Below are 127,206 nucleotides of genomic sequence, written 5' to 3'. Positions count from 1 at the left end.
GTCTTAAAGCTTAGTTATCAAAATAGGTTCAAGGAATTGGGGCTTGGAGAAAAGGTTTTTAAATTGATTAAGTGATTCAGTCCAGTTGGATGGGTTATTTGAGATTGATATGGCTGGCTGCATTAGGGAGAATATATATAAAGTCCTTAGGAATAGAGTTATATGTGAGGAATATTTCATTTCGCAAAGACACACTGGGGGAAAAATAGTTGATGTGCTGAAAATACATGTGTAAAGAGCAAAGACCCCACCCCAAGGCTTGTCCCAAATTGTTGGTTGTAGGACACTGATTGTAATTCTTATGTACAAATGGCAAGATTGTGCACTGTGCACACTAGGCCCAGTTGCATCATGCATTGAACGGCCTAACCAACGGAGGCCATTTTAAAAACAACCTGGGAAATTTTAGGTGGGAATTTTGTTGGATCAGAAGGAGCAGAAGTGCTTTTCCAGCACCCAGAAAGTTGAAATTGTCTATTGCTGTACATCAGAAAGAATGTTCACTTTCTATAGGCAGTGGTAACATTCTCACTTCCCACACACCACAACCACCATCCCGCTCCATTCCTCCTGCCAGGTGAAAATCATAGCTTAGCACCCTTTCAAATGAGCCATGTACTTTGTACTGCCCCCATGTTCTGTGGACTTTTGGTGTGGTTCTTGGTTATGGGTCTGTGTGATCTATCTTCCCTAGACAGACTGTAGTCTTACTATGTAACTTGCTTTAATCTGGTTTATTACCATGATATACAAACAGGTTACAGAGTAGGCATGTTTCTCCCAAGTACAGTGTGTTCCATTCTCCCTTTCTTTCTCTCTCTCGCTCGCGAGTCTAGCACATGATTGCTGCTGTCAGTGATACATCACCATCTACATTAACTCATTAGCGTATCCATTCTATTAATCTATTACACTACGCATCCCCCCAAGTATTCTATCAACTTCTTAACAACAATATGGAACTATGTTTTAACTATTTACATTGTATTTCTGCAACTCCCTTTTACTGGGCAGAATTTTCTGCCTGTTGGGCGGGTGGGCCCAACCCAATCTCCAGCGGGCGGGGAGCCGACCCCCGTCAGAGAAGTGGGCCCCACCGCCATTTTACGTGGACGGGCCAATTAAGGCCCGCCCAGCGTGACGTCCGGCGGGAAGCGCTATGCGCTTGCTGTGCGGGCGGGGGGGGACTCCCCAAAAGCGAGAGTGCGATCTTTCGTGCATGCACACGAAAAAGTGCACATCACCCTGAGGTCAAGTGCTGCCTCAGGGAGATCGCTTACACTCTGAAAAATGTTAAAAATAGAAAAAAAGTTCCGTAACATGTCCCCCTCATATGACAATGTCACATGAGATGGGACATGTTCATAATTTACATACTAACTTTACTAAAATGTTTAAAACCCTGCATGAAACCTCATCCCGCCACTGGATGAGGTTTCATGTTTTCTCTATTTGCTGCCGGGGCTCCTGGCCTGCCCACCAACCTTAAGGTTGGACGTGCAGGTCCTTTAATTGTTTTAATGATCTTGTCAATGGCATCAATTGGCTACTGACAGGTCGGCGGGCGCACAGCTGATTTTGCTGCGATCCCACCTTCCTGAAAATTTAAATGGGCCGGGATGACGTTGGGGGTTCCGCCCGGCTTCATCCTGCGTCATTTAACGCGCCAGCGAGCGGGCCCCACCCCCTGCTCGCTGACGGCAAAATTCTTCCCACTGTTACAGATTCTACCCAACTCCTATTCCTACTCTTCCCCTTCCCCAAGTCAGTGTTACGAGGGATTCAGTCTCCCACAGTATTCTCGGCCGTTAGGGGAGACATCTTGGAGACTTGCGGGAATCTTCTTTTCCTTGGAGGACATCATCATCAGTGAACTGGTACAACAGCTTTGCAGTATTGCTGGTGATCAGACTGTAGACTTCAGGACTGTTGAACTGTAAGTACAAGGGATCATTTGCAATGAAAGACTGAAGCAAGAGAGAAGATTGAAGGCCATCAACCTTTGGACTCTCTTGAAACAGAAGAGAAGAAATTAGGACTCTCTGAGGAATCTTCTGTTCCCTCACAGCACATTGGGGAAAGACCTGAGAAGACAATTCCAATGAAGACTCTCACAGCTGTATCATTCACTGCTGCATCAAGGATGAAAAAGGAATTGAAGATCTGAGATTCTATCAAAGTTGGATGACGAGCAGGAAAACAACAAAGTTCCTGTAGGCTTTTCAGGAAATGAAGGAGAGATCATTTCCCGATTGTATTTCAGAAAGAATGTTCACTTTCTGTAGGCAGTGGTAACATTGCCACACTGTTCTATGTCTGTGGCTGCTCCACTGTGGGCAATAGGAAGAATTTTTTAGGGCAATGAAGATAAGACAGCACCATTTTCTACAATGGGATGAGTCTCTAAGATGATGAGAAGACAAATTTGCTGTAAATCCCTGGAAATAGATGCTACCAACTCTTTGGCAATGTGATCCTTTATGGACTCGAGCCTGAAATCAAGCAAGTCGTTCTTCCTGGAAGACTCTTCATGGTCAACTAACGATAGGCGAGGTATTGCATTGGTAGATTCAATGGATTAAAGATCTGAATGCTGCTCAGCCACAAGAAACAGCTGACTCCTCAAAAAAACCAACAGAGACTTCATCAGTGTCTGTCAATTGGAATGATGGACCAACCTCTAGGACTTCATCCTCCAGTGGATCACTCAGCAATGGCCTCTTCCTCATCACTTTCTTCAGGAAAGAGCCAACTCAGGTCCAAAAGGTCTTCATGCGGATGGCCACTGTCTGCCTTCTGTATCCGCCACCTTTGGCCTAACTTTGCAAAGAACTGAGAGATCTACAGGGTCAATATCTGCCCGGGGCCCAGTGGATGGGGTCTCTGTGATGGAAAGACACTCACCGATGTTTGAATAAACTTCCTCAGCTGCTGAAGTTCCACTGGTTCTGCATAAAACTGCAAAGATTGTTTCATGAAAGGCATCCAGTTGTTCAAATGCTGGTCATCACCTGGTTTTTCCAGAATTCCCAGGAGTACGCCGACAACTCCACTCAATAAGGATGTGTGTTAATTGTGAACAACATTGGGAGAATCAATGATCTGCTTCCCCTTGTAACGAATTGGCAGGTTTGTGCCACCTGGACCTTCAATTTGCTGTCTGATGGATGAAAGGGTATTGGCTGAAGCCGGTCTAGATCAGCAGCTGGCATGTTAACACCAGCTCCAGTATCAATTTTAAAGGTGGTATCTAAGCCTTTAACTTGCACTGTAGCTGACCAATTGTTTTAAGACCATTTACTTCCCCTAGAAACTGTAATTTTGCCATTGTCTTGATTTCCAATTTCTTGGATAGAGTGTGTTTCATGAATATTCTCTCACCTTCTTCTTTTACTAAAGTTGTTAGACTTGCAGAAACACTTGAAGTGTCCAGTCTTCTCATGCTTGGAAGCATCCTGCACTCCGTGCTGGACAGTCTTGGTGTCTGTGTTGTTTCTTTGTACCGCAGCATAAGCATCTCAAAATGGCTGCCGCTGTGGCATTTCCTGCCCTTCTGCTTGTTTTTGTAGGCTTTTGTGTGGGGGGAGGGGCCACTGCCCACAGGCCTACCCAGTTAGCGGAGTCATCTGGAGCCTCGGAGTCGCAACAAATTATAGCCCAGTTTATTTCTCTGAGGTGCAGCCTGCCTCGCGTACTGAACAGCTTGATCTAACGTGAGGTCATCTTTGGTTTGCAGAAAGTCAGAGAGTTTTTCATCACGGATGCCCAGCACTATGCGGTCACAGACGAGCTAATCTTTTAATGCCCCCTATTCACAAGAGCTAGCTAAGCAATATAGATCGATGAGGAATAATGTTCCCAGGTCATGGGACCTTTGCTTAAAACATGTTCGCTCTATCATATTTTCCTTTGGGCTAAAATGTGTTGAAGGCCTTGCAAACTGTGGACTCCTCCACCTCCTGCCTAAGGAGAACATTGCTACTGGACCCACAGCACAAAGAAGTGAACTGACTTGGTACTTCCGCTCCTTTGCATGAAGGCCCGGTGCTGCTCGATATTGGAGGAAATGACTCTTCCACGAATCCCTCTTTTAGCCTCTCTGCGGGTCCTCGAGATGGGTGGGGTAGGGGCAGGGACTGATCACCGGGTATGGGCATCGTTACCTCTCTCCAGTACACCTCCTCCTTCCTTAAGGACGAGCCATTACCAAGTTTGTCTTCACTCTCTTGCTGTGTGGTTACATCGATGGCACCAATCTCTGGCTAGGTTGGTGTGACCACCATTGCTACTGTGCTTTGTATTGCCACCATGTTCTATGGACTCTTGCTTATAGGGATGTGTGACATATCTTCCCTGGACAGACTGTAGTCTTCTTGTGGTACTTGCTTTAAACTGGTTTATTAACATTATCCCAAGTAGAATGTGTCCCACCCACTCTCTCTCTCTCTCTCTCTCTCGACTAGCACATGACTGCTGATGCCAGTGATCCATTATCATCTACAGCACTCATTAGAAATCTATTATATTAACCGATTACACTACACCCTGGAACTAAAAATGATTTTGGCTTCTCTACAGTGGCTTTGGGTGGACAGTATGGGTGCACTGCCAACTTTGTAATCATCTTGAGCTAAAATTTAAAATTATCCCAATTTGTTGAAAAATGGGGAGCCAATAGAAGTTGGTGAGGATGGAAACAGTGGCCATGTTGGTCAGGAAGCAGGTCTTGGATGGCTTTGCATTTTGTAAGGGGGAGATGAGAGGCATTTGAAAAGTCAAATTTTGAAGTTACAAAAGGCTTTCAGTTACAGAAGGTGTGAGCTTGGTCTCAGGTGGGGAGAGGGGGAGGGGGAAAAGTATCATATTATGGAAGTGAAAGTACTTCTCTGATTAGGATACAAACCAAGACTGTGATATACTTGTGACTTTTCTGTTAATGATTAAACTCAAGAAAACCTATATTTATTTTTTGGAGATTAATTTTACACATCTTTCCAAGAGTATGTCTTGCTATTGTCTTCATCTCCTAAAATTTTGCCTCTGGCTACCCGTTAAAATTATACGTCAATGGAAAAATTAATTTCAGTGATGCTTTCAAAATACAATTTGTGGAGGTTCAGACAGCAATGATGGAGATAAAACCACAACCTAGTTCCCCTTCACCAACATCCTTTATTTTGTTCCAAGACAGCTCGCAAAGTTGATTACATTTTATTCATTAAGGGGGTTTTTATGAGTAACCGACTATCACAAATGAAAACTATTGAGAAACGTGAAGGGTTTGTCTGTTCTGTCAGAGAACAGAGGAAATTCAATTTTCCACCATCAGGTGGCAGCATGAGTAAATGCTGATTCTTATTTTTATTTCTGATAAATGAAAGTACCTCAAGAAAATGGCCCTAAAATTCTTAGGGGATTTTGCTGATTTCCTGCCAGGGTTATCTGATATCTGGTGCAATTTGATTGATGGAAGGGACTGACCAGCATCAGGGACATATATAGCAACATAGATGTATACAAAAGGAGCTTAATTACTCATTCTATCACACTCCTAGCAGAAGTGGGAGTTGACCAACTCAGAAAAAGACCAGGACCCACTTACACCAGCTCCTAACTTTAATTATGAACTCCCACTCAGCTCAATGGGTTGGAAACTCCAGTTAGTCCTTGCACGGCTGCTTGGAAGTGGTGGGACTAGGGGTGAGGGTTCCCTACTGAGATGTGCTGCTTCCCTAGATGATAAGGGAGCCAGTATACCACAGGCAGGTTGGTCTGCTAAATAAGAAGAGGCATACTGCCCTCCAAAAGGGTATCAGATGGAGCTCCTATCAAGCTGGTTTTGATTAGTTAATTAGACTGGCTCCCTGAAGCTGTTGAGGAGTTTTAAAAAAAATGCTTTGACCTCATTACAAAGGAGGCTGAAGAGGAAGGACTACATGTAGGAGGTTTGTTTGGGAACCTCCTGCCCTGATAGCAGCTAGGCACCAAAGTGGGGTAGATGGGTGCCCATGTTGGAGTCCATGGTGGGGTTGTTATCCATAGCTGCATGCAAATAAGGTGCTCTATCACTGACCTTGTCAACTCCAATGGAGGGTATGATCCCAGTGTTACTGAGGTGCGGTTCACAGTTCTATATAAATATTCCCTAATGTTCAAAAGTAATCGACAATGCCTTAGATTATCTTTCCAGCTCCACTATACCTCCTCTTGGCCATTGCCAACAGATAACTTTCCACCCCTCTTAAGGCCCTAGCAGCCTAGAAGTCACTGTGTTCTGTGGAGTATTTGGTCATCTCAGTTTATACGTTTTGAAATAAAATTTCAACTCAATTCACAACCAGAGACCCAACATTCGTTTGGAGTTTTGCTGCTCCTGTAATTCTGGTCAGATACCAGGAAAACTGTACAGACCCTGTTGCCCTGCATCGCGAGCATTTCAAGGATTTTCCAGGTTGCACTGGAGAAAGGAGACCCTCTGTCCACAAAGGACAGTCAGGAGACAGAGCTTGGATTTCCTACTCTTCAAGCTAAACAGGGACATTGTATAACACTGGAAGGCATGCACCCTGTATCTGCCTCGAAAAGGGCCTATGTGGACCCCACTGCTGGAGTCCAAGCCAGGCACAGGTAGCCTGGACCCTGAAGAGTGGGGTTTTTTTTCCTCCAGATCAGCTTCTTTGATCCAGGGGGAATGTTGTCCAGGATTGGGATTTGGGACTGGAACCTTTCACCACCCACCCCACCCACCCCCAAACCCCATGGCAGGAAAATGGCGACATTTTCATGAGCATGGAGATGCTAGAGATGCCATACTCGCACTTTTTCAGTACTGTTCTGCTGGCCCAGCAAATATTAACAGAGGCAGCGTTGGTTCTGGTGCAACCGCCAAAATTTCAGGCTCAGGTATAAGTCTTTGCAAATTCATTGCATCAGGATTTCCAGTCGAAAGAAAATGAATGATGTCCCATCAAAGATGGCACTTGGATTACTTTGGTTGTTTGCTTTGGTGTATAAATTGTACTCAGGATTCAGCGTTGAAAACCCTAACTTATTTGTGTCTTATTGAATAGAGTATGAGCTAATGAATGAAAATACCTTCAATCAAGAAGCATGTGTACTATTCTTTCCCATTAGTTTATAAAACATATTTGTGGTATGTAGCATTTAGCTTATTGGAAGAATATAAACAGATGAGCATGCCCATTTAATGTTTAGTGTTTTGGATTATTAATTGGAGTGTTTGTGAAACTTATAGTCATATCAGGAGAACTAACAGACTTCAATGTGTATGAAATATCATATATTTGTACAGCCCTTCATGCCTTCAGGATATCAAAGCATTTCACAGTCAGCTAATTGCTTTTAGAATATTACTGTTGTTATGCTAGCAAATTTGTTAGGCAATTTTACACACAGCAAGGTCCCGCAACCAGCAAACAAAATGATGTGTTAATCATTATTTGTTAGGGTGATGGCAGGGGAAGAGGGTGGGGTGGGAGTTATTTATTGAGAGGAATGTTGAGCAAGGCAGCAGGACAATTCCCTGCTGTTCAAATAGTGTCCTGAGATACTTTTACTTCCTGCTAAGTAGGCTGAGCCTTGGTTTAATATCCCATCCGAAAGATTGCATTTCTGACAGTTCAGCACTCCAGCACTGTACTGGAGCAACAACTGAGACTATTTCCTCAAGGTGTGGAGTGGACCATTAGTTCACAACTTGCTGAGCTAAGTGTGTCACTTATTGAGCTAGGTTAACACTTAATGTAAATCATTGTGGAGTCACCAGTACTAGTCCTGGACTGACTGTTTAGATTGCTGTTCCTGGGTTGGAGTCCCTGGGCTGAAATTTTTCAATTTGTTTTAAATGTTACAGAAGGCCACTTCTTCCACTACTGATTTTTAATAAATAATAATTAATCTAGATTGAATCAACTTTTTTAAATTATGTGGTGCAGCAAAACTGTAGAGTACTAAATCTTATCCAGTCCTAACAATTATTTCCTGACTTTTAAAATTGCACTGTAATCAGGCCCAAAAGCATTGCACAATACAAAAATATCTCCAAATAGCTTGGTTGTAATGTCGTATTTTACTGTTAAGCATTACAGTAATCCTAAATTTAGTACATGAATTAACACTGAACCAGTATGATACAAGTGAATATTTCTATTTTGTTATTAGTGTTGTAATTTGTTAATGTTTATTTTACAAAGTGAAATTCACTTACCATGCAGCAGTAATTCTCTGAGCAGTCAGCAGTTCAGTTATTTTTTTCAAAACAGCATTTCTTCAAATAGATTGCTTTGTAACTGGTGGTGCTGAGGTTATTTAATGGATGTTTGAATATCATTTAAAACATGATTGCTTTGCAATCTATTACTATTATTGTTTTTCTTAATACTAGGATTGCAATATTTGGCTTATTATAACCACACAGAAGAGCGAAGGCGTGATCTTTCTCAGCAGCTTTGAATGTGATTGTCGCATTTATTCGTGATTTGCTCCTCCCCAACATGATCACATTTTCTGGTGCCATGCCAGAAGCACTTCTTTGAAAAATAAAATGGTAACCACACCCTTTGATACTAGGGCACTGATACAATAAATACTCACGTTTTAAATGATATTCTCCACATCTATTAACTAACCTCAGCACCACCAGCTCTAGTGCTCATTTGAAGCTAGTCCCACACAGGAGATGCAGTGGGTCAAGATCTTTGGCCACCCATGTGACTCCACTGGAAACCAACAGCATGTTCCTCATTTTATACCCAGGGCATCTCTTCAGCAGTCCACTTACTCCTGAACGGTTCCTGACCTCTGGGAGGCAAGGAGTGTAGTTGCAATGTTGAAAAACCTGCAGTTGCTTGAAAAAGGCCAGAAGCATAAGCAAATTTGAGAAGACGTAGAAATGGCAGAAGAATGAGCAGCACTGGAGCTTTTGCTATGGTCTCAGATTCAAAAACACTTCCATGAATTGATAAGGTAAGGTAAGGGGAGACTGATTCTCTGGGAATCAATATAGGAAGCTCCAGAAGAGGGTTGTGCAAGCATTAGTGAGTGAGGTGGCACAAGCATATCGTTCCGGTTCCACAACTCCACACTGCCAGCCTCAATGTTCATTTCACAGAGGGGGCTGACCAACTTAAATTACACAAGCATCCCTATAAAAATTAAAGGCTCAGATTCTGTGGTCAGTGGTGAAGGAATGGCACACGCTGCTGACTTCAAAGTAAGTTGCCCACAAAGATCTAGTGAACACTGTGGCATTGATTTCTCTATAACCAAGTCAATTTATTTTTGGTGCCAGCCATGGAGTTTGGGGGGGTGGGGTGGCGGGGTTCTGTAGTGGCCACAGTTCGTCAGGTAATCAAGCAGATTGCACAGACAATTGGATTGAAGAATTCTCACAAATAGCAAACCAGGAAGTAATAAGCATTGGTTATCACTCACTTTTTAATCATTTTACAGAGTGAAATAAAGTTTTGGACATACACATGGGATTAAGGAAAAAGCTAAAATGTAACAAACAAACTTAATTTTTATTATTTTAAAAATCTATGGATTTTTATTGTGAAATGGAAGGAATGGAACTCCAGACTTCTCAAATTAGTTATTTGAGGGCCAAAGAGGTTGCTCAGCAGTAATAAGGACTTAACATCCTATTAAAAATTCAGTTACACCTCACTTAACAAGATGTAACATTTTCAATGGTTTTTACAGCAAGAATAGTGCATAAAACGTTGACGTTCACGTCAATTCACTGATTTCTATTTTGATTGCGCCTGTGAAGATTGTAATAGTGCACCCTGTTGGACACACAGGCTATCACTGACAGCAACTTGCATTGCTGGATGTTGCTGTCAGTTTCACTGGGTAATGACTATGGACACTAACAGTTTTGCTGTCATTACAACCTTGAAATCTGGGCCAAAGGATGGTGGAAGCTTAACTCAGCTCCCCTTTTTACCATTTTCTCAAAGTGTAAATGGTGAATGAATGTGCTAATTAATATTCATATGGCATCTTGTGTACTACACACACGTTCTTATTCCATCATTCCACTGTTGGATGACTGAAGACATCTATGTGAAAGTAAATGTTGTGTCAATCAGGTGTCTTTCTCAACCTGTGTTCCCATTTCAAAAAGTTAACTGTGGCCATTGGAAAAATATGCCACAAGTGGAGGAATGACAGTCATCAGACACATGAGGAGAAAACACTTCAACTCCTTGGAAGACACACAGGATAGGCGGTGGGATATGGGGAAGTTGGAGCTGAGCTTCCAGGAGTAGGTTGACATGGCAGGGGTTGTCTAGAATGAGTTGCCATAGCCTCTAAATGCTCATCTTAATTGTAAGATGTCCTATTGCTTCTCAGTTGCATCTTCAATTAAAGAAAGAAAGACTAGCATTTACATAGCACTTTCACAACCACTGGACATCTCAAACTGCTTTACAGGCAATTAAGTACTTTTGAAATGTAGTTACTGTTGTAATGTAGGAAAGACAGTAGCCAACTTGCATACAGCAAACTTCCAAAGGCAGCAATGTGATAATGACCATATCTTCTGTTTTTGTGATGTTGATTGAGGGATAACTATTGGATAAAACACAAGGGGTAACTCCCTACTCCTCTTCAAAATAGTGTCATAGGATCTTTTATATCTATCCAAGTAGGCAGATGGGACCTCAGTTTAACATCCCATCTGAAAGATGACACCTTTGACAATGCAATACTCCCTCAGTATCACACTGGAGTGTCAACCTTGATTTTGGACTCCAAGCCTGGACTTGAACCTAGAATTGTATAAATCAGAAGAGAGAATGCTACTAATTCAGCCACAGCTGACACAGATAAGAGTCCACCCTCCTAAAATTATTCCCTTTCCAACTCTCCTTAGATGAAAATTGGGATGTGAAAGTGGACAGAGTTAGAGGATCTTGGAGGGTTGCTTGACTGGAGGAGATTACAGAATTAGGAAAAGGTGAGGCTATGAAGGGCCTTGAATATAAGGATGGAAATTTGAAAATTGAGGCATTAATGTACCATGAACCAATGTAGGTCAGTGGGCATGGGGTTGATGAGTGAACGGAACCTGGTACAAGTTAGGATTCATGTAGCAGTTTATTGGGTGAGCTGGTTAGCAGGAATTGCCTGATTTCCCTTACCATTATAAATCAGCAGCTTGATGGAATAGAGGAATGTAATTCCAAATATGCTGGTAAAAATCATAGGAATCCTGTGTGGCAGAAATGGAATTTGACATATTTAACCACCATAAACCTGTTGTCCTGATTATAATTTTGCTTTGTATGCTCATGTGGAACATAAATACCAGTTTGTGTTCTGCAAATTCTGTAATTCTATTCTATGTAAAATATAAATTGAATTGACATGAACAATCAGCTTGTCCATAAGAGAGTGCTGTGGAACAAGCAAGAAAGCAAGTGGCATGATTGTACTGATAAATTATTGTACCTGAAACATAAATCTATCGTTTTTCCTTTTTGGATAATTGCGATCATGTTTCAGCAATTTCTGTTTTTATTTCATATTTCCAACATTGCATTTATTTTTATGTTGTATTTCAATAGGCCACAATCTGCTCCCTATATATAAAAGTGAGTAGGTATATCATTTCTATTTCTAATACCTTAACAATTACTATGTATTTGCGTTTATTATCTGCACTTTGTCATATTTTCCATTTAGCGAGTAAGTGCATTAAGGACCAATTTCACCCCCAGAGCATTTTCTCTTGTTGTCAAATGCAGCTATTGATAATGAAATTAAATAGCCTTGAATTATCTCAGCTAATTGCCCTCTATTAATAATACCTAAAAGTGTAACCATTCTAAACACGAACAACTATCAGGTGCAAGCATATAGTGTTTCTCCTGATTTGATTTGTTTTAACAAAAAAAATGGTTAAAAGCTTTAATTAAAAACTGTTTTTTTTGTATAGTAATTAGAATGTTTACATTGTCTTACAACTGTGGGACAGAGAATTGGAAACAGAGGCAGTCACAAGCTCAGGAACCAATCACAAAACACCAAACTGAACGTTTACCAAGTTCCCTTGGAAAGTGGTGTTAGTTATAGGAATCCCCACCTCCCCACACTCTCCCCCTCCCCTCTTGTCTATGCTCTCAGGCCCACGCATTGGCCCTGACTTCAGTACTGACAGACACCACCAATCTATCAGTGAGGCAAGCTTCAGCTTCACTTTCTCTAGTTACATGGAATTACATAGAATATACAGCACAGAAACAACCTATTCTCCCCAACAAGTCGATGTTGTCTGCACTCCACACAAATCTCCTCCAGTCCATTAACCTCATCCTAGCCTTTCAGCATTTCCTGGAATTTTCTTGTTCTCTCATGTACTTATCTGGTTTCCTTTTAAAAGCAACTAAACTATTGGCCTCAACCACTTTCACTAGCAAGTTCCAAATTCCAGCCACTCTGAGTAAAGGCATCTTTCTTTTTTTTTCCTATTGTATTTATTAGTAACTATCTGTCAAACCCAGGTTTCCCCTTCATAGTGGCACGACCAAATTTCAGCAGCTCCGCTGCAGTACTGCCAATCTCCAGGAGCCCCACCCAGTACTGCCAATCTCCAGAAACCCCACCCAGTGCTGCCAATCTTCAGGAGCCTCACCCAGTGCTGCCAATCTCCAGAAACCCCACCCAGTACTGCCAATCACCAGAAACCCCACCCAGTGCTGCCAATCACCAGGAGCCGCACCCAGTGCTGCCAATCACCAGGAGCCGCACCCAGTGCTGCCAATCACCAGGAGCCGCACCCAGTGCTGCCAATCACCAGGAGCCCCACCCAGTGCTGCCAATCACCAGGAGCCGCACCCAGTGCTGCCAATCACCAGGAGCCTCACCCTGTTCTGCCAATCTCTAGGAACCCACCTAGCACTGCCAATCTCTTAGAACCCATCCAGTGGTGCCAAGCACCAGGAGCCCCACCCAGTGCTGCCAATCTCTTGGAACCTACCTAGCACTGCCAATCTCTAAGAACCCATCCAGTGGTGCCAAGCACCAAGAGCCCCACCCAGTGCTGCCAATCTTCAGGAGCCCCACCCAGTGCTGCCAATCTCCAAGAGCCCCACCCAGTGCTGCCAATCACCAGGAGCCCCACCCAGTGTTGCCAATCACCAGGAGCCTCACCCAGTGCTGCCAATCTCTCGGAACCTACCTAGCACTGCCAATCTCCAAGGGCCCATCCAGTGCTGCTAATCAGCAGGAGCCCCACCCAGTGCTGCCAATCACCAGGAGCCTCACCCAGTGCTGCCAAACTCTCGGAACCTACCTAGGACTGCCAATCTCCAAGGGCCCATCCAGTGCTGCCAAGCACCAGGAGCCACACCCAGTGCTGCCAAGCACCAGGAGCCACACCCAGTGCTGCCAATCACCAGGAGCCCATCCAGTGCTGCCAATCACCAGGAGCCCCACCCAGTACTGCCAATCTCCAGAAACCCCACCCAGTGCTGCCAATCTTCAAGAGCCCCACCCAATGTTGCCAAACCCCTTGATGCAGCCAAAGCCCAGGACTTCTCCACTCTCCAGGTGTTGAATATCTATTATATAACAAAAATGTTGATTGGCTGCACCAAGCCATCAGCATTATGACTTAGGTGGAACTGTGCTTATCACTTAATGTGACTCATTAAATACATTGATGTTCAATAGCCCTACTGTGTTAACACTGTACTCTCCTACTCAATACACCCAACCTGATAAAAAAAAATCTCAAGCTCCTTTATCAACAAAAAGGGTTGGCCTTGTATTGGATATTTTCTCCCTAGGACAGTGAAAATGAGTTAGCGATCACATGATGGAAATGAGCATCAAGAATTTGGCGGTGAATGTCAGAATGAATTCACAGCCCGCATGCTTTTCCAACTATTGATTTTGTTACGCACAATGTATAATTTTAAGTTGAATACATATGTGTTAAGAAAGGTAAAAATGGTTTGTTTCATTTAAGTGTTGTTTATGAACCTTGGTGCCTGGGAGTCTGGATAGACTTGTGACTAAAGGTTTTCAGGCCTTTTGGGTTTGTTAGTATATATACGTTTTTGATGAGGTTTTACAACCCCTGAGGTTAAAGAGATGGGTTAAAAGAGATTGACAATTCAGTGATTCTGGAAAAAAAACAAAGTAAAAAAGCTTTACTGTGGCTCAGCCACAGTGATTCAGTGACACAGACAAGATAGGAATTGAGTGAGGGCATGTTCAGAGTGTGTCAAAGAGATGACAGGGATTTTAAGCTCTCTGTGTAGAAAAACTACAAGGCTGATGGGACAGTAATTAGCTGAATAATCTGTAATAGGGCTCAGTAAAGTGATCAGTTTAACAGAGATGCTACTGGAAGACTGAGTTTGTTCTGCAGTTGAAGAAAGAGTTTATAGTTTGGGAGATACATGAATTGGGTGAGAAGCATCCAGTAAATGCTCAGGAATTTACCAGAAGAAAACTGTTTGCAACTGTGCCAGCCCCAAGCAAGAAGCCTTTATGTCAAGCTAGTGGCAACTCTTCACTGGTTTGTGTGTCTGTAAAGATATTGGTAGGGTAAAGGAAGAGTGTGAATTTCAAACATCTTCTTGTGTTTTTACTGAGATCTTTCCAACCTTTTTGTCTGGTGTAATATAGTTCACTTCTCTTGTTTTAATAAATATTTTATCCTTGGTATTAAAAGTTCATAAGCAGACTCCTGTAAATTTGTTCAGTAACTTTCCTCCACGGTTTCTAAAAAAAAAAGAGTTAGGGCCTATCAAGCCAGGCTTCACCCTGGGATCTGACTCATCCAGTATCATCAGCTGGGATGGTAACAATTTTCATTTTGATAGATGTAGGATTGTGAGCCTGTGAGTTGGGTACACTGACGTCCAAGCCTAAATTTGTGATATTCACTTCCAATGAGTTGAGCTTGGCCCCGAGAGCTTAATTTTACTTATAATTCACATGGGGCAAATTTTTATTTATGTCATATATTTTCAAAGCAATTAATAAAAATGGCTGTATAAAAAAAATACCATTGGAAGTAAATATTTGACTCTTCAATCATAATGTTTGTATTCTATAAATATATTTTCATTTTCAAAATTGGATATCTCAGACAGGCCCTCTTTAAAGTTCACTTTTATGAAAAAATATGCATTTAGCAAGTAATCTCAAAGCTCAAATGGGAGCTTATCAATTTAGATTTCTCAGAAAAACATACTCTAATTACTCATTTGGCTTTTGGTGACCAAAATATTTAGTTGGAATTTTTTTTGATTTTAGAACAAGTTAGAGATTTTCAAAGTTCATGTGCTTAAATAGAACAATTTACTTTGCTAAAAATTACATTCTTCATTTGTTAATATTTGCAACAGAACAGAGTTAACATATTTTCTACCTTCAGTATAGTGTACAATTTAGCTTTATTATAAAGGTTTGATTGTTTTTACAGGAAAGCAGCATACTTATTATATCTCATATATAGACAACATGAAAATGTGGCACAAGAGTAAAGAGTTACATAATACTTTACAAAGGTTTTACAAAAAGTTTTTGTTGTTGCAGTGTGACTATATTTTTACTTTATTTTATCATTTGCCCATTAACAGAGAGTTGATACATTCTAATCTGCAACCAGCTGCCATTTTATACACGATCTACAAAACCATACTGTGAACGCCCTTTATATGTTTGCCTTTTTTTAAAAACTGATCTGAAACTGAGACATGCAGAAGAATCTCTGGCAAAAAAAAATGCACTATTAAAATATGTAAATTTTCCACTTGGAGAATAACAGAACAATTGCCTAAAAATATTTCGAAAATCTTTCAGATTGATAACTTCTGTAACCATTTAACACTTAAACGTTCAAAATGAGACTCAGAATGAACAGTAGCTAAATAATAATGATTGCACAGCTGATTACGTCTTTTTCTTTAAAGGACACAAATTGTTAGTACTTGCAGCATATCTGTCCCAGTATAACTGGACACTTGACTGTTGTCTTTGTGTAATCCTTACGTTGCTAAATAAGCAAGAACTTCAGAACATTAATACAACTGGTATTATGACTTATCTACAGTCTTAAAGCATGTGTCATATTTTATGTCCCAGTTTGCATTGAGCCTATGAAAAATATTTTTACATCCTCTTTTATCATACATTTACATTAGGAGCCTAATGCGTGGCTGCAGCAGTTCTGGCTTTGTGCCAACCCTAAACCTATGGACTGTAAATTGTGCGTCAAAGCTTGAACTGCCTCCAAGTAACACTGAATAAGACTAACTTCCTGGAGGACTCACTCCCTCTTACCTCATCCAGTATTGGGCTCTGATTCCAGATTAGGCTGCTTAAGTATTGTGCTGTAGTCAAGGGGAAGTGATGCCTCTAGCTGCTATTTCTAAACATAGTCCAAGTACAAATGATAGAGTATTGCAATTTGAGTATGAAGCTTTTTGCTCCTTGGTAATAACATATTGCTCATTGAATATGAAGTGCCTGTGTGAGCACAACTCAGGTGAGATATTTCCCTTAACTATTTCCCACTCAAACATTTCAGATATTTCTAATATTTCCAGAAAGCATGTTTGTCTATTTTAGGTGAGAATCACTGACTTACAAAAAGAATGCAAATTTAACCAACATATTCTGCTGTACATTCAATAATATTGCATATTTTCATTTATTGTAAAAGCTTTGGCTATGCTTAGAAAGTATCTTATAATAGTCCATCTAAACATTTTCATTATTTTTGTTTTAGACAACACATTCTTGAATTAGTGCCAAATGTGGATTTTCTTTCATTGTCTTCCATTCTTCTGAAACAAAGACCAGACAAAATCAAAAGTTTTTTTTTTTAAAGACAATATGAAGCAACTCAAATGACTTCAATTTTTTTCTGGTTATTGTGTTAGAAGTGAAAGGGTTAATTTATTTTCCCCTCACTTCCATACCTGCTACTCTTAAGGTTTTGAGTATCTGACCGGGGTATGGGAGCTGGCGCCAGGTGTCCTTTAGCCCTTCACCCAGTTGGCCATTATTCAAGTCTAAACCTTAACAGTGATAGTAGGGGGCTTACCTGCAGAGGACATTTCTGCTAAGTCCTTTCATTTTTCCACCTGCCCACAACCATGTATTTCTGGCAGAATTTGCTGCAAAGCTAACAGAAGCATGGCCTATTTTCACCACCTCTTCTCGGAGCAGCATGAACAGGGACTGGAAATGAACTTTTCTGATCTGTATCCCTCAGACTTATAGACCTTTAAGGCAATTTTCCAACTTGGTGTTCTCAAAAGGAGTCACACATGCCGCAAAATTCAAGTCTTCCAGTTTGTGCTTAAATGTTGCTAAGCAAGGCTCCTCATCAAGAGTACAAAATCAAAACATTACTCCATGCAAGTCTATAGCCATATGGTGTGTTAAGTGAAGATAAAAGGAGGTTTACAAAAGCACACAAACGTCAATAGCATGATAATTAAGTTTGTTAGGGACAGGTACGCTTACTGTTAAGCTATCAAACTACGTGACAGATATTAGATTAAACCCCTGCTTAAGATGATTCAGGTAAGGCAAATAAATTAAAACGGTGATCTCACTGTACAGGAAAATAAGCAACTGAGACACTTGGATATGGCATGTGAATACTGTAACGTATGAACAAAATGAAGAATGATCAATTTTGTGTTTGGTGTCAGATATATATGTAGTAAGATTAATAAAAACAAAGTTATCTGGTTCACAGTTCAGATTGATAAAAGGATCTGAAGTGTAATAACAATGTTTCTTGTGACTAGTAGTTTATAATCAATATAGTAGAATATTATGCAATCCACCACTTTTTGATCAAGTGATTGATTATTTTAATAGCTAATTTTGAGATAATGGTTTTTGCCTGGGTAGTTTCACAGTCCTCTGCCACTTCATTCAAGCAGCCATTCTTGAAGTATGCGCAGGGCAGTGAATTCACCAGGGTCCCACACTGGCACATTTCGCAGCAAGAGGCACTTGATAGTGATTAAGAAAGGGAAGCCGCCTTAATTTTATTTCACTTTAGCTGGGATTGCAAAGGCCAATTGTAGAACCCACCATTGTTTCACTGAGATTAGTTAATTCAGCAGAGACCAGATTCAGAAGCTGAACTTTCAGAATCTGTGATAAATAGAGTGGTTGCTCACATCTATTTGGGCTGAAAGTCCATTGCCTGGAGGGGGAGGAAAAAATAAATCAAGGTGATTCCTGCTCACTAGCCAATCATCAAACTTGCTGGTCTGTTGCTCTGTACCAGGTTATGCTGTATGTATAGCTATTGACTCAATTTGCAAGCTAATAACTAATGTAAAGGCACTGAATGTGACTAAAGAATGCTGTTGTGTGTGACTAAAGAATGCTGTTGTAGCTATAGGTCAGATTATTATGGTTTTCCTCCTCAGAATCACAGAATGGTTACATCACAGCACAGGAGGTGGTTATTCGGCCCATCGTCTTTGTGCTGGCTCTCTAAAGGAGCAATTCACCTAGTGCCATTCCCCTACCTTCTCCCCATATATTCTTCCTTTTCAGATAATAACCCGATTCCTATAGCATAAAGGGTTAATGTTAAATATGTAAATATATAGTCTACCTCAGTGATGTGAGATCATATGATATCAGAGCATGGAGAGAAATAGTCCTGTGTAGATTACCTTGTAAATGGTTAGCATAACGTTCAATAAAAGATAGCATTTGATAACAGTATCACCTCCATCCTTATCTGTAAGTCCAGGACGATGACTACCACATACCAGACCAAAAACAACAAGAACAGAATTGCCTCTTGCATACCTTAATTGAACATGCTTTCACATACTCTCAGGCAGTGCATTCCAGTCCTAACCACTCGCTGCATGGAAAGGATTTTCCTCATTTTGCTATTGCTTCTTTTGCCAATGACCTTAAACCTGTGCCCTCTGATTCTTGATTCTTCCACCAGTGGGAACAGTTTCTCCCCATCTACTCTGTCCAGACCACTCATGATTTTGAATACCTCTACTGCATCTCTTCTCAACCTTCTCTTTTCCAGTCCTAACTTCTCCAATCTATCTACATAAATAAAGTTCCTGATCCATGGAACCATTCACATGAATCTTTTCTGCACACACTCTAGTGCCTTCACATTCTTCCTAAAGTGTGGTGCCCAGAATTGGATGCAATACTCCAGGTGAGAACCAGTGTTTTATACAAGTTTAACAGAACTTCCATTTTAAAAAAAACTCTATACACCTATTAATAAAGCCTAGGGTGTTTATGTTTTATTAATGGCTTTCTCAACCTGCTTTGCTACGTTCAATGATTTAGGCACATATGCATCCAGGTCCCTCTGCTCCAGCACCCCTTTTATTTTATATTGTCTCTCTGCATTCTTATTACCAAAATGAATCACTTCACACTTCTCTGCATTAAATTTCATCTACCATTTGTCTGCCCATTCCACCAACCTGCCTATGTCCTTTGAAGTTCTACACTATCCTCCTCTCAATTCACAATTCTGCCAAGTTTGGTATCACCCACAAGTTTGAAATCATATAGGTCATTTATATACATCAGGACCTCTGGGCAACTCCACTAAAAATCTTCTTCCAGTCTGAAAAACATCTATTAACCACTACTCTGAAGAAGGGTCATTTGGAGTCAAAACGTTAACTCTATTTCTCTCTCCACAAATGCAGTCAGACCTGCTGAGTTTTTCCAGCATTTTCTGTTTTTATTAACCACTACTCCCTGTTTTCTGACACTTAACCAAATTTATATCCATGTTGCTACTATCACTTTTATTCCAGGAGCTATAACTTTGCTCACAAGTCTGTTGTGTGGCACTCTAACCAATGCCTTTTGGAAGTCTACATACACCACATCAACAGCATTAGCCTCATCAAGCCTCTCTTTACCTCATCAAAATACTCCAATAAGTCAGTTGTACACAATTTTCCCTTAACAAATCAAAGCTGGCTTTCTTTAATTAACCTGCACTTGCCCAACTGACAATTTGTTTCCAAAATTATCATTTCTAGAAGCTTCCACACCACCAACGATAAACTGACTAGCCTGTAGTTGCTGGTCTCATCTTTCCAGCCCTTTTTTGAACAAAGATGTAACATTTGCAATTCTCCAGTCCTCTGGCATCACCTCTGAGTCTAAGGAGGGCTGGAAAATTAAGGCCAGTGTCTGCAAACCCCACTCTCACTTCCCTTAGTGCATCTTGGATCCGTCTCATCGGGTCCTGGTACCTTATCAACTCTTAAGTACAGACAGCCTATCCAAACCTTCTCCTTATTAATTTTAAACCTTTCAAGTGTTGAACAACTTTCTCTTTCACCATGACCTGCTCAGCATCTTATTCCTTGGGATGGACTTCAATGTCCATCATCAAGAGTGGCTTGGTAGCACCACCACAGACCGATCTGGCCAAGTCCAAGAGGACATAGCTGCTGGACTGGGTCTGTGGCAGGTACTGAGGGAATCAACAAGAGGGAAAAACATACTTGAGCTCATCCTCACCAACCTGCCTGCTGCAGATGCATCTGTCCATGACCACCGCACAGTCCTTGTGGAGACAAAGTCCCATCTTCAAATTGAGGGCACAGTCCATCGTATTGTGTGGCAGTACCACCATGCCAAATGGGATAGATTTCGAACAGATCTAGCAACTCAAAACTAGGCATTCATGAGGCACTGTGGGCCATCAGCAGCAGCAGAATTGTACTCAACCACAATCTGTAATCTCATGGCCTGGCATATTCCCCACTCTACCATAACCACTAGGCCAAGGGATCAATCCTGGTTCAATGAAGGGTGCAGGAGGGCATGCCAGGAGCAGCACCAGGATTATCTAAAAATGAGGTGTCAACCTGGTGAAGCTATGATACAAGACTACTTGCATGCCAAGCAGCATAAGCAGCAAGTGATAGACAGAGCTAAGCGATTCCACAACCAATGGATCAGATCTAAGCTCTGCAGTCCTGCTACATCCAGCTGTGAGTGGTGGTGGACAATTAAACAACTCACTGGAGGTGGAGGCTCCACAAATATCCCCATCCTCAATGATGGAGGAGCACAGGACAGCAGTGCAAAAGATAAAGGCTGAAGCATTCGCAACGATTTTCAGCCAGAAGTGCCAAGGGGATGATCCAATATCGGCCTCCTTCGGAAGTCCCCAACATCACAGATACCAGTCTTCAGCCAATTCGATTCACTCCACGTGATGTCAAGAAATGGCTGAAGGACTGGATAGTACAAAGGCTATGGGCCCTGATAATGTTCTGGCAATGGCACTGAAGGCTTGTGCTCCAGAACTTGCTACGCCCCTAGCCAAACTGTTCCAGTACAGCTACAACACTGGCATATACACAGCTATGTGGAAAATTGCCCAGGTATGTCCCATCCACAAAAAGTAGGACAAATCCAACCTAGCCAAATACAGCCCCATCAGTCTACTCTCCATCATCGGTAAAGTGATGGAAGGGGTCATCAACAGTGCCATCAAGCAGCACTTGCTTAGCAATAGCCTACTCACTGATGCTCAGCTTGGGTTCCACCAGGGTCACTCAGCTTCTGACCTCATTACAGCTTTAGTTCAAACATGGATAAAAGAGCTGAACTCCAGGAGGTGAGGTGAGAGTGACTGCCCTTGACACCAAGGCAGCATTTGACCGAGTGTGGCATCAAGAAGCCCTAGCAAAACTGGAGTCAATGGGAATCGGGAGAAAACTCTCCGCTGGCTGGAGTCATACCAAGAACAAAAGGAGATGGTTGTGGTTGTTGGAGGTCAATCATCTGAGTTCCAGGACATCATTGCAGGAGTTCCTCAGGCTAGTGTCCTAGGCCCAACAATCTTCAGTTTATTCATCAATGACCTTCCTTCCATCATAAGGTCAGAGGCGGGGGTATTCGCTGATGATTGTACAATGTTCAGCAATGGTGCTGAACTCCTCAGATACTGAAGCAGTCCATGTCCAAATGCAGCAAGACCTAGACAATATCCAGACTTGAGTTGACAAGTGGCAAGTAACATTCACGCCACACAAGTGCCAGGTAATGTCCACCAACAACATGAGAGAATCTAACCATCGCCCCTTGACATTCAATGGCATTACCATCACTGAATTCCCTACCATCAACATCCTGGGGGCTACCATTGACCGGAAACTGAACTGGACTAGCCATATAAATACTGTGGCTACAAGAGCAGGACAGAGGCTAGGAATGCTGTGGTGAGTAACTCACCTCCTGACTCCCCATAGCCTGTCCACCATCTACAAGGCACAAATCAGGAGTGTGATGCAATACTCCCCACTTGTCTGAATGAGTGCAGCTCATTGAAACACTCAACAAGCAGGACAGAGCAGCCCACATGATTGGCACCCCTTCCACAAACATTCACTCCCTCCGCCACTGACAAACAGTAGCAGCAGTGTGTACCATCTACAAGCTGTACTGCAGAAACTTACTAAGGCTCCTTCAACAGCACCTTCCAAACCAGCGACCACTACCATCTAGAAGGACAAAGGCAGCATATACCTGGGAACACCACTATGGGAACACCACTACCAGCAAATTCCCCTCCAAGCCATTCGCCATTCTGACTTGGAAATATATCACCATTCTTTCACTGTCACTGGGTCAAAATCCTGGAACTCCCTCCCTAACAGCACTGTGGCTGTACCTACACCACAGGAGCTGTAGCAGTTCAAAATGGCAGCTCACCACCACCTTCTCAAGGGAAATTATCGATGGACAATAAATGCTGGCCTAACCAGCAATGCCCACATTCCGTAAATGAATAAATAAATGAAAAGAATAAATTTAAAAATATTTAATACCCCCCCACCCCCATACGTAAACCCCCTTTTTGGTCCCTAATTGGCCATGCTATGGTATAAATTCAGAAGCAAAAACAGCATGAATGTGTACAGAAATAGTTCTTATGTTGGAAGTCCCACAGATTAAGTAGATTCAAAATAGCATGTAGGTTTTAAAAACTTTGTTAGCAATAAATATTTGGGTGGTGAAACATGACTTGGGCAGGGGGCACAAGAGAGGTCAGAGCATTTTGTCACTTGATATTCATTCTATTGGAGTCAATGGGACTGAACATTGGTGGAGTGTCTGACAACTGAGGTGATACCACCTGTTTGACATCCATGTCCCATTTCACCCCAAATATTCTTAGAAACAGAGCAGAAACAATTGTAAAAACCAGTAATGAAATGGTTGAGTAATAGCTTTCACTGACAGCAGTCAATTTACATGTAACATAGCAATGTCTTTTCATTCAATGGTGTACCAAGTAGAAAATGATCAAACGTGCTGGGGTTTTAAAAAAGGTTTTGTACGTCTGCCTCATACATACCTCATTGCAATATACAGGTTTTCTTTGATTTATTGCTTCTATTTTCAGGCTGGTCATCTGTTTTGAAATGAAAAGTAACTATCAAACAACTGCAACAAATTACAGTTCAGAATAAAAATCTAGCCCATCAAAATAGTAGTATAAAAATATACATTTTTTTTTTTAAATGGCTGGTGCAAGACTAGTATTTTTCCATAAAAATTAAATTACAACAGGCAGATTCTCCACAAAGAGGGAGTGAATGAGAGAGATGCATATGAAAGACATTTTAAAATAGGGAGCAATTTGCCTCTTGGCTTCACTGGCAGGAGAGGAGGGATGGAAAGGAGAAAATGCTCAGAACAAAATAATTCAAGGTTCCTCGAAGCAATTAAACTACTTCTGTGCTGTTCATGGTTGTGGCTGTTCATGGTTGTGTTGCAAGGTTCTTAGATCTTTAGGACAAGCGGATTATGCTCTTATAGATAAAGTATATTGAATGCTGGGTCAAAATCCTTGAACTCCCTCCCTAACAGCACTCTGGGTGTACCTACACCACAGGGACTGCAGCACTTCAAGGCGGCAGCTCACCACCACCTTCCGCCACCATAAGTATGCTCTACAGACTTGGGATTTATAACAGCTCAACTTAATTAGTACATAGGGAGGAGAAAAAAGTTACTTTCCCTCCCTCATTCCAGTTTATGTAATTGAATCAGTACTGAATTTACTACGTTTTCACTTCTAGTATGTTGATCACTTAATACGTGAAATAGTCCTGACTGTACTAAAATGTCCTTTCACCAGTTTTAGTTTATAGTCCCTTCTGCTATTGACAGCAGTCAATACTTAGCTTACCCTGAAGTAGTATTGGATGCTTTGGTTTTACTTTATCTATATCAGTTAATATTTTATACATCTGTACAAGGTTTCACCTCAGTCATCTCATGTCAAAGCTGAAGAGCTCCAGAGCTTCCTCACGACCTAAAACTCTGTGCCAGGCATTCACCCCCTTCCAACTTTCTACACTGGCTTAATGGTTTAAGTGCTTCCTTTATGTTTTGGCAATCAAATTTAATTGATTTAGCAATATGGTTCTTTGGTTTTTGCTACTTCACATTGATTCGACATGCTCAGTCTACAGTCATCGCCAGATCAAGTTCAGCTTCACTTTTACTTAATGTCAATTTGGCTCCATGGCTCTGAGGAAGCAGACTGGAGATCAAGGCTTTCACAAGACTTCAGCACCTAAGCTAGGCTGTCACTTAAGTGCAGTATTGAGGGAGAGATGCATTGTTGGAGGTGCTGTCTTTTCAAACAAATGTTAAACAAGGCTCTCAATTGCCTCTTCAAATCGACATTAATAAATCACATGGCACACTTTAAAAAAGCACCTCAGAGTGACAGTGTCCTGGCCAGTGCTCAGCAGTGAACCAATACCACCAAAACAGATTAACCATAACGTTATCTTGTTATCCGTCTGGAAGACTTCACTATGTGCAAATTGGCTGCTGTATTTTCCTATAAACCAACATTGACTACACTTCAAAAGTATTTAATTGGTTTCAAAGTGTTTTGTATCCTGAGTAGGTAGCAAGTATTATATAAATAAAGTTTATTCTTCTGCAGCATCAATGCTGTGTGTGCGCGTCTGTCATACCCATTTTACAATTCATTGAACATGCAGCACATCCCCATTTCTCAAAGCAACTTTCATCTACCACTCTTGCACCCAATTACGCATTTTACCAAACACTTTTTGGATTCCTAATTGCTCTTATCAGATGAAAACTAAATTGGCCACTGCACTATATACAGTACACTCAAGTGGGCCAGATGCTGCTGATTGATAGTGTGTGCTGAAATAAGTACAATTGATAAAAATGTAGAAAGGATTATTTCTTGCAGGACTATAGGACTTGTCACTGCCTCTAGGGAGATTATCCACTAAACACTGGTACAGAATTGATGTGTGCAACCTCCCAATCAACCATTAATGGGCAGAAACTCCACACCTGATATGTGCTATCAGTGAGGCTCCCCAAAAATAATAACCCAACTAAATTAGCCACCAACTCTCTGGATTGGAGGGAACTATTCAAACTCGGTAATTCTGGTGAGATAATGTAGATTTACAAACCAGATTTGTATTTACACAAATTAACTGCATCTTAAATAAAGAAAACACAGAATCATTTTAACTGGAGTTTAGCTTTCTCATACATTTTTAAAATGCTACATGTTCTGGTATGTTACTGATGGAGTGAGTGCTTGGTAGAAATGGAAAACCATTACCTCTGACTTTTTCACTTTTCTCATCTATTGAGTTCCTGGCAGATGATTTTGTTGAAGGTATGCATGAAGCAGATCTAGTAGGATGAGCTTTTGATCTCGTGCCAGGTGATGTATGGTCAGTGTGCTCGAGGTTTGGTTTAGGATGTGTGACGTTTGTGTCAGCAGTGGTTTGGTCCACATTTTGTGATATTTTCATTTCAGTAGCCATGTTTGCCACTGAGTCAAGCACACTAAGTGTAGGGTCAGCATGCTTGACATTATCTTTACTTTTGGAGTTTATTTCATTAGCAGTTTTAGATAAATTCCCATCTACAGTAGTGTTATGAGAGAGATTTTCTTCCTCTCTGTCCACTGGATTGACATTATCTTCACTGGGACATGGTTTCAATTGTTCATGATCTTTTGCAAATAGTATTTCAGAGTTAGATTTGGGGCTCTCTTTGCAAATATGTTCTTTATTTACTTCACTTGTGGAGAGGTCAGGATTTTTGTCAGTCACGTCCTTATGTACTGATATTGTTTCAGATGCATTTGTTTCAGGGCTGGCTATGTGCTCAGCAGACTGCTGGTGTGTAGTATTCTGCACTGCGGCATTTTGAGTCGGCAACTCTTCAGCAGGTGGTTGCTGGGCGACTGCCTCTGTTGTGGGAGCAGAAACATCATCTGAAATTTTTGATACAGTTGTACATTGAGGAGCCATTGCTTTTTCCTTGTCTTCTGCAGAAGAGGCACTTTGGTCTGTAAACACACATGAATAAAGTATTGTGCATCTATGAAAGTGAGAGTTTGCGCCTTTGTTGATAGAGGTACTTTAAATAGTTTGAATGCTGAAATATATCTGGTGTGCCCACTCCACACCTCCCCAACTCATTAAAAAAAAGTTATCACCACAACAATCATCAATATATGCAAATATATTTAATTTTACTGAAATCTCTCAAAGACAGTCCTTGATTAGCTATGGAGAAATCTTTTCAAAGTTTTTTTTAATTTGAAAAAAAAGCATAATCACTACATGTAATAGAACACAATGTTAGATCAACAAAGCAGGAAGAGGAGTTAATATATAGCAGGTTGCTGGAGATGCAAAAGTTTGTGGAACTATTGATACATGTAATTTCCTCTAAACGCACTGGATAGCTCACACACATCAAAACTACACTGAAGCATGAAGAGATAAAGTTCAAACAAAAACTTAGTTAAACTTCATCTGATTTTATATAAAAATAAAATTAATTGACGGGTGATTATACCTTGCTTGGAAGGAGATTTGAGGGCATTTATGGACAAATGTATAAGCCAATATGGTAAGACTGGCAATTTCAGCAATAAACTATGATATAGGAAAACATCATAGGAATTCATGTATTTGACACAAACATTATACATATCTTTCCTGTCTTAACCTGAGCCATTTTGTCCTGGGTCAGATTAGAATTTTTGCACCCCAATTTAAAATGGTAAAGCACCATTTTGTTTACCATGGTGTTTAACGTTTTTCAGCTTTAGCCTACGCTGTAATCATTAGTAAATCAAAAATATAAAATAAGACAGCAATCCCACTGCAAACAATGTAAACCTCACAAAAATAAATTTGCCATCACAGCAAATAATTTCAATCAATTTTCAATTGTAGAATAAGACAAGCACACAGGCCAATAAGTCGAGATAAATTCTGTCATTTTCGCTTTATAACCTCAAAATGAATGGCAGAAAATCCCCAATTATGAGTGGTTATATTTCTCATTTGAAAATAAATTCCATTTTCCATTGGACACAACTTTTAAATAAACCAAAAGGCACATAATTTGACCATCCTTTAAAACAGAAGAGCCCCAGAGTAAGGCAAATGGTTCTCATGCAATTTTGTATTGGTTAAAAATGATTTGACAGATTTGTACAGATATACAAATTCAAGTTTCCACAAAGCCTGTATTTATTTTTCATTAGATATTTACAGATCCACCTATTTCAGCAAGCAATTTTAAAGCACATGCACTGTAGCATATTAAGCATCAAGCAGTATGGAATTAACCTCTTAAAGCCCTTTCAGGATTAAGCAAGGCTGTATTTTCTTTGCCTATTGAAAGAATTGAAAATAACAGATGCAATTAGGTAACCAATACTTGCATATGCCAATAAAAATGTTGAACTGACAATCCAGGTTAATGTGGGAATACTGCTATTTTCGCTAAAAGCAAGCCAAGCTTACAGTTTGATGCCAGATGCATGCAGGCATGTGCTCTTACCCAGTGATATTTTCCCCTTATTTGTTTCAGTAATAGAACTTTTTGGAGCAGACAGAGTTTCGCACCTGCTCCTAGCAGTCTTCTTCAATTGAAAACCCTTCCTTATGTCTGACAGAAGAGCATCAATAATACATTCCTCCTCTTGCTTTATTGGTGATTTATGAACTATAAAACAAAGCAGTCACAATTTACTAGAGCTTCTCCAATATTAAAAATTATATCTCAAATTTCAAACCAGACATAAGCTCCGAGTCAAAACAAAACCAGCAATGTGAAGAAACTTGACACATGAGCAACATGGCACTGAAGTTTAAACCAGCAATTCATCATGATGCTAACTGGACCGCCATTTTCATATAGGTATATTTTATATTAACATTGGCAGTTGGTGAGCAATTCCATAACATCTGCTCTAGTGAATAAACACAATCAATTTTAGAAAACAATGATAAAATGGATTTTAAAGTACAATACAAAGTTAGTCTTTAAATCAAAGAAGACAAAACTCCCCAGTATGATCCACACTTACTAACTTGTCCATTCTCTCCTTTTTGTCTTTTAACTTCTTCTTCTTGAAGCCTTTGTTTCCTCTTTGCTGCTTTTGCCATCTGCTCCTTTCTCAGTTTATTTTCCTTTAATCACAGGAGAAAAAATAAACTAATTTTCCAGCACCAATATGCAAATGATGAGGCTTGGCCAAAACTGTGACCTACATCCAGCACACGAGAGATCCACTGGGCTGGAAGGGGCCACTCAGACTGCCCGTCTCTCTTGTCAGAACTCAGATGGTTCCGCAGAGGGATTATGCAGTGTCTGCCAGTACATTCAAACCCTTTTGCAACCGGTGGACACCACAGGAGTAAACTAAACAATCAGCGATGACAATTATAGTCTGATTTAGTTTTACTAGGTGCAAGGATAAATTTAGCAATGACAGGTCAGTCAGTTTAGCACTGGTGGGAAAGCTTTTAGAAATGATGGGCGGGATTTTCCAGCCCCCCGCCACCAACAAGATACAGGCATTGCGGGCAGTATGGGAACATTTGGAGAGTGGCCTCTCCAAATTTTCCCATCAAGCCCGCAACGATGCCTGTCACGGGCTAAGCCGGAAAATCCCGGCCAATATAACAGGACAAAATTAATATTTGGACAAGTGTGGATTAATAAGGAAAGACAACATGAATTTAAGGGGAAACTTATTTAACTAATTTGATTGAGCCTTTTCATGAAGTATCAGAGAGGGTTAATGAGGGCAATACAGGTGATATGGTGCACATGGACTTCCAAGGACTGAGTTTTACAGACTAGAAAACGGGTGGGTGGGCCTGTGAATTAGGGTGTGTGAGCACCATCAACAGCATGCCTGCTGCCTGCCCACTCCTGCGCCAATTGTATATCCGTAGCCCAATTGAGGCCCTTAAGTGTGCAATTAATGTCCACTTAAGAGTCTCATCCTGCCATAGCGCTGATTTAACGGGCAACCTGCAGCTGGAAAGGTTTGACCAACCCCTCCATACGTCCAAGCTCTAATCCTGCCCTGTCCAACATGTCCCCGACTGCCCCTCGCCAGGGCCTATCAACCCAGCCCGGGCGAGATCCCAGACTTACCTGGCTTCTGGCTCCTCCATGGTTGCTCTTCCTCTTAGGCCTCCTGCAATACTGGCAGTGTCCACCAGTCTTGGGTGGTGCTGTAAAGCTGCTGGCCTCCAATTGGTCAGCAGCTCCATGAGGCGGGTTGCCCGCCTGGAGATGAAAGTCCTGCCTCACACTAAATAAAGGGCCATTGCCCTAAAAATGAAAGTGGGGCGAACTAGTCAAGCAGAGGTGGGCTTGCCCCTGACATTAATGCTGGGGTGGGGGCAGCCTGCCCTTAGCATATAACCCAGCCCCAAAAAGCACTTGATAAAGTGCCACATCATTGGTTTGTCAGCAAAGCTGAAGCCTGAGGGATTAAAGGTATAGTGGCAGCATGGATACTAAGTTGGCCGAATGGCAGGAAGCAGAGAGTAGTAGAGAAAAGTTGTTTTTCAGACTGGAATAAAGCATACAGCAAGGTTCCCCAGGGTTGTAACTAGGCCCTCTGCTTTTTTTGATCTAGATCAATGTTAATGACTTAGACTTGGGTGTTCAGGGCACAATTTCAAAATTTTCAAATGACACAAACCTTAAAAGCGTTGTGAACTGTGAGGAGGATAGTGATAGACCTCAAGAGAACATAGACAGGCTGGAAGAATGGCTGGAATAGAATGGCTGGACACATGACAGACGCAATCTAGTGCAGAGTAGTGTGAAATGATACATTTTGGGTAGGAAGAATGAGGAGAGGCAATATGAAATAAATGGTACAATTCTAAAGGGGGTGTAGGAGGAGGACCTGGCAATATATGCATATTGAAATTGAACTGGACTAGCCATTTAAATACTGTGGCTACAAGAGCAGGTCAGAAGCTGGAAATTCTGCAGTGAGTAACCCACCTCCTGACTCCCTAAAACCCATCCACCATCTACAAGGCACAAGCCAGGAGTACGGTAGAATACTCCCCACTTCCCTGGATGAAGTCCAATAAAACGTTAGCCCTCAACAGAATGAAGGAGGAAACATGAACGCTTTAGTCCTTTAAATATTGGTAGCATAAGGATGTTTAAACACATGCGAGGCAGAATTTCAAAAGTTGAGCTTCAATAAAATATTTACTGAGTCTTTTATAAACCCCACTATGTTCCTCTGAAGGCCAAACAAATTTCCAATGAATGGATGAGTTACATAGAATAGAAAGGTCACAATTCCTATCTTGGCCTGTATCAGGCTACTCAATCTAGCTGGGGCTCATCAGCCCTTGGGTTGAGAAGAGAACTTGAGCAAAACCAGCCAACTTACATTCCTGATTGCTATTCGGAGATATCTGCCATAAGTGTGCATGTGCTATGTTGGGTTGAGATAGTATTAAGTTCAAAATATGATGCACAATGCAGTGTGGCAAAATTCAGCAGAAGTTCAATCACGAATTGGTTGCGGTGGTTGTACAACCATACCATAGAAAAGAGCCAATTTTCAGGACTTTAAGTGGAGGGGCATCATGGAAAAGAGGATTAAATAGAAAAAAAACATTATGCGCAGTATACATTTTTTCTACACACCAAGTCATGTAGAACATTTAAAGTATCTAGCTAATGTCATAAAACATCTGCTATTTATAGTTGCAGCTACAAAAAAATTCTTAGATTATAAAAGTATTCTTTTTGTCACAGTTTTAGTGTTTACTGTGAGGAATAAATTTACAATACCTGAAATTAAGGTCTTCGACATAAAACATATAAAAGATATTACGCTGTATACTAAAGCTATGACGAATTACCTTCATTGCTTTGAGGAAACAATCTCTGAAGGTTTTAATGGTTAGAAATAGTTCCTCCAGTGACAATTTACTAATGTCATCACAAAAGTACTCAGCCAGTTTCTTCCTCTCTAACTCAATATCTTCCAGATGTTCCTTCAATTTTTTTGTTTCAGATAAACTTTCCTGAAATAATAATTTTAAATAATTAAAATTTCACAATAGACAGCTTAAATACTCAAATCATTTACATTCGCTGTTTTACTTGCCTGGATAGGTTTGTCAAACTGTATTTTTACATCATCCATAGATGATTTGACTTTACCACCAATCATCTTGAGACGTTCCAAGAGGTTGATTGCATCCGACTGAAGCGAGTCCACGCTCAGGCTGTCAGTAAACATAGTCTCCAAGTTATAAATATAGTGGGCATGGTTGAGAACTAACACAGCAAGTTGCAGGATGGGGAAAGATAGAAAGGGGAAGGCAATGCATGGCATATATTTCAAAATAGCAGTCTTGGCATTTGATTCATCTCAGTTGATCTTCCTTTTGGTTCTCTCTTACTCCAGCCCTATTTCTAGAAGACAGTCTAGATTCTACTCTTTGGTGACATGCTTGGAGAAACACATGCTGTAAGGAGTCAATTTTCCCGTAGTCAGCCGGAGGATCCTGGCAGGCCTCGTTTCTCTTGTAGATTATCCCTACCTGAAAAGCTGAACATCAGTTGCGTTCAACAGCATTCATTTGATCTCAAAAAGCAATCATCTAGCTATCCTTTGGCATCAATTGCATTCAGAAGCAATCAACTAGCTATCATTTAACATTGCAAGTATCGTAACTGACAAGGTTATCAATTGTCCCAAACGACAGGGCTCAAACATTTGCGATTGGCAACATCACTTAAGCATTCAGGCTCCAAAAATGATCAGAGTTTATTTATTTATTTTTTATTCATTCATGGGGTGTGGGCTTCGTTAGCTGGGCCAGCATTTATTGCCCGTCCCTAGTTGTCCTGGAGAAGGTGGTGGTGAGCTGCCTTCTTGAACCGCTGCAGTCCATCTGGTGTAGGTACACCCACAGTGCTGTTAGGAAGGGAGTTTCAGGGTTTTGACCCAGCGACAATGAAGGAATGGCAATATATTTCAAAGTCAGGATGGTGAGTGACTTGGAGGGGACCTTGAAGGTGGTGGTGTTCCCACGTATCTGCTGCCCTTCCAGGTGATAGTGGTCGTAGGTTCGGAAGGTGCTGTCTGAGGAGCCTTGGTGAATTCCTGCAGTGCATCTTGTAGATGGTACACACTGCCGCAACTGTGTGTCGGTGGTGGAGGGAGTGAATGTTTGTGGATGGGGTGCCAATCAAGCAGACTGCTTTGTCCTGGACGGTGTCCAGCTTCTTCAATGTTGTAGGACCTGCACTCATCCAGGCAAGTGGGGAGTATTCCATCACATTTCTGACTTGTGCCTTGTAGATGGTGGACAGGGTTTAAGGAGTCAGGAGGTGAGTTACATGTCGCATGATTCTTAGCCTCTGACCTGTTCTTGTAGCCACAGCATTTATATGGCTAGTCCAGTTCAGTTTCTGGTCAATGGTAACCCCCAGGATGTTGATAGTGGGGGATTCAATGATGGCAATGCCATTGAACATCAAGGGGCAATGATTGGATTCTCTCCTGTTGGAGATGATCATTGCCTGACACTTGTGTGGCGCGAACGTTACTTACCACTTTTCAGCCCAAGCCTGGATATTGTCCAGGTCTTGCTGCATTGGGACGTGGACTGCTTCAGTATCTGATGAGTCGCGAATGGTGCTGAACATTGTGCAATCATCAGCGAACATCCACACTTCTGACCTTATGATGGAAGGAAGGTCATTGATGAAGCAGCTGAAGATGGTTGGGCCTAGGACGCTACTCTGAGGAACTCCTGCAGTGATGTCCTGGAGTTCAGATGAATGACCTCCAACAACCACAACCATCTTCCTTTGTGCTAAGTAGGACTCCAACCAGCGGAGAGTTTTCCCCCTGATTCCCATTGACTCCATTTTTGCAAGGGCTCCTGGATGCCACTTTCGGTCAAATGCTACCTTGATGTCAAGGGCAGTCCCTCTCATCTCACCTCAGGAATTCAGCTCTTTTGACCATGTTTGAACCAAGGCTGGGGTCAGGAGCTGAGTGGCCCTGGTGGAACCCACACTGGGCACCAGTGAGCAGGTCATTGTGAAGCAAGTGCTGCTTGGTAGCACTGTTGATGACCCCTTCCATTACTTTACTGATGATCGAGAGTAAACTGATTGGGGGCAGTAATTGGCCGGGTTGGATTTGTCCTGCTTTTTGTGTACAGGACATACCTGGGTAATTTTCCATATACCTGTGTATATGCCAGTGTTGTAGCTGTACTGGAACAGCCTGGCTAGGGGCATGGCAAGTTCTGGAGCACAAGTCTTCAGTACTATCGCCGGAATATTGTCAGGGCCCATAGCCTTTGCAGTATCCAGTGCCTTCTGCCGTTTCTTGATATCACGTGGAGTGAATTGAATTGGCTGCAGACTGGCATCTATGATGCTGGGGACCTCCAGAGGAAGCGGATGTGGATCTTCCACTCGGCACTTCTGGCTGCAGATTGTTGTAAACACTTCAGCCTTATCTTTTGCACTGATGTGCTGGGCTCCCCCATCATTGAGGATGGGGATATTTGTGGGGCCTCCTCCTCCAGTGAATTGTTTAATTATTCACCACTGGATGTGGCAGGACTGCAGAGCTTAGATCTGATCCGTTGGTTGTGGAATCGCTTAGCTTTGTCTATCACTTGTTGCTTGTGCTGTTTGGTACGCAAGTAGTCCTGTTTTATAGCTTCACCAGGTTGACACCTCATTTTTAGGTATGCCCGGTGCTGCTCCTGGCATGCCCTCCTGCACTCTTCATTGAACCAGGGTTGATCCTCTGGCTTGATGGTAATGGTAGAGTGGGGGATACGCCAGGCCATGAGGTTACAGATTGTGTTTAAGTACAATTCTGCTGCTGCTGATGGCCCACAGTGCCTCATGGATGCCCTGTCTCAAGTTGCTAGATCTGTTCGAAATCTATCCCATTTAGCATGGTGGTAGTGCCGCACAACATGATGGAGGGTATCCTCAATGTGAAGGCGGGACTTCACCTCCACAATGACTGTGCGGTGGTCACTCCTACTGATACTGTCATGGACAGATGCATCTGCGGCAGGCAGGTTGGTGAGGATGAGGTCAAGTATGTTTTTCCCTCTTGTTGGTTCCCTCGCCACCTGCCGCAGAACCAGTCTAGCAGCTATGACCTTTAGGACTCAGCCAGCTCGGTCAATAGTGATGACACTGAGCCACTCTTGGTGATGGACATTGGAGTCCCCTGCGCAGAGTACATTCTGCTCCCTTGCCACCCTCAGTGCTTCCTCCAAGTGATGTTCAACATGGAGGAGCATTGATTCATCAACTGAGGGAGGGTGGCAGGTGGTAATCAGCAGGAGGCTTCCTTGCCCATGTTTGACCTGATGTCATGAGACATCATGGGGTCTGGAGTCGATGTTGAGGACTCACAGGACAACTCCCTCCCAACTGTATACCACTGTGCCGCCACCTCTGCTGGGTCTGTCCTGCCGGTGGGACAGGACATATCCAGGGATGGTGATGGTGGAGTCTAGGACATTATCTGTAAGGTATGGTTTTGTAAGAATGACTATTTCAGGCTGTTGCTTGGCTAGTCTGAGACAGCTCTCCCAATTTTGACACTAGTCTCCAGATGTTAGTAAGGAGGACTTTGCAGGGTCGACAGGGCTGTGATTGCCGTTGTCTTTTCTGGTGCCTAGGTCCATGCCGGGCATGCCATCCGGTTTCATTCCTTTTTTGTGTCTTTGTAGCAGTTTGTTACAACTGAGTGCCTTGCTCGGCCATTTCAGAGGGCATTTAAGAGTCATTGCTGTGGGTCTGGAGTCACATATAGGCTAAACTAGATAAGGACATCAGATTGTCTCCCCTAAGGGACATTAGTGAACCAGATGGGTTTTTACAACAATCGACAATGGTTTCATGATCATCATTAGACTTTTAATTCCAGATTTTTTATTGAATTCAAATTCCACCATCTGCCATGGCAGGATTCGAACCCAGGTCCCCAGAGCATTACCCTGGGGTCTCTGGATTACTAGTCCAGCGACAATACCACTATGCCATCACCACCCTCCAGTTTTACATATTTTACATATTTCTGAATTTCAATAGCTTCAAACATCATAAAACTAAGCTAACTCTGGAAAAACCAGACCCTGTATTGATGAGGCACTTATGCTTTTCTTCATAACCTTTAACTCGTGCACCACATCCTGCCTGCCCACCAACACCCACCACCCCACCCTGGATTGCAGCTGTTCCCTCCCAATCAACCCCTACTTCCCTGGAACAATTTTATCCCCCACCAGCACACATCCCCCACCCCAAGCAATTTCTTCCATCCCCCCAAATCCCCCACCCTGGAGAAATTTTCTTCCACCACTGCACCGCACCCCCTGCAATGGGTGAGCCAACATAAAGCAGCATTAGTTCATATCACCAAAAGCTTGGTCAAAGAGGTTTAATGGGTTTTAAAGATTCAGGGAAAATCACAGCCCATTTTCCCCACAATACAGGCTTCGGACCCCTATTTAACACTGGTGTTGGGATCCTGATGCCTGTGGGATAAATTTGGCCTGGGTGTCCCTGAAATGGAAGGTGGGATTTTCCGGTCCCAGCAGTGGTAGGACCCGCCACTGGTGGGACCGGAAAATCCCGGCAGGAAGGTCTTTCAGTCTTTTGGAGTTTTAGACTTATCAAGACAAAGCAAACCAGGAAAAAAAAACACCCCATTGGCCCCCCCTTCCCCCCAGGCTGCAGTAGTTCCTCTTCCTCAGGTCCCCTCTCTAGCTCTCCTCTCCCTCCACCCTCATATTCCCCTCTCCTTCTTTCCCTCTCCCCTTTGCCCCTGCCCTCTTCTCCATTTCTCCATCACTATTCCCCCCTCCCCGCCACTCTTTTCCCCCCCTAGCTTTCTCCCCCCTGCCTCGCCACTTTGTCCCCCTCCTACTTTCCCTCTCCGGGGGATCGGAGAAGTCCGAGAGAGGGTGGTCGGCGTGGCACAAGGCCCAGAGACTGGAGGGACAGGGCAGCTAGAGAGAGTTTAGACCATGAGATTGGGAAGTGGGAGAATTTTAGATCCCGAGACCTGTGGAGTGGGTGTTGGAAAGTATAGACCCCCAGGACTAAAATGAACTAAAAACTAATGGGGATCAGGTGTTGTTGTCAAGCATGTACTGTAGCGGAATGACTTTTTGGACTAAATGAAAATCATCTCTGAATTCATTCAATTTAAGTAATAATTTCCTTGTATTTTTCAATGCAGATTACTGAGTGCATTTGATAGTGCGCTCAAAGCTGTCAAATTTGATGTCAAATTCATTCCAAATTAGAATTTTTGATGTCAAATCGTAATTGAGAGGAATAAGCACACTTGTAAAGAAAAATGTCAAGATTTATCAGGTACGGATAGCTGCAAATGTTAGTGGGATAAGATTTAAACTTGGACCTTCTTCCCAGGCCCCAAAAGTTGCACTTTTAAACAAAATTTTTGATTCCCAAAGGAGGTGCTTTAATTATCCTCAAACATTGTAGCTCCGAGATTTTTCTAGCAGAAATGTGCAAAATCAAATAACAATGAATGTGTTGGAGAATCAACAGTCAATTTACTTTATAATAATATTATGCAATAGTCTCTGTTCAGTTCTTGTTGGTGAAATCCAATTCTTTAGGACTATATAAAGGAGTTGGTTTACAGTTATGTTTAATAAAACAGTCATCTTAGCCACTATTTAAGAAAACAGCAGTGTTAATAATAATCCAAATGGTTGTCTTACCCTCCTGCTTTTGAAACGGTTTCTAGGTCAGCAGGAAGATTCAGAAGATCTGGATGGGATTGCTCAATCTCCTTGAAAATTTGGAAAACAAAAAACAGTCAGATATTAATCAACATTAAAAAATAGAAATACAGTTGTGAAAGATATTGTAGTAGAAGGGTCTGATATATACAGGGTTAATGTGAGGCTGAATACAGAACCGCCCACACAGTGATGTAATAAGGCACATGACCCCAGAGCGAGGGCGAATGTGGTGCTGGCCAGAGACATTAAGACTGCGACATGGAGCTGGCTCCTTGCCTGTACCCTTTACTGTATACATGTATATAGTTACAAGCAGTTTATAAAGATTTGCTGTTAACATTAACAAGACTACAAAGGCTTTCTTAACAGACACGTTCTGTAACCAGTGTCATTACGACAGATGTCACCTCAATCATGTGATGGAGCAATGTGATCCGGGATTGGTTTGCTTTCGTTTCAGTTAGTTTTAGCAGAGTGTTTATTTTAAAGCCGTCTGCATTGCCTGTGTGACTGCCCTGAGAAAAAAAGCCATAAAAGTACATGTTAAAATATACACACAAATGCAATGAAAGTTATCTGCAAACACATTTTTCATACACCATGTTGTCTGAGATATCTTCTCTAATTTTGTACACCTTCCAGGGCAATTGTCTTTCACAACAATTAGAGTTTTTTTGGTTTACTGGAAATAGTGTACAAGGAAAAAGTATTGAATTTTTGCAAAACTTATTTAAAAAAAAGACCAATCATTAACAGCGTAGCCTAAAAACATGTTCATTATCTATTTCCAATAATTCATTTTGTTTAAATCGATGCAAAGTAGTTTGACGCAGTGTAAACCAGTAGATTTTATATAGTTCACAGGATACGTACATAGTTAAGGAAGTTTCCAATTTTAAGAATCAGGTCACAGAAGAGGGGTAATCTTGTAGCAGAAAGAAGATCTATTCAAAAGCAAAGAACAATTTTAAATATTTCATCCTGCTAATGTTAAGTTGATGATTATATTTGACCTGGTGATCTTGAAAGGTCACATAATGATTCTCCATTGTGCAAAACCTTCTATAGAATTTTTTTTAAAATTAGCAAATTGGTTTTCCTTTGGACTTTATCATTCTTCTTAAGCCTTGTACTCACTAACCCTTGCCAGCTCCCAATCAGAAAATGCTTAGATTTTCAAATTCTTACCCTTGCTTTCAAATTCCTCCATGGCCTTGAGTCACCCCATCTCCATCACCTCCTCCAGCCCTACAAGCCTTCAAGATCTCTGCATTCCACCTATGCTGGTCTCATGCATATTGCTAATTTTCATTGCTGCGCCCTTGGTGGCCCTGTCTTCAGCTGCCTCAGCATTAAGATCCAAAATTTCCTCTATAAATCTCATCGTCCCCATCTCTCGTTCCTCCTCTAACATGCTCGGTAAAAACTAACTCTTTGATTACGCTTTTGGCCACCTTCCCTATATTTTCTTATGTAGTTTGGTTTGGTGTTTGATAAGCAATACTGTGCAGCATCTTGTGATATTTTACTAAATTAAATGCGTTATATAAATGCAAGTTCTTGTCATGTAGTAGGGCATTGTGTAATTATACAAGACATCATCAAACATCCACTAACCACTTTGCTATGAACACATATCTCTGTTCAGTAAACATTCATATCTGCCTTTAAGAGTGCATATAATAGCATCAAAATGTTAAGTGTTTACTTTTGATTAGAGATGTGATGATTAAATTGAAAGAATGTCATGCTTACTAAACAAAAGGTAACTAGGCAGATGATGGTCTTGAAGTTACTTAGAAACAAAATCTAAAATGTGTGATGTTTGAAAGAGAGTACAGTATTTTATTTGAATACTATTTTGCATCCGTCAAATTGAGGTTGAGCACAAGGTCATGAATGGGCAATAAGCAGCTGTAGTGCTATTTTGAGATCAATGCTGGAGTATACTGCACCAACTCATATGCATAATGGCATTAACTTTCTGACCTCTGATCAACCACCAGGTTGTTCAGATGCTTGTTGTGCTCTATAATTTAAATATTAACCCCAGATGTGCCATATTTACCATTGAACTTACCTTGACAAGCATTTTTAATTAGTTCTGCCCTTGGATGGAGCAATTGCAAGGTAACAGTAGCCTCTTCACATAGTAACATGCAGTCAATCCTTAGCTGGTAGCTGTGGTAGAGCAAGGCAAAGAAATAAAAAAACTGAATTGAGACTGCAAAACTAGAGAAAATTTGTAGAAAGCGATCAAGTCTCAAGCAAATGAGAGGTTAGGAGCAACTTTTGCCTCATTTCATTAGAATTTGAAAAATACTGAAAAAAAAATTGAACAGAAAAGTAAGACAGTACTAGATATTTGTAATAAAACAGGTAACACTAGATTAACAAAAAAGAAAAATCTGATTAATAAGAATCAAAATAACAAATATAAAGAAAATGCCAAGAATACAATGATTTCCTGCTGCTTGAACCATGGGAAAATTACACCATTTAAGGTGACTGGTCCATAATGTATAATATGGAATGCAAATGTGAATTTTGCTCCAACTTCCTCTGGAGATCAGGACAAAAAAAAAGTTCAAAATATTTCCTCAGGAAGTTAAATGGATTGGGTAGCGTCCGAGATAAAACTGATTTTATGTGATTTGTGGAAACAATGTATGTGATTTGTGAGCTCGTCTGCTGTTGAATATTAAGGAGGAATGCATCATTAATGCCTTCCCAAAATAATTTTGATTTTAAGATGAAACAAATAATAGCACACCCATTTCTTGAAGTCACTATAAAATAAATGTTTTACTTTACTCTTTATCAATGTTTAGTTTCATGTATATTAAGCATTTTATGTAATAAGTGAAACTGAAGTGACTGTATGCTAGAAACAAGTACTATTGCAGATAAAATGTATATTTCCGATTCAAAGAGTACATTTTACATACAGAATAAGTCAGTCAAAATAGTGATTAAGTTAATTGTAATATAATTATTCCTTGGAGTTTGTGAGACTTCCAAGCTTAATATTTTAGCCGCTTAGCGCATCAGGGCCGTCTAACATTGGTAACCTTTTGTTTTGACTGTCTATATTTTCCAGTAGGTTATATATCAAGTGTAACTAAAGTATTAGTTGGTATTCATAAGTTTTCATCAAGCTTTCTGCACTTGTAAAATTCTAATGGAATGTGAAATAACTGAGGAAAGGTTGCTGCCATTTATTATTTATAGCAAAATCATAAAGAGGCACTTTATGTACGGACATACAATTTCACTTGAAATAAACAGCAGAAATCCTCCCTCTCTTCAGTGCATGAGTTGGAAAAGGAAAGAGGTTTAAGCAACGTTTTTAATACAAATTTAAACAAACAAAAATTCAATTTTCTATTTATTTCTACACTGTGTTGGTTTATTCTTGTTTATTTCTTCCCTCCCACTCCTACCTAATTGTAACTATATGGTAGAACAGAATATAAAAGGAGAGATAATGGGAGCTTACCAGAAAGGTACATCAATAATCATGGGGGATTTTAATCTACATATAGACTGGAAAAATTAGATGGGCAAAGGTACCGTAGATGAAGAGTTCATAGAATATTTTCGAGATATTTTCTTAGAATAGCACATTCTGGAGCCAACCAGAGAGCAGGCTATACTAGACCTGGTATTGAGTAACAAGGTAGGATTAATTGATAACCTCATACTGAAGGCACCCCTAGCTGGCAGCAATCCTAATATGATTGAATTTTATATTTATTTTGAGGGAGAAACAAGTGTATCCTAAACTAGTGTTTTAAACTTAAAGAAGGGCAATTAAGAGGGCATGAAAGCAGAGCTAGTTAAAGTGAACTGACAAGTGAGGTTAAGGGATAGGTCAATAGAAGATCAGGGGCAGACAAATAAAGGGATACTTCAGAGTACACAGAAAATATACATTCCAATGAGAAAGAAAAATTCCAAGGGGAGGGCCCACCATCCGTGGTTAACTAAAAAAAGTTGAAGACAGCATCAAATTTAAAGAAAAAGCATGTAATTACGCAAATATGGGTGGCCGGTCAGAAGATTGGAAAGAATATAAAAGAACAAAGAATGACAAATAGATTAATAAGGAGAGAAAGATTAGAGTATGAGAGAAAGCTAGCTATTAATATAATGATGGACAGTAAGAATTTCTATAGATATTTAAATAAGAAAGTGAGCATTGGTTCCATAGAGGGTGCATCTAGGGAACTGATGATGGAAAGTATGGAGATGGCGGATGAATTAAGCAGGTATTTTGCTTCGGTCTTCACTATAGAGGACACAAATAACATCCCAGAAATAGCTGTAAATCAGGAAATGGAAGTGAGGGAGGAACCTGGGAAAATTACAATCACCAAGAGAGTAGTATTCAGCAAATTGTTGGGGCTATGTGCTGACAAATCCCTAGATCCAGATGGAATTCACCCTAATGTTTTGCAAGAAGTGGCTAGTGAGATAGTGGATGCATTGGTTTTAATTTTCCAAAATTCCCTAGATTCGGGAAGGTTCCATTAGATTGGAAAATAGCAAATATAACTCCTTTATTCAAGAAGGGAGAAAGAAAGCAGGAAACCACAGGCCAGTTAGCCTAACATATGTCATAGGAAAAATGTTAGAAGCTATTATTAACGATGTTATAGCAGGGCACTTAGAAAAATTCAAGGTAATCAGGCAAAATCAGCATGGTTTTGTAAAAGGGAAATCATGTTTAACCAATTTATTGGAGTTCTTTGAAGCAGCCATGTGCTGTGGATAAGGGGGAAACGGGTGGATGTACTGTACTTAGATTTCCAGAAGGCATTTGATAAAGTGCCACATCAAAGGTTATTGCAGAAAATAAAAGCTCATGGTGTAGTGGGTAACATATTGGCATGGATAGAAAATTGGCTAGCTAACAGGAAGCAGAGAGTTGGCATAAATGGGTCTTTTTCTGGCTGGCAGGATGTGACGAGCGATGTGCCACAGGGATCAGTGCTGGGGCCTCAAATTTTTACAATTTATATAAATGACTTGGATGAAGGGGCTGAAGGAATGGTTGCTAAATTTGCTGAGGACACCAAGATGGGTAGGAAAGTAAATTGTGAGGAGACCACCAGGAGGCTACAAAGTGACATAGATAGGTTAAGGGAGTGGACAAAGACCTGCAAAAGGAGTATAATGTGGGAAAATGTGTAATTGTTCATTTTGGTAGGGAGAATAAAAAACAAAAATTGCTGGAAAAACTCAGCAGGTCTGACAGCATCTGTGGAGAGAAGGAGTTAATGTTTCGAGTCCAGATGACTCTTCTTCAGAACTAAAGAGAAGTTGAAATGTGGTCAAATATATACTGTATAAGGTGGGGGGTGGGGGGGGGGTGTGTGTGGAGCGGGGTGGTGGGACAGATGAAGCTGGATAGAAGGCCAGTGATAGGTGGAGGCAAAGGAGAGATTGCGATGGATGTCATAAACAAAAGGTCAAAGGGGTGTTGATGGTGGTGATAGTGGCTATAGGTGTGAATGGTGACATTAAGAGTAGAAAGCAGGATGAGCCAGTGACAGATGGCCCTAGTGGGGGGAGGGGACAGTGTAGGAGCAAGGGTCAAAATAGGCTAAAAGGTAGGGATAAAACAATGAATGGAAATAAATTTTAAAAATAGTAATAGAAATAGATGGGGACAAAATGTATATATAAAAATTCAAAAATAAATATTTGAAAAAAGGGGATCAAAAAGGGGTGAGGATGGAGGAGAGAGTTCATGATCTGAAGTTGTTGAATACAAACTGGAGGAACAGCACCTCATCTTCCGATCAGGCACTTTGCAGCCTTCCGGACTTAACACTGAGTTCAACAACTTCAGATCATGTACTTCTCCATCCATACCCCTTTTTGATCCCCTTTTTTCAAATATTTATTTTTAAATTTTTATCTATACATTGTTTCCCCATCTATTTCTATTACTATTTAAAAAATTTATTTCCATTCATTGTTTTATCCCCACCTTTTAACCTATTTTGACCCTTGCTCCCACACTGTCCCATCCCCCCACCACACTCCCACTAGGGCCATCTGTCACTGGCTCATCCTGCTTTCTACTCTTAATGTCACCATTCGCATGTCCTTTAGCCACTATCACCACCATCAACTCCCCTTTGACCTTTTGTTTATGACATCTTTGGCAATCTCTCCTTTGCCTTCACCTATCACTGGCCTTCTATCCAGCTTCATCTGTTCCACCCCACCACCCCCCCCCCACCCCCAACTGCCCCCCCACCCCCTCCCCCCTTATACAGCATATATTTCACCACATTTCAACTTCTCTTCAGTTCTGAAGAAGAGTCATCTGGACTCAAAACATTAACTCTCTCTCCCTCCACAGATGCTGTCAGGCCTGCTGAATTTTTCCAGCAATTGTTATTTTTTGTTTCAGATTTCCAGCATCCGCAGTGTTTTGCTTTTATCTTAGAATAAAAAAGAAATTCATTATCTAAATGGTGAACGATTGCGGAGCTCTGAGATTCAGAGGGATCTGGGTGTCCTAGTGCATGAATCACAAAAGGTTAGTATGCAGGTACAGCAGGTAATTAGGAAAGCTAATAGAATGTTATCATATAGTGTGAGGAGAATTGATTACAAACGTAGGGAGGTTATGCTTCAGTTGCACAGGGCACTGGTGGGGCCACATCTGAAGTGTTGTGTACAGTACTGGTTGCGAACCAGTGCACTTGCTCTTTGCTATTCCATTGCCGAATCCGCCTGCCCTGCATGGGAAAGATCTACTCATGCTAAGAAGATAGATGCCGTTTTGAATGCAAGCTGCCAACTTATCACAGGTTGTTTAAAACCAACAAACACCAACAGCCTATATATCCTGGCGGGTATCGCTCCCCCTGATATAAGAAGAACGGTAGCCAACAAGAAAGAGTGACTCCGTCTAACATCAGATGAGAGACACCCTCTACATGGTCATACACCCATACCCAGCCACCTAAAGTCAAGGAAGAGCTTCATGAACAGTGTTGTTCCATTACAATCAACCCCATCTGAAGCCCGCATCGCCTTGTGGAAAGACCGGCTCGCCAGTCTTGAACAACCCCCAGTGATGGAAATTCTACTGGATGAAAGCCTTCCCCCAGGAGCTAATTGCAACTGGGCAACCTGGAAGTGCCTTTACAGACTTAGGACTGGTGTAGGTCGTTCAAAGGTGTCACTAAGCAAATGGGGATATACAACCTGCCCGACAACTTGTGAATGTGGAACTGAGCCACAGACTATGCAACATCTCCTGCAATGCCTATCGCTAGAGGAACCTTGCACTGTTGCAGATCTTGCCGAATTCAACAACAAGGCACAAAAATGTGTCCAGTTCTGGCTGGGCCATGTATAGACTGTCCGAGGACATGACAAAAAAAATTAAATAAAAAAAATAATTAAAAAAACAAACTGGTCTCCTTATTTAAAGAAAGATGTAAATGAGTTAGAAGCAGTTCCGAGAAGGTTTACTAGACTAATACTAGGAATAGGCGGGTTATCTTATAAGGAAAGGCTGGTTATCTTACAAGGAAAGGCTGTACTGGTTAGATTTGTATCCACTGGAATTTAGAAGAGTAAGAGGCGACTTAATTGAAACCGTTAAGATCCTAAGGGTCTTGACAGGGTGGATGTGGAGAGGATGTTTCCTCTTGTGGAAAAAGCTAGGACTAGGAGTCACTGTTTAAAAATAAGGGGTTGCTCATTTAAAACAGAGACGAGGAGAATTTTTCTCTCTCAGAGGGTTGAGAGTCTTTGGAACTCTCTTCCTCAAAAGGCAGTAGAAGCAGAGTCTTTGAATATTTTTAAGGCAGAGCTAGATTTATTCTTGATTAACAAGGGGGTGGAAGATTATCAGGGGTAGGCAGGAATGTGGGGTTGAAGTTACATTCAGGTCAGCCATGATCTTATTGAATGGCAGAGCAGGCTCGACAGGCCTCGTGGCCTACTCCTGCTTCTAATTCGTATGCACCTCTTATATTGTCACTTTCTTCAGTTCCTTTTCCTGTTCAATTCCATTTTCTGCCCAGCTCCTTACCTGCTAGACCACTGCAATGCTTTACGATGTTAAAACTCATTTTAAAATCAGGAGGAGCTCGGTTACATCAAATGTGTCACATAACTGGAAACTAATTTTCCCTAATTATGAGTTGCAATGACATTTTGGGTGGATAATGTTGGATGAGCAGCCAGCAAATGTATCTGAAAAAAAAAACGTGCCTAACAGACCATGTGTACACAAGAGGCACCAGTAATACATACCAAGGAACATCAAGGAGGAGAAGGTAGAAGTGATCAGCACTTGCTAATTTTTCCTTTTCTCCTTTGTAAGCCTTTATATTTTCTATCTGTACATGGAATGAATTTGAAAAAAAAGTTACGTCTGAAATAATATTGACCCACTTTTCATCAGATCTGGTATTCACTTCCTTGTCAACTTACCTCATTATTCTCTGGCAGTAGTTTCTGGAGTTGCTTTAAAACCTCTACATCAAATTTAGAGCGGTCCCCTCTCCTGATCATATCAGTCACTTTTTCATCAGAACTAATAAAACATTGAAAAATTAATCTTTCATCACATCATAGTTTTCTCACAATTCTAAGCAGCAAACTGTATATATCATCACAGTTTGCCCAGTTTCAAGGAAAATATTTAGTTTCCAGGCAAGCGATGTAATTAATACTTAGCTTTAGAATATCTGCATGGCCTTAATGAAATAGTTGTCCCTACAGTTTGCTTTGTTGAGCCCCACATCCTATTGATTGTGACAGCTAACGCACAAGAGCCAAAAATCTGAATCAGCTAAGGGATTAGTTCGGTGTCTCTGCACCATTGACACATGCTAATTCAATCTGGGATCCCAAAAAAGCCACCTGGCCCCTTGAAGCCTATTGCCTGAGGAAGGCATGAGCAAAAACCAAGGGCATCCTTGCAAGGAGAGGCAGAACAGTAGTGGGACTCTTTCCTTGTGTACCTGTTGCAAACAAATAACAGCACTGATGGTGATTTGGAAACAGGGTTCAAAAGTTCTGTGGCCTAAAAAAGCTAATGAAGCAAAAGGGCAAAATATTAGTTTGTGCACCCTTCATTGGAGGTCATGCATTCATTAAAATTAAAAAGTAAAACAAGAGTAAGGGCTGGTGTTTAAACAAGAGTTCCCTTCCTCTAAGAAAGGTTGAAACAAATGGTTCAAAATGTGAGGGTGAGGAATTCACCCACGAATTTATACCAATATGGTAATGTAATGGTAATGTTATTGAATAAGTATAACCCAGAGAATGAGTGTGAATTTTACCATGGCAGTTAGAGAATTTGAATTCGGTTAAAAAAAAACTGGAAATAGAAAGATGATGGGCAGAATTCTCCCATCCAGGACTAAGTCCTGTGGTGGGGGTGAGGACAGGGAGTGATCCCCATAGTGGAATCCGACAGGAAATCCTGTGGTATCTCCCATCATTAATTACGCAGCTGGGGATTTCGCGACATCTTCTGTGGCAGGGCAGGCTGGATGGCATGTGCCCCGCTGTCATATCCAGACGCCCTTTTTAAAAAGGCACCTGGCATCCACAATACACTAACACTGGGACGGTTGGAAGGGGAGCTGAGGGGCCAGCTCCTAAGTTTAGTGATGCCTCCTGGATCGTGTGGAGGTCCAGAGGAATATACTTTTCCCGGCTGATGGGTGGAGGCCGCCGAGCAGGGAGACCAACACTGTATGGGCAGAGGTGGCGATGCTGTTGAGTGCCCAGGGGGTACACATGTGGTCAGCCATATCGTGCCGGAAGAGGATGAGCAACCTTATTCACTCCGCCAGGGCATGTCTCATCAGGATGGTTGCATAAACACAAAGAGACCAATATGCCAGGGTACATGGGCCTCATTGGCAATGGCATAGTCGTGCCTCACAGCCCCACTTCAGCAGTGGAGTGACCAATGTGCCTCCTTCACCCTCCAACAGACATGGAACTCTGCATGGAAGGTGGGGGGGAAAGGGGGGATAAACAAGCTTAGGTGCAGAGGGAACCAGCAACCTCCGCAAATCAGATGCCTGTCTGAGCCTTCTCCTTGCATGTGGATGGGCTCAGCGCTCTGGAGGGAGCTGGTCCATAACCCTTCTGGGAAATTCGCACCAGTGATGACCAGCCAGACAAAAGGGCTATCCTACAAGGGGAAGTATGATAAAGGAACCAAATTGCAATGTCCCAATGCATGCAACATGCAACTCTTCTCAAACCCATGTTCTGTTCTCTTTGGGGAGGACAAGGTCAATCACAACCACAGAGAGCAGCAGAAGGCAGGGGGGGTGTGCCCATATTGGAAGCCCCTCACTGAAGTAGAGGAAAGAGCAACTGAGCTCGCAGGAGTGGAGTGGGACCATGCCATTGGTGTTGGGGAACTTAGACTTGGGGGCCCACCTAGTAAGAACTCATGCATTCTATAGAAACCAGAGGATCAAATGTGCAGCCATGTCGGAGGCAGCTGATGCTATCACTTGAACTGTGCTCTCTCACTTACAGGAAGAGACCAAGCACTGAGCAGGAGGACTCCTTGTCAGGCCTCAGCACCAGCACCAGCCCCAGCCCCAGCCCAGAGAGGAGCCAGGAGAGAGGAGAAGACGAGTGCTGCACACCTGTAGAGGTGTCACAGCAGATACCTGCACCCTCCACCAGCTCAGGAACACACACCGCGGTGGGTATCAATGCTAGGTTAGGGTGTCACAATCTGGAGGTCACCGCACAGACACGTGTCCACAGCAGGAGGCAGGTTCAGCAGAGTTCCTTGGCACTTGGAGGACAGCTGGGGAAGAGGCATCTGCAAGGTCCGAGTCAGATGACGAACCTCTGGAATCAGCCTTCCAACTCATTGTGGAGAGTCAGCAAGAGGCCCAGTGACATCAGGCAGAGCCGAAGGAAACCCTCAACAGAGTGGCATGCAAGGAGGAGTCCGTCCACCTGCGCATATTTAGATCTCCATGGGGAGGATGGCAGATGCCATGGAGATCCTAGTCCAGCAGAACGTCCAGTTTCTGCCAGAGATGCGTGCAGACCTGCGCGAGTTCCTGCAGTGGCAACACGAGGGGGCAACGGGGAACCTTGACCTCCCTCCAGGTGCTCCTTCCCCTCAAGGAGTCAGGTCAGAGCCCTTTGACACCCAAAAGGAGGGGAAGCAGCAGCTGGACACCCCTGGGTCATCCACTCAGGGATCTCAGAGGTTGTCAACACTCTCCAAACCCCCTTCACTTGTGACCCCTTCAGCCTCGCCCTCAGAGACCACAGAGGGAGCAGCTGGCCCACAAGAGGACAGCCAAAGGAAACCAGGGCCCTCCAGGCTCAGCTCTCCACAGGACAACTGCTGAAGTCATCAAAGGCAACAGGGCAAATGAGTCAGCAGGCTGTCTCCACCCCTGTTGCGGATGTCAGGGCAGCACCTAGAAGAGTAGGCCTAGAAAAATCAAGAAATTTTGATCACAACTGGCTGCAAGGGTGAACACAATAATTGTCACAAATTGAACGTCCACAAATATATTCACTTTCAAGGGAGGTCCTGTGGCGCAGTGGGTAGCATCCCGACCTCTGACCCAGAAGCTCTGGGTTCAAGTCCCTGCTAGGACTTGTTGGCCATTGAAGGAGCTGATAGCCAGCCTGGGAATCCTCCTACCTGCGCCCCAAAGGGGGGAAAAATGTGTGTGAAGATATGCTTAAAAAAATCTAATATTCAGTGTAGTTTGGCAGATTATACAATGAGTACATCATTCGGTAGTATTGAAATATATTCACTTTCACTGCATAATGTCTACTGTTCTCTTTCAGAGTCCTTTTAAAGGCTTTGTGAGCACCCCTCCCCACTCCATAAACAGTCCTCCTGCACACAGCCAACCCCACGAGCGACCGAATCTGCAGGGAGAAGGGTCTGTGGAGGGCCTTTCAGAGCCTCGTGCAAGCACTCTCCCACACACACACTGAGCCTTCATCCATCAAACTCATCTCACTAGTCCCTAGCATTTTCAATACTGTCTGGTATGGTTCCCTTTCAGTTAGCTGCATCTCTGTCCACACTGACCCAACTCCTATGCAGCACCTGTGCCTGTCTAAAATGAGGCTCTGCTCACTTTTGATTTGACCAGCATGGTCACTGTCACATTCCTTCATGAACTCCCCCACCATTTCTCTGCCCCCAGTCACCCATGTTCTTTCCCCATCACCATTGCCACCCACCCCTGGCATCACCTCCCCACTGTCACCCTCCAGCCTGAACCCTTTTCCTTCAAGGATGTCCAAGTGACCGTGCACATTCCCTTCCTTTCTGACTATCCCACCCCCGTTCACATTGACCTCCCCCACCTCCTCCTGTCCACACACCCCCCCTGCCCACCCCGCTGCGTGTCCATCTCTGTGTCCCCACTGACAACCCTCGCCAACCCTTCACCCGACACCATCAAGCCCTCATCCTCCCTGGCTCCTTCTGCCCCCTGTAGCCTGAACATACCCTCCAATCACGCCCACACCGAGTTTACTCCCCAGGAGTCAACATTTGACTCCACCTACCCCTCCCTCTGAGCACGTTCACCTGGACAGTTGCCCCCTCTTCCATTCAGACATGGCATTCCCCCCACCCCTTCAGACCTAGACATTTGCCCCCCAACCCCAACTCCTTCTCCGCCCATCAGTACCACCTGCTGCCTTTCATCCAGCAGCTCAAGGATCCCATCCCCCCATGCCAAAGTCCCTGGAAGATGTTCGAGCCCATGGCGAAGTCCCTGGAAGTTCCGAAGCCTCAGCGAAGTTGATGCTGCTGCGTGGAGTCCTCCCACCTTCCAAAAGCTGCTCCGTGGTGGAGGCATGAGGCTCCACTCACCACGCGATACACGTGTTCCTCCAGGGGCTTGGAGTTGTAGGCCTCCATCATCATCTTCTTGTTGTTTTCCCGAGCCAAGCAAGGCCCTAAAGGTAATTCCTGACTTTTGCACACCACACTGGTCCAGATGTGTTCTGGACCGGCGCATTTACCTGCTGGCATCATAGAGAACCAAGTGTGGAGATTCCGCTGGGGCCTTCATTTGCATCCTATTAGCGAAATACAATCGGTTTTACGCCGGCCTCCAGTGGGATTCCCGATCCACCATGGCGGGCAGCATCGGAAGATCCCGCTGTCAATTCACGTGGGCATGAAACCAATTTTTGGACCTCCCGCCAAAATCCTCCCACCCCGCCTGCCACTGATCCTGCCAACGGAGCCATGGGAGAATTCCGCCCGATATCTATAGAAGTGGCCACGATTAGGATTAAAGTCCTTTAGGGAAAGAAATCTGCCATCTTTACACCGTCTGGCCTGTACGTCACTCCATTCCCAATAAATGTGGTGACTGTTAACTTCATGCCCTCTGAGACAATGGAATGGCTTGCTAAGTTAATTCAAACTGTTCCCGGTGATTCACAAAGGTCGCCAGCACCACCTTCTCAGGTCAGCTAGTGATGGGCAATAAATGTCAGTGACACTCTTACCTAAAGAATGAATTTTTAAAAATCAACATCATGTGATGTATCAGTGGCTGCTGAACAAACAGCAGAAATGACAATAGTTTACAGTTTTGTTTTTTTAAATGATGTATGCAGAGCAGAGGTGCAAAAGTCATGCAAACATATTTTGGGTATATTGCCAACTGATTGTGAAATAAGATCCAAAGCAAACTTGAAATGTAGTTTAACCATTTGATATTTTACAAAATGACCACACTAATAATTACATACAAATAAAATCTACTTTAAAGTAACTCACCATTTGAATTGCTTTAAAAATATGTTCAAGTTTAGGCTTTTCCTTGAATCTAGAAATGTGATCTGTGGTGGGGAGAGGGCAGAAATAATGAGTTATACATGGAAGTGTTTGCATATAAATTACTGCCCTAATTCAACGCAAGGGACCTTGAGTCTTTGGGGGCCTTGCCTGCTGACTGGAGAGCCAGGGGAGACCTGCGCTGCCTCTTTTTAGGAGGGCTCGCCAAACCACAAACCAGTCAGGCAGTGGTGAAGCCACTGGCAGGCTTTCCCCTGGAATCAAGACCCAGGAGGCAGAGGCTTTGCCTACTGAGAACTGCCAGCTACTCGGAGGCCGGCAGCTCATACTCAGCATCACCTGTGGGGAGACCATGGCTGCTGCTGATGGTGTTATGCACAAGAGTCCCAGGGTCATGGACTGACCCAGGCCACAGGCATAATGAGAGGGTAGGGAGTTGCGGTGGGCGGGGTGGAAGACCGTGGGGAGAGGGGTGCAGGTGGCTGAGCAACAATGGCAGGGTGTTGGCTTACTGTAAGGCCCCCTGATGTCAAGTCCCTTGATCAGGCAGGGAGTACCTTTGATCACCACCCCCCAACCCCACCCCACGAGATGACGAGCAGCCCACACAGATTTACCTGTTGTGCACACTGCATGGTGACAGGCTCATCTGCAGCTGGGTTAATACCATCAGCGGTGGGATGAGGCCGTTGAGTGGTCATTAACTGGCCACTTAAGGGCCTCAAGTGATACCGGGGTGGGAAGGTCCTCCCTCCCAGGAACTAATTCAGCGGAGGTAGGCGGGCAGTGGGGTTCTGGTACGTCGCCATCCCACCGAAGTACATGCCCTCCCCATCTCAAAGCTCACCACCAGCAAGTGCAGAAGATTCCACCCAGTGGCACTTGCCTCTTTTAGCTCCTTTTTACTGACAGTTCGCTGTTTCTGTTTTGGTTCTGATACTGGAAAGCAGAAGAGTTGCTCAATACTGGTATAATCAGGATCCAAAGGTGGTTCTTCATTTCTTTGGATGAACGACCATAAACAATTTTTCTCTGGAGAAGGGAAGAAAAAGGACTGATCAAAAGGGAGAATGGAACCAAGGTTTAATTATTTAAATCTGTTAAAATTTAGGAGTGGGGGAGAAAATATTGTCTTTTCTCTTATATTTTCTATTATTAGCCTCTTCATGCCACATGAAAGGTCCCTGACCAAGAGGGCCATGACCTACTTATGTGTTTGTTACAATGGTTCTCAAGACAGCTGCTACCAAATATGCCCCAGAGCAACTTGCCCTCAATATCCTCTTCCTCCCTTCAGAGGCAAAATAGACTTCCCTCTGAAATTCCCCTGTCTGCATGTATCTGATCGATATTCTGAAATTACATCTGCAAGGGCCATTTGGGAGGTTAAGACAGTAAAGCGAACACTACAACAGGAGGTGTAGTATGAAGTTCTCCAAATAGGCATATAGAACAAGAAATGAGTTAGGAAAATATATTATACTTTACATTACTTTATAATGATGAGGGACTTCAAGAAGTCAAACATAAAATAACTTACAGCCTGTCAATGTAATACATTAATTCTTTCCTACTCAGTACATTGGAGAATCTACGGCTGGGATTTTCCGGTCCTGCCCATGACAGGACACATCACAAGCGGGATGGAAAATTTGGACAGGCAGCCAAACATTCATCAACTTTGAGTGAGAATTTTGGAGCGGAAAATCTCAGCCTATCACCCTGTAGACTTGATTTGTTTGAGTTACTCAAACACTATTTACACAATTGAACTACTAAGTGATCATACCTGTAAGCACAATGACATTCAAACTGAAACTCTGTAGGCACAGAGCTAAATTCTCAGAAACTATGCCACAGAGGCAAACTTCAAGTGTCTGTGGTCCGAGCTAGGTGACAGACTTGGTGACGGTGCGGGGCGGGTAGGGGGTGGATAGTGGACATTCTTGCAAAACATTCTGTAGGAGATGAAAGACTAATGCACACCCCTGCTCAGTACTGCAAAAGCAAAATAAATAAAATGCCCAAAGCAGATCAGCAATAACATTTAAAGGGACTTAAGAATGAGGTAAATTCATAAAGCATGTAGAGGGAATGGAGGAAAAGACAATTACAAAGCTATAAAGAAGCTTTATGATGATTAGACTAAGGTGTTCAAAGATAGAACTAGAACAAGATATAGCAGAAGTTGAAAAACATCAAAAAAAATCTTCAATATGACTACTAAAGCAGTTCAAACCCTAAAGGACCCATTTGGAATTGAAAATGAGAACAATAAACATGTTAATAACTATTTCTGTGAGTTTTTCAAATCAGGGAAGGCATCAATAATATATCTTATATCATAAACATTATAGCACTCTGGGACTTTCGTTGTACTGAAGCTAAGGGAACCCCAATGAGTTATATCCCCAGATGCTTAGGGGTTTGTTATGTTCAGGGAGTCAATGAAGTCTGAAAACTGTAAATGGACAACTGTGGTTCCTGCATTGAAGTGACATATCTTGTATTCCAGACACATTAACCTGACCTCAATAGTTGAAATATGAATGAAGTCAATGAACAGAAGAATGAAAAATTAACTGTGGCCAGAATCTTCGGCTTGGCGAGCGGGGGGTGGGGCCTGCTCACTGTCGCGTAAAACGAGACGTGTTGTCAGGTGTGCGTCCCAACGCCATCGCGTGTCATTCCGATTTTCAGTTTGGTGGGCGCGCACTGGAGTCGGCCACGCGCCCGCCGAACTGTCAAAAGCCTATTAAGGCTATTTAAAAACTATTTAAACCACTTAACATAGCTGCCTGTCCAACCTTAAGGTTAGGGGGCAGGCGAAGAGCCCAGGCAGCCTTCACATTTTTCATGAAACCTCATCTACGGGCGAGATGAAGTTTCATGAATGATTTATAAGTGAAATAAAGATTTTCACTAAAATTCATAGGCATGTCCAAGCTCATGTGACATTGTCACATGAAGGGACATGTCCTAAATTATCTTTTCTTTATAAAAATTTTTGAAACTCAAACTGACCTCCCTGAGGCAGCTCTGTGTCTCAGGGAGATTTCTGCGTTCTTTCGCACACATGTGCAAAAGAGCGCAGGCCCCAACTCAGTCTCCTCCCCCCACCCGCACAGGTAGCGTTCAGCTGTGGGGGCCTTAATTGACCCACCCACGTAAAATGGTGGTGTGCAGCTGATTGCAGGCGGCAATTGGCTGTGTGCCCGCCCAATGCCCCCGACGGGGAGAAAATTCTCCGCTATATGAAGTTAAACTAATAAGTAACAGCCAACATGATTTCAGAGATGTAATTCAGCCTTAAGCTTTTATTTCCTCGAGGAGCTTACATTTTATAGATACGAGAGATAGGGAAAAGCAGTATGTTGTAGTGTGGGGAGGCCCAAACTATGTCTTTGTAGAATACCTAAGTGCATACAATAGAATTCGCCTGCCCCCTCCACAATTCAGACTACACGAGATTGGATTTTAACACCTAAAAACTGGTGGGTTGGTGTTGTGTCAGAGGTTACAATTAAAAACAACTGACCTGCTCACTTCCAGGTCCAATGAAAGTAAGACAAGGGTCAGACAGCCAACCCGCTCCCAAAAGGCAGGTTAGCAATTCGAATATTTTATGAGACTAGTAGCCTCTGATTTAATCTGTTTTTAGGGTTAACTAAGGCTTGCTGAGTTTTCCCCATCTTCAGGAAACCCGGCAACTGAAGGGAAGTCAGGTTTGGGAGAAATTAAATGCCTTTACAATACTTCTTGTGAGAGTATTTCCTCCCAGCCCCTCCTCATGATACATTCCCTGGGTCTGGGATTGGAACCTCCCTCCCCAGATCAGACAATCACACCTGGACTCTGGAATCAGATCCTCTTCTCTTGGGGTCATGGATCAGATTTGGCTGGTTATTCAGCCTGCTCCAGAGAGCTTTCCACCTGACTGGAAGCCAAGGCTGATTTCCAGATGGGAAACTTGAGAAGGACAAAGGACGTTCACTGTGTTAAAGCTCCACAGCAAACGAGGAAACCTGGATTCCTGTCACACCTCCTCTCACCTACTTAACACGTCCCTGTTAATATCCAGGCCATAATGTTTAAATTAACATTCCCTTTAACTTGCATACATCTTAAATTGTAGATGATAATGCACATTGGCATTTGAATTTTAAGATTTATCTTCCATGATGATGCAACATTAGGGATGCAATTTTCAAAATTCATGGCCCACAAAGTTCAAATAGGACAAATCAACTTGCAAAAAAATAAAAATGCAAATAGAACAAAGTTGTTTCATGAGGAAGTTAGCAGGTTTGCAGGTCTTTAATGGCCTATAGTGTTTAGGTCAAACACCTAAAAGCCTTTGATAATATACAACCTGAAAGAAAGAGACCTGTAAAGTCAGCTGGTAACAACAGGAAGGCATGGGTATGGATTATTATTTGGCTATAGGGGAGGAAGCATAAAATATTTCTTTTGAGACTGACTTTGAAATGGAGGCAAATGTTGAGAGAGAAGCCCCAAAATCTGAGTTTGGACCCCTGCCATTCAAGCGGGCACATTTGTCTAGATTCCCAACTGCATTGCAAGATAGTAAAATTCACAACAGCCACCAAATTGAGGAAGAAGGAGGAGAGACTGAATTCATGGGTGGAACAGAGCTTTTCAACAGAAAGTTAGTCAGAGGTTTTGGCTATCTTATTCCTTGCCAGGCCCAAATGGTGCAAAGTAGCAGAAAATAAAGCAAATAAAAGTATTATTAACAAGTCAGTTGAAGTTATGAAGTGCTATCCACAGGCTACATACTGCTCAGGTCACTGCAGCAGTAGGGTAATGTGTCTGCACTCATGCTAGTGGGATAAGCTAAGATGATAAATTGGATATAGTTAACAGGATGGAAACGATACACTGGTTACAAGCATAAAATTCACCCCAGAGTAGCTAAGGATGGCCAACAGGCTACAGTTTGTTGTCAGGAAGAATAGTCAAAGCCAGGACACTGGATTAGTTCAAGATACAGCTAAATCTTGTAACGGAGATTGGTTACAGCTGGTATCTTGCGATGGGTGACAAACTATAGGTGAATTGGTTGGCAAGGTGTAGGTTTCTGCTACCATATCACGGTTTATTAATGTACTCGTTTAATTTGCACTGCCTTCCTGCTCATTTAAGTTTAAATTCCATTGGTTACTATATACTATCCTTCGCAGTTGCACTAGAATTTGTTTGTGAGAAAGTTATTCCCCATACATACGTGAAGTCAATCTTGAAGGGATTTTCTGCCAGTTCAGCTTTTTCATCCGTGATGTTGGTCGATGAACATGACTTTTAGGTGGAGCATATGAACACAATAGACTGCCAGCTTGGTGAGCCACTATGGTTCCATCATTGGTAAATGCACCTGGTGGTGGTGGTGGGGGAGGAAGAATGCTACCAGGGAGAGGTGGGGGAGGGGGAGGCACACTGCCAGCACCAGGGAGAGGCGGGGGAGGGGGAGGTGGGGGCACACATCCGGCACCAGGGAGGGGTGGGGGAGGGGGAGGTGGGGGCACACATCCGGCACCAGGGAGGGGTGGGGGAGGGGGAGGTGGGGGCACACATCCGGCACCAGGGAGGGGTGGGGGAGGGGGAGGTGGGGGAGGGGGCACACTGCTTGCACCAGGGAGAGGCGGGGGAGGGGGAGGGGAAGGCATACTGCCAGTGCCTGGAAGAGGGGGTGGAGATGGAATACATGGCTGAGTTGTACCAGCTAGAAATGGAGGAAGTGGAGGAGGGGGAGGGGGAGGGGGAGGATGCAGCACCTGGCTAGCTGGAAGTGATGCTGGCAGTGATGAGCTTAACTTTTGGCTTACTTCAGTTGATATTGTAGACTCAGACAATTCTGTCTGTACACCTCTATCAACAGCCTTTTTACTAGCATTTTGCTTCACTGGCTGATCCTTTCCTAACTTCTTTACTATAAGTCTTTCCATGATTGGGCCAACATCTTTCTCTTCATTTGCTACAAAGGAGGAAAAATAGAGTTGGATTAATGTTTTACCATGTTGCGGTTATTTTGTCAAGCCATCTGAAGATAGGTCAATAATTTAAAATGTCTCCAGTCACATTTACAAAGGAATTAATGTCATTACAATAAAAGTTTCCCCTCTCTTGCTGAAGGCACTGACTTACACTCGATTATGAGTCCACAGCTATAGGCTGTTCTCTAGTACCATACTATCCTGTGGTAAGTATGCATGTACGAGTACAGGAAGAGATGAACACAGGATATTCAATTTGGGAACAGCTGACAAAATAGGTTGATAATGGTAATCCTGAGTAGGAAGACATTGGATTTTTCCCCTCCCTAGACCAGGACCTATGAGGCTAGTTGTGCTGCTCCAACTGCTATTCAAGCAAAGGTCAATTCTTTGAGCTCATGAGGAATCAATGCCAGGAACCATCTTGGCCTGCATATTCAGTACCACTCTGGGTACTGCATTTGCTCATTATGTCATCAGGACAGCTCATCATATTACATTAAACACAGAAAAAATTACAGTACAGAAGGAGGCCATTTAGCCCATCGTATCCATGCCTATTGAAAAAGTGGACCCAGCCTGAATCCACCTTTTAGCTCCTGATCTGTAGTGCATATCCAAATGCTTTTTTAAATGTATTGAGGGGTTCTGCGTCTACAACCCATTCGCAGTGAGTTCCAGCCCCCGGCCACTCTTTAAATAATTACCCCGCAAATCCTCTCCAATCCTTCTAACAATTACTTCAAATCTATACCCTCTGATTATTGACCTCTCTGTGAACAGAAATATGTCCTGCCTATCCACTCTATCATTGGTGATGGTAAAAATCAAGCTTAGTTCTTTCCCCACCCCCATCTCACCCATCCTTTGTATTCTCCTAATGTCTAAGAATCAAATATTTTCCAATATACCGTGAAAAAAATCCTTCCTTACTGTCATCAGCAATTAGGATGGCTCTATTCACCAAGATTTCTAGTGCTTCCCAGAGCAGGGCACTGCTACTGTTAGATGGTTCCAGTTGCAGGAGCCCCTGGAGAATTGATAGTAGCTGACTGGAGACTGGAGAGGTGCTCACCTAGAATTAAACATAAAGGTGAAAATACAGTTAAATAAAATCATAGACAGTTAAGCACAGAAGGAGGCCACTTCAAACTCATTCTGCCACCCCAGAAATATCTACTCACATCCCATTTTCCTGTTCTTTATCTGTTCTCTAATACTTCTCTAATTTATCAAACCCTCTCTTAAAAGCTGTGATTGATCGGTCTCCATATTCTAACAACCCTTCATGTGAAACATGCTTTTGCTACAGATTCCACTGGAGATCATTTTTTTTTAGCTTTATCCCACTTAAATCTTTTCAGAACCTTGAACTCTCTGATTAACCTTTGCTGCTGCACCAAGTGTTTTCAAGTTTCTGGTCATAAATTATATCCTCTCATCCTTGCTCTCATCTTAGTAAATCAACATTTTGCCTTTCCCATCTCTCCCAACACTGTTTCTATAATAACGTATCCAAAACACACAACATGGCCTAAAGCCTTGTACAGTCATCATCACTTTGTTGCTTTTGTATTTAAGACCCCTATCTATAAAATCCAGAATCCCAATTCCTCTTTTCATGGTTGCTTCCACCTGCAACCCCACTTTGATAATGTATGTATATCTGTATCTCCAGGTCATTTTCCCTTTACTCCATCCAGAATTTTTTTGTTTAGAGAAAAATTGTTAAACTGAGACCTTAGGAAGGTCCCAAACTGTTCCATTATGCTCAATGGAACACAATAACCAGAGTCTCACTTGCACTTGTATTTCTTATTTGCTAGTTATTCCTATTTGAATGTTGCAGAGAATTGTCTGTTTTAATTACTCTTGCTTCATTGATAGATAAATCAGATCCATTAGTGTCATCAGCTTCAGCTACAGGTAAATTAATAGAAACATGGAATTAAACTGCAAGCATAATACACTTCAATGTAGCTTTACAGAGAAAAGGCTCAGGAATCCCATGATTTAAGGTATATGCTCATCTGCTTTGTTTCCCAGATCAAAGTTGTACATTTATCTTCAAACCTTAGTAGCAGTTCATAGTAATCAGCTGTACGCCAAAATGAGACAGGCTTCTTTAAACTCTGGGGTTCATAATTCTCTAGAAATATGCTTTTAATTTGTAAAAGTGAGATGCATTGGCAGGCAAATGTTTCATAAAATGGTCATGTTAGGGCAACCACAGAACAGTCAAGAATTATAGTGCAATCACTCCAATTTTGCCAAGAGATAATCAACAGTGGATCACCATAGATATCATTTCACAATTCTCAACATTTGCTAAGTTATAAATGAAAATGCAAAGATGGAGCACCTGTCATGTGTGCCACATCTAGTGGCTTATGTCAACATTCTGTAAGGGTGGGAAGGTGAAATTCAGAAACTAACCAGATAAGGGCATTTGCAACCAATAGGACTCTGATTCTAACCATTCAAGTAGTACCATTTAGTGCCAGTTTAATGATGACCTTACAACAAACTTCCTAAATTTCTTCAATTTAGATCAGAGCAACTAGTTCTGCTAGATTTCAAGTAAATGACAAACAGATCAATACCATATACTTTGACAATATTATGGGACTCCAGGACAATTAAGACAGAATTAAATGTCACTGAAAAATGTAAGTATTGCACACAACATAATATATTGATATTGAAGCAATGAAACAGTTCAGATTTTAAAAAGTAGCTACAGTAAACCAAGTACTTACTTTATTAAACAATGCTGCAAATACTGCTTGGTGACTGTTCATGTCAATGCCATCGTAGATTCTCATTAATTCTTCATCGTCATCTCCTTTGGCGTCCTCAAAGGTGATACACTGGATCAATAGATCCTCATCATCTTTTTCCCTTAAGCAATACATAATCATACAGATTATGTTTGTGCATTTCCCTTGAGAGAAACACTGCTACATTTATAAAGATCAGATAATACCATTCTGTTGCTTAAGCAGAGTCATCAAGCAACACGAGAGTCAAACAAACATTTGTTCATAGCTATATTTATCACATAAAAATCACAATCCAAGATATGCATTAATTGATGGGTTGTGATCAGCAAATTTGAAGGCAAATTTACGAAACATGAAACTAAATTTGCTAATACTGGACAACCCATACCTTAATAATGGCAGTAAATCCAACAGGTGGAGACCTAAAAGCAATAATGGTGTAAAATTATTTGGCATACAACAAATGCAATATAATTGTCACACATTTGATTCAATTCATGTGGTTTGGGTGTCATGGTGGGGTTTCAAACCATTGTTTTTACAAAATGCTTGTGTGATGCCACACTCAGCCTGAAGGTACAAATTATATGCAAAGAAAACCGTGCCTTAAAAGTTAATGGTTGCTTAAAGAAACTAACTTAGCTTCTACTATTCCTACTTTAGCCAAGACTTTGGATGTAGCTAATGTTGATTTTGTAATTTTAAAACATTTTTGGAAGTAAGCAGTTACTGTTGTGCACAAAAAACAGCTCCAATTTGAGGTGTGCATTCCAAGACAAACCAGTACTGAAACTTCTCAGGTGTCACGTATTTAAACAAATGTGTATATTTTTCTAGCATTTAAAGTGACATTTCTCTTGCCTCACAATGCATTTTAAAATGACTGATATTGAAACAGCGCATTATTTATCTTTATACATTCTGAAGTTTTTTTTAAGAAAGTTAGTCTTGATTTGACATTTAGCAGTCATCAATTAAAATACACATTAACTAAGAATGTGTCTCTTTAAGGAAAGTTACCAATGGAAAAAGTCATGAACTGCTCAGAATCTAAAGCAATCTTATCTGAATACTAATAGGAAGTCGGCTGAGGTATAATTGCTTAATTGAGGACTTCTGTCTGATAGGTTTGTAAGTGTCTTAAACACATAAGTAAAGGTTCCCTTTTTAAATCACTAGAATAAAGTGTTTAATTGTAAAAAGTAGAAGTTGAGTTGTATTTGGCTCCATGCATGAGCAGGTTGCATATTGCCTATCAGTATAAGTTAGAACAATATTGTGCAGATGATTTTAAGTTTTGAGTTTTAGGTAACATGATTTGTACATCTCTCTTTGCCATTGCTAATTTTAGAAAGGGAAACATTTTACAGGGGAAAAGGTATTAAAGCATTTCAATAAAGTGAAAAACCAAATGATACAATGGGATAATATGCTATGACAGTGTTTAATCTGAAATGAGTTTAATTCAGAAATTTTAAAAAGCAGAAATTCCTAAGTTTTACAAGATTGTGTTAACCCATAAATTAAGATTTCAGAATCCCTTTGTGTTCAGTTCCAAAGCTATAATAAAATAAACTATTACACCAGTTTATAATTTTTCCTTGCATTCTTTCTGCTCTTCTTTCATTCTACCTTTTCCCAATTATATCTTTATCTATGCACATTCTAAAATACTTGCCTGATTTGATATTTTCTAGATCATTCTACCTTTTCCTGATTATATCCTTTTCTTATTTTAAATTGTATTAAAATATGCACATTCTAAAACACTTTACTTGCCTGATTTGCTGTTTTCTAGTTCCTAGCATCCAATTTGAAAGTGAAATTTGGAAAATCTGTGAATTCACTGAAAGCTAATTTTGAGGTAATTATTAAAAACTTACTTTCATCAGAAAAAATTCTGACCACAGGACAATTTATTTTGTTCACAGGGCAGTAAGGAGAAGTTAAGAAATATTTGTCATTTATTTTGATTTAAAGAAATCAATTGAACCACCAAATATAATGAGTCTTGTGTATTCATTTTCATTTTAATTTTTTCAAAAGCTTAATTTATATCACATGGGGTGCTCATGTAATTGTTCAAGGAAATTGCACTTTTATGAATTAATTTAGTCAATGGTTAGTAAAGTGAATACTACTTCCTCCAACACAATTATGGCTTCCCTGCTCTCAAATACCTCACAGAGCTCGAAATGCTCATTTTTTTATATAAATGAACAGACCATTAAGAAGATGACAAGAGCCAACACAACTGCCATTCCAGAGAATTAAATTTCATTGGCAACTCTCTCTCAATCATGATGCACCTGCTCTACTAACCTACCAACACTTCTTAAACAATTGCCGAGCCAGTGAACCAGTACACAGCTGTGGAGTGTGCCATTATTGTAAACCCCTCAACCCAACTGAGGGAATCTTGTTTTTAGTGACGTGGTGCTGAACTAACATTTTCTACATTTCATTATGTCTTGTGTCCAAAATCAGTAAGTGATTATAAATATTGTGTTTGTATTGCAGCTTTGGGGAACATGAAGCACAATGCAAGTTAAACTATAAGTAATTAAATGAAGAACATCGTACCTACGAATTCATTCCGAAGCTGTGCACGGAATGTCAGTTCCTCAGCACCCAGGATGATGGCATTGATGACACCCATCAGTGTTGCCATATATGGAATATTATCTGTGGTCTGGAGTTCATTCATGATCACGCTAAATCGATACTGCTGTCTTTTCACAGTCTGTCAAGAAAGAAACAAAGAAAATCAGATGTTATATAAAAAATGTTTCTCATTAATGATGGTTTTGACTAGGAGGGGACAGTATGTGAGGAATGGGAACTTTTTGCAATAGGGGTCAAGAAGGGAAGTTTGTTCAGCAATCTAGTGGCAATAGGGTCAAAGAAGCAGGAGATGGGTGATGTGGACAAGGCATGAAAGGGGATAGAGAAACTGGAGAAAGATCTGTAGATTCAGATCCATGGCTGATGCAGGGAGAGGCATAACTTAGAGGGAAGATGTTCATGAGTCATGTTTATTGTCAAAGGTGAGTATGGAGGTGGGAGGAAAGATGAATTCAGAGAAGTAGTAGCGGGGGGAAAATGCCTGTGGTTATCTTTGCTCTCCAGGATGATCCTGGTTTAGGGAATGGTTTTGACAGAGGACAGGATGTCTAATAGTGTTTGGTATGGTTTTGCCAGATCTGGTGATGGTTAACTATGGTAGGTGTGTGCAAGATATGCTCAAGTTTACATCCTTTGGACTTGAAGTTGCACTGGGGGAATGACCAGAAAGGAAAGAGTAAAAATTTTTACTGGTGATAAAAGCATCAGAAGTGGAAGTGAGGAAAGGGTTGAGTAGATCAGTAACATCAAAAATAGCATAGCAAATGCAAGGCCAAATGGCAGCTTTTAAAAGTTCAATTTTAATTAACTTGAGTGACAGATTATTCTAGTGACAGACACAGAAGGAAGTGGGCGGGGCAATTTACTTTTTCCATTTAGGAAATGGATGGGTGTGGGTGTCACTGGCAAGGCCAGCATTTATTGCCCGGTCGTAAATGTTCATGACAAAATGATGGTGAACTGATTTTGGTGGCTCAGTGACTTGCTAGGCCACTTCAGAGGGCAGTTAATTGTTAATCACATTGTTGTGGATCTGGAGCCACTTATGGGCTAGATCAAGTAAGGATTTCAGAATTCCAGTGAACTAGATGGGTTTTTGCAACCATCCACTAGTTATATGGTCACCACTATGGATGCAAGCTTGTTATTCCCGTTTATTTTATTGGATTAACTGAATTTAAATTCCCTGGCTGCTTTTTTTTATTCATTCACTGGATGTGGGCTTCGCTGGCTGGGCCAGCATTTATTGCCCATCCCTAGGTGCCCTTGAGAAGGTGGTGGTGAGTTGCCTTCTTGAACCACTGCAGTCCATGTGGTATAGGTACACACACAGTCCTGTTAGGAAGGGAGTTCCTGGATTTTGACCCAGTGATAGTGAAGGAACAGTGGTAGTGACAGCGACAGTGAAGGAACTGTGCGTTGGTGGTGGAGGGAGTGAATGCTTGTGGATGTGGTGCCAATCAAGCGGGCTATTTTGTCCTGGACGGTGTCAAGCTTCTTGAATGCTGTGGGAGCTGCACTCATTCAGGCAAGTGGGGAGTATTCCATCACACTCCTGACTTGTGCCTTGTAGATGGTGGACAGGCTTTGGGGAGTCAGGAGGTGAGTTACCCGTCACGCTATTCCTAGTATGCTTGTGGTGGGACTTGAATTTCTGTCTCTGGGTCATTACTTCAGGCCTCTGGACTACTAATTCAGCAACATAATGACTATACTACCATATCTGTTTAATGAGGTAAACAAGGAGGTGATAGCAGATGACCATTATCTGTAATCTCCAGCTTGAGAGTAAACAGGCCATGCGAAATGACAGGTCAGCATGATGGTTGAGCGGTTTGGTGAGGAAAATGCAGAACATCCCTCTAAAGGAAATCATCAGAGACACTGGGTGGAATTTAATCCAGGCAACAATCTCACCTGCCGGATGGTGAGCTGGCGAGAGCCCTGTGTTGCCCTGTTTAGGGAAAGCCTGCTGTATTAAGTGACTCTCAGAAAATGGCCAGCAGCAGGCCTTCCCCCGGATCAAGGACCCTGGCGGGGGGGGGTGGAAATTCCCTCTGCAGAGAGCTGCTGGTCAATCTGAAGCTGACAGTTCTCCATTGCAGGCAGGGCCACCATGAGTGGCGGTAGCTATCAGCAATTCACCCACCAGAGGCCCAGGGTCAGCAAGGGAACCAGGCCACAGGTGAGTGAGGGCAGGATGGAGGTTGCTGGCTGGTGGGGAGGCAAAGGGTTTGGAAGAAAGGGGCAGGGGGTTGGTTGGCTCTCAGCGGCCCCAGTCCCCTTCCCAATGCGGTATCCTTCAATCAGGCACTGAGTGCTTGACAACAAGAGACCCCCAGCTGGAAGCCCGCAAACAAACTTGGCAGAGTTTGCTTTTCTGGTTCCCTGCATGGCGACTGTCCTGCCTCACTGCTGGTTGAATACCAGTGGCGGTGGGATCAGGCCCTTATGTGGGTAATTAATGCTCACTTAAGGGCCTCAATTGGTGTTGCAGGGGAGGGGAGAGGGCATTAAAATCCATCCAAGATTGCTTGGTACCAACAATGACAGAACAAATACAGACTACCACTTGTTCATTGTGGAATGAGAACTTAATACCACTTGGCTCTCCTGAGGTTACTATAAAGGGTCACTGTACATGCCTTTTTTTTGCCATTACAAGATCACAGTGCTCTCTGATCATTTTATAGGTAGCATTTAATCAGAATGTTCATAGGTTTGGAAATGAACCAAGGGAACTCATTATGTATTGAGTTCATTTGCAAAGGAAATTCACTTGCTCTGAATTTTAGGAATTTGATTTTTAAATTTTGATTAAAAGTGAATGTACAGCTGTGTCTGGGAATGGTTACTTTACTCGTTTTTTAGGTGCCTGGACGACTGTAACACTGCGATAGCTTGTCTGCACAGCCAATTAAGTTCAATCGGTAAAAATAGATTGCTCATACAGGATAATGCATTAGTTTTAATCAATTTTTAGCAAGTAAGGTACTGCTGGTGGTAATCAGAAGATTTTGAGATCGCTCTTCCATATTATTTTGAGCCTTGCACTGGCACTGCACTGCTGAATACATCAAGGACAGAATACTGAGGTTGGCGGGCGGGCGCGCGCGCCCAACCCAGCCGGGTATAAAATTATGCTCCATGACATCGGGTGAGCGTCTCGAAATCATTATGTAGTCCTGCAATATTTTGTTCAGCGGGCGCGTGCTGGAGTTGGCAGCACACCCGCCAACAATCAAAAGGCCTATTCAGGCCATTAAAAAGGTAATTAAATTCAAATTCACGCTGCCCGGCCAATCTTGCGGTTGGTGGGCAAGCGAAAACACCAAGCGGCCTTTGCAATTTTTAGGAGACCTCATCCAAGGGTGGGACGAAGTTTCCTAAACCAAATAAAAATGAAATAAGTTTACACTTGAATTAAAAACATGTTCCTACAGGGTCACATGAGGGGACATGTTTTATGACATTTTTACTTTCTTCATTAGTTTTTTTAAACAGCGTTTCATCTCCCTGAGGCAGCTCCATGCCACAGGGAGATTGAAGCATTCTTTCGCGCACATGTGTGATGTTCGCACTAGACCCGCTTGCCCTCCTCCCTCCACCCACACAGGCAGCGCTGAGCACTACCGATCGCATTCCACGCTGGGCAGGCCTTAATTGGCCAGCCTGCGTAAAATCGCGGTGTGGTGCCAATCACGGGCAGTGGTTGGCTTCCCGGCCGCCCTCGCCAAGCACCCTGCCAAGGGCAAAACTCTGCCCCAAGTTTTGACATGGAATGGGCACAAAGGGTACAATATATCATAAGTAACATTAAGTTCAATCTGTATAACTAAATAATGAGTGCAGGTAGTGTTTAATTTAAGCAGTGATTTATGCAGGATTTTAATTGTGACTGTTGCATTTTTTTTTCCCAGTTGACAATAATGCTTTGAAGATCCTGTCCACAGATCCGTGACAGAAATGCTGAAAAAGCTGCCACTCCTCTCCCACTAAGAAAGTCAAGTGATTTAATAGGAGGATCAGTTTACTGATCAGGGTGTTCTCACAGGGTGCATATGTCAGAGTGCAGTGTGTGTTTGGAACGGTAATTTTACAAAAGAGCTTGCCTTGTAGTGTTCCAGCGCATCCAAAGCCAGATCGTGACCTTCCAGTGAGTAGATAGATAGTGCAGCTAACAGCTCAAATACTTGTTTCTTTACCGTGATATTGGCTGTGTCCAAAGCTGTAAATCAAGAGTTGACATTATCCTTATTTTGGATAAAATAAAATTCTACTTAGGACAGTGAGATCTTGTATTTATGATTTGCTTGTTCCTGTTGGCATTTTTGCAACAACTTAAATCCAAATCTCATTTTTAACTACCTATCTAACTAAATTCAAGCACAATTCATTGGCCTGGAATTTGCAATGAGAATAACAATGGGGGATCGGTGCTCACAATTATATAATGGAGAAAATCTGAAGGCAAGACCTGTTGTATGCATTTGCACAATTAAATACAAAAATGCAATATTTCCTGTCAGGTGGGGTAGGCCACTGTAGTTGTTTTCATAGACTCAGCATTAAAATGACTGCAACAGTGTGAACTTGCTATATGCCCAAAACGGCTGAAAAAGTTGGGTTGGTGCATTCGAGAGTGAGTGAGATTTTTAATGGTATGATAAAGGATAATTACTTCTGAACAATCTCTCTGGCCCTGAAAAATTGGAGTCTCATTTCTTCAGTAGAAAATTAGTATTGGAAATTCAAAATATGTTTTGTCTTTTACCACTCACTTTAAATCCTATCTTTGTTTTCCAGTGTTTTTACTTCCTGTACATCATTTAAAATGTATTTGTATATCCTGCTGATTTGGACTCTACAGAGCTCAGTGAGGATACTTAAATCTCATTGGTTGAAGAGCTTTGCTATTGCTTGCTCCATTCACACAGAGCACAGATCGCCTGTACAGGGCACCATAGGATGCCCGATCAGGGGAAGTCTCTGCTACCAAACCTCAGTTTGTGGGCCATTCTCAGCAAGTGTCATTCCTTTGCCACTGCAAGCAAAATTCAGCCCATTATTCTGCGGTAATGAAGCAAAATCTTTGTCAGTTAAGTGAAAATCGTTTACGTGTTGGGTAATGTAATGAGTAGCTATTCAATGCCCTTGTAATGTACCTTAAAATGCTATAGATTGCAAGAAAGGCACAGCTAAAATAAGCATCAGAGTTGTTTAAAAGTAGTGGACTGCTGCATGTAGTGTTGATTTACAGGATGTCAGCGAATTTCTGCTATTACTGTCTTGTGATGGAGCTGTGCTAGACCCAGCTTTGTGTTGTGCTCTGAAACGGTTTGATTAATTTAGAATTACTGAATCATAGAATGGCCACAGCACAGGAGGCCATTTGGTCCATCGAGCCCATGCTAGCACAATCCAGCTAGTCCCAATCTCTCACCCTTTCTCCAAAGCCCTGCAATTCTTTTCGCTTCATGTACTTTTTCCGTTTTGAAAGCCTCAATTGAAACTGCCTCCATCACCAACTCAGGCAATCTATTCCAGATCATAACCACTTGCTGCACAGAAATGGTTTTCCTGATGTTGAGATTCATTCTTTGCCAATCACCTTAAATCTGTCTCCTTTGGTCTCTCAATCCTCCCACCAATGCACCTCCATTCTGTCCAAACCTCCTCATGATTTCTGAACACCTCCGTCAAATCTTCCCACCACCTCCTCTTCTTTAGCACTAAATCTTGATACAGATAAACATCTGTCACCCAATAGGACCAATCTCTAGAGAAACTAGTATAATTGGCTGGATTTAAGAACAACTTTTCTCTCTCATCCTTTGGGAAGTTTGTAACTGATGCCAAAAAATGGTAGCATGCTTGCCAGTAACTTGATGTACTGTCTGCAACAGAAATGATTACTTGCTTCCAGTTGTACTGCTTTCCAGTACAGAGGTTGGAGCCTCAATCAAACACATTAGCTGATTTGCAGCATGGCAATCAGACAGCACCATACTGAGCTATAACTTTTTTTTTGATTACCAATTTTAGAAATTGGATATGGAGAATTAGAACCCGTAATGGAGTAAAGATGGGGTCAGGACCGTTCAATACCAATGAGTGCATGTCAAGGCTTTGTAATATTACACTGACCCACCATGTGTAAATGATGATTAAAAGCCATCAAATTTCTTATTTTCTGCTGAAGGTGACTAATGCCAATAAGTTAAAGATGAATGTTGTACATTGCAGCAGGTGTTGTACTGTAAGGAACAATTTATGATACTTTAATTTAAAAGGTATTGTTTAAAGCAAAGCAAGACAATGAAACATCAGTATTTAACCATACTGGTGCAGTGAATTGGCATTCAGGGGTAATGCTTCCAGATTCCAGACAGATTCTTGTGATGCAGCCTGATTCACATCTTAACCTGAACTGCAGAATCATGATCATTTTAATGATAAGTGCAGGATTCTCTTTCCCTTGGTGTTTCTTTCTTATTGCAATGCTTGTTGTTATTACATACATCAAGAAAAGTTGAAGATATGAACCAACATTAAAACAGCACTATTGGTAATCTACACTATTTCTAGAATGATGATGTAAACATCTCCTGAATGTAAAGGGGAATGAGATTGTCAATGTGAATGAAATTTATGTGGAGGACAATGGGAAAATTCAGGATTATTTTTTATGGACGGAGTTCCTTTTACCTGATTGGTAGGATTCACACGTTGTAATTACTTAAACATCACCAAAATTCCTATTTAGTCAGGAATATTACGGTAAAAGTGGGCTAACACATTTAGTTAATTGATGTTAAATTATTATTTTGACTTACAATTGTAACAGTTGTCAGGTAAACTAAATTAATTTTTTTGTTAATAGCTTCTATTGAATTGCAGGTTTTTTAAAATCAATTATTATATAGCCAAAAATGATCATTTGGAAGAGCCTCTTTATTCCTTTTCTTATATCTTTTGTTAATCCTAGTTTTCATTTCTCATGAAATCTAACTCTGATGTATTTTTGTTGATATTATTGGTTGCCTTTTAGGTTAGATGGAAAAAAACTACCGAGCACTCTAATCTGCTCAAACCCCATAAAGTGAAAGTGTACTGAGGCATGCTCACTCTTCATACCTTGGGATAGCTTCCGAACGTAGCCTTCATTATTCACAATGTAGTTAATGCCACTTGAAGAGTTCATCACAGCTCGTACACACTTAACACAGGTGAGCTGCAGGAGGGCATCAGAGATCCTTGCTACACCTCTTCCGGAGAGCCTGTCTAGGGCCTCTAGCAGTAAATCGAGTCCATCGAGCTCCAGAAACTGTACCATCCAGCCATTATTACTGTTTTCCAGTCGCTTCTTTAGGCCTGAGTAATTGACAACGGTTGGGACTTGCAGAAATCGGATGCAGAGTTCAGGTTCAGCATTTTCCAGGTTGGCCTCTGTATTGTCTGTATCGAGAGGGGTAACTTTTTCCTTTACGAGAGCCCACTTCAGAACACCTTCCGGTTTTCCAGCCATACTTATGCACTTTGTTCACCTATGAAATGGAATGAGGACTTGTTAATACAAGTACAGTGTTTCGGGATATAATTAAATCAGTCATCATCTTGCACCATCACTGCCTCAGAGTAGCTTTACAATTCCACAACTATGGCACAAAGCTCACTTACTAGAAGCATGTACTGGATGTTCATGTGCACGTTGCGCATGACTTTCAAACCATTCATTCCAGTTGGTGGACTGGACTAGCAAAATTACACTATGTCGTCATTTTGTGGAATGCAAGTTTAAACAAAGGGTATTGTGCTAGCACAATCAGTTTTTACTTTCAACATGTTACTAAGCCTTGACTATCCCTGCAGATCCCATTAAGATAGATTTCAAGAGCTCAAGTGTCCTGAATTGCAATGGGAGAAAAGCAGGGGAGAAGATCAATGCCAGTTTATATCCTTTACTGAGCCACTCACTATTTTAGATGCTTGGAGAAAGATTGATTGAAAGCAGTAATCATTTTGTTCTTGATGAATCTGCTGCTGTGTGTTAAAGTCTGCTTAATGAGTTTTCAGAGAAAGATGGTGCAATTTAACACTGGGGTAAATTCAAAGAGCCAGGAACTGGTTCACCTGCTAAGACACAGTAACTAACTTCTCTGGCAGTTTACACATTTAACCTGAATTTTGCTGCAATTGTTACCTTGACTGGTTTGGTGGTGGGAGAGAGCTTCTGGGACCACCAACTATCCTCAAGTCTTTTAAACAGTTTGCTACGCTGCAGTCACAAGTACTTAATCATCTGAGCAGCCGTGGATCAGAAGCACTTTGAATGGATGAGCTGTAAACTGTTGAAAAATTCTGATGCATTGCTGAGCTGAACTTCTATACTTCATTTGCCTTCATAAGAAATCTCAAGATTTGACAGTTTGAATAAATAAGTACAAGAACAAATTAAACCAAATTAATCAAGAATTTAGTAGAAGTTGAATTTTCAATACAATCTACATGGCAAGTCTTAAAAATGACATTGATTTGTAGTTTAAGATATATTCATGTTTTTAATGTAGAAGTCTGGACATTGAGAGTACACAACACGCACTTGGATGGGTGGCATCTATGATTTTACATCCTTTAATCTTTGTCCTTTATCCTGATACATCTCATTATACAGGCACAGGAACAATATTTTTGCCTCTTTAATGTCATGGATCTATAAACCAGTCTTTCAAATTCAGGAAGTGGTTGTGTCAGTGAATCAGGATGTAGATGTTTCTGTACAGGTTAATTTTCTAGTTTCCTGCTTTTGTCAAATAGCAGCCAATGTTATTCCAAGGTTAAGTGGAAACCACTAAGTGAACGTTGTCATAGCTGAGTCCTGATTGGTTAGGTCTCTATTATTTTTATTCATTCACAGGATGCAGGTGTGGTTGGCAAGGCCAGCATCTGTTGCCCATCCCTATTGGGTATCAATGTTTCAGCAGCAGGGTGAAGTATGGGAGTTTCTCGCAGATGTTAAGAAAAATTCAGTGCTTCCAGTGTGATGTTATTTTAAAGGGTGAGTACCTCAGGGGTACAGCTATGACACTGCAGTGACAATTCTCTCCAAGTATGGCTTCCTGCTTCGAATATTGGCTTGCAACCTATGATTCCTAATGATATATAAATCTATTAAAGAACCCTCATAGCAAAAGAGAAAAATTGCATTAAAAATGCAAATTTATGACAATTCCAGCAGATTACTGTTGGTTATTTAAGATTTTTTTTGTGTAATATTCCTCAGTTCACTGTTTGAGACATTCCCTTAATTCAGTGTCAATATTTTCTATCATTTTCAGACCAGTTTTTAAGGCGGAGGGAGACAGGGTTACGCAGCTAGAGTTATTTAAGGAGGTTTATGGGAGAATAAACACCAACATGGACTGGCTAGGCCAGAAATCTGTTCCTGTGTTGTAGATTCTGTGCATGCTGTAATTGATACAGATCATTGCAGAGGATATGCAAACAGTTAGATAAGGATTGCACAAGTTAGCAGTCCACAAATGGGAATTTATAAGCTAGCAGAAATAAACGCCTATCTTACTAAAGAAGGACTTGCATTTATATACAAAAATGTTTTACAGCCACTTAAGTATTTTTGAAGTGTAATCACTGCAGTAATGAAAACCATAGCTTCCAACTTGCACAAAAAAGACCCCACAAAAATAAATGACCAGATTATGTTTCTACAGGTGTTGGCTGAGGGATAAATGTTGGCCAAGACACAAGGAGAGCCCCCTCGCCTCTTCTTCAAATGGTACCTTGGGATCTTTTACTTTGAGAGAGCAGTTTAGCGCCTCGCCCAAAAGACAGGCCTCTGTAATTCTCCCTTAGGCTAGCATTTCAGGCAGTACTATGGGCAGGAGTGTTTCCTGCGAGCACAACAACCTCACCAGTAAACTCCTGCGATCGGAGATCCTGGTCACCATCTGCAACCCACCCACCCCAGCAATCAGACCCCTCCCTCTGACCAACCCCACCATGATCTTTTGGGAAATCAGTACTCCTGGGTTTCCCGGGGGTAGGTAGTTTCTATTTTTGAAACGAATGAGCAAATGCAATGTTAACTTAGCACGCCTCATCTCAAAAAGCTCTATTAAATGAATCCCCGCTGCCGGAATGTATTACTTATTCCTCAATAACTATTTCTAGATTCTTGTTGAGCAATAATTCGATAAGAAAGAAACTTACGCAGCAGTTGTCCTTGCAATTTGGCAGAGGTTAGCTCATGCTCTTTCCTTAAAAAGACACTTGCCGTCACATTTAAATCCTTTTAAGGCATATTTAGCTAATTTACTTTTAAAAGTAAATTTGTTTGCAAGGGTCTCTTTTGTTTGCAAGGGTCTCTTAATTCGAGAGATTAGAAGTTCTTCATGTAGATAGTATTGGTTGTGCAGGCAGCTGATATTGAGCCTGCGTAACTCATTTTACTGGGAAATGTTGCCCTGTAACCTTGCAACAGATTAGACTGATATGCTAATTTCAGCAGAACCATTGCAAACATTAATGCCTAATTCTTTATTGTTGTATAGAGGATGTTTCAGCCACATGCCCACAACTGTTTCTATTATACAATAGATTCCATTTTTCTTTCAGAAACTGGTACAGTGTTCTGCAGTAAGTCACGTGAAAATAAAACAAAAAAAAATAGAGAGCATTTTGTAGCTGAATTTGACCTAAAAATATGAGGGTCAATTTTTCAACTTTGGCACAGATGCTGATCTTTTTTGCTTCAGTAATCATATTTTCTGAAGTGGAAAATGCAGCAGTCTCATAATCGCTAATAAATTTAGGCAAAGTGAACTCTTGCTTTATTTGCTGTTGTGAAAGAAGTAGTGCTAACATAGGTTAAAGTCCTCATCCTATTGTGAAGGGGGGACGAGTTTTAAGCTTTGGTAGAATAATTACTCCCCTTTTTTTCTAACTGTACTTTTTATGGAACTTTTTTCAATAGGTGCTTTTCTTTTACTGGAGCAGGGCTTTAAAAAAGAAAGATTCAAAACCCGGATTGTTGTTTAAGTGTCAGCCAAATCCTCTTTCTAGCTCCAGTGCCAAGTCGTGAGACTACTAAAAGCATTGTCAGGCACACAGCTTTCATTGTTACCTGAGTTAACAATGACGATAATGTCAACATCTGTGCAGAGTGAAAAAAAAGCAGCTCCCAAAGCCCTAACAATCGATGCCCTGACAACTCACTCTTACCTGAATCGGAGTTTTTTTAATTTGTTGGTCAGTTCTGTTTGAATATTGTGGGCCTGGAGGTTTACAGAAGTCTATTTTTAACACTGTTCTCTCATTGGTGGATAAATCCTAAATCAGAATGCCAAGACCTGTTAGTATCATCAACTCGGCTAAACGTAAGTTAGTCAACATTGGGGGGATGATCTCCCCAATTGCAGCAGGAGCTACACTCGTAAGAAGTGTGGATTGGGGAATCAAAATTACAGGGCTGAATTTTTCAGGCCATTGGAGACAGGCTGTTAAAATGTTGGCAAAAGGCATTGGGAGCAAATGCTGATGTCTTTACCAGGTGTTACCAAAGGTAGCCAGGCTGGTGGGAGGAGGTCGCATGGAGTGAGGTGCGAAGGTAATTAAACCTGTTAAACAACAATTAACAGCCATTTTTGCCAGGCTTTTGTAATGTTGTGACAGTTCCATGGGAAAGTGGAGCTTCAGAGCCTCGTCCGCTATAATTGTTGGAAGCTTATCGGGATGTTAACATTGGCTGCAGTGGGAAACTATTGCAAACAGTGTGGTTTGGCAGAGGGTATGGAACTGCGTGTACAGTAGCAATCAGGGGCAGGGACAAATTTAGCTAGCACAACGTGGGCATTTGCTTGAGTGCCCCCTCGGACTTGGCACTTGTATGTACAGGGGAAGGTGGGTGCGAGGCGCAGAGAACTGAGTGCAACTATTTACCATGGACCTCATTTTCTTATTACTTGGAGACCTCCAATGAAGAAGAACATCAGAGAGATCGAGCACTGCAGCCACAGGGAGAGGGGCAACAGGAACAGGGAGCAGGGAAGTAGCAACCAGAAGGGCACCAGGATCATCTGGAAGGGGGCAGGGAAGAGGAGGGTGCAGAGGGGCAGTTCTTGCATGCAGAAGACGATACCCCCCTCAGAAAGAGTCTACTGTCCGAGGCTCAACTTCCTGCAGATATCAGAGCATTAGTGTCACTTCTGCAAGGAGAAGGTCACTGAGTCCTAAGGGATGTGGTGGGCACCCAGTGCCGGTTGCATTGAAGGTCACCGTGGCGCTGAGTTTCTATGCCTCAGGATCATATCAGAGGTCTTCTGGAGATATCTGTGGAGTTCCCCAGTCTGCAGCTCATCGTTCCATCAAGGTGGTCACAGATGTGATGTTCAAGAGGGCCAACCAGCTTGTGTGGTTCTCCACCAATCCGGATAGTCAGGTGAGGAGGGCTACAGGATTCAGGGCCATTGCTGGATTCGCCCGGGTGCAGGGTGTGATTAGTTGCATGCGTGTGGCCCTCAAGGCTCCTGCAGACCAGACAATGACCTCCTTCAACAGGAAAGGCTAACACTCACTCAATGTACAACTGGTCAGCAACCAATGCAAATAGATTCTTCTGGTCTGTGCAAGATTTCCGGAAAGCTGCAACAATGCTTACATACTAAGAGTGCCACATCTTTTCAGGCCCCCTATATGCCTTCAAGGATGGATATTGGCTGATAAAAGCTACCCACTAAAGAAATGGCTACTTACGCCTGTGAGGAACCCAAGCATGGATGCAGAGGAGAGATACAGCAGATGCCATAGGACAACTCAAACAATCATTTAGCAGGCCAAAGGCCTTCTCATGATGCAATTCTGATGCCTGGATAAATCCAGTGGAGCACTTCGGTATGCCTCAGAAAGGGTCTCTCTTTTGGCTGTGGTTTGTTGTGCTCTGTACAACCTGGCACCACAGAGGGGTGAAACTTTGAATGATGAGGACAGTCTGGAGTACATCGCCTCCTTCAACGATGAGCTTATACAACGGGATGGTGACCAGGGACAGCAGGCAAGGCGCAATATAAGATAAGTGCACAGGACTCACTAATAGCATCACAATGCACATGAGCCTTACTTACGCACACAGTCGATCTAATAAATATTTCACCTCCTGCAGACCTGTGTTGTGTACACGATTGCCCTTTTTCTGGAGTCATCATCACCTGAAGCAACATTATGGGAAATAACGTGACCTTGATCGATGTGCTCCTTCCCATTACAGCCTTTGTGGGAGGCAGTGAACTGTTAATGGCCTAGTACTCGTCTTTTTAAAGAAAAAGCAAAGGATTCTTTTGGTGCACCATTTCACAATTAATTTAAGACATGTACACAGCAAGGTGACATCTAATATCAGGATATTGTCATGAAATGGTTTCATAGCCTGCATTTTTTTTAAAGACCAGTTCCAGGTTTGTGGGTTAATTGGTTCTCCTGGCTGTAACAACATTTCTGAGATACCAGCTTCTGGCTGGGTTGCAAAGTAGTCTGAAGTTAGTTGGGAGATTTAGTTTCAGCCTGTGGCCAGAGACTTGCAGGGAGAAGTTTTTTTTGGTTCAGTAGAAAAGAGAACAGAACTGGATAGGGGTATAAAGCAATGTATGAGCTAGCTGAAAGGGCTGAAATTGTAAAGCTATGTGAGCAGATCAGATGCACTGTGGAGCTCAGTAGGTTCTACCAGAGTTGATCACACTGAGGACTAGGGTGGTTTGAGTGGTGGGATGTTGGAAAGCCATACCATGAGGGCTGTTGTAACCCAAGAGTGAGAGGTTCCACAGAAGTGTACACCTTTTGGAGATCAGTGACCCTGGACATTGGAGGGAGAAACGTGGCTGTCGGAGGCTACTTGAGGATTAGACTGGCAAGGTGGAAGAGTAGTTGAGCTCTCCCGGAGAGTTGGGAAGTACTATGTGGTGCCGCATATTGCAACATGTTGCCTGAAGAATGTGAGATTTACCCCTATTGTATTAGCTATTTAAAATATAGTTGTGTTTCTATTAAATACAATTTGCCTGTTAATTTGTTTAAATCTGATTTTTGTTTGATTGTTACAGTAAAGATCATAAGTGAAATCATGTCCATCAGATTTTTTCCATTGGGGTAATTTGGTTAGCTAGCAGGAAGCAGAGAGTAGGGAAAATGGGTCTTTTTTTTGGGTTGGGAAGCTGTAACTAGTGGAGTGCCACAGGAACAGTGCTGGGGCCTCAACTAGTTACAATCTATAGAAATGACTTTGATGAAGAGACCAAATCTGTGGTAGCTAAATTTGCTGATGACACCAAGATAGGTAGGAAAGCAAGTTGTCAAGAGGACATAGAGTCTGCAAAGGCATTTAGGCAGGTTAAATGAGTGGGCAAAACTTTGGCAGATGGAGTATAATGTGGAAAAATGTGAACTTGTCCACTTTTTGGCAGGAAGAATAGAAAAGCCATATATTATTTAAATAGAGAGAGATTGCAGACCTCTGCAGTACAGTGGGATCTGGGTGTTCTGGTACATGATTCATAAATTAGTATGCAGGTACAGCAAGTGATTAGGAGGACAAATGTAATTATGTCATTTATTGCAAGGGGGATGGAAAAAAAAGGAGGTTTTGCTACATCTGTACAGTGTGTTGGTGAGACCACATCTGGAGCACTGTGTACAGTTTTGATCTCCTTACTTAAAGGATATAATTACATTAGAAGCAATTCAGAGAAGGTTCACACAGCTGATTCCTGGGATGAAGGGGTTATCTTATGAAGAAAGGTTAGACTGGTTAGGCCTGTATCCATTGGTGCTTAGAAGAATAAGAGGTGATTTTATCCTGAGGAGACTTGACAGGGTGAATGCTGAGAGGATGTTTACCCTCATGAGAGAGACTAAAACTAGGGGACACAGTTTTAAAAATGAGTCACCCATTTAAGATTTTTTCTCATGATTGTTAGGACCAAGAATCACCTCAAGGAATTTAACAAAGACTTCAAGGGTCCATAGTAAGCCTTCACGTGGCTAATGAAGACATGTACTTGGCCCCAACTGAAGTAGGTATATCATTCCAACTGAGAGATAGGTGGCCTATTCTTAGACCAGTGTCACACTAACTTGCCAAAATGAGGTACAGATGAAAAATTTGCAATTAATCTCTTTCTTTAGACATTGTTTGTTTTCTTCCTCACTTGTCTCTGTTTCTTCTCAGTGCCCTTAACTCAGGCCCCAGGTGACATACATGTAAGTTGCTGATTAGAGAAGCGCTGGTGTTGACTTGTTCTGGCTCCGAACGCTGTAAGATGCAATTATGTGATGATGACAAGTGCTGATGCTGTCTGGTGCTGGCCCTGCCCCGAGCCTGTCCTGTCAAAGGGTGGGGCCCACATTTAACATGTGACTGACTCTGCGTTTTTGGCAGCTGCTTGTTTTACTTGGCCAAAATCCCTGCCATTGGGGAAGGGATTTTTATTCCTCCCCATTTCTTCAGGAGTTTCAGCCTCTATATCGCAGCATGTTGAGCTAGTATTTAGTATTCAATTGAAAGTTCAAGTTGCATTCTGACAATTCTAGGTAAATGCATTTTACCCTGAAAAGTCCACGGACCTATTTAAATTTCACAGACCAAAGAAGTCAGAGCCCATCTTACTGTATACTTATAACTTTTACATTGATAGGCCTACTGTGAGCAAAGCAGTGTGCAGCATGGAAGTATATTTGGCACACACTTTAAAAATCCTAAATTACAAAATGAACCAAATGACCCTTTCCTTTAAAAAAAACTCTCCTCTCCAATCTCTGGAAGGAAATAATATTGGCCTTCATTCTCTGGCATGTGATATTATTTCCTTCCTGGTTCCGTAATGAAGTTTTGCTGTGGTAAAAAATAAATGCAGCAAGGCAATTTGTTCAACTGGACAGGGTAACACTCTACTTTCAGATGTGGGCAAAAAAATTGGTTAAATCCTGAAAATGGGCTCGCGGATTGGGATGTGAGAGGAACATGCAAACCTTGTGCTGCCTACTAAATTAAATGATAGTTAACATGAAGCCCTAAGCTAAACATGTTGTTGAATGGATGTGCACTTCAAGGTGCCCAGGCTCATGTGAAGCTAATATCACTTAAAGTTAGCTTGCACTACTTAAAGCCAGACTGCACATTTTAAAGGGGAGGTGCATTCTAGCTCCGAGATGCTGGAACTGGATATAAAGCTTGGAAGCATGGTCATCATGCTTCCTCGCTACTGCCTAATCAGGTTACAGTTCTTGGGCTATCTGAAAAGAGAAAGGTACAATTGGGTAGGGTTTCGGTGAGGGAAGGAAGAGAAAGCAAGAGGTGTATCCTTAGACCACCTCAATTTGCACATTAGGAGAGAGAGCGTGGGATGAGGTGAAAGCGGGATGCAAGAAGGAAATTAGGTGGGAATGGTCCATGAGCTGCTGTGTTTTCAGTCCACCGTTGGCTATGGCCTCGGCTGTGGATGCTCCAATGATTGCCAGCGCGATCTAGGCCATGTAGCTGTTGTCTGTTCCCCCTCTAATTGGCTCCTGCTGCCTGCTCACATCCGGCACCTTGTCCTGCAAGAGCTAAGCATGTTAGTGAGTGTGGTGCAATGTGTTTGGGTGATGTGCCTATCATAGTTGAATAGCTGACAGCGTGTGCAAGATGAGAGGTTTGGGTGTGAGGCTTGCAGCAGTCATACTGTTGCGATGGTGAGGTGAATCTCTGAATGCTCAATCTGACTCATGGCTGTTAGAGAATATTGGTAGATAAGTGAAGGAGGGATGGTGAAGGGAGCAATATGTGAGGTTAGTGGTTCATCTGTAAGGATATGGCATTTTAAGATGCATTCACTGACCTTAACCACTCATGTGGGGTTACTGAGCTTCTTTCTGTGCTACACCCAGATCCTGAGGTCATGAAACCTCAGCTTGGTGCCATGTGGATCTTGGTGCTAAAAGGAGCATTTAGGTTTTAACCACAGTCCAGCAATCTGCACTCTAGCAGAATACTGGATTGCTGAGACACTGCCTTGTGGGAGTGGCACAGGATCCTTGGCGCACAAACCCACTGTCCTCACTCAGGATGACAACATTCATGCTCCCATCGCTGCCATTCCACCAGGGTCCCTGCAGGACTGCAGCTATACATGCTGAGATGTTGTAGTCCTAAGTCAAACTTTAGGCCACAGCTGCAATCTTTCCCAGTGAAAATCAACAGCCTTTCACCAGCCCTGATGCAGCCACTGGGGTATGTTATGATCTAGCAGGTGATATTTGCCAGGCTGACCAAATCCACAAGGGAAACTTGGTCACACTATCACAACGATTTTGCAATTTGTATTTATTACAAGAAGGCTGGTGCACTAAAGTCAGAAGTAATGAGTCCATGACCGCAATTAGAGATTTTAAAGATTAAATTAAAACATTTATTAACAAAAGAAGCAAAAACTTAAAAACACACACAAGATTACAGTTATGCCGTTATAACAGTTCCCAAAATTTCTGCTTAACCAGACCTGCAACTACACACACCCTTTAAGGCAACAGTCCAAATAGATTCCAAATTTATAAAGTCATCCAGAAAATTTACCACAAGCACCTAGTGGACAACTTTGGTTACTGGAACAGCAAATTCTGCAGGGTAGCTAGAGGCTTTTCCCCTAAGTCTGTTTCACACAGTCACCTTTAAAGATCTCACACGACCACACCTCACATAGCCTTCCATCCTTTAAATATATTTTATCCCTTTTGATTGGTAAATCCCATTGTTTCCACTTGTCTTTAGAAGTTACTTTTCACAGAATATAGAAATCTTTCATGTTCTCATTATGGCCAGCACTTTTGGGAAAAATCACTGTAATAACCTTGCCTTATTTATCATGTCTGTTGTAAACATTCTCCATGTCCCTTTGAAAATCAAGCACTTCTCCACTTATCTAAAAATGCAAATTTCACAGCATATCTGCCGACCTCACCCTAGCTCCACTCATCTTCATTTTAGACGCCTGTTTTACACCTCACTTCTTTGATAATTTAAACCGTGCAGTCTACCTGTCTCCGGATTAATTAACTCAGTAGCACACAAGGAACAGCGCACACAAACCTGCTTTAAGATATCCTACAGTAATATCAGGAAAAATAGGATAGTTTCTTGGTAGGTAGCACTGCATAGGAGCACTAGGGCAAGCAAAAGCACCTGCAAAATAGACACTAAGGGTATGCACAAGGGCCACTAGTTGGCCTTATTTGGAAGATTGGATAGTTTATTTGATAAAATTGGTTTGGAATGGTTGTTTTCTGGATTTTATTTCAATTCTGCTGCCGCTGATGACCTACAGCACCTCATGGTTGCCCAGTCTTGAGTTGCTAGATCTGTTCGAGAGAAGAACACTCGTGCAAAATAAAGGCATCGTCATAACTGCTGCCATGATTTTGGGCATTCACATGCATGATGTGGTGAGCATGGTCACACATCAACTGCACATTCAAGGAGTGGAAGACTGGTACATCTCTGCATTTAGATGCAATATCTGCAATGGCAATAGCAATCGATGGCACCACGGTGAAACCCGCTATCCTGACAAAGCCACTTGCACAATCTACCTGCTTCTCTCTGGTTACAGAGAATATAATGAACTGCTGTATGCTATAAGGAGCATCTGTCACCTACCTCCCTTATGCATCGGTGAATAGTGAACTGGGAGGTGTTAAAGATCACCTGCTCCAGCCTTGAAGGATCCTGAAGTGCTGAGATTCAGGACACAATCACCTTCACAGCCATTGGCAGTGCCATCCTCACCCTGTTCTAAAGTTGCAAGAGATGACAGATTTCCACAAGCACCTCCATAGAACAGGCAATTCACACATGGCTCCTGGCTTAGGTTCCGGTAAGAGAAATACTCTCAGAAGCCTCTAGGTGGATAAGATCTCCTGCTAAGAGCCTGTCTTCTCTCACCACCTGACCTTTTCCTCCCTCTGTGAGCACCTTGTCCTCTCCTTTGCTGCCTCTGCTCCATTTCCCCCTCATGCTGCAGCCCAAGTGTAACTATAGCATCCATGACTGGATGCAAATAGCCTGACCAGAACATTTGAAAACAGAACCAAGGCTTTCTCCATGTGAAGTGCCACATCCTGACGACATCACTAACTTTAAACAGCAGTAGGAAACACACAGCATGTCTACAAGCAGAAATCAATCAACAACTAAGCTGAAGGTAGTTGATGGTCCCTTTATATAGTTATGGTGAGGAGACCTTCCTGTTGCTGAATGCACGTTTAGCCATGTGTGGTTAAGACAGGGCATTAACTGGAGAAGGAGGGGGCAAAAATTGCAGCGTCAAATCGGCTTACATACTTACTGACGTCATGGTCCATGGTCTGCCTGTTCTGCATGCTTCAACTGCACACTCCGAACAACCACACTATCGCCCTCACCAAAATGGTGTCCATCATGAGGCATGCTGGAGGTGTGCACATACAGTGCCGGCTTCATTCTGGTACCAAACTGGCACCCAGAGCGCTGAAACTGCACCTGCTAAGGAGCCGAATTTTGGGGCCGGTGCGTTAGATACATTGGCACCAAGTTACTGTGTGATTTGCAGCAAAATTTAAAGATACATTTCAAGCATTTATTGATGAAGTCCGAAGAAGAGCCGCATTGGACTCGCAGCGTTAACTCTGTTTCTCTCTCCACCGATGCTGCTGGAGCTACTGAGTTTTTCCCAGCACTTTCTGTTATTTCAGATCTCCAGCATCCGCAGTATTTTTGTTTTTATTATTCATTAGTGAGAGGTGATTTGCATGTTATTTGATTAATGCCGTATGTTATGTACTATGTTTATCAATCAAACATGGCCTGCATGAGGCAACAAATTGACTAAAGCTTGCTTTCCCCCTCCTCTTGCTCACCATTTTCTGCGACATTTATGCAGAGGACGTAAGGCTGGGCGACTTGGTCTCAGGGTTTCATTAATGCGTCTAGATGCTAAGGAGTATACAGGACTCATCCTCCGTTTCCCCTACACCTTTTCCTTCTCCAGGAAATGTCTCACTCCCATTTGGTATTGTAATCAAGAATAAGGCAAAGGGTGAATGTCAATTCTGTGTCTGTTCACCTTTTGGTGATCTGTGTTGCCTCCCAGTTTGGGAGCAGGATAAAACATGATGCAAGGTTCTGAAACTTGTCCAGTGTAATGGAAACCACTGCTCAGTGGAACATAAGAAAAATAAACTAATGTAAAATTGCCTTGATGCCAGACTTGCTTGGACTGGAATTTTCTTTTTACATTTTCCCTGACTTTTCTTTGGAGCAGAATTTTAAGCAATAGTTACAATCATTGAAAAAGAACATGCTAAACAAGCAAATATGAAATAATCCACAAAATTTATACTCAACATGCACAACACATCCCTAAGCTCCAGTCTCTCACTGGCTCTCAACCCGATGGCTTGTGGATCTGGGGCCAAAAAGCGTGGGAAATGCTGTTCTGCCAGCTCTTTTCCAGCAACTACCATGGCCGTTGAATTTAAAGTGGGCAATTATATCATTTTCCACATTTTCCATCACTATCATCACAGCAATACAGGGCTTAAGGTACAGTAGACATCCAGTATTGTGATAGTAGGCGGGAGGGCATTTAACTTCCCAACAGCCTCCTGCAGAAGTGCAAGATTTCACCCCCTGTCAAAGAAAAACTGATAACATTCAAAACGCGTCTGGACTCCTCTTTTTCTGTACTGTGTTCAGCGTGCTCTGCTCAGTGGCTTCAAACAGCCATCTTCCTCTTTCCTCTCTCCCTGAGGTAGGCTCACATCGTGGGTGGGAATTCTCAAACTAAGCTGACCCCCAGAAGATTCACTGGAGTTGGTGGCACAGGAGAAAGCATAGCCCTTATGTTGATAACCTGCTGCATTTCTGGTGAAGCAGAAATTCTCATCTCCAGTGACTAGCTTTGAAGTATTTTTTTTAGAGTTTTATTTGCACAGTAACAGCAAATTCTAAAGTGGATTGTTTCCCGTTTAATAAGAACATCCGTTACTTATTGCTGAGAAATTCTTGGCAACCTTTTCCAGTAGGGCAGAATATCGCATTACTTGCATGAAGTAACAAAAACTGCAATGTTTTGTATCTTTTAAAATGGATTTTTCTTTCACCAGAGGGTGGAATAAAAACAGGGAAAATCTCCTCTCTTATTTATTCATCCGTAATTCTGTTTTACGTAATCCAATGTTAAAATTTTAAAATTAATTTGGACTGTATCTCCATAGATCCCTGAGCAGGACAGGTAAATAAAGTGATCAAGAAGGTATTTAGGATATTAACCTTTACTAGCTGAGGCCTAGAGCATAAGAGTGGAAATGTTATGCTAGAAAAGTGCAAAATGCTTATTAGGCCACAGCTAGAATGCTGCTTACAGTTCAGGTCACCATGTTACAGGAAGGATGTGACTGCACTCGAGAGGGTAAAGAGAGATTTATAAGATTGTTGCTAAGGCTGGAGAATTTTAGCAAGGAGAAAAGATTGGTTAGGCTGAGGTTGTCCTCCTTGGAACAGAGAAGGCTAAGGGGAGATTTAATTGAGCTATATAAATTTATGAGTGGCCTAGATAGAGTGGATAGGAAGGAACTAGTTCCCTTAGCAGAGACGTTAATAATCTGGGGTCGGGGTGGGGATATAGAGTTAAAGTAATTGGCACATAAGAACACAAGAAATAGGACCATGTGTAGACTATATGGCTTCTCAAGCCTGGCAGGAAGGGTTGGGGGTAGTTGAGGAGAAATGCTTTCACCCAGTGGGTAGTGGGGATCTGAAATTTTGGTGTTTCTGAAATGGTGGTAGAGGTAGAAACCCTCTACACATTGAAAAAAATATTTTGAGATGCTCTTGAAGCATCATAATCCAATAGGGTAAGGGCCAAGAGGTGGAAAATGGGATTAGGCTGAGTAGCTCTTTTTCAGCTGGCATGAACACAATTGGCTGAATGGCCTCCTTCTTTCAAATAAATTTTCTTATTCCTATTATTTTTTTCTAGCTGCCCTGCTTATTTTGTCTGTAGCACAAAGCATTAAAGCAAAAAGTCAGAGGGAAATAAAGAACTATATCTGACAATTAAATAATTCCTTAGGCAGATTCAGGTCAACTCCCAGTACATGGCACAGGTCTTAACTGTGACACTGCATCAGCCCTCACTCCAGAGGCATTGGGAGAACCATCTGCAAATTTGTATGTACCACAAAGATTTATGCTCAAATTAAAACCTGGGAGAAGAGAAAAAGACTACAATCAGATCTGGATGCATGGGGGAATTGACTCATCTTACAAATGATACTTAATGTAAATAAATGCATTCATGCAGGTACAGCTAACACTAAGCATTCTGTTCTGAACTTAAGAGACCTAGGTCATGAATGTTTAAAGGTTCACAAACAGTGTCACCCGGCTATAGGAAAAACTAATAAAGTATTGGGATGTATTCTTAGAGCAAATCAATACAAAACATGAAGTAATTAATATCTGTCCTTCTACAAAACAGTGGCTCAGTCTCATTCATTATACCATGTCCCATTTTGATCTCCTCACATGGGTGACACAGTGGTTCTGGAAAAGATTCAGAGGAGGAGCAGTGGATTAATAGGTAATTTAATAACTCTTAGTTACAGGGCCGATGCAAGAGTATTAGCTGTCCCAAGCAAACCTTCAGCCTTGTCTCCCCGTCTACCCCCACAATTAACTTTCAAAAATTAATACTGTGCATTAGTATAAATAAAAATTCTGTATTTATCATTACAAATGTATTTTACATAAACAAGGAGAATATTAAGATACTGATTGTCCATTTTCATTGCTCTACACTTTTCACAGGATATGTACTAAAAGAAATATGTATTATAATGTGTAATATGGCTCACGTAATGTGTTACTGTGTGTTCCTGTAACAGTTACTAGATGATTTTATGCACAAGTTACACAATCAATAATCATTATGATAGAGTGGGCTAGGTTAAGTTATGTTCTTTGATATTATTTACTAGATTGCAGTTTTGGAATAGTCACAAATTTGTAAAACTTTCCTATAAATAGAATGAGAAATATCATACGAAATTTTGGGGAAAACTACAATGTAAATAAATGGGAATCTTTTTGTATGTTAATATATGTGGATGTATATCAGCAGATCTAGACCTTTCATCCCCACTGTTGAAGCCTGTTTGTTTACTTATGTAGTTTCAGTAATAGTTCTTTCAGTTCTTCTGCTGCCCCCAACTTTTGCAGCTCTAGTTTGGGCCAATTTAACAGACCTAGTTTGCCTCATTGTTACACCTGCTCTGCTTAGTTATCATGATATGCCTGGAGAACTGGGTACTTTACTGTGCAAAAGGATGGAGTTCAGGAAAATTGGTTTGATGTATTTAAAACAATGAAGGGACTAGACTATATCCATGTGACTAGATAGTTTGAATTAGACAGGTTGGGTAGAGTGAGGCAACACATTTTTTTTCTCGTCCCTAATTGCCCTTGAGAAGGCGGTGATGAGCTGCCTTCTTGAACCACTGCAGTCCATGTGGTGTAGGTACACACAAAGTAGTAGGGAGGGAATTCCACGATTTTGACCCAGTGATAATGAAGGAATGGTGATATAGTTCAAGTTTTTATTTATTTATTCATGGGATGGGGGCATCGCTGGCTAGGCCAGCATTTACTGCCTATCCCTAATTGCCCTTGAGAACTGAGTGGCTTGCTAGGCCATTTCAGAGGGCATTTAAGAGTCAACCATATTGCTGTGGGTCTGAAGTCACATGTTGGACAGACTAGGTAAGGATGGCAGATTTCCTTCCCTAAAGGGCATTAGTGAACCAGATGGTTTTTTTACGCCAATTTACAACAATCGACAATGGTTTCATGGGGCAGAATTTTCTGCCTGTCGGGCAGGCGGGCCTGACCCAATCTCCAGCAGGCAGGAGCCGATCCCCGCCAGAGAAGCGGGGCCCGCTGGGGCTCCTGGCCTGCCCACCAACCTTAAGGTTGGACGGGCAGGTCCTTTAATTGTATAATTGATCCTGTCAATGGCCTCAATTGGCCATTGGCAGGTCATCGGGCGCGCAGCTGATTTCGCTGTGCCCCCACCTTCCTGAAAATTTAAATGGGCCAGGATGACGTTGGGAGTTCCGCCCGACAACATCCCGCGTCATTATACGTGTCGGCCCCGCCCCCTGCTCGTCGACGGCAAAATTCTGCCCATGGTCATCATTAGACTTTTAATTCCAGATTTTTATTGAATTCAAATTTCACCATCTGCTGTGGCGGGATTCGAACCCAGGTCCCCAGGGCATTACCCCGGGTCTCTGGATTACTTGTCCAGTGACAATACCAATATGCCACCACCTCCCCTGTCATGATGGTTTGTGACCTGGAAAGAAACTTGCTGGTGGTGGTGTTCTCATAAGTTAGGTAAGTATAGAATTAGGTTAAGTGACAGGAGGTTCTCATTTTTGCTGATGGCCATGAAGTTTTGGAACAAGTTGACAACTTGTGCAGTGAATACAGATTCATTGTAAGAGCTTGAAAGAGAGCTGGTTCAGGACTTGGCTGGTGCTGGTGTCACTGCGCATAAGATGGGATGTGAGGTGATGTGCCTCATGATGACTATGAACTTCATGCTGACCACTTTCAGGAGCCGGAGAGAAATTTCTCAAATCTTTTCCTCTGAATTAGCCTGGTGTTTTTTATCAGTTCCTCTTTGCCTCCCCAGGGGATCACATGGCTGTTGGTGGATGGGGAGCATCAAGGTCATGATGCTTAACTGCAACATGATAGTGTGAACCAGGTTCATTGGACCAGCTGGTCTTTTCCTGTCCATCAACATTATGGCCAGAAATTTCCCTGTCGGTGGGATTGTATGTGGGCGGGTGGAGGGCGGGTGCGAGCCCGATCTCCACGCCGCCATTTTACGTGGGCGGGCCAATTAAGGCCCGCCCAGTGTGACACTTGCCTGGGAGCGCTGAGCGAGCGGGGGGTGGGGGATTCCCTGAGTGGTTCCCTGCGCTCTTTCACACATGCGCGCAATAGAGCGCAGAGATCTCCCTGAGGCACAGAGGGGCCTCAGGGAGATTTATTTAAGTTTTAAACATCTAAATAAAGGAATTAAAAACTTTTCAAATATGTCCCCTCATGTGACAAGTCAATGAATTTTAAAAATAATTTTTATTTTAATTTTAAAACACTTCATGAAACCTCATCCTGCCTGTGGATGAGGTTTCATGAAAAATGCAAAGGCTGCCAGGCCTATTCACCCGCCTGCCAACCTTAAGTTTGGACGGGCAGCTCGTTTAACTGTCTAAATTAGTTTTTAACAGGTCTTAATAGGCCTTTGACAGGTCGGCGGGCACACAGCCGCCGCCGAACTGAAAATCTAAATGACGCGCGGTGACGTCGGAATGCCCGCTCGACATCACCACGAGTTGTTTTACTTGTCAGCGAGCGGGCCCCGCCCCTGCTCGCCGACGGAAAATTTTTCCCTATGTGCTTTGTAAATTATCCTTAAAATTTCTTTGTAGATTCAGACAGAGTAAGCTTAGTGATTTGTAAAGAAGAAGCTGATGAGATTCAGCAACAACAGTGCAGTATTCTATAGTGTAATGATAACAATGTTTTACTTTTCCATTTGAATGAGCAAGTTATCAGTTGTCATGATAAGTTAATGTGAACCTGTTAAAATTTGTAAAGAATTGCTGCTCTGCTCTTGTGCCAACAAAGATTGCCAGCTGGTATAGCACAAACAGAAGTTGCTAAGCAAGAAAATATTACCTGATGAGCTTCTACCCTCTTCCCTTTCAGTGAAATACATTAATGTCTGCTTAATTAATGAAGATATATTGAGAAGAAAATCTGAATTCTCAATGTGGTTTTCAGGGCAGTAGAGCCTACATTTACTGCAGTGCAGTTTAAAAATAAGTTCAGGTTTCCTCGTTTTATATTAGCAGATATAAAAATGATGATGAATTCAATGAAGACTGTAATAGAAAAACTGAATATCAATAATGCTATGGAAAGCTGTTTCTATACAGTTTCTAAGTGCTGCACATGATAGGTTGGTTCAGCTTCACAATTTCCTGTCATAAACCATGCCATTTGTGTTGTTTACTCTAATAAGTTTGCAAAACAGTACCAATATTTTTTATACAAAAATTTTAAAAGGTCTGTTCGTTCTTTACTTCAGAGAATGTTTTCTGGCTTTGCTTTATTTGTGAAATTAGATCAAACAGCCATTTGTAAAATGGAACGTTAATTTCTAAACTTTCCATTCTTGCTGCTTCCAGACAGTTGAATTGAAGTATGAAGCAATGTTTCCCTCAATCTTGAGTCATGGGAATTCGATGAGAGGCTGGTTGTTTTTTAACCCCATGAGGGTTGGCTGTATAAAAGGTACATGTGGTTAGCTCTGACTGCACAACACAACAGATTTTTGGATTTCTACATCAGTGAAGTTTTTTTTGAATTAACAATCAAAATAAAAATCGGAAGTTTAATCACATGTGCCTTCCTTTAGGCACAGGAGATGCCAGGAGTCTGAGATTTCCCTGCTCAAGACAGCTGAAAGCTAGTTTGCAGAATCCTTTCTTAGTAGCACAGTACAAAGGTACTTTCAAATTACTCCAATTAAATCAGGGATAAAGTTTATGGACCCTTAAATCCCATGAAAGCAACTGTTTTGGGTTTGGCAAGTTTGCAAGTAACTTATGCTTCTCTTATGCAAGTTTGAATTAACTGTGGCATAATACTGGCAGACATTTCTGACAGATCAAAGCCGCACTGCACTGGCCTGAGAGTTAAAATAGTCACAATCTAAGCCTGGGCCAGCAAATGTCTTTTACAGTCTCTCACCAGTACGCCTGCCTGAAACCCATTGGACTTAAAATTGGCCCCCGAATTTCATGTGGAGGGGAAAAATTAGGGAAAGAAAAAGTGTTCCCCTATGAACCTTGATGAGCACAATTATTCTGCAGAAATATGATACAAATGATTTTACTTTAGCGTTGATCTCAATGAAATAGTTGTTGTTTTTCACTCTTCCTATTTTTATTTGCAATATTAGAAAAATTGTCAAACTGTTCATGGGCTTGCAAACTTTACAGCCAAATATTTGTAAATTTATTGCATATGCGCATTGGTTACTTTGATAAAGTTAATTGTTCTTTAGTATAACAAAGAACAATTTGCACAGATAGTAGAGAGGTCACACAGATGTTCAGTGACCAAATCATTGAGTATATATGATGAGCCCCTCTGCCTCTTCACCTACTTTTAAGATCCTAAAAAGGTACCTTTTTTTTTGTTTCGGCATCTCATTTTTATCTGATTATGCTTCTGTGAAGCATTCGGACTTTCTATGTTAAAGGCTCCATATAAACGCAAATTGTTCTTATTACTGTTTCCATTGCGTAAACTGAAGTCTTAAAATATAAGTAAAAGCAGTTACGAACAGAGTTAGTTGTTAAATATCCTAGGTAGCTATGATATTGGGGCCATTAAGCTTTTGAGTAAGGGAATGTAAGCTAGAATTCCCATCTCGTTTAGGACATATGCTTGAAAGTACGAGAACTACCTAGAATATCTTCCTGTATTTCTGAAGCATGTTTGTCAAAGTGCACTTTCAACTCTGAGTCCGATGGTTGTGGTTTAAGCTCAGAACATCTGCAGACATTCCAAGGAAGTCAACAGACATGTTATTATTTCAGGTGTTAAGTTGTCAGTTCTTTGATTGACACCATAAATGTTTATAGAATTTCCGCTTTTGTTTCAGATTTCCAACATTTCCAGTTGATGTTTTTTTGCTTTTTATTTATTCTAGCACAGTATTGAGTGGATGCCCTACTCAGTCAGTGTTTAAGAGGTTCTCCCTCCTTGTTCTGGTGGTGCAGGTGGACATTAAAGATAATTTGAAGAGCAGTGAGTGCTCTTCATTGTCTGGCTGATATTCTTCCAAATAACAGACCCAAAAAACCGACTAACCAACACCCTGTGGAAGATTGTTGGTACAGAATAGCCAAATAAGCCACATTGGGGTGTGGACAGAGTAGACAGGGAAAAATTGTCCCTATTGGTGCAAAGATTGAGAAAGAGAGGGCACAGATTTAAGGTAACTGTCAAAAGAAGCAATGGCAATATGAGGAAAAACTTTTTTATGCAACAGTTAGGATCTGGAATGCACCGTCTGAAAGTGGTGGAGGCAGGGTCAATTGAGGCATTCAAGAGGGAAGTGGGTTGTTATCTGAAAAGCAAGAATGTGCAGGGCTACAGGGCGAAAGCAGGAATTGGCAGTAGGTAAATTACTCCTTCAGAGAACTGGCACAGACATGTCAGGCCGAATGACAACCTCCTGTGCTGTAATAATTCTATGATTCTATGATTTCAAAAAGCAATTCATATGTGATGTGCTTTGAATTGGTTTGATATGATAATTTGCTTTATACATGCAATTTTTTAGCTGACAGTGTCACTCTTGTCTACAAGCTGAATTGTCCTGCATCCTAAGTTCAAATAGGGCCCTGTCATTGCAAGACAATTACTTCCATGAATCTGAAGCAAACCAAAGAACCACCCTAGGCGGTATCACATCAGTTGTCTTTCATACGCTCTGTCTGATAGTTATATTGACGTCAACAGTCAGAAAGTGTGATTCTGCATCTCCATGCCCAATTTCACCCCTGTGATATTGATGGCGTCACCATATCCCGTCACCATATCCAATATCCATATTGGACCAGAGCTATAATGGCCAAAGAATTTGATCATCTCTGTCTGTACTATTAAACCTTTTAACAAATCAGTCTCTTCTGTAATCAGATACTTATCTGATTCTATTTTAAACGAACTGATTTAATATAACTGGGAATTACACTGCAATATCTATTACTTTTGTGTCAGTGTAGGGAAGGACCCGTCACTACATCTGTCCAAATACAGGAAACTATTAGGTAACTACTGGCAGCACAACAGGATATTTCTAGGAGAGTATTACAACGATGTGACATTGACGGCATAATAACTATAATGGATAGAAATGTTTGGAAGCTTCAAAAAATGTAACTTTCTGAGAGCAGAATACAAATGTTTGTATCTCATTTCATAAATATTTCAAGAATGTTCCTCTATGATACAAAGGCGTACCCATGCCACACCTGTGTTAACCTTTGTTCATCAGCTGTGTGAGTCGAGTTTAAACAGTTGCGCACGGTGATTTATGTTTCTTAGAATCTTGACATCTGCTTCATACTGAGTGAGTTAACAATTCAACATTACATACAGAACATTCCCTTCTCACCAATTATGCTGTTCAGTATCATCATTTCCTCTGAATGCTGTCAGCTTGGTGAGGAGTTATTTAATCAGTCCTCTTCATACAACTATTCGAAACTGAATTTTCTGTTCTGTAAAACCTTACTTCACCAACATAATTTTTCTAAAATTAGCAAGTCATATGAAAACTATTTCAGATCTTTGTTTGGCATAAGCAGGAAAGCAATGTGTTCTGAAGTTTGCCAGTCTTTACTATCAAATAGGGGAAGTGACACAACAAAAATAAATGTCATTCTAAACTGACTCTGATGGACAGCTGTGGGCTGGAGGTTTTTTTATCATGTATGCCCATACACACTTGAGGAATATAAGCTATAATTGTGGCAGAACATAATCATACCAGTTGCAGACTGTCATCAGCAGTTAAGAATTCCTAGTGCTGGCTGGCTCACTGAACATTTACATCCTGTTGCATTGTTATCTGCTGAGTTATTTTTCAGAAATGCATACTTTTAATGCTGCAAATTTATGACAGTACTGTATTTCTAAATACAACTTAATTCTAATTATTTGACTTGCAAAATGATTAAATTGCTCAAGTAAATGCAATCCACTTGGTAGCACTCTTGTCTTGGAGTCAAAAAGTTGAGTTCCAGGCTTTGAGCACATAAGCTAGGTTGACATTTCTTTGGGGTATTGAGGGTGTGCTGCACCGTCGGGCAAGCCGCATTTCAAATGAGCTGTTAACCTTGTTCTGATGACGGACTCGAAATGTTAACTGTATTCCTCCCCGCAGATGCTATCAGACCTGCTGAGTTTTTCCAGCTATATTTAATTATTGTTTCAGATTTCTAGCATCCGCAGTATTTTGCTTTTATCGAGCTGTTAACCTTGTCTACTTGTGGACTTGACTGATGTCACATGTCAACATTTGAAAAACATCAGGGCATTCTTTCGATGCAGTGACCAACATTTGAGCTAGTACACACAGAGTATCAATGGTACTTCATTTCATTTTCTACTTGGGATGTGAACTACATGTAAATTGGCTGCTGTATTTGGCCGCATAAATCAAAGGCCTGCACTGCTTCAAAAAGTGATTTGTAGGGTGTGGTGTGTTTTTAGTAAAGTGTTGTAAAAGCATTCTTCCTCAAGGAGAAACAAGGAAAGCATCGGTCCAATGTTGGAAGATTACCAAGCAAAAAGCTCTGTTGTAAAATGGTGTTCAACTATTCAAAGTAACTGCACAATCTACACAAGATGACTTAGGTATAAATGAGCATCAAAATATAGTGTCAACTAAACATTTTCTTTTGATTTTAGCACTGCAGTTAGAATGCAACAAAGTTCAGCTACTTACCAATAAATCCTAATTGAACAAGTGACAGCTTTTAGTTTACTTAAAAGAACCAAGTTTCGTGTAGTTTCTTTTCAGTCCTTTGTCGAGCATTAGCACACTATCCAAGCAGCCAACTCACTACAGCAGCGTTCTTTTCCAATCTGCATTGCTCATCAAGGGTGTAGCCATCTGGCTCCACCTCCCCACACTGTATGCTCTGAGCACAGGACAAAAATGTTTCTTTCAGAGTTGAAAATCTGCTGTGTAAAGTGACATTTTGAAATCTACTAAAACCAGTCAAATCCATAATAATATATTATGCAACAAAACATTATTTTTTATAATGAATCCTTGCTTCTGAAGGGTCATATTTCACAGCTAGTGAAAAAAACCCACAAATTCCAATTGGTCATATGCAATTTTTTTAATGCTGACATCCTGATTTCTCTGGTAACTTGGAAATGAGTCACTGTTAATAAGGAAGGCTGCTGTTTTTGTAGGATAAGTGGGAAATCTGACTACTATTGCAGTTTAAGTGCCCAGGAATGAAAAAAAAATACATTGATTTTGACTTTATTTAAAGTGGATTGTAATAGCAGATAAAATAAGGTTGGATCAATGTATTGTTATCCTATTGCTGTGTTTTAGGATTTATTCAGGGGCTTTCAGAGAAACACTTAAACATTCTAAGGTCTAAATAATTTCTGTATATAAGAGAACATGAATGTGGTGAATTCTGGTGTGAATACTAATTCATTTTGTCCAATTTAGAATTAAAATGTGTTGATATTTGTAAACATATAAAACAAGAAAAGTATCTTAAGAAAGAAACGCTTGCAGTTGAAGAATACACTTGTGGAATAGACATGAGTGTAATGCCAAAGGGTCACTGATAGTTGGGGCTATCACTTTGAAGCTCACAGTATCCTGGTAGTCAGCATGATTTGCGGTCGAAAAGATCTACAGAAACACAGCTTTTGCAGACAGTTGATGACTTAGTTTCAAGTCTCAAAAGAGATGAAACTACTCACAAGGAAATACTAGATTTCTCAAAAGCCTTTGACAAAGTTCCTCATGGAAAGCTCTTGTCCAAATTTCACCACTATTGAATCAGGGGGATATTATTAAATTGGATCAGGCACTTCATTCCCAACAGAAGACAAGGAGTGGTATGTCATGGGAAATCACTCTCTCCCAGCGATGTCCTGTCCGGCATGCCCCAGGGAACAGTGTTGGGACCCTTCCTGACATACAAAGATGACCTTCCCAACAAATTTAAAAAAACAGGGTGTGACTATTTGCAGATGATTGCATGGTTTATGCATCAGGAAAAACTCAAGATCATATCAATTCTTCTGGAATTGCAAAAATGCAGGATCAATGGAAGATGGCATTCAATGCCAACAAATGCCATGTCATGTGCATCACCCAACAAGAATGATTCACCTACAAATAGCCTTAAGGTCTGTAATCAAATCCTCCAAGAGGTAGATACACAACCAAGCCTGGGGTTCATCTTAAAAGCAATCTTCAATGGGGAATCCACATGCAGCAGACAACAGTCAAAGCAAACAGGGTTCTTGGATTTCTGAGGAGGAGTGTTTGGTACTGCAACAAAATTATCAGAGTTATAACTCACCAAAAAATTTGTTCATCCAATCCTGGAGTACGCAAGTTGTGCAAGGGATCCTTAGATAGTGAGAAATATAAATAAGATTGAAGTGATCCAAAGACATGCTGCATGATTCTGCCCAAATCAGTGAGGGAAATACACCAGTGTCACATCCTCGATCAAAATCTTGGAATGAGAATCACTACAGCAAAGGAGGGGGGAAAATAGGCTGACCGCATTCTATAAAATATGGACTGGAGTGGTGGGAATTGACAGAAACGAGCACCTGGTGCCCTCCAGGCAATGACAAAGCATGAGGTAGCCATTCACACAAAATACAAAAACCATTTGTTTCCAAGAGGGTGTATCAACAATCTTTCTTCCCAAGCACAATCCCACGATGGAACAAGCTGCCAAAGGAAATACTCACAGCTCCACCACTTGCAACCTTCAAAACCCATCTTTAGATTATTTCCAATTAAAAGTTTTCGTTATCAGGACTACAATCACAGCTAGTGCTACCTATATAAATGTTGGTGGAATGCAGATGTTAGTCTGCGATGCTGGCACAACTAAAGCAGAAATAATTGTACTTCTCCTTCAGAAGATGCAGGAAGAAATCTGTCCACAAAAATTGTGGGTGGAATTTTCTGCTCCCGCCAGCAGCAGGAATTGTGGCGGGTGGGGCATGTAATTTGGCAGGAGGCAAAAAATCTGTTTCCTGACGGTTGGATAAACTGTTGGAATTTTGTTCTCCTGACTTTCAAGGCAGTTAAAGGCGGGTCGAGCTTCCCAAAAAGCAACGTCGGGAACCCTATTTGCATGCATTAGCATCTCACGCATGCTTATTAAAAGGCCACCTCACTGGAATTAAATTCACCCTCCAAACTAAGATCCCCTGCAGCGAGAGTTTAGAACATTGAGTTTTACGACTTTAAGTGGCGTGCACGTAAATAAGTGGCGTGCACCTGAAGAGCTTCACTCCTTCAATGACTTTGAGGTCCAAAGATGTTGTTTTCTCCTTGGGGACCTCGCATAATTTCACTCATATTGAGTGCTGTTAGCAAATGCTGCACCTAGGCTGAACAAGGGAGGTAATTGAAGGCTGGAGGTTGAGGGGTAGGGTGGAAGAGTGGAGTGAAGGCTGGACAGGGAGGTCAGGCTTAGCGGGGAAGAGTGGGGAGAGTGTCCATGCTAGGTATTGGGAGGGGTGGGAGGAAATATCTGCGGAAGGGGGAAGGGGGAGTCTTGGAGGGCAGAGTTGGTGGTGTAAATGATGAAGTGCTGGGGGGAGAACTCAGGAGGGAACAGTCACTTGGGGGAGTGAGATGTGGCAAGTCCAGGGTGAGAGTCTGGTGGGTAAAGGTCTCATCAGGTGGGTTACGGAGGGGGACAAGACAGGTGGCTTGGATAATAGGAGAGAGCAGGGTCAGGGTGGGCACGGGGATAGTAACGGGTGTTGGCTCTGAGGGGAGGAAGGGCATGTGGAGGTGGATCGTGATGAGGCTCAGGATAACGGGAGAGGTTCAAGGGTGACAGAGGGGAAAGGAATGGTGATATTGGGTGGGTCTACTGTGATGGGGGGAAAGTTGGTGGGTGACAGGGGAAGGGTAGAACCTGGAGTTTGAAAGGTGACGTGCACCATTTTTCCAAACTGACCTTGACCATGCAGTTAGTCAGCCAGTGGGATCCCTAGAGGTGGGAGGAGGATCTTTTTGGGTGGGTGGAGTTCAAGGTCAGCACATGTGGCCGACTAAGGGACACCTTAATAATTATGAGGCAATTGGATGTCAAAGATGCCCAGCTGCGTCCTCTCTATAGTGAAGCCCGCATTGCAGCAGGTTTGATCCCCACTCATGGGTCTCATAACATCGAGATCCCAGCAAGGTGTGGAGCTGCCATTCATTCTGTGCCATTTTCCATTGGCTGCAGTCAAGGGACAGGGAGGAAGGGAGGTAGATGCCTCCAAAGGGCACGACGGGTGGAGGTCAGCCAATTTGCAAACTTCAAACCTCTATCCTTCCAGGTGAATGGTCATGGCTGACAAGGGATCATGCGGCTCGTCTTTCCAAGCTGCCAAGGCAATAGGCTCTCTATAGAGTATCGAGGGTAGTGGAAACAAGCGGAAAAGTGTCTGAGTGAGGCTTCTTGTATATGGCTGTCACCACCCTGGTCAAAGAGTCATGTCTCCATATACATTCATGTATGAACAGAGGGAACACCCAACTCTGGCCCTCCAGGATGTCCTTTACCTGGAAGGGGTGATGTGGGGACGCCATGCCTAGATGGAGGCCAGGTTAAGGGCAGGTGAAGAACTTGCCCACTGGCTTTGAGATGGAGAGAAACCTGTAAAGTTACTAGTGCTCATTTAATGTATCATTTCAATTCGTTCACACACCCACTGAGGTGTTAATGATGCAGGCTGCAGGCAGCCTTGCCTTGGTAATGGCTGTCATGCAGGTGAGGAGAAGGAGAGCCTGTCACCAGCTGCCACAGGGCCAGGAGGAGCAAGGGCCTGAGGAGCAAGAGGCAGCAGGGCCTCTGTAAAGTCAAGAGGCTGGCAAACATGGAACACTGCAATGGCAAACATTGGCCGGACCATGGGTCTGTCGCCAGCAGTGCTCTTATCTAGAGGTGAGAGAAAGGCAATGTTGGAGGCGCCCTTATACCCCAAGATGTGGTTGCTCACATCTGCGAGCTTCTCCAGTAGGAGCTGCGGCTGCAAGAACTCTGGAGGCGTAGTGTGGAGCTCCTGGCCTGCAATGAGTGAATGTCCCTGCCAATTTAAATATGGTGTCAGGACCTTCAACCCATGAGGTAATGGCGGGGTGGACGACTTCCTGCCCACCCAATCATGAGATTTGCCAAGCTCCTCGCGAATGCATAATTAATTACCTCAAAAGCAGGAGATCGCACGTGTTCTCCCGCCCTGTCGCCCAGTGGGGATTACGCCGACTATCCTTCCTGCCACCACACTTTGTCTCCAGAATGGAAAATTCTGCCCTATATATTTGGAACAGGTATTGCAATCACATACTAAGGTTGTAGCTGTTGCAAGTCTGCTAGTTGACAGCCTTTTGCTTTGCAAAGATTTAATTAGTATTCATGGTTGGGCTTTGCATATGTGAAATGTCTTTACTTTTCTTTCTGCCTCCTAAACTCCCTTCCTATACCATCATTTCTCCGAGTGTTGCAGAACTACTGAGGTTTCAATCATCTAAGTAATAAAAGGGATTCTAATGCAATGACAGGAGACAGAAGTGGATGATTAGACAGAAAATTATGCACAGTTCCATAAAGCAGGAATTCTGTGCCAAGTGTGATTGTCTGGAGCTCTTAAAGGGGCAGAGAATTTGCAGCTATTATTTTTTAACTTTACAGTACATATTTATTACATTATTATTAAAATTTCTGGCGAAGCTTGGAAATGTTTGGTGACCAGAAATTAAATGGCTTTACCAGCATTTGTTGAATCTAATGTCAATATTAAAATAAGCTGATTGTTCTGACTGGACAATGCTCTGGCCCTTTAAACTAAGTATCTCGAAGGCCTGGATTGATCAGGCTTCTGAAAGATTGATAGCAGCTTTAGTTGTTGGTAAAGCTCTGCTTTTTTTCCCCTCCTTTAATTGCACTTTGCTCCAATCATTGCTTGGTTTTTCTGTGTAACTCCTTTCAAAAAGTAAAGATGATTTGCATATGACCTGGATCACGTAGTCTCTGCAAAACTCGGGTGGAAAGTGTCCCCCCTCCCTACCTCCCACACCCACTCTCCCTTCCCCCTCCCTCACACCTCCCCCCCTCTGCTGCATGCCCCTCCCCCTCCACACTCCCTCCTCCCCTCTCCCCCTTCATCCCTTCCCCCTCCCCACACACCCCCTCCCCCTTCCCCCTCACCACCTCTCCCAGGTCCTCAATTGCAGCAAATCATGAAAAATGCCCCTACTCTGCTGATGACCTGTGCAACTGAGGTCTCATCTCTAAATGCTGCCACATTATCAATGGCAATACCAATAATCAGTGTACTTGGCTCAGGTGGCTGATGGCAACAGATATCTTCCAAATGCTCCAGTTCATCTTGGGAAGAAAAAAGAAAGACTTGCATTTATATTGTGCCCTTTACAACCTCAGGACATCCAGACCCCTTTACAGCTACTGAAGTGTTTGTCGAAGTGTACTTCACCATTGTAAAGTAGGAAACATGTCAAACAACTTGTGCACAAGCTCCCACAAACAGCAATGTGAATATGACCAGATAATTTGATTTAGTGGTGTTGGTTGAGGGATAAATATTGGCCAGGACACCAGGGATAACTCCCCTGCTCTTCTTTGAAATAGTGCCAGAGGATCTTTTACACCCACCTAAGACAGCAGATGGGGGCCACATTTTGGCATCGCATCTGAAAGATGCCACCTCTGACAATGCAGCATTCCCTCGGTACGGCATTGAAATGTTGATCTAGATTTTTGTGCTTAAATTTCTGGAGTGGGGCTTGAACCCACAACCTTCTGACGTGGGGTACAAGTGATAGAAGAGGTAAGTGGCTACTCGGCACAGACCCGCTGCTGTGACAACTTTCTTTCAAAAAGTCCATCAAGGTTCAACATACTTCAGAAGCAGCATTTAACATATTGAGCTAGTACAACCAGCCTGCTACTACGTAACACCACTGATATTCCTTTTTTGTTCACAGTGCCCAGCATTTCATCTGTGATCTCCTTTTCCTTAGTGTGCGTATCTTGCCTGGTTTCTGCTTCATCTTGGGGTGATGGTGGCTATTACTCTCATGTGGTGTATTCTGGTGTTCCATTGGGGATAAAAATAAAGGGCAATCTGTAAATGTTGAAAATTCCAAATAAAAATATAAAGGCCTGTAACTTCCAAGGAGTGGCATTCAGAGTCAGATTGCCACTCCTCACCTACTTACCTGGAAGTGAAATTGCTCTTTCTTGCCCAACATTTCACCTCAGGCTGGGAGAGAACTGTATAGGGCAGTAGGCTCCTGAGGCCTTGTTCCGAGGGCGGAAGAGCTGGAGGTAAGGAAGCCATGCCTCTTTTTTACTGCACTAGCTGCCGTAAAGCAGGTAAGTTCACAGGTCCAGCCACTTTGAGAAGCTAGGGAGAAGGTAAGTTTGTAAGGTAGATGGGTACGATTGGGGGTGGGGGTTGAGTTTAGGGGTCAGGTGGTCAGTGGCAGTGGTCTGGTGGTCATTGGGGGGATCGTGGACAGTGTGGGGTGGTCAGGTGTTCAGGTGGGGTGGTCAGTGGAGTGGGTAGGGGTTGGGTGGTCAGTGGGGAGGTCAGGTGGTCAGGGGGTGGTCGGTGGGCAGGGTGGAGAGGGTAGTTGTGGGGAGGGAAGGGCAGTCAAGGTGGGTGGGGAAGGTAGTTGGGGGTGGGTAGTTGGTGGGGGTTGTAGTTGTGGTTTATGGGGTGTAGTTGGAGGGGGGTCGGGGTGGGAGGGATCAGTACTATAGTTATTAAGAAGTTAGAAGTGGTTTAAATTCTTCTAACTTTTTTCTGGGCATCTATTACTTTAAGACAGTCAGAACCACCTGAAGTTTGCGATTTAATTTGTACTTCTGAATAGTTCCCATTCCAGGGCAATTACCCAATGGAAGTTTGAACTTCCTGGACAATTGCCATGTAATCCTTACATTGGGACTTCCGGGGATGAGGGTGGGGCTGGGGGGGTGGAGTTACAATGCCCTGGAGCTTGGAGGTTGCAGGCCAAAGTGTTGGAAATATGCAACAGACTCGTCAGCTTTAGAGTTGACAGGTTAACATTTCAGTTAAATGTAGTTTGAAAAGGTCTCTACCCAAAAAATTTAACCTGTTTTTTTTTCTCTTCAAGTACCAAAGGACCTGCTGCACATTTTATATTTGTGTTTTGCACAAAAGTTTCTGGGTATTTCACCAACTTATGCCCACTTTACACACATTTTACACCAATGACTGGGAATGGAAATGAGCAGATCCAAGAATCCCATGCGTAGGCCCTGAATGCAGGTAAACCTTCTTTTGAGGAAATCACAAACCAAGGACACTCAGAGGCATAAGTTAGGGAGATTCATCCCATGAAGCCCCATGGTTATAGTACACTTACTTTTCCATCACTGTGTATAACATTGCTTTCATAACACTGCTGTTTTCACTATCAATGCTTTGCATGGTACACGTTTGGTAATATTTCTGTCATACAAGCATAGGTATTTATCAGCACAGGAAAGAAGAAGTTGTTGTTTTACAACAATTAATGCTCAATTTAATTTACACTTTCAGACCTCATGCCCTTTTAATGGTGGAGATAAAGTTGAACATGGCTGGCATGCATTGTTACACTTTAAATCTTCTTTGCATAATTGGGATAGTCCTCCCACCACCGAACTTATTTTAGGATTGTTCACAAAAGGAGCAGCTAACATCTATAGTAACCCAAACACTCTGAATATAGTCCAACAAAGAAAACATATATGCCACACTGCTTGTTACTTTTTCGATCAACTATCCCTCTGATTATGAGCAACTCTATCTTAATGATAACTTGTCCCTCAGCATACTTTCTGCAATAGAATTCAGAACATGTGGTTGACCCCTGACCCTGGCAACTCTCCAGTCTTGGCAGAAATCGTGCAGCTGGAGACTGAGCTGTGCCTAGAAGGTGTCGAACACTGCACGAGTCCTGAGAATTTTTAACTCCCGAGCCTTATCTGCCTAGGCCCTGCATTCTCATCCATTGGGAAGCCCCAGCTGACTGGCAATTGGGAACAAGATTTTGGGTGGCAGGAGGCCTTCAGCAGAAACTCAAAACAATGGTCCCCGGCACTTGGGTAAGTGGTTAGAAGGAGGGAGCGAGGGAGTGGGGCAGCCATTATAGTTGTGGGAGGGGGGAGAAGCCCAGGGCAGGGGAGGCCTAAAGTTTCTTTATGTTCTTGCCCTTCCTGACCCCACAAGGAAAAACAGTTTTTGATAATTAATTAGGCATTTTTTTTGCTGCCAGATTACTCTGCACAGGCCTCAGGTTAAAATTACATTCAGGCCCCTGTGATGGCATGAAAGCCTGAGTTTCATATTTAAAGCACAAGCCCACTGGCTGAAAAGAGCAGATTCAAATTACATTTGGATCTGTGGGAATAAGTTGCTGCAATTATTTTAACTGCCAGTTTGCCTGGTCTCCAATGGGCGGGCAAGGTTAAAATTGGCCCTTCCATGTCTGTGAATTGGCCACAAGAGCTGCCGATTAAACCGATGAGCGTTCTTCGGGTTCCAAATGAATAGGATCTTCCGGACACAATGGCTGGGGTTTTAAAGGGAAGGAGGAGGATGCACGCAAGCCCTGAAGGGGGTGGCAGACCTGTCACAGACAGGGTTGGAGCATCCCAGGCAGAGGGCCACACACAAGGACCATCTGTAATCAGTTCCTGGTAGTCGGATAAGTGTTGGAGAAGGGTGTGATGTCAGGGAGTGGAGCTGATTGGGGAGGCCCCAGGGGAGGGACGACCTTACTTGTGAGGCTGGGAGAAACATTCCTGCTCCTCTAGGTCTCCAAGGAAACCTAAAATAAACCTTTAAAACCTATCTTTCTGGGCCTCTTCTGCCTATGATCATCCTGCCAACATGTTTGGGCTGGCTCCAGCACTGCTACCCCATTCAGGCCTCTAAATGAGATTGACTCTTTGTGCTGCTTTTTGACAAAGGAATTTATAGTTAGCTTCCTAAAACTGTTTGCTCATCTGTTTCCAGGGACATTACATATATTGTACAGCCTATCTGGGCATCCCCTTGAGCAAATCTCTTTGTATTTGCAACTTTTGCATGAGGAGTTACACCAAACAAGAGAGTGTTTCATACATGCTTGTTACCTGTGTGTACAGTCCCAAGCAATCAAATCCTCTCACTCGTGATACATATGAAAGGCCTTATCCTGTAAGCACATTGGGTGGAATTTAATGCTCACAGCGGTGAGCACCCCCCCCTCCAGGCCCAATTTAACACTGATCAGGTACTTAACCTGGTTGGCGATGGGGTCCTCATTCTGGTCAGTGCCATTTCCTGTCTCTGAGAGCTGGTGACCAATCAGAGGTCAGCAGCTCTCTAGTATTGCAGTGCCACCGGAAGCAGTGGCCACTGTTGGTACTGCAGGAGGCCTGGGCTTCAGGATCATCATTGGAGTTGGGAGTGAAGGTAGGTGAGGCAGCCTCACTGGGGCCAGTCAGGGAGGCCCTGGTGAAGGAGTGTTAGTTTTCAGGGCAGGCAGGGTTCTTCCCTTGTGGGTGGCCCATGCCACTGGTGCGTCTCTTTGTTCGGCATGGGATGCCTAAGTAGGAAGGACCTCCCTCCACTAGTCTGTGAACGTACCTTCTAGGGTTTACCTGTAGCTTGACCACATGGTGGGGCCCCTGCTTGCTGCTGGTTGAATACCAATGATGGGGGAAGAAGTCCTTAAGTGGCCACTTAAAGGTCTGAATGATATTCCAGGCAGGAAAGCTGTCCTTGACCCTTCCCGCCCCAGACATAATTGAGGGGATTTATGAAGGCGATGGGGTCTCCACCTTTTAACCGCCTGCACGATTATATGGCCCCCCCATCTCTTTGGGAACATTAAATTCCTCCCATTGAATAGGAAAATGTCCAGTATTTTTCAGATGTTGGGGTATCCCGGCCCACCACTTGAAGAGTCGGTGAAGAACACATCGTCACTGATACTGGCTGTGCTGCAGCCACTTAACCCTCCAATGAGCATGAACTAACTGGAATTGGGACTTCTGCCCCTCAAACAAGAGGAAGAACTGATGACCAATCTGCTTGGTGGGCAGATCTCTAATCCCTGCAGCACCAGAAGCTGCAGTGGGGAGGACTGGGACTGCAAGCAGTTCCCAGAGTCTGAGTCCTGGAGTCCAGGACCAGGTAAGTACAGGGGTCTCAGGGCAGGGAGGAGAGGTGGGCTGTTGGTGGAAAGGCCAGTGGGGGAAAGAGTTCTCGCAGGGGGAAGACCTTGTGGGTGCGGACGCTCCCAATATTGAAAGGCCATTGATGGAGGTGCTCCCTCCCATTCGCGCCTGAGGCCTGAATGGGGTCACTTTCTGGGCTTTTCTTGGTTGCAGATTAAGCCACATTGAGAGACCGGCTGGCAGGCATGTCGGCAGCCAGAGAATGGAGCAAAGGTGAATTGGATGTGGGGCTAGGGGGAGGTGAGTTGGTCAGGAGATCAGTTGGATTTTGGGGGTAGGGAGCTGAGTTGAATTCTGGAGATGAGGTGAGTGGGATGTCAGTGTGTGTTGGACATCGGGACAGTTAGGGGTTTCTGACAGGGGTAGAGCTCAGACACGGGGAGTGTTGGATATTGGTAGTAGGACATTAAGGAAGTGGGTGTTGGGGGGTTGGAACATTGCAGGGGTTGAACATTGGGAAAGGGTTAGATATGAGGGGGAGGATTCAGTCATTATGGGAATGGGCAGGGCTAATTTGGCCAATTGAGGCACTCACATTGATGGCTGGTTTCTAGGGTAGTTTGGAAGTCCAGGAGGAATCACACCTGCTCCTCCTGGTTCACAAGCAGTGTTGGAAAAGCACCTGTGTATTCCATGTCACCATTTTCATCTTCCTTCAGCAATTGATGAGGTTAAATGTAAAAGTCTGCGATAACAAAGTTTTAAAAAAAAGCTTCATTAACATCCAGTAATGATGTTAAATGCTGAAATAACTACCCAACCACCCACCTGCATTAACTAATATCCTGACTGTGGTGAGTAAGTTCCTCACAAACAACCAAACAACCCACTTCAAACCCGGAAGTGCCAGAAATGGGAAGGTTGGAGTTGGGTTGTAGTTGCAAACCAAAAATCAATTATTTTAACTATCTGACCCACTTTCTACTCATTCTTGGGGGTTAAAATTCTTCCCCCGGCAGCTCCCCCCTCCTCCCATCCTCCATTGTGTTAACAGTTGATACTTATTGTTTGCTTTATTTAAATGCACACCATGCAAATACCTTTCCCTACCAGTGATCCAGAACACCTTGGTGAAAGCTGGTCCTGTCACTACATGAGTGGTTAGCAGAGTGCTGGATATTTCTTTCTGTCATGCAGTGAAGCCCTGCCAAGGAGCAATGAAAGGCAATATTTTGAAAGGAAGCTGAATCTCAGCAGCACTCACCTTAGCTAAAATTTTTTCTGGTCTATTTCCAAGTTCTGCTATTGGCCGGACATGCATTTATCCTTTCAGCCACTTCCTCTTGTGTGGTTTTGGTGTTGGTATTCAGAAAAGACCATTCAGTTTTGTAAGATCCTGTGCAGCAGCACCTCTGAAGCTGTTTCATGAAATGGAGCTGTTTTCCTGGCATGTCTTCTTTTAGCTCCCACCTATATCTATAAAGCAGCAGCACAGTTTTAATAGTAGGCTGCAGTCCTTTAAGCTCTGCTGTTCATAATAATCACCTCTTCGGCCTCTCAGCACATCTGTCACTGTGTGCCAGGAGCCGCAATCTAAATCTTAAATGATTCAAGGGCCGATGGTTGGTTGCAGTACTGCTTTGTGCCTGAGGCACTTGGGGATGAGTGGTGTGGTGTTGGGGTAATGGGAGCAGGGAGAGTGACCGTTGCACATACCAGTTACATGGGTCCATTGGTGCAGCCTAAGTGAACCTAAGAGCATCCTTGAGATCCCAGATAACAATATGAGCAGCTGGGGGAGCATTGCCCTCATCACCCTCCTCCACCTCTTCTTTCCCTTTCCCCTCCAAAATGGCCAAGGAGGATCTGAGCTCCTTGCCCTGTTCCTCCTGCTGGACCAAAACTCGCTGCTGAGCAATGTTATGCAAAGCATAGCAAGCCACACCATTCTGGGGACCCCCGCTGGGACGTACTGAAAGATGCCTCCAGGATGTTCCAGGCACCTGAAGTGCATCGTCAGCATTCCAATGGCTGGTTCAATCACACATTTGGTGGTGATGTGGCACTCATTGTAGCATTATAGGCTTTAGCATTGAGGTTTCTGATGGGTGTCATGAGCTAAGTTTGCAATGGATATCTCTTGCTACCTAGCAGCTACTTCTTAAATCTGTTTCCTAGGTGTGAAGAAGTTAGGGAGCTTGGACTGCTGCATTATGGCAGCTGCTTGGGAATCTTGTGCACATCTGCAAAATAAGATCTTTTTTGTGATTTCACATCGGCTGCATGTTGATGGAATGGAAACCCATGCAGTTGATGAATACCCCTGGTTACTCTGGGGGATGCCCAGATTGCCAGTGTGTGCAGTCGATGGTGCCCTGCACCTGTCTGTAGCCAACCAGAACCACAACCTTAGCGTCTACTCCATCTAACTGGCGTCAGCACAGGTAAAGTTGACATAGAGGGTCCAGCAAGGGACGGTGCATTGCTGGACCTAATTCTGGGGAATGAAGCCGGACACGTGGCTGAGGTGGTGGTGGGTGAGCATTTTAGTGATAGTGATCACAATATGTTACAGTTTAAGTTTGTTATGGACAAAGAAATCGACAAGTTGCAAAAAAATGTTTTGGATTGGGGGACAGTGGATTTTAGTAAAACAAGGCAGGATCTGGCCAAGGTAGACTGGGAACAGTTACTTGTGGGAAAATCTACAGAGGAAGAGTGGAGGGTGTTCAAAAAGGAAATGGGGAGGGAACAGGCTCAACACGTTCCCTCTAGGGTGATAGAAAGGAGTAACAAGCCCAGGGAACCATGGATGACCAGAGATATTCAGGTTACGATGAGAAGGAAAAGAGAGGCTTTTAGCAGATACGAGGGAAGTAAATCAGCGGAGGCATTAGTGGAGTACAAACAGTGCAGGGTGGAGCTTAAGAAAGCAATTAGGAGAGCAAAGAGGGGATATGAGAAAGCTCTGGCTGGTAAAAGTAGGGAAAATCCCAAGATATTCTATAAGTATATCAATGGGAAGAGGATAACCAGGGAAAGAGTAGGCCCCATAAGGGACCAAGGGGGCAATCTATGGTTGGAGCCAGAGGACATCGCTAGAGTGTTGATTGAATGCTTCATGTCCATCTTCACGCAAGAGAATGAGGGTGAAGGTATCGAACTTGGGGAGAGAGATTGCAAGGTTCTTAAGCAAATTGATATAGGGAGTGACAAGGTATTGGAGGTGTTGGCAGGCTTAAAAGTGGACAAATCTCCAGGTCCGATGATTTGTGTCCCAGACTGCTGAGGGAGGCAAGGGAAGAGATCGCAGGGGCTCTGACCCAAATTTTTAATTCCGTTCTGGCCACGGAGGAGGTGCCAGAGGACTGGAGAACAGCTAATGTGGTTCCGCTATTTAAGAAGGGTTGTAGAGATAAGCCAGGGAATTACAGGCCAGTGAGTCTCACGTCAGTGGTAGGGAAGCTATTGGAGAAATTTCTGAAGGAGAGTATCTATCTCCACTTGGAGAGGCAAGGTTTGATCAGGGATAGTCAGCATGGCTTTGTCAGAGAGAGGTCATGCCTAGCAAATTTGATTGAATTTTTTGAGGAGGTGACCAGGTGTGTAGATGAGGGTAGTGCAGTTGATGTAGTTTATATGGATTTCAGCAAAGCCTTTGACAAAGTCCCACATGGGAGACTTATAAAGAAGGCAAAGGCACATGGGATACAGGGTAATTTGATAAGGTAGATTCAAAATTGGCTTAGTTGTAGGAGGCAGAGGGTGATGACAGAAGGATGCTTTAGTGACTGGAAGCCAGTGTCCAATGGCGTACAACAGGGATCTGTGCTCGGTCCCCTATTATTTGTCATTTATATAAAGACATAGGTGACTATGTGGGGGGTAGGATTAGTAAGTTTGCGGATGACACAAAGATTGGCCTGGTGGTTAACAGTGAGGTTGAGTGTCTTGGGCTACAGGAAGATATAGGCGGGATGGTCAAATGGACAGATAAGTGGCAGATGGAATTTAACCCTGAAAAGTGTGAGGTGATACACTTTGGAAGGAGTAATTTAACAAGGAAGTATTCAATGAACGACATGGCACTAGGAAGTTCTGAGGAACAAAGGGACCTTGGCCTGTGTGTCCATAGATCTCTGAAGGCGGTGGGGCATGTTAGTGGGATTGTGGAAAAGGCATATGGGACACTTGCCTTTATCAATCGAGGCATAGATTACAAAAGCAGGGAGGTCATGTTGGAGTTGTATAGCACCTTGGTGAGGCCACAGCTGGAGTACTGTGTGTAGTTCTGGTCACCACATTATAGGAAGGATGTGATTGCAATGGAGGAGGTGCAGAGGAGATTCACCAGGATGTTGCCTGGGATGAAACATTTAAGTTATAAAGAGAGGTTGGGTAGACTTGGGTTGTTTTTGTTGGAGCAGAGAAGACTGAGGGGCGACCTGATCGAGGTGTACAAGATTATGAGGGGTATGGACAGGGTGGATAGGGAGCAGCTGTTCCCCTTAGTTGAAGGGTCAGTCACAAGGGGGCATAAGTTCAAGGTGAGGGGCAGGAGGTTTTGGGGGGCTGTGAGGAAAAGGTTTTTTACCCAGAGGGTGGTGACGGTCTGGAATGCACTGCCTGGGAGGGTGGTGGAGGCAGGTTGCCTCACATCCTTTAAAAAATACCTGGATGAGCACTTGTCACGTCATAACATTCAAGGCTATGGGCCAAGTGTTGGTAAATGGGATTAGGTAGATAGATCAGGTGTTTCTCACGTGTCGGTGCAGACTCGATGGGCCGAAGGGCCTCTTCTGCACTGTGATTCTGTGATAATTTCCAGCCCTGGAAACAGGACATCAGTAATCTGCCTGAGGTAATGGTGGGCAGCTGCCTGGAGGATTCTGGATATGTCTGTGGCAGAGCCCTGGAAGGATTCAGGGGCAAAAATGTAGAGGCCATTGGTAACTTTGACAGCCACTGGGAAGGCATAGTTACCAAATCCAGCAGGAAACAGACTGCTTCTAGGAGGCTGTAGATGTCTGTTACCACCTGGTGACATCCTGAGCCACCTGCTACATAGTTACATTTCATACATGTCAAAGAAGCTGAGCCTGTACCTGGGGTAGTGCCTCCTTGGAGCTGCTTCTCTTCCTGCCACTCCCCTCCCTGCCACTCCCCCCTCCCTGCCACTCCCCCCTCCCTGCCACTCCCCCCTCCCGGCCTCTCCCCCCTCCCGGCCTCTCCCCCCTCCCGGCCTCTCCCCCCTCCCGGCCTCTCCCCCCTCCCGGCCTCTCCCCCCTCCCGGCCTCTCCCCCCTCCCGGCCGCTCCCCCCTCCCGGCCGCTCCCCCCTCCCGGCCGCTCCCCCCTCCCGGCCGCTCCCCCCTCCCGGCCGCTCCCCCCTCCCTGCCCCTCCCCCCTCCCTGCCCCTCCCCCCTCCCGGCCGCTCCCTGCCCTGCCGCTCCCTCCTCCCTGCTGCTACCCCCTCTCTGCTGAGGATGAGGGGCCTCATGGCCTCACTACTTTAATTACAACAGAGCACTGAAGCGGGCCTTTTAACTGGGCCTCGACTCCAGGCAGGCCTTGTGGCTGCCTCCAAACTGTTTCTGGGGGATGGTGGGCCCTTCTCCAGCACCCATCCAAGTGGACTCTTCTCCAACACGCATCCATGCCCCGAGAACAAAATTCTGGCCATTCAGGGCTGCTTCTCTGGAGGTTGGTGCAAGAGGCCTGGAATTTTCCTGGCTCTGTGCGCCTACCTTGGGAGTGCAAATGTGGGCCATAGAACCCACATTGCAGATTTAAATGGGAACGCGTACTTTAGAATCAGTGGAGCTACTCCTCAATTCAAATGTCGACAGGCCCCTTGAATAACTCCAGAAAGAATTCCTACTTGGTACTGTAACAGCCTGTGACTCTGTTCTGGTTTCCAGCATGTATTTATCGTAGTCTTTTGCAAACATCCCCGATAGTGCTACTTCATTTGTGGGTATGTAGCAATAAACAATTCTTCTATTTGAAAATGGAATTGCTGCACTGTAACTCTCTATTCTTTATTGTGAAAATTCCACCTCTCTCTCCCTTCTCAGGGCTGCACAAACATTGGATTTTGGTCTGTAAATCAAGTTTCTCACAGGATCAAAAATAAAGTGAGGTTTTATGCACTGAATATTAATTGTTTCAAGCCTGTGCTTTCATTTTACTGCTTTAATGATTCTTTTTTCTGATTTCTGTTCTTGGCAATATAATTATTTAATTTACCTTCTGCATTGCTTAGAGTGGGTGTTTTAAAATATATTGAATGGTCACCTGACAATATTTGGAAATGTGTTGTGATAATTATTAATAAGCAATTTCAAATCACACAGATGGAGCAAAATAAATTGATCAGTGCCTGGCATAACAAACATCTGCAGCTGTTTAAAAACAATATTTGTGTAGTAGATGTGTCAGTTTCATTCTGAATGTGACTTTATTTCAAACCCATTTTTTTTCTGCATGAATCATATAGTAAATGAAAACCTAAAGTGCATCTGACACCCACAAGTTAATTCACAGATTAATTGTTCATGAGAATGTTAACCTTTTCATTAAAAGTACAGACTAGCTGAACTCTAGGCTCACATTATAGTTGCACAATGTTAATCAAAGCAGATTTTATAAGCAAATGAATTGTCAAAGATTAATTACATTCCTGTCTTTCAACTACACAGGCACACAAACCTTGATTTAGGTGCAAGACAACTAGGAGTAAGGTGGAGTATAATCTTTGTTTGCCTTGGACAATGACCACTGACGCTCTCATAGTTTCTGGGGTAGCCTCATTAAAATGACTTAGATGCACATCTGATTGGGAGTTCACCCTTTTGGAATTGGGAAATAGCATTGCTGCTGTAGCATTGGCAGACAGCATCACTGCCAATTGTGTTCAGGTAAAGAAATCTGACAAGCAAGTGGAAGGAAGGCTTCTTTACTGTGGCAGTGGAAACACTATTGCATGAAGTGAAGCAAAATAGGATGGTCCTCTTTGGCTCAGACCATTGCAGAGACTGAAAGAGAGCTGGATAGAGTCAATGGTAGGAGATTGCCAGGGCACTGTGTGCACACTCCATTACTCCCCACTTGGCCAATCAGTGCTAGGAGGAGTTTAATGCTGCATGCTTAATGAACTGTGCATCTGATTGGGAAATGCCGTCCCCACCCCAGGCCAACCAGAAATAACCCACTTACAAAAGTTAAGTGCTGTAGTGATCTTTTACAACAAGTGGCAAAATGCAGTAATGACTTCTTTAGCATTGCAAAGCGTCCACAGTATGGGTTTGTAAGATTACTACTGTTATGGCACAGCAGATGGTAAATGCTGAGCTGTTCAACTCCCAGAGGGAAACTTGAAACAACTGCCACAACTATTTTACAATTTGTATTTATTTCGAGATACATGCCTTGAATTCAGTAACAATAAGACCGTCGAGCGTTATAGGATTCTTACAAAACTAAATTAAACCTTTATTAATAAAAAATGATTTTAAGCACATACATATGTTAACAAATTACTGTGATAACTCCTAGCCCCCAAGTTAATCTAACACCCAGTTACACCTCTGTTAAGGCAACAGTAAAACATATAGATTTTAAATGACCCAGGCAAAGTTACATGATAGCCTGAATAGTCAAATTCAAAGTGAGTTTTCTTCACTTCAGTTTGTGTAGACAGCAACTTGAGGCTTAGAGGCTGGAAGCTTTTCACACTTGTTAGATCTTAGAATGCCTTCCTCTTACACATAGCCTCATCTCCTTTATATAGGTTTCTCTCTTTTTAATGTAAATCCCATTGTCCCAACATGTCTTTTAAGCTCTACTTTTCTAATAATTATCTTTCATGGTACCAATTTTAGCATTAAGCTTTTGGAAAAATAAGCACACTGTTTGGCTTCTTCTGACTAAGTGTAACACTTCACCACCTCTTTTGAAATTCAAATTGCTCTGGTTTATCTAAAAATGCAAATTTTCCCTTTACACCTCACATTCTAAAACTTCAGCCATGCTTACCTATTTAACATTTCAAACCTAGCTTCTCTTCTGATACATTAAAGCCTTCAGACCAGCTGTCTTTAATTCAATTAAGTCCCACACACACGCACGCAGACACACACACACTATTCCTACCTTACAATGAATTCCAATAACATTATGAAAATTATTATATTTTCCTGACAATTAAGTTACTAACCAGAATACTAATTGTTAAAATCTAACTATTATTAGAAACTAACATTTGACTTTGTAGTTTATTAACACTTGACTTCTTTGTAGGATAGTAAAGTAGGAAAACTTACAGATAGGGCACAGTATTGAAAGATGCTAAGGTAGGGGGGATTCTGGAAGGTTGTGTCAAATTTTAAAAGAGCATGCTCAGACTGTCTGTTTGTGAAAAACTGCTTGTTGAGAATGGAATGTAGATATCTATCTCTACAAGGAGCCATGGCATGTAAAAGCATTGAGATACTGTAGTACATAAAAAGAGCGTTACATAAAATATATTAAGTTAACAACAGCACATAAACTATTTCTGGCTGGGGATAATTAGGGAAAGGGAGGAGTTAATTGGATAAGAGCCAGGATAAAAGAGCCCCTAGCTTTGTTTTTTGTGTGGTGAAGAGAGAGAAAGAGAGTGAGATCATCCAGAGACAAGGACAAACAAGTCGAGAAACAAGAGAGAGAGTGTCTCGAAGACCAAAAGATCAAATCTGTGAGCTGAAACATTCTTCCTTCTACTGTTCAGATCTCGAGATGGGTAATATAATCCATGCTAAACTGTAATATTTATCTACATGGTTTATTCGAGATTTTGACTTTGTTTGAATTGACTTTATTGAGGAAAAGCTTTGCTGCCAAGTCTGTTCCTGCTTCAAAGGAGCGCAAGACCCCAAAACCGTACCGGTTCCTTTGACAACTGTTGATATGTTTTACATTACCTGTTTAGTTTAGTGGGGATGGGGATAACAGTGAGTGGATGCCATGCCTTTCTAGTGCTGCCTGTATAGCCCAGCATACTTTTATGGCTCCTCTTTATGTTCTCAAAAAGATAAAGATGTAGAAAAATTTCCAATAGGAAATCCAACGCAGCCAGGGTGAAATGATGGGGGAAATTGTTGTAGTATAAAGATGAGACCACTCAAGTCTGTGAATTTTCAGTAAGCAAAGGTTTTATGCTGGGAGGACACTGCCTGGTTCTACAATGTGTGTCCCCCAACACAAAGGCTGTGTAGCATATTTATATCTTTTAGCTATCACATTTCACTATACTGCCTAGTGTAACCTCCAGTTACATACCTAATGAGCAGAATTATTCAGGCTGCAGATGTCTCTGTTGTCTCACTGGGAGACTGGGAAAGGCCTCAGTTCTAACGCCTCCCAGTCTGTGCTCTTATTGTCCTAACATTTGTTTATCCATCCTGTGAAGATCTTTAAGTTTTATGACTTGTGAGTGTTAGTTGGTTTCCCACAGTACCATACCCATCATGCCTATGTGTTGGCCATATTTCCCATCAAGCTTAGAAAGAGTTCTAGTAACTACATTTGTCTATTCTAAAGCTATTAATATATGTCCATCCTAATCAGTTACCCCATTGCAAAATGGTGATGGGTGGGTTTAAGCAATGGAAATGACAGATATTTAAATATTTGGCATCACCAAAAATGTCTCTTTGAAAATGAAGCTAGCTATAAGCTTTAATCTGATGTAAGCAATAGCCTCTTTCAATTCCTTTCTATCTTCTCTCTAGGTAATTCTGAATGTCTGTTTAAATGGTTGAGCGGGGAAACCAATGCAGGTGAAGTGGAAATGACAAAAAGTAGGACGTATGATATTATTTGCACTTTGTTTGCATGCTGTTGCCAAAAAATGGATTGGCCATCTTGTATCCACGAGCAATGATGGTAGAAAAGAAAATGGAAGCAAATCCAGTGAGACAACTGGGTCCAATGTTCCAAATGCTCCTGCTTAATTTACCCCCATTACTTGGACAGAAATGATTCTAAAATCTAAAGCTCTGGTTATGGAGCACAATGTTATTCAATGATGCCTTTCCTCTGCACATTCAAACCACTTCACAACTGATGAATATATTTTTGAAGCATGCCCGTTAATGGCATGATTTTCACTCTGGATGCATTTTGGGTGATGGAGAGTTAGAAATTTACCAGCTGCAGCAGGAAACAGGCCTGGGTTAATTTAACTCATGAACCTCATCAACATATCATTGGTCCACTTCCTTGCTGGAATGGTTGGAAAGTGACCAGATTGATTGTTGGCCTGTGGAAAAATGGATGGCCAATGGCTGCCTGTCAGCGTACAGGTAGATGGGAGGAAGAGGGTTCTAGAAGGAGCTCGGGGGAAGTAAGGCAGGGGGCACAGCATGGAAATCCGGGATATGGGATGCCTAAACTTCATGGAAAAGAAAACTAAACCATGTGTAACACAGACTGGTAATTCACCAAAGATCAACTTCACTCCTTTGGTGTAAACCTCACCTGCATTTCCTCAAAACAGATGAACCTGGACTGTACCAGTTTCAAAAGCAATTACTACATTTAGTAGAATTCAAGAAGATTTTGCACCTGATCACCACGGTGCAAAATAACATGAGAAATGTCATTAATCTATGTTTCTAGGAAATTCCTATTGAGTTTTAATCCAGCTGTGACAAGCAGATCAATTATCAAATGAACCTAGACGTTTTATGTAGAAACATAGAAAGATTTATGGCAAAGTAGGAGGCCTTTTGGCCCATGTATCTGCCACTGACAAAAAGCTATCTAGTGTAATCCGACCTTCCAATTCATGGTCAATAGCCCTGTAGGTTACGGAGCCTCAAATGCATATCCAAGTGTTTTTTTTTACTGCGATGAGGGTTTTGGCCTCTACCGCCCTTTCAAACAGTAAGTTCCAAACCCTGAATGAAAAAAAAAACTCCTTAACTCTCCCTTTAATCTATCCACCAAATACTTTAAATCCATGCTCTCCAGCTTTTGACTCTCTGCTAATGAATTAAATCCTTCCTATCCACTTTACCTCTAGGCTCCTTATAAATTTATCCATCTCAATTAAATCTCCCCTTAGCCAATTCTGTTCTAAAGAAAACAAACCTAACTTGTCCAATCTTTCCTTATAGCTAAAATTCTCCATTCCTGGCAACATCCTCACAAATCTCCTCTGTAGCCTCTCTAGTGTCATCACATCCTTCCTGTAATGTAATGATCAGAACTGTAAACAGCAGTCTTGCTGTGGTCTAACTACTGTTTTATACAGTTCTAGAATAACCTCCATGCTCTTATTCTCTCAGCTTCAGCCAATATAGGAAACTATATCTTCTTGACCACTTGATTTGTCTGTCTGCTACCTTGAGGTGTCTGTGGACTTGCACTCCAAGGTCCCTCTGTTTCTCTACACTTCCCGGAATGCTACCATTTATTGTGTGTTTCTTGCCTTGTTTGCCCTCCCCAAATACATTATCTCACGTTTCTCTGGACTGAATTCCATTTGCCACTTTTCTGCCCACCTGACCAGTCCATTGATATCTTTCTGAAGTCTACAGCTTTCTTCCTCACTCAACCATACAGTGAATATTCACATCATCTGCAAACTTGTTAAGCATTTACATTTAAGTCTAAATTTAAGTCTAACATTTACATTTAAGTCTAAATCATTGATATAAACTATGAACATCAAGGGGTCCAGTACTGAGCCCTACAGAACCCCACTGGAAACAGCATCCAGTCACAAAGACACCAGTCAACCATTATCCTTTGTTTCCTACCACTGAGCTAATTTTGGAACCACTTTCCCTTGGATTGCATGAGATTTTAATTTTCTGACCAGTCTGCCACGTGAGGAGTTCCTCAGGGTAATGTCCTCGGCCCAACCATCTTCAGCTGCTTCATCAATGACCTTCCTTCCATCATAAGGTTAGAAGTGGGGATGTTCGCTGATGATCCTCAGATGCTGAAGCAGTCCATGTCCAAATGCAGCAAGACCTGGACGATATCCAGGCTTGGGCTGACAAGTAGCAAGTACCATTCGCGCCACACAAGTGTCAGGCAATGACCATCTCCAACAAAAGAGAATCCAACCATTGCTGCTTGATGCTCAATGGCATTACCATCACTGAATCCCCCACTATCAACATCCTGGGGGTTACCATTGACCAGAAACTGAACTGGACTAGCCTATAAATACTGTGGCTACAAGAGCAGGTCAGAGGCTAGGAATTGTGCGATGAGTAACTCACCTCCTGACTCCTCAAACCCTGTCCACCATCTACAAGGCACAAGTCAGGAATGTGATGGAATACTCCCCAGTTGCCTGGATGAGTGCAGCTCCTACAGCACTGAAGAAGCTGGACACCGTCCAGGACAAAACAACCCGCTTGATTGGCACCACATCCACAAACGTTCACTCCCTTCACTCCCTCCACCACCGATGCCCAGTAGCAGCAGTGTGTACCATCTACAAGATTCACTGCATGAATTCACCAAGGGTCCTTAGACATCATCTTCCAAACCCAAGGCCACTACCATCTAGAAGGACAAGGGCAGCAGATAGATAGGAACACCGCCACCTGGAAGTTCCCCTCCAAGTCACTCACCATCCTGACTTGGAAATATACCGCCGTTCCTCCACTGTCGCTGGGACAAAATCCTGGAACACCCTTCCTAACAGCACTGTGGGTGTACCTACACCAGATGGACTGCAGCAGTTCAAGAAGGCAGCTCACCACCACCTTCTCAAGGGCAACTAGGGATGGGCAATAAATGCTGGCATAGCCAGCAAAGCCCACATCCTGTGAATGAATAAAAAAAAAGATTCACTACCCTCAGACAGAAACAATTCCTCCTCACCTCTGTCTTAAACGGATGACCCCTTAATCTGAGATGATGCCCTCTGGTCATAAACTCTCCCACATCTAATCAGTTATTAATTAGTTTGCTTATGTCAATGACTAAGTTTAGTGATTGGCAATAAATCCTGGTCTTGTTAACAATGCCCACATCTTGAGAACGAATTTTATAAAATTCAATGAGTGATAGAGGAGTGTGTTTAATTGCCATGTTAATCAATAGAAAATGTGTTAAATTTCTGATAAACAGTCCTAAAAAACCAGTCAATAAAAAAAGCGGCTGTATTTCTATATGGTTGAGAAAGTATAAAGTACAAAGAGATTAAGTATATATTGGGCTGGATTTTGCTGATTGCTTCGGGGTCCTGACACTGGCATCATTTCTGGGTCGCATGCACAGATGGTGGGATCTCCGCGGTGATCTTCTGATATGCAGCCAACTAATGTCAGGGCTGCGGTGGTGGTGGGGGGGTGGTGGGGGTGGTGGTTGTGAAGGGCAACCAATAAAGGGTGGTGGGCAGAAGTTAGTGCCTCCGGGAGATTCACCATTTTTAAAGGGGAGTCTGCAGTTTTCATACTGGCTGCAGAAGTGGTGCAGTGGAACGCAGTGAGCGGAGTGGTGGCTGGGGTGTAAGGAAGGGTGAGCCCACACTTCAATGACACCTCCCTGGAGGTATTCCTCAGGCAGTGTGGGACAGAAGAGAATTACTATTCCCAGGGTTCAGGAGGAAGAGGCCAGCCAGCCATACGAAGAAGGTCTAGCTGGAGCTGGCTGAAGAAGTGAACAGCCACAGGGCTGTGACACGAATTTGGATGCAGTGTCGGAAGCACTTCAATGATCTAGTGAAGTCTGGCAAGGTAGTAGCCTGCATGTCTAATAGGATGACTACAACATGTGCAGAAACATGGATGCCCCATTCATAGAGACTCAAGAATGACCAATGTGTGCATCAAGACAGTGGGTAACGTGACACCAGAGCACCATAGCCAATTGTCAGTTCTGAGTGCAGCACCAAGCATGGATGAGTGTTTGCAGCAGACCACCCAGTACCACAATGATGGCTTTGACAGTGGTGTAGCCTTACAAGCATCAGTGGGGCAGGAGAGTTGTATAACACTCTTTCTTGTGTGGTGCAGGAGAAGAGGGGTCATAATGCAAGGGAGCAGTGATGGACAGGTGGTGGAATGCCCTTTTTTGTTTGATAATGCAGGTGGAGGGGGAGGCAATGGAGAGTGGCAGAGTGGCAAAAGGCCAGGTGTCACGGAAGGTGAGGCGGATGTCAAGCCCAGAGAGAATGAGAGATGCAATGGCAGCAGACATTGGTCATCTCATTGGTCATCTCTGTGTGCTCTCTGTGGTCCATCATGACCACATGAAGTTCAGGAATATCTACAGCAAGGAGGAAAGAGGAGCACAGCACGTTGTTAACTGAGTTTTTGTCTCTTCCACAGGGCCAGAGGTGGAGGACACACAATCATATCAGCCCAGTACACCCTCCAACAGTGCAGGCGCTCTCACATCGGTAGGGTATGAAACATGGTTAGAATGGGTGGCACCAGCATGGTACACACACATGTTGGAGCAGTTTCCAGAGACAGTGACAGCCAAGGCCAGTCACCATCAGAGGAGTGAGGGCAGGCTGAGTAACGCTCAGCTTCATGCTACTGAGCCGCAGGGATCATCAGCAAAGCAAGTGTTTATTGTGCACAAAATATATGAACAACTGTCAGAGCTCCCAATGGCTGTTTGCTCCCATACGTGCATGAAGAGGGGGTCTATCCACGTCATGAGTGGCACCATGTTTCTAGCTTATGAGCACATGGCCTCCTCCATTAATAGAGTGGCAACTCTCATGGAGAGTCACATGTGGCGGAGATGCACACTGGCCTCAAAAGTAGCATGTTATCCTTAAGCAGTGTTGAGCACTGGGTTGGCGTCTTGACTGAGAGGTGCATGGACTTATTGCCAGGTGGTGACCTGCTCCTGGTCAGCAGGCAAGTGCATGTGGTCCATGAAAGTGTTGAGGGATGCTTGGCTGAAGGTGATGGGGGCTCTGTTCAAGGCGCCCTCAGCTTTGAGAGCAGCCACTCGGCCCCTCTGACCGTGACCCACACGTTGCTCCTAGTACCAATGACGGAGGCTGCCCCTGCATAGACATTTGTGGTGCAGCCTGTGCCAGGCCCTTCAAGGATACCACAGTTCAGATGTTATCTACCATGGGCATCAATTGCACTGGAACAGCAAGGCCAGCAGACTCCCCCCACATCAGCTCCAGGCACAGGGGCAGCAGAAGCACTTGGAAATGAGTGCGTAAATGCACGTGGTTGCACAATGGGTATCATGCCTTTCTCTTTCTCTCATGTATGACACTGTGTGTTTCATTTGTGCAACTAAACATATATGTTTTACGTTTTATTTCAATCTGTCGTGGTGATTCTTTCTCCTCCAGGGGCTGTGACCAAATGTAGGGACATGGAGATTGAGCCCATGAAATGGGTGCCAGTGACTGTTGGGCAAGAATGAATGATGGATCATGGGATGGGCCTCTCATAATGCCTGTGGCATTGTCATGATGTGACACTACAGGCCACCAGAATCATCCACAGGGAGGCAAATTGGTCTGGTTCAGTGGCAGCATGGGGAGTCTCAGCTGAACCTAGTGTGGATAAGGGAAATTGTAGGTTTCCCTTGCATACATGTCAATTGCCACTGCTATCGGTGCCCCCTGTGCATGGCCATTGTCTGCTGGGTCAAGCTCCGCTCATCTGAGAAGGTATTATCCTCAAGTGAGTCATCCAGCACTGGTTCAACTCCCTGCTGTGCCACATTGTGCAGAGCACAGCAAACTAACACGATACAGGAGACACTTGAGGACATATTGGAGGGTTCTCCCAGAGCGGTCTAAACCTCTGAAGCACATTTTCTGAAGACCAATTGCCTGATCAGTTCTCAGCCTAGTAGTTAGCTGGCTGTGGTTGTATGTTTCTTCTGCCTCAGTATTGGGGTCCCACATTGGTGTAAGCAGCCATGTCCTCAGCAAGATATCCCTTGTCACTCAGGATCCATTCCTGAAGGCTTTCTGGTGAAGTGAACAATTTGAAGCACTTGCGACTGTCTCAAAATGAAAGAGTCATGGCAGCTACCAGGAAAGCTAGCACACATTTTGTGGTGGCCTCACACGATCTTCATCTTGAGAGAATGGAGCCTTCCCCGTTGATGAAAGCAGCTGGCTGCCCTGAGGGAACCTCGATGGTCATATACATGTGGTGCATGATCCCCTGGACCTGAGGGAAGACTACCATGGTGCCAAAGCCAATTGCCTCCTTGACCTGACTTGATTTATTGGTCCAGAGCCTTATGTATTCCCTTATCCTGCAACCAAACTATCCATCACCCGCTTTCTGCAATGCTAGGTAGCAGATTTTGAGGTCCCACTAATGCCCCCAGATGATCCCTGGATCAATCCTGTAGTGAAAAAGTTGAGCATCAAGATCACAATCAGCACCACTGGCAATGGGTGTGCATCACATTCCAGTGGCTCAACTCCTCCAGCTTGCTGCATAGGTCAGCAACCACCTGTCTTCAGAGACACTGGTGCTATGACAAGTCCATGAAACTGAGCCTTTGTCTGTAGACCTTGAGGCACTTGTTAGCACCTTCTTTCAGCATCTGCCAGTCGTACTGCCCCAATGCACCCTCCATGTGTGCTGCCAGCACAGTGCCATGCTGCTGATGCTCATTCCATGAGGCTGTTGAAGTTCCTCTCTCTCACTCCCAGCCTGATTGGTGGGGGTGATCTCTGAGTGCAAGGGACCCAGCTCCCTTAGCAGCATTCAACCATCAATGGGTGTCAACCCCCCTCCTTGCCTTGTCTGGCCTTGTCGCAGGGGACCTGGGAGAAACCTTTTCAGTTGCTAACCTCCGCGGCAGTTCTTCCATACAGTGGTTCCTTCCAATGGCAGCCCTAAGCCTTCCTGTTTGGAAACTCTGTACTTCTTACTGCCTGTCAGTTATAGGCAACAATCACCTCCTGCTGTAGTGCTCTCACTTCATTGCAGCTGGCAAGCCGCTGAAGCTCTGGGGCCCATGTGCCTTCAATAAGGTTCCAAATGCTGCAGAAATTGCTGTTAATAACGCCCTTAACAGCCTCAATAGGATCCCTGCTGCCAGCCAGCAATCTCCCATTACTGTACCCAGATGCTCCTAGGAAATTTGACTGGCAATGGAAAGGCATCTGGGAGCATTCCTAGAAATGTTCTTTCACTATTTCCCAAGCCTCCTTGCCAGCAGTGTAAATTCAGCCCTTTGTATGTGACAGACATGAGTCATAGGCATCCCAGAATCTTCTCTACACAAGAGTCAGAAATTCAAAATTGGTAATCTGAGATTTGTCCATGAAATGTCATAAATGGCTCAGGATCATGTCAACAGACTAAAATGAAGACTAAAAGAATTCTAACTGCAGTCATTGCTCAATAATTTATGTTGCGGTATCGTTTTTATTCATTCACGGGATGTGGGTGCCACTGGTAAAGGCCAGCATTTATTCTCCATCTCTAATTGCCCTTGTTAGGCTATTTCAAGACAAGTAAAAGTCAACCATATTGCTGTGGGTCTGGAATCACATTTAGACCAGACTGGGTAACATTTCTTTCCCTAAATGACATTGGTAATCCAGATGGATTTTTACAACAATTGCTATGATCCCTGTGGAGGTCAATAACTTTTAAAAAAGATATGAATTTTCCAGCAATCGACGGAAAGAATTGCATGACAAGTTTTCACATTTTAAGATTTTTACTGTTACAAACAAACTTGCCTGCCTCAGTGCTCGTGACTCCCAGCCTTCCACTCCATCCCGGTACTATTGCCCCCACGGGAACCTGATTTAAAGGGGCAAAGCCAAGCAGACAAAATAGCTTTTTTTGCTTTGTAAGCACAAAACACTGGAAGCATTCAACAGGTCTGGCAGCACTGGTGGAAAGTGAAACAGAGTGAGCGTTTCAGGTCAAACCATTGTCCTGAAACATTGGGCAGAAACTTCTGCTCTGAACTCTAAGTTTGGTGGTGAGCATGAAAGTGGGAGTGATTCCTGTTGGGGGGGGCACAGGACAGCTGAACACGTGCGAACACAGAGAATCTCATGGCTGGGGCAGGCAGGAGGTTGGTATCCCTCATGGGGTCAAAGGTCCTGGCACCATGTTTAAAGGGCACCCGGACAGCCATACACTTACTGCAGGCCAGAAGCTCCGGGAGTTACATTTCAAAAAATATCCAAGGGAAGACAGCAAACTGCGGCCCCATGGTTCAGTGATGCCTCTCTGGAGAGTCTCCTCCAGGTCACCCTGGAAAGGGGGGAGGTGCTGTTTCCCAATGATGGCAGCAGGATGCCCTCTCATCTGGGAGCAGGTTGCAGCAGTGGTTACTTCCTGTGGGCCCAAAGAACAACTGGCCTGTAGTGTAGGGAGAAGATGAATGATCTGCTGCGTTCTGCCAGGGTAAGTGCACCACCTACTCATTGCAAACTCACACGGGCATCAGGCAGTCTAAAGGTTAGCGCACACAGGGATGTCACACACAACCAGCAGATAGGACACATCTGCACTGAATGTATGCCAGCCATGTGTGCGGCTTCTTAATCACTTACTGAGGAGGGCTTGGCAGCTGCCGTAGGCAAGCATGCTCCTGAACTGCTCATGCGGCTATTGGTATCACAATCATTCTTTGTCTCTCTGCAGGAGAAGAATGCCCACAACAAGCAGGATCGAACCAAGACTGGAGGTGAAATGGCTGAGATCAGAGTCCTCACCCCTTATAAGGAGCAGGCTGCTGAGAAGGCTGTGGAGCAGGAGGACGATGCCTGTGCTGAAGGCGAGTTAGGACTCCCACAGGAAGCCAGTGAGATGTACCCAGTCTGCAGTTATCAGCTGTATGCACTGATTGTGAGGTGTCTCTAATTCATGAGCTTACTTAGTCAATCACTAAATCTTTCTTTTCTCTGTTTCAGGTACCAGCAGGAAACGGGGGAGAAGTGCAACCCGAACCAGACACAGGCCCAGCGCCAGCACCAAACCCACCTCCGAGGAGGATGTCTCAGAATCCTCAGAGGAAGCACCATCATGGCGTTAACCTGCACCCTCGACCAGCACAGGTACACGCACCTAAGTGGGTCCAAGTTCTAGAGTAGGCTCGGGGTCACAATCTGGTGATTACATCACTGACACGGATCCACAGCTGGTGGAGTGACAGCCAAGGCCTCTGACACTTGGAGCACCGCTGGAGACCAGAAACCCCAAGCAGATGATGAACCTCTGGACTCGGCCCTAAGAAATCTATTGGATATGCAGAGACAGGCAGAGGAACATCAGGCAGAGATGCCAGGGGCCATGCGCAGATTGGACTAGTCTGAAGGCTCGAGGAGTCCGTCCACATTCTGTCTACTGTTGTGGCTCAGGCATGCAAGCACTTGGCGGCTTCCATGGAAAGGGTGGCAGTCGCCATGGAGATCCAGGTCCAGCAGAACGCACAGTGACTACTGGATACGTGCTCGAACCTGCACTCCATTGCTCTAGGCCTTGGTGCAGTGTAGCAGTGGCTAGGCGAGGGGGTGATGGGGCACCTCAACCTCCCTCCAGGTGCCCCTTCTCCTCAAGGAGTCAGAGAGGTGCCATCAGGCACCCGCAGGAAGGAGGAGCGCCCAGCCAGGCACCCAGGGGCTTCTTCCCAGCACACTCTAAGAAAACCATGTCGCTCAACCTCCCCTCTGCTAGTGACGCCATCGCCTCCAGCAGGTAAGGCCAAGGAGGGTGCACCAGTGCCTAAGCAGGAGATCCTTAGCAGGCTGGGGCCCTCTAGGCCTCAGGCCACCAGAAGTCATCACAGTCAACAGGGCATAGCATTCAGCAGGCTGCCTCCATCTCAGCTATGGATGTTGGGGCTGCACCTAGATATAGCTGTAGGGTAAGAAAAATTAAGAAGTATTGAAGGCACATAGGAGGCATGGGTATACATTCATTGTAATATTTTGGATACTTGCAAATATATGTACAGTTGCACTGTTTGGAAGTCTCCTAGATTCCATCTTGCTGCTAGTTGCTTAATGTTCATGTGCATTTAAGGCTGTGGAATGTAGGCCCCCATTAGAGTCCGACCAGGGACTCCAATAGATTCAGTTCTCCCACATTATCAAGGTTGCGATTATTCAATCATCCCACATGGGCATGATTAAGCATTGGATATCAGTTGTGAGAGTGCTGCCCAGCCAAGCAACATGTAAGCCAATACTTACAGCTCACCATGTTCTGACTTCTGAAAATATATTAATTGAGGTCATAGTATCTCCTGCTGCTGTTGCCCTGATGTCAGATGTGGGTGGATGCCGCGAGTACCCGAGAGGAGTTATATCTGTTATGTGAGTGGCAATGAACACTGTGGATGCTGTGAAGTTCTACACTGTCTTCTTAACAGTAGAAAACCAGAGGCTGCCCTACGTGTCCGGAAGAAGCTGCAGTGTAAGGCTATCCATGTGAAGTATCACCAGCTTTAACAGGAAAGAGTTCTGCCTTGGCTCGCTGCCCACAATGACGGATTATGATCTAATTCTAATGCTAAGGCCATATAAGGCTGAGAGTTGCAGGGGTCTCTGTGATTGGTGGGTCTGGAGTGCTTGCACCTCAGCAACCCAGTGTGCAGATGAGGCACTCTCAGTGAGTGGGCTGTAAAGTTACCTCAAAACTTCTCAGCATGATAAAGATGTTAAGGGTTTATGATGTCCAGGTGACGATTAAGGGGCAGGAACACGGTCTTCCCTGATCCTTCTGCATGGACAAGTGATTTTGAGATCCTTAGCAGGCCAGGGCCCTTTAGGCCTTGAGCCACCAGAGGACTCCCACCAAAGTGGGGCGCTAAACGGAGCTATTGGGTGGAATCTTCCAGTCCTGCCAGCAGAAGGAATCATGGTGAGCGAGGGAACTTAATTTGGCATGAGGCCAAACATCTGTTTCCTGGTGTCGGGATGAACTGTCATGCTGCTCCTCTCTGTGGGCCAATCTATCTGGTTCTGCCTGAAAGAGCTCTCTGCCAGGTCAGCCCTCCTTTGGGAGTCAGGGTGACATGAGGGTGACATGAGTGCATCTTTGGCTGCTTTAGATTTGATATGCTTCCAAGATGCCATTCACACAGACTTTGTGAAGCGTGGCTAAAGTCACTATTCTACTTACAGGTGCCTGAGGTTGTGGGAGAACAGAGTGTTGTTCAGGTTCTAACGCATGCGTTTAGCTCTAGGGCTCTGCATATTGGCATAGTTTGGCGCATGCAAAGAATCAAATCACCTGCAGGGCAGATGGTAACAAGTGCAATTTAATTCAGCTATCATAAATCCAGGTACATAAGAGAAAAGTAGTGTCTGTAAACAAAGATGCGCTGAGGCTATCCAGCCAGCAATAATAGAAAACCAAAAAAATTCAACAAATATGTTGGCAGCTTATTCTGCCTGGAATCTGGTAGCTATCAGGTTGGCAAGGGCATGTCTGTTGCATCATATCCCTGGTATGGCCTCTGCATATTGCTCGGCAACATCCTGACTCTCATCAACTCCATCCCCTTCACCATCCTTCTCGTCAGAGGAGACACGTCGCTCTTCCATGTCTCTCTCTAGTAAGACATACCCCTTTGTAGCACTAGGTTGTGCAAGGTGCAGCAGGCAATGATGATCCAGGACACTCTCTGTGGTGAACATTGGAGAGCCCTGTCTGAGGTGTCCAAACATCTGAACCTCGTCTTTAGAGGCCTATTGTCTGCTCAATCAGGGACCTGATGGAGGCATGTGCATCACTGTAGCTCTCCACAGCAGCGCTCTGCAGATGATGAACTGGCACCATCAGCCACACTTTCTGGAATCTCTGAGGACCTTCAAAAACCTGTGGAACCTGTGATTTGCTTAGAATGTATGCATTGTGCGAGCTCCCTGTGAACCGAGCACAGACATGCTGGATTCGCCTTCTGTGATCACAAACGAGTGGCACATTCAAAGAGTGAAATCATTTTCTACTGATAAATATGATAGGCTGTTGCCAGGGAGCTCTCAAGGCCACTTGTGTACAATCAGTTGCACCCTGCATTTGCAGGAAACCTGCGAGCGCTGCAAATTCCAAGGCTCTTGCAACCTGGCTTTCAGGATCCAGGTGGAATTGGACAAATTGGTGTACTCTCCTGAACAGGGCAGCTGTCATCTCTTGGATGCACTTGTCACTGATTGGGAGATGCCGCACAGGCCCCCAGTAGAGCCCTGGAAGGAGCCACTGGCCAAGAAGTTTAAGGCGGTGGTGACCTCCAATGGCACCAGCAGGGGATTAACACCAAGAAGGCGAAAGCAGCATCTACTGACCTCAAAGTCATGGAAGAAGTGAAGCTTGTCAGGTGCATGCCATTTATACAACACTCGTAAAGCTGAACGTTCTAAATTCTCACTGATGGGGAACATTGTCGGGAAGCTTGACCCACCTTTAACCCGCTTTGAAAGTCCCAAATGCAAAATTCCAACAGGTCATCCCGACACCGGGAAACGGACCTTTGGCCTCACACCAAATTAAGCTCCCCTGCTTGCCATGATTCCCGCTGCTGGTGGGACCATTAACTCCGGGAAGAATCATCCCAGATTTGCAGAAAGTGCAGTACCGGGCAGGAATAAAATCATTTTACCCACTGGCCACATGGGGGCTTTTGCGTCATATCATCCCATTCTGTCTGATTAATTATGCAGCCACAGGAAGCACGCCAACTCGCTGGTGGGCATCCTCCAATTTGCCAGCCAAGCTGTTACCTCACTGCTTCATCATGCAGGGTGCCATATTTAAACTGTAACCATGCACACACTTCTCAATGCTTGCAGACCAGGGCTGCTCCAGTGAAGACATGACCCCAAAAGCCAAGAAGAATGTAGACCTCTGATTCAGCGATACATCCTGGGACACCTTCTGGATGTCATGGAGGCCCACCGCAATGTCCCTTACCCTCTGCTCCTACTGCAGGAGGTCCATCAGTCTCACTTCGGCTTGGGAGGTGGTGGCAGAGGTGGCCAGTGCCAATGCTGCACATAAGAGATTGGGCATCCAGTGCTGAAAAAGGATGAATGATCTCATCCGTGCCACCAGGGTAAGGCAGCCATCTCAACACCCTAAACTCACACACTTACATGGCCATCCCACATTCACTGGCATCTCACTCACTGCCAGCTCAAGAGGCATTACCACTCACTCTCATACACACACCCTGTTGCAGAAGTATAATAATTTTCATAATATTATTGTGATTTATTGTAAAAGTAGGTTAATAGTGGGGTTTGGATAGTTTCTGTGTGTATGTGGGATTTAATTGAATTGGAGACCGCTGGTCTGGAGGTTTGGAAATATCAAAAGACGTTAGGTAGAGAGAGGTTTGAAATGCTAAATACGTAAACGTGGCTGAGGTCTTAGAATGTAAGGTGTGAGGAGAATTTGCATTTTTACATAAATCGGGGCAGTTTGAATTGCAAAGGGATAGAAGGGTGTTTACACCTAGCCAAATAAGCTAAGCCAAGCAGTGTGTTTATTTTCCCCAAAGGTTACTGACAGTATTAGCACCATGAAAAATTTATATTATGGCCAGGATTTTCTCCTCGGCGATTTGGGGGCAGGGCCCGGTCGCCGAGGGGAAAATGACGCGGGATGACATCAGGAGG

At 43.0% G+C, this 127,206-nt stretch overlaps 1 protein-coding gene and 1 long non-coding RNA gene across 4 annotated transcripts; both read right to left on the bottom strand.

The window, feature by feature from the left end:
* Positions 1 to 15,421: 15,421 nt before the first annotated feature.
* On the bottom strand, positions 15,422 to 93,266 carry LOC144693101 (inverted formin-2-like). Of its 3 annotated transcripts, none has more exons than XM_078562498.1 (23): positions 93,152 to 93,266; positions 69,578 to 70,009; positions 66,553 to 66,668; positions 62,399 to 62,558; positions 60,204 to 60,237; positions 59,792 to 59,933; positions 57,966 to 58,107; positions 56,267 to 57,013; positions 51,905 to 52,050; positions 51,001 to 51,062; positions 45,666 to 45,768; positions 45,486 to 45,571; positions 39,277 to 39,377; positions 38,070 to 38,140; positions 37,604 to 37,711; positions 37,173 to 37,243; positions 31,529 to 31,649; positions 31,281 to 31,445; positions 28,454 to 28,556; positions 27,925 to 28,089; positions 25,676 to 26,413; positions 23,402 to 23,458; positions 15,422 to 16,835 (listed from the first exon to the last, which is right to left on the bottom strand). In XM_078562498.1, the coding sequence occupies exons 2-22, from the start codon at positions 69,966 to 69,968 to the stop codon at positions 23,403 to 23,405; spliced, it is 3,828 nt and encodes a 1,275-aa protein (XP_078418624.1). In that variant the 5' UTR covers positions 69,969 to 70,009; positions 93,152 to 93,266; the 3' UTR covers positions 15,422 to 16,835; position 23,402. The 3 variants fall into 3 exon arrangements, with proteins under 3 accessions (XP_078418624.1, XP_078418626.1, XP_078418625.1); XM_078562500.1 differs by having other exon boundaries at positions 15,422 to 16,832; XM_078562499.1 differs by lacking the exon at positions 93,152 to 93,266 and adding an exon at positions 72,671 to 72,903 and having other exon boundaries at positions 69,578 to 69,987.
* On the bottom strand, positions 88,595 to 92,518 carry LOC144693100 (uncharacterized). Its single transcript, XR_013579467.1, has 2 exons — positions 91,789 to 92,518; positions 88,595 to 88,878 (listed from the first exon to the last, which is right to left on the bottom strand). It is a non-coding gene; the product is annotated as an uncharacterized LOC144693100 (long non-coding RNA).
* Positions 93,267 to 127,206: the final 33,940 nt, after the last annotated feature.

The sequence above is a fragment of the Cetorhinus maximus genome, chromosome 18 (genome assembly GCF_964194155.1).
Source record: "Cetorhinus maximus chromosome 18, sCetMax3.hap1.1, whole genome shotgun sequence".
Classification (NCBI taxonomy): Eukaryota; Metazoa; Chordata; class Chondrichthyes; order Lamniformes; family Cetorhinidae; genus Cetorhinus; species Cetorhinus maximus.
This window is presented reverse-complemented; position numbering and strand designations above follow the sequence as displayed.

Bases quoted from the DNA above. Each gene is read 5' to 3' on its own strand.
- LOC144693101 (XM_078562498.1), bottom strand. From the start codon at position 69,968: ATGGCTGGAAAACCGGAAGGTGTTCTGAAGTGGGCTCTCGTAAAGGAA. The intron at 59,934-60,203 runs GTATGGGTTGTC...GTATTGCTTAAG, and splicing joins GATTTACTGCCATTATTAAG to GGAAAAAGATGATGAGGATC. The intron at 39,378-45,485 runs GTATGTATTACT...GCTCTACCACAG, and splicing joins CTCCTCCTTGATGTTCCTTG to CTACCAGCTAAGGATTGACT.